Raw genomic sequence first — 144,179 nt, 5'->3', positions numbered from 1 at the left:
CAAGTGAGTGCTGGGAGGTAAGTTTCTCCTTTAAAAACACTTGTCTTTGCAGGAGCAGGCCAGTCGATTTCAGCGGGAGCGGAGCAGGGTAGTCAATTTCAGTGGGAGCAGTGCGCAAGTGATTGCTGGGAGGTAAGTTTCTCCTTTAAAAACACTTATCTTTGCAGGAGCAGGCCAGTCGATTTCAGCGGGAGCGGAGCAGGTTAGTCAATTTCAGTGGGAGCAGTGCGCAAGTGATTGCTGGGAGGTAAGTTTCTCCTTTAAAAACACTCGATTTCAGCGGGAGCGGAGCGGAGCGGTGCGTTAGTGATTTCTGGGAGACCTTCACAGGAGCAGGCTAGTCAATTTCAGCGGTAAACACTTACCTCGTCCCGTTTTCGGTCCCTCTTTGCTGTTTTAAAATTTTTTTTAGTGTTTTAAGGCGGGAACAGGAAGTTCGACCCGCAGATTTCTGGGAAGACCATCACCAATAAATTCTGGTGGAGAGGAAACCCGAGACACTACACGTGTAGTGTCTCCCACCCGCCCTCCTCCTCTAACCTAATAATAAAACCTATTGGTGTGAGGTAAGTACCATATTTTATTATTATTATTATTTTTTAAAAAAATTTAAGTTAGTTGTTAGCCTGATCTTGGTAGAAAGTTAGAGGGATGGCAGGGAAGGGAGTGCAATGTTCCGCCTGCAGGATGTTCGAGGTGAGGGACACCGTCAGTGCCCCTGCTGAGTTCACCTGCGGGAAGTGCACCCATCTCCAGCTCCTCAAAGACCGTGTTAGGGAACTGGAGCCGGAGCTGGATGAACTGACGATCATTCGGGAGGCAGAGTCGGTTATAGATAGAAGCTACAGGGATGTAGTTACACCTAAGAATGAAGGTAGCTGGGTGACGTTTAAAAGGAGGAGGAAGAAGCAGTCAGTGCAGGATTCCCTGCGGTTGTTCCCCTCAATAACAGGTATACCATTTTGGATACTGTTGGGGGGGTTACCTACCAGAGGTAAGCCACAGTGACCAGGTCTCTGGCACTGAGTCGGTCCCTGTGGTTCAGAAGGGAAGGGGGGAGCAGGAGAGCATTAGTTATTGGAGACTCTATAGTTAGAGGTACAGATAGGCGGTTCTGTGGCAATGATAGAGGCTCATAGTTGGTGTGTTGCCTCCCGGGTGCCAAGGTCCGTGACATTTCTGATCGTGTTTTCAGGATCCTTAAGGGGGAGGGGGAGCAGCCACAAATCGTGGTACACATCAGTACCAACGACATAGGTAGGAAAAGGGATGGGGATGTTAAACAGGAATTCAGGGAGCTAGGGTGGAAGCTGAGAGCCAGGACAGACCGTGTTGTCATTTCTGGTTTGCTGCCAGTGCCACGTGCTAGCGGGGTGAGGAACAGGGAGAGAGTGCAGTTAAACACGTGGCTACAGGGATGGTGTTGGAGGGAGGGTTTCAATTACTTGGATAATTGGAGCACGTTCTGGGGAAGGTGGGACCTGTACAAATAGGACGGGTTACACCTGAAACAGAGGGGCACCAATGTCCTGGGAGGGAAATTTGCTACAGCTCTTCGGGGGGGGGGGTTTAAACTAATTTGGCAGGGGGATGGGAAACTGATTTATAGTTCAGGAGATAGCGTTGCTGGAGTTCAGGATATTGAGGGTAGTGCAGTACTGAGGAAGGTCACAAGAGTGGACCTGCAGGCATGAAGGTGGTTCGAAGTGTGTCTACTTCAATGCGAGCGACGTCAGGAATAAGATTGGTAAACGTGAAGCATGGATTGGTACCTGGGACTACGATGTTGTGGCCATTACGGAGACGTGGATAGAACAGGGGCAGGAATGGTTGTTGGAGGTTCCGGGGTTTAGATGTTTCAGTAAGAAATGTTTCATGTGGTAAAAGAGGTGGAGGAGTAGCATTGTTAATCAAGGATAGAATAATGGCTGCAGAAAGGCAGTTTGAGGAGGATCTATCTACTGAGGTAGTGTGGGCTGAAGTTAGAAATAGTAAAGGAGCGGTCACTTTGTTAGGAGTTTTCTATAGGCCCCCAAACAGTAACAGAGATGTGGAGGAAAAGATTGCAATGCAGATTTTGGATAGGTGTGGTAGTCACAGGGTAGTTGTCACGGGTGCCTTTAACTTTCCAAATATTGATTGGAACCACTATAATTCGAATAGTTTGGATGGGGCTGTTTTTATCCAGTGTGTGCAGGAGGGTTTCCTCACACAATATGTGGATAGACCGACAAGAGGCGGGGCCACATTGGATTTGGTACTGGGTAATGAATCGGGCCAAGTGTTAGATATGGTTGTGGGAGAACACTTTGGCGATGGTGACCACAATTCGGTGACTTTCACTATAGCAATGGAGAGGGATAGGAACATACGGCAGGACAAGGTTTATAACTGGGAGAAGGGTAATTACGATGCGATTAGGCAAGAATTCGGGAGCATAAGATGGAAACAGGAACTGTCAGGGATAGGCACAATTGAGATGTGGAGCTTGTTCAAGGAGCAAATACTGTGGGTCCTTGATATGTTTGTCCCTGTCAGGCAGGGAGGAAATGGTTGAGTGAGAGAACCATGGTTTACAAAAGAGGTTGACTGTCTTGTCACTGGGAAGAAGGGGGCTTATGTAAGGATGAGAAAACAAGATTCAGTTAGAACACTTGAGGGATACAAGATAGCTAGGAAGGAGCTCAAGAAAGGGCTTAGGAGAGCTAGGAGGGGGCATGAGAAGTCCTTGGCGGGTAGGATCAAGGAAAACCCCAAGGCTTTTTACACTTATGTGAGGAATAAAAGAATGACCAAGGTGAAGGTAGGGCCGGTCAAGGAGAGTAGTGGGAATGTGTGCATGGAGTCTGAAGATATAGGAGAGGCCTAAATGAATACTTTTCTTCAGTGTTCACAAAGGAGAGGGGCCATGTTGTTAAGGAGGATAGTGCGATACAGGCTGGTAGGCTGGAGGAGGTATATATTCGGAAGGAAGATGTGTTAGAAATTTTGAGAAGCCTGAGGATAGATAAATCCCCTGGGCCTGATCGGATATATCCTAGGATTCTTTGGGAGGTGAGGGATGAGATTGCAGAGCCTTTGGCTTTGATCTTTATGTCCTCACTGTCTACAGGAACAGTGCCAGAAGACTGGAGGGAGACGAATGTCCCCTTGTTCAAGAAAGGGAATACGTATAACCCTGGGAATTATAGGCCGGTTAGTCTCACTTCGGTCATAGGTAAATTATTGGAAAGGGTCCTGAGGGATAGGATTTATGAACATTTGGAAAGATACAGCTTAATCCAGGATAGTCAGCACAGATTTGTGAGGGGTAAGTCTTGCCTCACCAGTTCAATTGTATTCTTTGAGGAGGTAACTAAGTACATATATGAAGGTAAAGCAGTTGAGGCCGTATACATGGATTTTAGTAAGGCGTTTGATAAGGTGCCCCATGGTCGGCTCATGCGGAAAGTAAGGAGGCATGGCATAGAGGGAAATTTGGCCGATTGGATCAGTAACTGGCTATCACATAGAAGACAGAGGGTGCTGGTAGATGGTAAATTTTCATCCTGGAGCCCAGTCACCAGTGGTGTACCATAGGGATCAGTGCTGGGTCCTCTGCTATTTGTGATTTTTATCAATGACTTGGATGATGGAGTTGAAGGTTGGGTTAGTAAATTTGCTGATGACACCAAGATTGGTGGAGTAGCGGATAATTTGGAGGGCTGCTGTAGGCTGCAAAGAGACATTGATAGGATGCAGAGCTGGGCTGAAAAGTGGCAGATGGAGTTTAACCCTGATAAGTGTGAGGTTATTCATTTTGGTAGGACAAATTTGAATGCGGATTATAGGGTTAACGGCAGGGTTGTGAAGAATGTGGAGGAGCAGAGAGATCTCGGAGTTCATGTCCATAGATCTCTGAAAGTTGCCACCCAAGTGGGTAGAGCGTGAAGAAAGCCTATAGTGTGTTAGCATTTATTAACAGGGGGATTGAGTTCAAGAGACGTGAGGTTATGCTGAAACTGTAGAAGACCTTGGTTAGACCACATTTGGAGTATTCTGTGCAGTTCTGGTCACCTCATTATAGGAAGGATGTGGAAGCATTGGAAAGGGTGCAAAGGAGATTTACCAGGATGCTGCCTCGATTGGAGGGTAGGTCTTATGAGGAACGGTTGAGGGAGCTAGGGCTTTTCTCATTGGAGCGAAGGAGGATGAGAGGTGACTTAATTGAGGTGTATAAGATGATGAGAGGGATAGACAGAGTGGACGTTCAGCGACTTTTTCCTCGGATGGATGTAGCTGTTACAAGTGGGCATAACTATAAGGTTCATGGTGGAAGATATAGGAGGGATGTCAGATGTAGATTCTTTACTCAGAGAGTGATTGGGGCATGGAACGCACTTCGAGCTATGGTAGTGTGTTCGGACACTTTAGGAACTTTCAAGCGGTTATTGGATAGGCATATGGAGTGCACTAGAATGATTGGGAGTAGGTTGATTTGATCTTAGTTTCAGAGTAGTTTGGCACAACATCATGGGCCGAAGGGCCTATACTGTGCTGTACAGTTCTATGTTCTATGATTTCCACCCAAATGGATTCAACCTTATCCTCCATAGCACCGATGTCATCCCTTACTATTGCCCGGATGTCATCCTTAAATAACAGAGCTACACCACCTTCCTTACCATCTACTCTGTCCTTCCGAATAGTTTGATACCCTCGGATATTTAACTCCCAGTCGTGACCATCCTTAAACCATGTTTCAGTAATGGCCACTTAATCATCGTCATTCACGATGATTTGCGCCATCAACTCATTTACCTTATTCCAAATACTACGAGCATTCAGGTAAAGTACACTTCTGTTGGCTTTTATACCTGTACTGTCGCCCTTTTTGATTTTTGACTATGGCTTCTCATCCCTACACTTTCCCCCTTACTGTCTTTTGTTTCTGTCCCTGTTTTACTACCTTCCAACTTCCTGCATCGGTTCCCATCCCCCTGCCACGTTAGTTTAAACACTCCCCAACTGCTCTAGCAAATAGCCCCCCCTAGGACATCAGTTCCAGTCCTGCCCAGGTGTAACCCATCCAGTTTATGCAGGTCCCACCTCCCCCAGAACCGGTCCCAATGCCCCAGGAATCTGAAACCCTCCCCCTGACACCATCCCTTCAGCCACATATTCATCCTATCTCTCCTGTCATTTCTACTCTGACTAGCACGTGGCACCGGTAATAATCCTGAGTTCACTACCTTCGAGGTCCGATTTCTTAACTTCCTTCCTAGCTCCCTGTATTCTGCTTTTAGGACCTCATCCCTTTTTTTACCTATGTCGTTTGTACCGATGTGTACCACGACCACTGGCTGTTCACCCTCCCCCTCCAGAATGTCCTGTACCCGCTCTGAGACATAGAACATAGAACATAGACCATAGAACATAGAACATTACAGCGCAGTACAGGCCCTTTGGCCCTCGATGTTGCGCCAACCTGTGAAACCAATCTAAAGCCCATCTACTCTATTCCCTATCGTCCATATGTCTATCCAATGACCATTTGAATGCCCTTAGTGTTGGCGAGTCCACTACTGTGCAGGCAAGGCATTCCACGCCCTTACTACTCTCTGAGTAAAGAACCTACCTCTGACATCTGTCCTATATCTATCTCCCCTCAATTTAAAGCTATGTCCCCTCGTGCTAGACATCACCATCCGAGGAAAAAGGCTCTCACTGTCCACCCTATCCAATCCTCTGATCATCTTGTATGCCTCAATTAAGTCACCTCTTAACCTTCTTCTCTCTAACGAAAAAAGCCTAAAGTCCTTCAGCCTTTCCTCATAAGATCTTCCCTCCATACCAGGCAACATTCTGGTAAATCTCCTCTGCACCCTTTCCAATGCTTCCACATCCTTCCTATAATTGCCAGAATTGCACGCAATACTCCAAATGCGGCCGCACCAGAGTTTTGTACAGCTGCAACATGACCTCATGGCTCCGAAACTCAATCCCTCTACCAATAAAAGCTAACACACCATACACCTTCTTAACAACCCTCTCAACCTGGGTGGCAACTTTCAGGGATCTGTGTACACGGACACCGAGATCTCTCTGCTCATCCACACTGCCAAGAATCTTACCATTAGCCCAGTACTCAGTCTTCCTGTTATTCCTTCCAAAATGAATCACCTCACACTTTTCTGCATTAAACTCCATTTGCCACCTCTCAGCCCAGCGCTGCAGTTTATCTATGTCCCTCTGTAACCTGTGACATCCTTCCGCACTGTCCACAACTCCACCAACTTTAGTGTCATCTTCAAATTTACTCACCCATCCTTCTACGCCCTCCCCCAGGTCATTTATAAAAATGACAAACAGCAGTGGCCCCAAAACAGATCCTTGTGGTACACCACTAGTAACTGGACTCCAATCTGAACATTTCCCATCAACCACCACCCTTTGTCTTCTTCCAGCTCGCCAATTTCTGATCCAAACTGCTAAATCACCCTGAATCACATGCCTCCGTAATTTCTGCAGTAGCCTGCCGTGGGGAACCTTATCAAATGATTTACTGAAATCCATATACACCACATTAGCTGCTTTACCCTCATCCACCTGTTTGGTCACCTTCTCACAGAACTCAATAAGGTTTGTGAGGCACGACCTATCCTTCACAAAACCGTGTTGACTATCTCTAATCAAATTATTCCTTTCCAGATGATTCTACATCCTATCTCTTATAAACCTTTCCAAGATTTTGCCCACAACAGAAGTAAGGCTCACTGGTCTATAGTTACCGGGGTTGTCTCTACTCCCTTTCTTGAACAAGGGGACAATATTTGCTATCCTCCAGTCTTCTGGCACTATTCCTGTCGACAAAGATGACTTAAAGATCAAAGCCAAAGGCTCAGCAATCTCCTCCCTAGCTTCCCAGAGAATCCCAGGATAGATCCCATCCTTGACCCTAGCACCAGGGAAGCAACATACCATCCTGGAGTCTCGTTTGCGGCCACAGAAATGCCTGTCTATTCCCCTTACGATTGAATCCCCTATAACTATTGCACTATCATACTTATCGCCCCTCCCCTCTGCAGCAGAACCAACTGTGATGCCACGGGTTTGGCTGTTGCTGTTTTCCCCTGAGAGGCCACTCCCCTCAACAGTATCCAAAGCGGTATATCTGTTCTGCAGGGGAATGGCCACAGGAGATTCCTTCACTGCCTGCCTCGCTCTCTTGCTCTGTCTTGTGGTCACCCATTCCTTTCCTGCCTGTGGAGTCTGAGCCTGCGGTGTGACCACCTCTCTATACGTGCTATCCACGATTCTCTCCGACTCGTGGATGCTCCACAGTGTCTCCAGCCGCCGCTCCAGCTCTGAAACTCGAGCTTCCAGGATCTGTAACTGGAGACGCTTCCTGCACACATGCTGACCCTGGGGACTGGAACTGTCCCCAGCCTGCCACATGGAGCAAGAGGAGCTGACCACGCATTGGAGCTGTCCTGCCATGATTTATTCCTTTAAATTAAACTTTTGAAATTAAACTTCAGAAAGATGTTTTTGTGTCGGACTATATCCAATCTCCTGTGTACTATTTAATTAGCTTTATCCCTGAGTATTTATATTGCTTGATCTGACAACAAGTTAAATAGTTATTTAATTGAAATTTAAAAAGTTATTTAATTAAAATTTAAAAAGTTATTTAAATCAACTTAAAAATAGTAATTTAAATCAAATTAAAACTAGTAACTCCACAAATATTCAAATTTAGCCCAGTCTGCCTTTCAGCCAATCAGATCACAGTCTCCTGTGACGTCACAGTACCGTTTCTTTCAATTTTGAAATAAACAAACAGACCAGCAGCTGTTCTACCTGCAGCAATGTCCCACGCACGTCCGCTCCTGTCTGCTCCCGGAAGGTAAGTGAAGGCCTCGAGCCTGGCGCTGCCTTTATCCTCTCCCCTGCAGCAATGTCCCGTGCCCTCTGCTCCTCTCTGCTCCCGGAAGGTAAGTCAGTGTGACAGTATCCACACTTTCAAAGACATTTCTATGCTGTATCTGAGCAGCAATTTGCCCTTCCTGAAGTTGTGACAGACAGAACCTAATGGAACATAACAGTCGATAAAAGATCTAACTGTTCACTGGTGTGGTGTGAAAAAGGCAAACCCTGCATTGTAAAAGGTGTCAATTTATAAACATCGTAAGTGCCATTCGTCATAACTCAAACATCGTAAAGTCGAAAACAGCCTGTATAAGCCAGTTTCAGACCCAAACCTCAACATAGCTAAATTAAATTATTTTTATACATTCATTGGGTACAGTACATGTTTCTAAAATTAACCATACTTAATTTGAATACAAATATTTCAACATTTTAGTGTAACATGAATTCTTAATTTGAATTTTCTTTTATCGTCTTTGTAAATCTCTGCTGGAGAAAAGTTTGAAGCTGGATTTCTACTCGTATCTTATCACCAAAACTCCTAAAACAACCAAACAAAAGGTAGAAAACCTGAGAACGATTATTCTGCTGAGTTAGGTGATAGTGAGACAAACTTCTTTGTAAATAGTTTAATGTAACAATCATGGAATCATAGAATTTACAGTGCAGAAGGAGGCCATTCGGCCCATCGAGTCTGCACCAGCTCTTGGAAAGAGCACCCTACCCAAGGTCAACACCTCTACCCTATCCCCATAACCCAATAACCCCACCCAACACTAAGGGCAATTTTGGACACTAAGGGCAATTTATCCTGGCCAATCCACCTAACCTGCACATCTTTGGACTGTGGGAGGAAACCGGAGCACCCGGAGGAAACCCACGCACACACGGGGAGGATGTGCAGACTCCGCACAGACAGTGACCCAAGCCAGAATTGAACCTGGGACCCTGGAGCTGTGAAGCAATTATGCTATCCACAATGCTACCGTGCTGCCCCTTAGCCTCAATTCACTTAGCATACATACCAAAACACCATAGGCGGAATTCTCCGTTTCTGCGGCTAAGTGCCGGCTCGAACAGAGAATACGCAGGAGTTTCACCTGAAAAAAATCGGTGCGACACCTGCACTGATTCTGCTACCACTGGCAACATGTTGGACACAATCAATTATCATGAAAAACGGTGGCAGATTCACCCATCGGGAGAATCGCAGGTGGGCCCACTAATGAGGTGCTAACGGCGTTTGAACTGTGCGTGGCGCACATCGCTTTTACGCCATTTTTGGGGTGATGGAGAATCATGATTTGGCGCCAATCCGGCCCCTGCCTCGATTTTGGCATCGGAAGCCATTCTCCACCCAATTGCCTTTCCCGATTTCGACCGACGGAGAATCCATCTCATAATTCCTCTGATTAATCCTTCTGATCTGATGCATTTTATAGGCTAGATTTTATGTTGTTTTGATGGCATGAAGGATGTGGAATGAAAAGCGGATGGACTGTTTGCCCTCTTGTTAGGAAACCAGAGCAGAACCCAATATTTGTTAGCGTACCGGACAAGAACACCAAACATTTGTTTCAATTTGTAAAACTAAGGAAAGGATACTTCACCCAGGAGTGATGACTCTGACCAATAGGTATCTTTCATGTTAAAACAAACGCAGAATTAACCACATTAAACATCAAAGAAATAGGTTAACAATTATCAGTTAAACAGTTCATAAACACAAGGAAAAACTTAAACTTATTTTCTATACCTGCGACTAGCTTCAATTAAACAACCCAATACAGTCCAAATGCTATTTATAAATACAGTTAATGCAACGGTTTGACTTGCTTAACTGTGCAGAACTTTGTAGAGAGTTCCTTTCAGTACACATCTACTCAACCTAACAGCATTTGGTAAAATTGCTGTTCAACTTAAAATCCTTCTGTCTTGTCCGACTCAAATGCTATGGCAAACTGCAAACCATACAGACAGACCTGGCTCCTCCCATCAACCACATCATTTGAATCCCACCAAGATGCCACATGACCTGCCTAGCCAGGACCAAACACAACTCCCCATAAATCACCTACTCTCCAGGAAACCTCTAGCAATCATAACAATATCCCATAACAATGAGGGAGAGTGGGTGGGGCATACCCAATTGGAGGCTGTAAAATCCAGGCCATATGCCTGACCAGATGAACAGTCCTGATGAAAGGTCATCGATCTGAAATAAAGGGCAGGGTTTTCAGGTTCCGTCAGCAGGTGGACATTGTCACTCTCTCCAAATTTTCCCATCACATCCACGTCAATGCCTGCCTGTCGGTGGACCGGGAACCCCTGCCCTATGTTTCTCTCTCCTTACATGTTGCCTGACCTGCTGAACTTTTGCAGTTTTTTTTGTTCTTACTTCAGATTTCCAGCATCAGCAATATTTTATACTTTTGCCTTAACAGGACTTGCTCAATATCACAGTATAAATACGATCATATAGCTGGGGTTCGGCATGCAAATGCAAATGCAACTACATTAACACATACAGCCAAAATGTGAGTCCTTCACCCCTTAAAACCTGATTCTATCAAAATGTGAATGCACCAACTGGCAAGTTAACGTTTTAATGGATTTTCTGTAAAATTCTTATAACTGTCTCTTTATTGTATCTTTATTCCATTTTCTTATGATATATGTGGTTCACATTCATTTACTTCATTTCCATTGAATTAATGGACCACAAAAGGGCTACGTAGTAAAATGCCCGTGCCTGCCCATGTGTTATGGCTTATTTTACCGCAGATCTATAATTTATAAATCAATAATCCAGAATGATGAAGAGGAGAAAACGAACAGAGCGAAGTGGATATTATGAAGAGCACTGATTTATATTTTGATGGGTAGACCCTTCTGAAGATCTTGTGGGGCCAGGACAGTATTTACTTGGGAAAAAGAAAACTGGAAAATTAGCATTTATTACTGTATCAAATACAGTGGGCGCGTTCTAACTAAAAAATATATAGTCCGTTCTGGACCCAAAAATTCTGACCTGTCTTGACACCGGGACAGAATTGCGTGTGATTCGCGTTCCCATTGAAGGTGCTATTTGAGGAGCAATTCAGGACATGCTGATGGGCCAGGACTCTGCCCAACTTATTATAGAGCAATTCTCATTCCCCGCCAGCACTTGATTCGCTGGGGCTGGAACTGGTGCTGGAGAGCCTGACAAGCTGGAGCTGCTTATAAGCTCTCCACTGCCCACACACTTTCATTCCATCCAAGAGGATGGCACAGAGGAGAGCGCAGAGGAGAGCTCAGATGAGTCACCACCTCTGTTCCCCTGGCATCACTCCTGTCCCTCACTCCTCATATCACCGCCCACTCTCCTAGAAATAAATCAAAACCCACCTGCCTGCATCTCCCTCACATTCCACCCTGCACCAAACCCCAACACCTGTATTACCCTCTTTGGCCAGATGCCTTGCACAGGCATGTCACCAGCTACAAACTCTCCCATGTAAATCGCCTCCATGAATCTCACCGTACCCTTTATGTGTGTTGCTAATTTGTGTTTCTCTTTATTTGGCTCTGAATATGGCGGTCAATATGGTCGCCTTCCTTAATTCTAATTACGTTTTGCTCTAGAGTCGCCAGGTATCATTCGATACTGCCACAAGGTTCAAACCGAATACTGATCAAAGACTCGATACACCAGTTAGTTAGTTCAAAGTCAAATGCTTATTTATTTACACACACAGTTAAATATACTCATGCACAAATACTACAGACTAAACTATCACTACTGCTAAAGCCTATACTTAGCTTCGGGCACCCACTCAGTCGGGGGAACAATGGCCGTTGTTCGGTTCTGAGGCTGCTGGGGTGGAACTAGTACGGGATAACAGCTAAGTTCGTGCGTTTACCTTGGACTTACTTGTTCTGGTGCAGCTGTTGGGCAGGTCTCTCCTCGGTGAGAGCCGGAGCCAAGAGAACAATTCTCTCTTGGGGGATCCTTCTTATACCCAAAGGGGGCTTTCGCGCGCTTTTGGGCGGGCCTTGAACTTGGCCCCAATTAATTGGGCCGTTTGTCAATTGTTCCTATCGATTTCCTCCAATAAAGGGGTGGGTGTCCTGATGGCTGGGCGTGTCCTAGGTGGCCGTTGGCCTGCTTAGTCCTGGTCTCCTCTGGCGCCGGGGTGTCTGCCTTAGTATTGTTTACTTAAATGTTACTCTTTTGTCCCCGGAGATGGTCCATTAGTATGCCAATGGGTTTGCAGTTTTGGTCATGTCTGGGAGCTGCGGCTCCAATATGCAGACACACCCTGAACCTGCTTGTTTTCTCAGTATTGTCCATTTTCCCTGCAATCTTTGTAAAGTGTCCATTTTGTAATCGGGAAGTGGCCATCCCTGATTGCTACATGTGGCCCCTACGAAAATGCGGCCCATAATTAACGAGAGAGGGAGAAGACCGGAAGGGGCATCTCGACCTTCGGGTGTTAACCACTTCAGAGCATAGGGTGATGGAGTTAGCCGGGGAGTTGATGGAGAGGGCTTTCTCCATAGCAGAGGTCGACATGCGAGAACCAAGTGATCTCCAAATGTAGAGTGAAGTCCCAATAGCAAGTGAGTCACCCGGAAATCACTCCTTCTCAAGATCTCACCATGTGTCTTGTCTTTTGCCTTGCAGGATCACCATCAGACCATGCCGGCTCATCTGAAGTACCTCGCCCCCAGCCACAACCCCAGCACACCCCGGAGCACCAGTTCGGGAATGACACTGACTTCTTATAACTGCTGTCACTTATACCCTCCATCCTCGCAGATACACATCACACATGCTGCAGCACATTAGGTGGAGGTAGGGACACCGAGAGAGCAGACAGTTGGAGGGCTGTCTGGACCCAGGAAACACCTGCAGTCCAGACAGGTATCACGCTTCTGGAATGTATGATCCCATCAGTGGTGAAAATGTAGATACAGAACCAGGATTTAGAAGAAGCGACGTCAGCAGTTTTGTAGCACCTGTAGGTGCAGCTGAAGGAGTCCACCACCTTCAGGTGCAGGAGATCGTCCTGATTGTATGGTACACAGGCCAACACTAAACGGGTAGCGTCTGTGGTGGAAGCTTTGGGTTAAAAAGTCACAGCAAGTGTCAAATGTAGTTCAGGATAAGGGGGCCCAATCACAGGGAGCCAAGTACTAACTCCACCTGGACATTGCTGCAGCGCTCCAAAGCTTGGCCCGTTCACAAAGCGTCATGGCTGTGGGCGTCGAGAGCATTTGCTTAGTGCTGACTGGCCTGGGCCAGTCACAGAGCGATGTGGCACTGTTCCAAAGGGACATGACTCACTCACCGAGGGACATGGACCAGTCTCAGTGCTCCATGGTTGAGGGAAATGAGACCCTGTCTGAGACGAGAGCAGTCCTCCAAGGCTGGCAGCGCCAGGTAAAGCTCACTCGGCCTCACCTCCGTCCCCTGGAGTAGCCTGGGAGCAACCGAGGGAGGAGAAGGTTATGGGGCCCTTGCCGGTGCCTCCTGCAGGTGAGTTTCTCAGTGCTTCTGAATCCCCCCCACCTGACACTGGCATATCTGATTGGCAGCGGGCAGAACATCTCATCACATGTGACACCTGAAAGTCGGCCGGGCCCATCCAGGTCCAGACCCTCCAGAGACGGCCACCAAAGCATCTTAGGTCAAAGGGCGAGAAACGCAGAAGGCTCCCTCCATGTCTGATGTGCTGTCTGGGGTCACACCTAGAAGGAGCGTTAGAACTCATAAGATAAGAAAGTTACACATCAGTTAAGTTGGCACAGGTGCCAAACATAGGTTAGAGGTAGGGATGAGGGCACAACAATTGTATATAGAAATGATAAAACATCTTTTCACCAACATTCCGACCTGCCTCAATCCTCTGTCTGCAGGGTGTGGGGGATGGGCTGGGCTGGGTGTAGTCGGTGTGCCTGGTGGTGGTGTGCAAAGCTGGTGGTTTGGGGTGTGGGCGTTGGAGCAGGGACCCCAGGACACTTGAACATTCCACCTGGGGCCACCCTTAGAGATGGCAAGGAATGGACCAGAAATGTGATGCCTTGTAGGACAGCTTATCCAATCAGTGACCCATCACCACTGACCATTTCCATAACCGCCCCCCCACCCCAAAGAATGTATGGGCACGTAAGGTGGAATGGGCAGCACATAGGGAAGGGGCTATACTGGACCTGGTATTGGGGAATGAGCCCGGCCAGGTGGTAGAAGTGTCAGTAGGGGAGCATTTCGGGAACAGTGACCACAAATCAGTAAGTTTTAAAGTGTTGGTGGACAAGGATAAGAGTGGACCTAAGGTGAATGTGCTAAATAGGGGGAAGGCTAATTATAACAATATTAGGCGGGAACTGAAGAACCTAGATTGGGGGTGGATGTTTGAAGGTAAATCAACACCTGACATGTGGAAGGCTTTCAAATGTCAGTTGAAAGGAATTCAGGACCGGCATGTTCGTGTGAGGAAGAAGGATAAATATGGCAAATTTCGGGAACCTTGGATAACGAGAAATATTGTAGGTCTCCTCAAAAAGAAAAAGGAGGCATTTGTTAGGGCTAGAAGGCTGGGAACAGAAGGAGCCTGTGTGGAATATAAGGAACATAGGAAGAAACTTAAGAAAGGAGTCAGGAGGGCAAAAAGGGGTCACGAAAAGTCATTGGCAAATACGGTTAAGGAAATTCCCAAGGCTTTTACACATACATAAAAAGCAAGGGGGTAGCCAGGGAAAAGATTGGCCCACTGAAAGACAGGGGAGAGAATCTATGTGTGGAGCCAGTAGAAATGGGCGAGGTACTAAATGAACACTTTGCATCAGTATTCACCAAAGAGAAGGAATTGGTGGATGTTGAGTCTGGAGAAGGGTATGTAGATAGCCTGGGTCACATTGAGATCCAAAAAGACGAGGTGTTGGGCGTCTTGAAAAATATTAAGGTGGATAAGTCCCCAGGGCCTGATGGGATCTACCCCAAAATACTGAAGGAGGCTAGAGAGGCTAGAGAGGAAATTGCTGAGGCATTGACAGAAATCTTTGGATCCTCACTGTCTTCAGGTGATGTCCTGGATGACTGGAGAATAGCCAATGTTGTTCCTCTGTTTAAGAAGGGTAGCAAGAATAATCCAGGGAACTACAAGCTGGTGAGCCTTACATCAGTGGTAGGGAAATTACTGGAGAGAATTCTTCGAGACAGGATCTACTCCCATTTGGAAGTGAACGGACATATTAGTGAGAGGCAGCACGGTTTTGTGAAGGGGAGGTCGTGTCTCACTAACTTGATAGAGTTTTTCGACGAGGTCACAAAGATGATTGATGCAGGTAGGGCAGTGGATGTTGTCTATATGGACTTCAGTAAGGCCTTTGACAAGGTCCCTCATGGCAGACTGGTACAAAAGGTGAAGTCACACGGGATCAGAGGTGAACTGGCAAGATGGATACAGAACTGGCAAGGTCATAGAAGGCAGAAAGTAGGAATGGAAGGGTGCTTTTATGATTGGAGGGCCATGACTAGTGGTGTTCCACAGGGATCAGTGCTGGGACCTTTGCTGTTCATCGTATATATAAATGATTTGGAGGAAAATGTAACTGGTCTGATTAGTAAGTTTGCAGACGACACAATGGTTGGTGGAATTGCAGACAACGATGCGGACTGTCAGAGGATACAGCAGGATTTAGATCATTTGGAGACTTGGGCGGAGAGATGGCAGATGGAGTTTAATCCGGACAAATGTGAGGAAATGCATTTTGGAAGGTCTAATGCAGGTAGGGAATATACATTGAATGGTAGAACCCTCAAGAGGATTGACAGTCAGAGAGACCTAGGTGTATAGGTCCACAGCTCACTGAAAGGGGCAACACAGGTGGAGAAGGTAGTGAAGAAGGCATATGGCATGCTTGCCTTCATTTGTTGGGACATTGAGTATAAAAATTGGCAAATCATGTTGTAGTTGTATAGAACCTTAGTTAGGCCACACTTGGAGTATAGTGTTCAATTCTGGTCACCACATTACCAGAAGGATGTGGAGGCTTTTGAGAAGGTGCAGAAGAGATTTACAGGATGTTGCCTGGTATGGAGGGCATTAGCTATAAGGAGCGGTTGAATAAACTCGGTTTGTTCTCACTGGAACGACGGAGGTTGAGGGGTGACCTGATAGAGGTCTACAAAATGATGAGGGGCAGAGACAGAGTGGATTGTCAGAGACTTTTCCCCAGGGCAGAAGGGTCAATTACTGGGGGGCATAGGTTTAAGGTGTGAGGGGCAAGGTTTAGAGTAGATGTACGAGGCAAGTTTTTTACACAGAGGGTAGTGGATGTCTGGAACTCGCTGCCGGAGGAGGTGATGGAAGCAGGGACAATAGTGACATTTAAGGGGCATCTTTACAGATACATGAATAGGATGGGAATAGAGGGATATGGACCCAGGAAGTGTAGAAGATTGTAGTTTAGTCGGGCAGCATGGTCGGCACGGGCTTGGAGGGCCGAAGGGTCTGTTCCTGTGCTGTAATTAACTTTGTTCTTTGTTTATATGCAGGGATCCCCCGGACGGATAGTGGAATGTGATCCTGAAGGCAGAAGTACCATTAGCTGTTGCAACCTTTGTCAGCGATGGACTCTGCGACCCCTGTCCTCTTTCCCCATTGGGGTCTACTGTGGGTATCGTCATTGGGTGGGCCGTGTGTTATCCTGTCAGCTGGTTGACACTTGGTTGTGCGGTGGAGAGGGTCACCGTGTGCCACCAATCACCTCCTTGCTTAGAAACTTTGCAGGTCTGACTGATGGGGGTGAGTGCGGGAAGTGTGCATCTGTTGTGAGTGTAGCTGCAGTGTGATGTGGGTCCTGGGTGTGACACACAGGATGTGTGACACACAACCTGTCTGGGGGCAGGATGGGTGGGAGCAGGGGAGTGCTGGGCAGGAAGGGCATGGAGACAGCTGGTGGTGCTGAGGATTGCGATAGCTGATAGTGTCACTGTTGAGGCCTCTGCCCTCAGAGGGGTAGTGTACCAGGGAGGGTGCGAAAGGCCATGGTGCATGAGCCCTTTGTTTGGGATGCGCTCTGCTGTTCCCCTGCAGTGGGGCTGTGCTTCTGATGAGTGAACTGAGGAGTGGCGGCATCTGGTGTGTCATTGATTGAGCTTGGCCATGCCCATCCTGTTGATGATACAGCTGGCGTCTGAGGGTTTCCAGAGGGATGGTCTGGGTGGGACCCCAAATGACCTGAAGCTGAACATTTACAAGGACACAGTGAGTGGTCAGCAGAGTGAACAGCCAGGGGCCTGTAACTTGTACCAAATGGATGTGTTTGAAACAAATACTGCAGCAATGACAGTCTGATCCAGGCCACCCCTATTCTGAGGGGGACATCCTGAATCCACAGGGTTGTCAGCAATTCGCTCTTCGCTCCTCCCCAATGGTTCTGGCAGCCACCCTCCCGCAAGCGGTACAATTTTTAACAGTTTTTCAAACTTTGCTTACCTTCTCTCTCCCTCTCAGCAGCCATTACACCCAGTCTCCATTTGTAAATACCAGAGAGGGAAGAGCATTGTGGGTCAAATGCGGAGCATACTGGGTCAAATGCGGCAAATACATATAAATTAATATAAATGCCGGTTTTGCTTGCCCCTACTGGCACAGGCGCAAACCTCATTTTTGCGACCAGGGACGGACCCCATGGCACCCAAATTGGCTCTGGGCGCGGACCTCAATTCTCCCCCTGATCACGTTTCACATTCTCACGTTGTGAGGCTCAGGATTATGATTCCCGCCAGAGCTGAATGGCACACTGGGACTGCAAATCAGGGCGCAAGTCCCAATTCTTTGCATGTGATTGCGAGGGATTTCCTCGGGAATCATGCTATCAGGACGCCATTTCCAGCGGCTTGAAAGCATGACTTTAAGTCAGTAAAATGGCATTGCTGGTTAGTATATGGAACAAAGAACAAAAGAACAAAGAAAATTACAGCACAGGAACACGCCCTTTGGCCCTCCCAGCCTGCGCCGATCCAGGGGCGTCATTCTCCGACCCCCCGCTGGGTCGGAGAATGGCCGTTGGCCGCCGTGAATCCCGCCCCCGCCGAAGTCTCCGCTCCCGGAGATTGGGCGGGGGCGGGAATCCGGCCGCGCCGGTTGGCGGGACCCCCCGCTGGATTCTCCGGTACGGATGGGCCGAAGTCCCGCCCAGGAATTGCCTGTCCCGCCGACGTAAATCAAACCTGGTATTTACCGGCGGGACCAGGCGGCGTGGGCGGGCTCCGAGGTCCTGGGGGGGGGGCGCGGGGCGATCTGACCCCGGGGGTGCCCCCACGGTGGCCTGGCCCGCGATCGGGGCCCACCGATCCACGGGCGGGCCTGTGCTGTGGGGGCACTCTTTCCCTTCCGCCTCCGCTATGGCCTCCACCATGGCGGAGGCGGAAGAGACTCTCCCCACTGCGCATGCGCGGGAAACTGACAGCGGCCGCTGATGCTCCCGCGCATGCGCTGGGAAACTGACAGCGGCCGCTGACGCTCCCGCGCATGCGCCGCATTTCCGCGCCAGCTGGCGGGGCAACAAACGCCATTTCCGCCAGCTGGCGGGGCGGAAATCCCTCCGGCGTCGGCCTAGCCCCTCAATGTTGGGGCTAGGCCGCCAAAGATGCGGAGCCTTCCGCACCTTTGGGCCGGCGCGATGCCCGTCTGATTGGCGCCGGCTTTGTCGCCAGTCGGCGGGCATCCCGCCGTTGGGGGAGAATTTCGCCCCAGATCCTTTATCTAAACCTGTTGCCTATTTTCCAAGGATCTACTTCCCTCTGTTCCCCGCCTGTTCATATATCTGTCTAGATGCATCTTAAATGATGCTATCGTGCCCGCCTTTACCACCTCCGCTGGCAAAACGTTCCAGGCACCCACCACCCTCTGCGTAAATAAACTTTCCACGCACATCTCCCTTAAACTTTCCCCCTCTCACCTTGAAATCGTGACCCCTTGTAATTGACACCCCCACTCTTGGAAAAAGCTTGTTGCTATCCATCCTGTCCATACCTCTCATAATTTTGTAGACCTCAATCAGGTCCCCCCTCAACCTCTGTCTTTCCAATGAAAACAATCCTAATCTACTCAACCTTTCTTCATAGCTAGCACCCTCCATACCAGGCAACATCCTGGTGATCCTCCTCTGCACCCTCTCTGAAGCATCCACATCCTTCTGGTAATGTGGCGACCAGAACTGCACGCAGTATTCCAAATGTGGCCTAACCAAAGTCTGATACAACTGTAACATGACCTGCCGACTCTTGTACTCAATACCCCGTCCGATGAAGGCAAGCATGCTGTATGCCTTCTTGACCACTCTATCGACCTGCGTTGTCACCTTCAGGGTGCAATGGACCTGAACTTCCAGATCTCTCTGTATATCAATTTTCCCCAGGACTCATCCAATGACCGTATAGTCCGCTCTTGAATTAGATCTTCCAAAATGCATCACCTCGCATTTGCCTGGATTGAACTACATCTGCCATTTCTCTGCCCAACTCTCCAATCTATCTGTATTTTGCTGTATTCTCTGACAGTCCTCCTCGCTATCTGCAACTCCACCAATCTTAGTATCATCTGCAAACTTGCTAATCAGACCACCTCTACCTTCATCCAGATCATTTATGTATATCACAAACAACAGTGGTCCGAGCACGGATCCCTGTGGAACACCACTAGTCACCTTTCTCCATTTTGAGACACTCCCTTCCAACACTACTCTCTGTCTCCTGTTGCCCAGCCAGTTCTTTATCCATCTAGCTAGTACACCCTGAACCCCATACGACTTCACTTTTTCCATCAACCTGCCATGGGAAACTTTATCAAATGCCTTACTGAAGTCCATGTATATGACATCTACAGCCCTTCCCTCATCAATTAACTTTGTCACTTCCTCAAAGAATTCTATTAGGTTTGTAAGACACGACCTTCCCTGCACAAAACCGTGCTGCCTACCACTGATAAGTCTATTTTCTTCCAAATGTGCATAGATCCTATCCCTCAGTATCTTCTCCAACAGTTTGCCTACCACTGACGTCAAGCTCACAGGTCTATAATTCCCTGGATTATCCCTGCTACCCTTCTTAAACAAAGGGACCACATTAGCAATTCTCCAGTCCTACGGGACCTCACCCGTGCTCAAGGATGCTGCAAAGATATCTGTTAAGGCCCCAGCTATTTCGTGCCTCGCTTCCCTCAGTAACCTGGGATAGATCCCATCCGGACCTGGGGACTTGTCCACCTTAATGCCTTTTAGAATACCCAAAACTTCCCCCTTCCTTATGCCGACTTGACCTAGAGTATTTAAACATCCATCTCTAGCCTCAACATCCATCATGTCCCTCTCCTTGGTGAATACCGATGCAAAGTACTCATTAAGAATCTCACCCATTTCCTCTGACTCCACGCATAAATTCCCTCTTTTGTCTTTGTACGAGGAGTACAACAGTCACTGTAACTGACAGATACAAAGGAACACCACTGGAACATGAGTAAGCATTCAGCTACTTGAGCCAGTGAGCTCATGGCTGATCTGTATTTTCAATCCATCCACATGCTGCTCCATATCCTTTTACAAACCGCTGTCTAGAAACAATCTATCAGTCTCGAATTTATGAAATTTAATTGATTTCACATTAGTTGCTTTTTTTGGAGAGAATTTCACTACGCATTGCCTGAGGAGGTATTAACAAACTTCTCTCTGATTTTAAGGTATTCCCCCTCAACCTGGACTCCCCCAACAGCGAAAAGGTTTCCCACAATCGACTTTATCAATTCCTTACAAAGAATTAGAAATTGTAATTGTAAGGGTACTTCTGTTTATTCCCTTATATCCCCTTTCTTTTATTTTGTCGTAATTATTTTTGATCTCTGGATGATTAATGGACACACGAGCCCAGGGTGTCAGAACACAATCAAATCACCTGTGAATCTTCTCAGGGAGACAGGATTTGTTATCAAGAGCAAGCAGCTTAATTCAGAAGTCACAGGAGAGAACACTCTGCTGGTTTAAACAGGAACTCCAGACTTTTCAGCACCAGAGAGAAATGGGATGGCTGGTGGCCAGTGAATTGGCCTAAAAGGCTGTATTCTGCCCTGTAACAGGTGGTGATTGGATCCGATCCCAGTGGAATTATTTTCAGAGTCCCAAGGAGTTTCAATTTGATGGCAGCACACAGAAAAGGTGCTGCTGCTCTCTCTCCTTCATGTTTTCACCAGAAAAGCTGTGAGTGCTGTATTCCTGAAACTGCAGAGAACCTGAGTGAGTGAATTTACAGAAAAATCATTGCAGCAAACCAAGACCAGGACCTTATTTCTCTCCAGAAAGGATGTGAATGATGTATTTCGGAAGTTGCAGAGAACCTGAATGAATTCATCTACAGAGGAGACCATTACAGGCTGCAAACAGAGACCTTAACCTCCAAGCTTGCTGTAAAGGGAGGTGTGCTAAAAAAACCTACCATCTGAAACAAAAGCTCTTTTGCCTTTTAGGTATGTTTCTGAACCCGGTCCACCACTCTGTATTTGTCTGTTGTGAGTGTGTGCAGGATGAAGGGGGGGGGGGGGGGGGGTGGGGTTCAGGTTTAAGTGGAAATTCGGAATTAGATAGTTGTTAACCAGTTGTATTTGCTACATATTGCATTATGGTTCTTGTTTTCAATAAACAGCGATTATGTTTACATTTACAAACATGGGAACTGTAGTCATTGGGAAGCCAAGGGAATGGACTTTGGGTCATTTTCTAAGAATTATTAGTTAATTCACTTGTGTTGTGCCTCCATGTCACGTGGGGCTAGAATTGATAGTGCACTAGCCCAGGGTGTCAGAACACAATCAGATCACCCCTGAATCTTCTCAGGAATACAAGGGGCGCAATTCTCCCATCGGGAGTCTAAGTGCCGACGCCGGAGTGAAAACCGGAGTGTTTCACTCCGGCATCGGAGCCCGCTCCCAGCCCCCTATTCTCCCGCCCCAGGGGGCTAGGAGCAGCGTTGCGTCATTTACGTGCGCCGGGCCTGGGCGCCGCGTAAAAGTGGCGCTGTGTAAATGACACGGCTGGCGCTGCGTAAATGACGTCACCTGTGCATGCGCGGTTGCCATCCTCCCCGAGGCCGCCCCGCAAGAAGATGTCGGATGGATCTTGCTGGGCGGCGGAGGAAAGGAGGTCCTCCTTCAGAGAGGCTGGTCCGCCGATCGGTGGGCACCGATCGTGGGCCAGACCCCATTTGAGGCCCCCCCGGTGCAGGAACCTCCCTCCCCCCCCCCCACAGGCTGCCCCCCCAGCGTTCCCGCGCTGTTCCCGCCGGCAGCGACCAGGTGTGAACGGTGCCAGCGGGAACCCGTCATATTGGGCAGGCCGCTCGGCCCATCCGGGCCGGAGAATCGCCGCTCGGCCGTTTGCAAACGGCAAGCGCTGATTCTCCCAGCGGCCAGCCGTGATTCTCGCTGCGCCGGTTTGGGGGTGGGTGGGAGAATCGTGTGCGAGCGCCGGGGCGGCATGGCAGGACACACGCGGCACCCCGGCTATTCTCTCACCCGGTGTGGGGGGGGGGGGAGAACTCCGCCCAAGGTTTATTTATCTAGAGCGCGGGATAATGAAGAAAATCTATGTGATGTTTTGAGCGCATTTAGCAGAGTGTTTCTCAGCACGGTCCTGCTATTCAATGGTACTGTGCCGTGTTTTTGGTCTTGGTGAGGAATTCCCCATCGAAAACGCATTTTAGTCATCTCCTGCATTGACAAGCTGAGGGAACTGCTTATTAGAATGAAGCCGCCTTTGTAGCCAGGCTTTGACAAATGATGAACATTGCGAATTTTGACCATCTCTCAGTGATACGTTACGTGATTGTTTGGTTTGTGGTATCGATAACTTGAATATTTAGAAGAAGTTGCTGGCAAAAAGCAGAATATCCTTAGACAAAGCGGTTAAGTTGGCTCAAGCGACTGAACAAAACACTTTTGAACTGCAAAGCGTGCAAAGAGAGGTGAATCATGGGCGTTATTCTCCGCCGGCGGGAGTCTCCGTTTTGCCGGCGCCCGGGGGTTTCCCGACGGCGTGGGGCTGCCCCACAATGGGAAACCCCATTGACCGGCCAGTGTTACGGAGACTCCCGTCGGGGCAAAAGTGTGGCGGGGCGGGTAGGAGAATTTCGCCCCAGATGTGTCAAAAAGTTTTGGTCACCCGAAGCACCCTAAGTCAGGGTGCCACGGAACCTGAGAAAAGCAAGAGAGTGACCATCAGTCACAGGGTCTAGAAACTTTTTATTGTTGTGGAGGAGACAATCTCAAAGACAGATGCAAATGTAATGATATAATTTGTTTCAGATGTAACAAAAAAGGTCATATACAAGGTCATATACATGCAGAGTCAAACAGATGACACCGAGTCCCCCAAATAAAAGTCGGTGAGCTTGTGGACACCCAAAAGAGAAGTCCGAGTTTATAAGCTCAACATGGTGAAATTAAACAAGACACCTCCCCATCAAAATTGTCCTTATGGTTCTTGGATGTTCATTAAATATGGAGGTTAATACAGGTGCTGCTGCCACAGTGATAGAAGAGCAAACATGTAGGTATCTACAGGGAGGGCTGCAACCCTTGAGTCTCAGCAGTAGAATGGCCATTTTAGCCACCTATACTGGGGAGGCCCTGAAGATAATGGGCAAGGCAACATCCCCAGTGTCATACCTACGCCAGTCTTCTCATTTGCCCTTAATTATAATAACAGGACAGAGACCAAGCCTCATGGGGCAAGATTGGCTGAAGAAAATTACGCTAAATTGGCGAGGGATATTTAGCATCATGGATGGGGTTTCCCAGGAACTTCTGCTTAAGTACCGGAATGTTTTTCAGAGACAGTTGGGGTGCATTAAAAGGGTGAAGGCCAAACTCCACATAGAGCCTGATGCAACACCAACATTTTTTGAAACCTGACCAGTGCCTATGCTCTGCACCAAAAGGTTGGAATGGAGCTGAAATGTCTTGAAGATGTGGGGATAATTACACTGGCACAGTTTTCGGAGTGGGTAACACCCATAGCCCTAGTGTTAAAGCCAGGCTACACAGTAAGGATCTGCGGTGATTACAAGATGACTATGAACAGGGCTGCTACAGTAGATGGGTATCCTATTCTTGGGATCAAAAAACTCTACATCAAATTGATAGGAGGCCTCAAGTGCACTAAATTGGATTTCAGTCATGTATACCAGTAGCTTGAGTTGGATGAAAAACCAAGGAAATTCATCAACATAAACACACACAAAGGCTTATTCCAGTATGTGAGGTTGCCTTTCGGTGTTTTATCTTCCTCGGCCATATTTGAGTGCACAATGGAGAGCATTTTACAAGGGATCCCAAAAGTTGTTGTGTATCTGGAAAATGTCTTAATTCCCCTTTCCCATTTGTCTTAATAATGGGAGCAACACCCTAAGAGCACAGTGCCGATTTGGAAGAAGTCCTCAGGAGATTCAAAGAAGCTGTTTTTTGTCTGAAACGCAAGAAGTGCACCTCTCAAGCCGATGTGGTCACACATTGAGGTTTCAGAGTCGATGCAAAAGGCCCACATCCACACGAGGACAAGGTAAAAGCAATAAAAAGAGTGCCAGCACCAAGGAACTTGACTGAGTTAAAGTCCTTTTTGGGGATAGTCAACCATTGTAGTCGTTCTTTTCCCCAACTTGTCTACAATTCTAGCTGTCCCTGTTGAAGAAGCACCAACGTTGGAAGATTCCCAGAAATAAGCTTTTGACCAAGTGTAACAGGCCCGACAACGGTTGACCTTACTTGTCCACTTGAATACAGACAAACCCACAATAGTGATGTGTGATTCATCGCCTTATGGTATAGGGGTGCCATTTTCCATAAGATGGAAGATGGTGTGGAGCGGCCTGCCGCCTTTGTTCAGAACATTGTTGGATGCCGAAAAGAAGTATTCATAGATAGATTTCACAGAATCCACAGGATCCCAATAGTACAGAAGGAGGCTATTTTGGCCCATTGAGTCTGCATCGACCATCTGAAAGAGCACTCTACCGTGGCTCACTCCCCCACCCTATCCCTATAATCCCACACAATGACCATGGCCAATCCACCTAACCTACACATCTTTGGACTGTAGGAGAAAACCAGAGCACCCAGAGAAAACGCACGCAGTTGCAGGGAGAATGTGCAAACTCCAAGGCGCTGTGAGGCGGCAGTGCTAACCACTGTTAAACCATGCCACGATAGATAGATAAAAAGAGTTTGGCAGTAATATATGCTCTCAAAAAATTCCATCAATATGTTTATTGCCGCCATCTTACTATCGTTTTGGACTGAAAGCCATTGATTGGATTTTTCTGCTGAAATAAATCAGTCCCACCAATCGCATTGGCAGGAGCACAAAGGTGGGCATTACTGTTGGCTGTGGATTGTTACAGATTTCAACACAGACTAGGTGCACAGATTTCAAATGCAGGTGCTTTCAGCCGGTTTCCATTTCCACATATGGGGTTGGATTCTCCGATTTGGAGACTATGTCCTCACACAGGCGTGGGAACGGTGGCGTTTTTACGGCAGGAAAACTGGCGCAAAACGGCCGCCGATTCCCCGTTTTGCTGGGGGTTAGCAGGGAGGCTACGTAGAGCATCCGGCTCTAGCTGCCGATAAGGCCTGGAGAACTGCTAGGTCCATGGCCGCGCATGCTCACGGCGGCAGCCTGCAGCGGCTGCGCCGTGCTACATCGCGGACCCGGCCCGCAAAATAATTCCCCCCTTTGGCCGGCTCACGCTCCCCGGACCGCCCCACCGCAGTGCGCCCAGCCCCGAATAATGTCCTCCCTACCCGTGGACTGGCCCTTCCCTAACTGTGGCGGCGCCGGACTGAGTCCGCAGCCTCCACGCTGAGTTCCCGACGGGTGAGACCACACGCGACCCACGCCATCGGTAACTCAGCCGGTCGGGGGCGGGCCACAGGCAATGGCCTGATACCGTGGATTGTGGCGATTTGGAGGGGGTGGAGCATCATGGAAGCGGCACCGCCCACGATTCTGTCAGGTATTTGGATTCTCCGGCCCTTCGCCGAATGCAATTTCACCGTCGGTGACCGGAGAATCCAACCCATGATATCTGCACCTCCTATTCCACATGAGATTGATCTTGCCCTGGATTTTCTCAGCACTCTGCCCATTTCGTTGGCCCATATCAAGACGTGGACAAACACACACTCGGCTTTATCGAAGGTAAAAAGGATGGTTCTCACTGGTTGACATTTTGATAAGTCAGAGCAAGTCAGGCCCTACATGCAGCATCGGGATGAAATTAGCTGCGAAGACAGGGTTCTTTTGTGGGGGTGCAAAGTGATAGTGCCATGTGGGGTGACAGCCACTTCTCCAGGAGTTGCACAGCGCGCATCCTGACCAAAGCAAGATGAAGATGTTGGCTAGGAGTTACATTTAACGGCCAGGGATAGACAAAGAAATAGAGAGCATAGCCAGCTGCTGCAAACATCGTCAGATGCAGCAGACCATTCCACCTGCATCAAAATTACACCCTTGGAAGTGACTGTCCCATTGGAACCCTGGGGTGATGGTAGTGGGGATAGTGGGCGATGGGGGGGACCAGCTCACCCACAATGTCTGCCCATTCCCCCCCATTCTGCACCAGAACTGCCCACCTCTTACACTCGTCTGACAGCTCACCGAGGCAGGATGTAACAGTGTGAACTGGTGTTGAATATGCACAAATATTTACAGATACCCGAGCCTCTATAACTAAGCTGTGCCCTGTTTTCCATTATTAATTCCATAGTCCTACCTGCTCGGGACAAACACTTCCTTTAGTTATTCTTTTCCTTTTTATTTACTAGTAGAATCTTTATCCATCTGTTTTCTCTATTTAAAAAAAATCATTTGCTGGTTTTAAAATTAATCTAGTCTTCTAACCTACCATTAATCACAGAATGACAGAATTGTTATGCTGGAGATGGAGGTCATTCAGCCCAACATGCCTACACCAACTCTCCAAATGAGCATCGTGACTTCATGCCATTCTCCTGCCTTTTCGGCGTACCACTGCACATCGTTTCTATTCAAATAATTGTCTAATGTCCCCTTGAATGCCTCAATTGAACCTGCCTACACCACAGGTAGGACATTCCAGACCCAAACCACTCATTGTGTGAAAAAGTTCTTTCTCACTTCACATTTGGTTACAAATCACTTCAAATCTGTGCCCTCTTTCTTGGTCTTCTTACAAGTGGGAAAAATGTCTCCCCATCTGCTCTGTCCAGCCCCCTCATGGTTTTGAACATCTCTATCAAATTTCATAGCCCTCTTCTTTACAAGTAGGACAGTCCCAACTTCTCCAATTTATCCTCAGAACTGAGGTTTTCCATCCCTGGAACCATTCTTGTAAACCTCTTCTGTATTATCCCCAATTAGTTCATTTTCTTCCTCTTGTGTAGCACCCAGAACTGTACACAATATTCCAGCTGATGTCCCCTATAAGTACAGCATAATCTCTTTGCTATTTTACTCCATGCCCCTATTAATAAAGCCCAGAATACTATATGCTTTATTAACTGCTGTCTCCACCTGTCCTGCTGCCTTCGATGATCTATGCACATATTCACCCAGGTCCCTCTACTCCTGTACCCATTTAAGAACTGTATCCCAAATTTTATATTGTCTCTCCATGTTCTTCTGACCAAAATGCATCTCCTCACACTTCTCCACATTGAACATCATCTGCCGCCTACCTGCCCACTCCACCAATTTATGTATGTCCTTTTGAAGTTCTACAATGTCCCCCTCACAGTTTAAAATGCTTCCATGTTTTGTGTCATCTGCACACCAAGATCCAGATCATTAGTATATATCAGGAAAAGCAAGGCGTCATTGACCATTACTCTCTATTTCCTATTATTCAGCCAATTTTGTACCCATGTTGTCATTGTCCATTTTATTCCATGAGCTAGAACTTTTCTTACAACCTGTTGTGCGGTACTGTACTAAATTCCTTTTGGAAGTCCATATGCACCACATCAACAGCTTGACCTCCATCAACCCTTTCTGTTACCTCTTCAAACAACTCCCGCAAGTTAGTTAAACATGACTTACCCTTTAGCAATCCATGCTGGCTCTTAATAATCAACTCACATTTTTCAATGTGATTAGTAATGCTGTGCTGGATAATTGTTTCAGGAAGTTCCCCCACCATTTAAGTTAAACTGACTCGTCTGTAATTGCTGGACTTATCCTGACAAAGTTTTTTGAACAAGGGTGTAATATTTGCAATTCTCTAGTCCTCTGGCACCTCCCCCTGAGACTCGGGAAGACTGAAAGATTATGGCCAATGCCCTTGCATTTTCCAGTCTGACCTCCTTCAATATCCTTGGATGTATCTCTTCTGGTCAACTTTAAGTGCCAACACTCTATCCAATACTTCTTCTTTATTAATTTTGAACCCTTCTAGTGATAGTTTTCTCCTTTCTCACCGTGGCCTGGTTCGCACCACTTACCTCTTTCCTCCCCTTTGTGCCTGTCTACCTTATGTATGTGTGTGTGTGTGTTCTTATCCCCGCCCAAACTGATTCTACATCTGGGGCGAAATTCTCCGACCCCCTCGCCGGGTAGGAGAATCGCCGGGGGCTGGCGTGAATCCCGCCCCCGCCGGTTGCCGAAGTCTCTGGCACCTGAGATTCGGCGGGGGCGGGAATCGCGCCGCGCCGGTTGGTGGGCCCGCCCGCTCGATTCTCCGGCCCGGATGGGCCGAAGTCCCGTCGCTAAAATGCCTGTCCCGCCGGCGTAAATTGAACCACCTACCTTACCGGCGGGACAAGGCGGCGTGGGCGGGCTCCGGGGTCCTGCGGGGGGGCGCGGGGCGATCTGGCCCCGGGGGTGCCCCACGGTGGCCTGCCTCGCGACCGGGGCCCACCGATCCGCGGGCGGGCCTGTGCCGTGGGGGCACTCTTTCCCTTCCGCCTCCACCACGGTCGCCACCATGGCGGAGGCGGAAGAGACTCCCTCCACTGCGCATGCGCGGGAATGCCATCAGCGGCCGCTGACACTCCCGCGCATGCGCCACCCGGAAATGTCACTTCCGCGCCAGCTGGCGGGGCACCAAAGGCCTTGGGCGTCATTCTCCGACCCCCCCCGCCGGGTCGGAGAATCGCCGGGGGCTGCCGTGAATCCCGCCCCCGCCGGTTGCCAAAGTCTCCGGCACCGGAGATTCGGCGGGGGCGGGAATCGCGCCGCGCCGGTTGGCGGGCACCCCTGCTCGATTCTCCGGCCCGGATGGGCCGAAGTCCCGCCGCTAAAATGCCTGTCCCACCGGCGTAAATTAAAGCACCTACCTTACCGGCAGGACAAGGCGGTGTGGGCGGGCTCCGGGGTCCTGGGGGGGGGGGGGCGCGGGCCGATCTGGCCCTGGGGGGTGCCCCCACGGTGGCCTGGCCTGCGATCGGGGCCCACCGATCCGCTGGCGGGCCTGTGCCGTGGGGGCACTCTTTCCCTTCCGCCTCCGCCACGGTTTCCACCATGGCGGAGGCGGAAGGGACTCCCTCCACTGCGCATGCGCGGGAAACTGTCAGCCGCCGCTGACGCTCCCGCGCATGCGCCACCTGGAGATGTCATTTCCGCGTTAGCTGGCGGGGCACCAAAGGCCGTTTCCGCCAGCTGGCGGGGCGGAAATTCCTCCGGCGCCGACCTAGCCCCTCAATGTTGGGGCTCGGCCCCCAATGATGCGGAGCATTCCGCACCTTTGGGGCGGCGCGATGCCCGTCTGATTTGCGCCGTTTTGGGCGCCAGTCGGCGGACATCGTGCCGATACCGGAGAATTTTGCCCCTTGATCTTCAGAGCGATTCTCACTCCTGTTCCAATCTCGCCTTTTATTAACAGAGCTACCCCACCTCATTGCCCTGCCCTTCTGAAATGTCAAACGCTCTTGAATATGTAGGCCCTGTTATAGCCCTGCTCTGCCTTTATTTTGTCCCACAAATCTAGACCAGCTCAATTCACAGCTAAATGCAGGACAACCACATCACTGTAATGGTTATCATACCATATTCATTTATTTCTATTTGTGCTATCAACTCATTCACTTTGTTATGAATGCTGTATGCAATCAGAGAAAGACCCTTTAGTTCTGTCTTTTTTCCATTTCCCCTACTCTGACCTTATTTGCTAGTACATTCATATGTTTGCATGCTCTGTTCCTTTGTGGTACCCATACCGCTACCTTGCAACATGACCTTGTCCTTTGTCTTTCATGATCCAAGCCTCCTCTCATGTAAACCCTCCACCCCTCCCCACCACAATTTTTTTTGTTATAAATTTGGAATACCCAATTTATTTTGTTCCAATTAAGGGGCAATTTAGCGTGGCCAATCCACATACCCTGCACATCTTTGGGTTGTGGGGGCGAAACCCATGCAAATTAGGGGAGAATGTGCAAACTCCACACGGACAGTGACCCGGGATCAAACCTGGGACCTCGGCGCCGTGAGGCAGCAATGCTAACCACTGCGCAACTGTGCTGCCCCTCTCCACCACAATTTAGTTTAAAGCCCATTCTACAGCCCTAGCTATCAATAAGGGTAAAAGAAAACAATTTTCTACTGCCAGCATGCCACCTCATTCTTGGAGCCTCTTATATGTCTGCTTTCCTAATATTTAATATGTTGAAGCGGGGCAGCACGGTGGCGCAGTGGTAGCACTGCAGTCTCACGGCGCTGAGGTCCAAGGTTCGATCCCGGCTCTGGGTCACTGTCCGTGTGGAGTTTGCACATTCTCCCCGTGTTTGCGTGGGTTTCGCCCCCACAACCTAAAGATGTGCAAGGTAGGTGGATTGGCCACGCTAAATTGCCCCTTAATTGGAAAAAATTAATTGGGTACATTGTTGCCATTACAGAGACCTGGTTAAGGGAAGGGCAGGATTGGCAGCTAAACGTTCCAGGATTTAGATGCTTCAGGCGGGATAGAGGGGGATGTAAAAGGGGAGGTGGAGTTGCGCTACTTGTTCGGGAGAATATCACAGCTGTACTGCGAGAGGACACCTCAGAGGGCAGTGAGGCTATATGGGTAGAAATCAGGAATAAGAAGGGTGCAGTCACAATGTTGGGGGTATACTACAGGCCTCCCAACAGCCAGCGGGAGATAGAGGAGCAGATAGGTAGACAGATTTTGGAAAAGAGTAAAAACAACAGGGTTGTGGTGATGGGAGACTTCAACTTCCCCAATATTGACTGGGACTCACTTAGTGCCAGGGGCTTAGACGGGGCGGAGTTTGTAAGGAGCATCCAGGAGGGCTTCTTAAAACAATATGTAGACAGTCCAACTAGGGAAGGGGCGGTACTGGACCTGGTATTGGGGAATGAGCCCGGCCAGGTGGTAGATGTTTCAGTAGGGGAGCATTTCGGTAACAGTGACCACAATTCAGTAAGTTTTAAAGTACTGGTGGACAAGGATAAGAGTGGTCCGAGGATGAATGTGCTAAATTGGGGGAAGGCTAATTATAACAATATTAGACGGGAACTGAAGAACATAGATTGGGGGCGGATGTTTGAGGGCAAATCAACATCTGACATGTGGGAAGCTTTCAAGTGGCAGTTGAAAGGAATACAGGACCGGCATGTTCCTGTGAGGAAGAAAGATCAATACGGCAATTTTCGGGAACCTTGGATGATGAGTGGTATTGTAGGCCTCGTCAAAAAGAAAAAGGAGGCATTTGTCAGGGCTAAAAGGCTGGGAACAGACAAAGCCTGCGTGCAATATAAGGAAAGTAGGAAGGAATTTAAGCAAGGAGTCAGGAGGGCTAGAAGGGGTCACGAAAAGTCATTGGCAAATAGGGTTAAGGAAAATCCCAAGGCTTTTTACACGTACATAAAAAGCAAGAGGGTAGCCAGGGAAAGGGTTGGCCCACTGAAGGATAGGCAAGGGAATCTATGTGTGGAGCCAGAGGAAATGGGCGAGGTACTAAATGAATACTTTGCATCAGTATTCACCAAAGAGAAGGAATTGGTAGATGTTGAGTCTGGAGAAGGGGGTGTAGATAGCCTGGGTCACATTGTGATCCAAAAAGACGAGGTGTTGGGTGTCTTAAAAAATATTAAGGTAGATAGGTCCCCAGGGCCTGATGGGATCTACCCCAGAAGACTGAAGGAGGCTGGAGAGGAAATTGCTGAGGCCTTGACAGAAATCTTTGGATCCTCGCTGTCTTCAGGGGATGTCCCGGAGGACTGGAGAATAGCCAATGTTGTTCCTCTGTTTAAGAAGGGTAGCAAGGATAATCCCGGGAACTACAGGCCGGTGAGCCTTACTTCAGTGGTAGGGAAATTACTGGAGAGAATTCTTCGAGACAGGATCTACTCCCATTTGGAAGCAAATGGACGTATTAGTGAGAGGCAGCACGGTTTTGTGAAGGGGAGGTCGTGTCTCACTAACTTGATAGAGTTTTTCGAGGAGGTCACTAAGATGATTGATGCAGGTAGGGCAGTAGATGTTGTCTATATGGACTTCAGTAAGGCCTTTGACAAGGTCCCTCATGGTAGACTAGTACAAAAGGTGAAGTCACACGGGATCAGGGGTGAGCTGGCAAGGTGGATACAGAACTGGCTAGGCCATAGAAGGCAGAGAGTAGCAATGGAGGGATGCTTTTCTAATTGGAGGGCTGTGACCAGTGGTGTTCCACAGGGATCAGTGCTGGGACCTTTGCTCTTTGTAGTATATATAAATGATTTGGAGGAAAATGTAACTGGTCTGATTAGTAAGTTTGCAGACGACACAAAGGTTGGTGGAATTGCGGATAGCGATGAGGACTGTCGGAGGATACAGCAGGATTTAGATTGTCTGGAGACTTGGGCGGAGAGATGGCAGATGGAGTTTAATCCGGACAAATGTGAGGTAATGCATTTTGGAAGGTCTAATGCAGGTAGGGAATATACAGTGAATGGTAGAACCCTCAAGAGTATTGAAAGTCAAAGAGATCTAGGAGTACAGGTCCACAGGTCATTGAAAGGGGCAAGACAGGTGGAGAAGGTAGTCAAGAAGGCATACGGCATGCTTGCCTTCATTGGCCGGGGCATTGAGTATAAGAATTGGCAAGTCATGTTGCAGCTGTATAGAACCTTAGTTAGGCCACAGTTGGAGTATAGTGTTCAATTCTGGTCGCCACACTACCAGAAGGATGTGGAGGCTTTAGAGAGGGTGCAGAAGAGATTTACCAGAATGTTGCCTGGTATGGAGGGCATTAGCTATGAGGAGCGATTAAATTAGCTCGGTTTGTTCTCACTGGAACGAAGGAGGTTGAGGGGAGACCTAATAGAGGTATACAAAATTATGAGGGGCATAGACAGAGTGGATAGTCAGAGGCTTTTCCCCAGGGTAGAGGGGTCAATTACTAGGGGGCATAGGTTTAAGGTGAGAGGGGCAAGGTTTAGAGTAGATGTACGAGGCAAGTTTTTTACGCAGAGGGTAGTGGGTGCCTGGAACTCGCTACCGGAGGAGGTAGTGGAAGCAGGGACGATAGGGACATTTAAGGGGCATCTTGACAAATATATGAATAGGATGGGAATAGAAGGATACGGACCCAGGAAGTGTAGAAGATTGTAGTTTAGCCGGGCAGCATGGTCGGCACGGGCTTGGAGGGCTGAAGGGCCTGTTCCTGTGCTGTACATTTCTTTGTTCTTGTTCTTTGTACTCTAAATGTATTAAAAAAAATTTTTTTTTTAAATGTAGAAGCGTATATCCATTGGAAAGGATACTTTAGCATGGGTCGGAAAACGTTCTGATGCATTGAAGCTACAATGCAAGTTTCAGTGAGAAATTTGTTTAAATGAGCAAAGAAATTCCCAGAAATCTCAATTACGCCAACTTTGAGCCAAGCCCTGCCTATATTTTGTCCCCGCAAATCTAGACCAGCACAATTCACAGCTAAATCCACGACAACCCCATGAGCTTGTTTCTCCCATGGGGGCGGACCCCATAAACATTTCTGCTGGCATACCTCAGAAGTGGAGCAACCAATCAAGGGAAGTTGAGGGGAGACCTAATAGAGGTATACAAAATTATGAGGGGCATAGACAGAGTGGATAGTCAGAGGCTTTTCCCCAGGGTAGAGGGGTCAATTACTAGGGGGCATAGGTTTAAGGTGAGAGGGGCAAGGTTTAGAGTAGATGTACGAGGCAAGTTTTTTACGCAGAGGGTAGTGGGTGCCTGGAACTCGCTACCGGAGGAGGTAGTGGAAGCAGGGACGATAGGGACATTTAAGGGGCATCTTGACAAATATATGAATAGGATGGGAATAGAAGGATACGGACCCAGGAAGTGTAGAAGATTGTAGTTTAGCCGGGCAGCATGGTCGGCACGGGCTTGGAGGGCTGAAGGGCCTGTTCCTGTGCTGTACATTTCTTTGTTCTTGTTCTTTGTACTCTAAATGTATTAAAAAAAATTTTTTTTTTAAATGTAGAAGCGTATATCCATTGGAAAGGATACTTTAGCATGGGTCGGAAAACGTTCTGATGCATTGAAGCTACAATGCAAGTTTCAGTGAGAAATTTGTTTAAATGAGCAAAGAAATTCCCAGAAATCTCAATTACGCCAACTTTGAGCCAAGCCCTGCCTATATTTTGTCCCCGCAAATCTAGACCAGCACAATTCACAGCTAAATCCACGACAACCCCATGAGCTTGTTTCTCCCATGGGGGCGGACCCCATAAACATTTCTGCTGGCATACCTCAGAAGTGGAGCAACCAATCAAGGGAAGTTGAGGGGAGACCTAATAGAGGTATACAAAATTATGAGGGGCATAGACAGAGTGGATAGTCAGAGGCTTTTCCCCAGGGTAGAGGGGTCAATTACTAGGGGGCATAGGTTTAAGGTGAGAGGGGCAAGGTTTAGAGTAGATGTACGAGGCAAGTTTTTTACGCAGAGGGTAGTGGGTGCCTGGAACTCGCTACCGGAGGAGGTAGTGGAAGCAGGGACGATAGGGACATTTAAGGGGCATCTTGACAAATATATGAATAGGATGGGAATAGAAGGATACGGACCCAGGAAGTGTAGAAGATTGTAGTTTAGCCGGGCAGCATGGTCGGCACGGGCTTGGAGGGCTGAAGGGCCTGTTCCTGTGCTGTACATTTCTTTGTTCTTGTTCTTTGTACTCTAAATGTATTAAAAAAAAATTTTTTTTTAAATGTAGAAGCGTATATCCATTGGAAAGGATACTTTAGCAGGGGTCGGAAAACGTTCTGATGCATTGAAGCTACAATGCAAGTTTCAGTGAGAAATTTGTTTAAATGAGCAAAGAAATTCCCAGAAATCTCAATTACGCCAACTTTGAGCCAAGCCCTGCCTATATTTTGTCCCCGCAAATCTAGACCAGCACAATTCACAGCTAAATCCACGACAACCCCATGAGCTTGTTTCTCCCATGGGGGCGGACCCCATAAACATTTCTGCTGGCATACCTCAGAAGTGGAGCAACCAATCAAGGGAATTTGTACTTAATCATCCTTCACTGCCGAGTTGCCTTAAATTGATCACAGGTGAACTTGCTCAGAGAAAACAATACAGTGTCACTCTAATACCATGGTTATGTTAATATCCTGTGAGAAATTCTGGGCTGATCAATTCTTTCATGGAATTTCGAGCTTTTCAGTCAGTCAGAAACTTGCACTGAGGCAATGGTAATTCAAAACCAATCAATAACCATTTTTGGCCAAGACTGATTCGTATTGGCCTTTGAGATAAATGCTTTTCTGGGAACATAAGCTGGGAAGCAGGTGCAGGCCATTCTGTTGTGAGGAGCTTGTGTGAAAACACATGCAAGCACCTTTGTCTTTCCTTGATGCTGAGTTATTGGAATTGTTGCTTTATGTTCATTATCCTCCAGTGTTTAAGATATGCACTGCTTTGTTCATGTCATGTGCAAGCCATTAGATATTGCCAGATCAGATCACAAATAACTTTCCAATTATCATGTGATGAAAGGCAAGATAGTAAAACTCTATAATGCCCTGAAATACTTCCTGGTACCTAGTGTACAACACAATGTACCAACGGAAATGAATTTGCTCCTTCACTGGACCAGATATTACAAAAGCACATCAACTTCCTTGGGAACATTGATTGGCACAAAAACAAAATAAATTATAGATTAAGTGACCCATGACGTCCCTTCAGATGCTCCATTTTGTCCTGGGGCTTGGTAACACACGTTAAATCAGTTTGAAAGATTATTTTCTTCAGCCCACGTTCACATTCATAAAAATAGTGACTGAGATTTTGCGAACCTTGTCAGTAGTTTTCATACTGCTGCCACGTATGGGCACCAGTGGCCTGCCAGGAGCATGATTCATTGCTCATCGGCCTTTTTTCTTTAAAGATTTCTCACACGATTAGAGTAAAACATTTTATCAGCTTATATATGGGGCCATCTGCAGCTGGAAAATAGGCTGAACAAACCAGTGGAACATCCATACTCAATTTTCCATCATTTTAACACTGTGGTATCAACATGAGCAGACCAATCAATTCCACTGCAGGCAGATTGAGCTGTTGGGTAGTGCAAATCCCTAATATCTATTAAATAATGGGAAAAGAAATTGGCATTACTGCGCCTCTTTTATAGGTGTAGCTTGGATGCTATGAGGGCCGAATTTGACAACCAAAATCTGATACCCTGATAATACCGGAAAACTAACTATTAAGCTACACACCCAGAGGCTTCTTAAGTTACAAGGTTACATCATTAGCTGCATGCTTTGAGCTAGTCCATAGTACTCTCTTTCTAACTAGGAAAACTCCTCCTCTTTGAAGGATTCTCCGCACTAGGTATTGATTGGTTGTTCAGACCACGTGACCTTTATTCAGTAACGCTGGTCTTAGTGTGACAATCACCATGTCCCTCGCCTTTAACTCCTTTTTACAATCCTTATTTGCCAAATTATTTTTTACAGGTGAAAATAAAACACTGTCAAAATTTGAGAAATGATTACACTTGTACTCAGCCTTGAATTCCAATTACATGCCATAAAGCTTATAAAGTAAGTTTTTGAGAAGGTTTTCTGTTTCTGGTACAGCGGTGTAAATCTATAGTTTGAGATACTGTCACAGGATTGACATTAACAGGACCAGTAACAACAGATATCTCTTCTGGCACAGTAGTTGCTTCAGTGGAAACATCAGTAATGTCGATAACAGGTAGATCAGGTTCTTTGGCGCCTATGGGTTTAAGGATATGCCTTGATGGCAACACTGATGGTTGGAGCATCCTTCTACTCAAGCGGTCCATGTGTTTACAAACGATCCGTCCCTCCATGTCTACTTGGTAAGAAAGGGGTCCAGTCTCAGAGACAGTGGGCTGGATTCTTCGTTCCTGAGACTAAGTGTTGACGCCGGGGCAGGATTCGCTGACTTTCACAACAGCAAAACTGGCGGCGAACCTGGGCTAATTCAGCGACTATGGAGGGGCTAGCACTGGTGCCACATGGAGCACAATCGATTCCAATGAAAAGCACGGGATTCGACGGGTCCATGATTGACACACGGGAGGCTGATAGGCTGCAGCCGCATATACACATTACAACCCCCACAACCACTCATACCAGCCAACGAGATGGCACTGGTTGCGCTGGAGCACGCCCAGAGGTTTTTTTTATTTGTTCATGGGATGTGGGCATCACAGACTAGACCAGCATGTATAGCCCATCCCTAATTGCCCTTGAGGGGGCAGTTAAGAGTCAACCACATTGCTGTGGGTCTGGAGTCACATGTAGGTCAGACTAGGTAAGGATAGCAGATTTCTTTCCCTAAAGGGCATTAGTGAACCAGATGGGTTTTTACCACAACGGTTTCATGGTCATCATTAGACTTTTAATTCCAGATTTTTATTGAATTCAAATTTCACCATTTACCATGGTGGGATTTGATCCTGGGTCCCCCGAGCATTACTCTGTATCTCTGGTTTACTAGCCCAGTGAGAAGACCACTGCGCCACCACCTCCCACAGATAGAGCAGTGCCCTGGGAGGACACCCATGTGACTTTTGGCCCTAAGTTAATGGTGGGCAGTCAGCGGTGTGCATGGCTGCCTGGCAGGCCTCGGCAATGGTGCTCCGTTTTCATCCACCCGATCCCACAGCTCACCTCCTGGCCACCCCCCACTACTGCCCCCGGTTCTGGCAGAAGCCCCCCGACCATCGGCACAACTGTCCGCAAACTATGTCAATGTTGAACGCTTTCTGAACCCCTCTCTCCCTCAGCAGCCACAATGCCAGTTTCACGATTTTTAAAAGCACATCATCATCAGGAATTCAGCCCATCGGAGGCAGCGAATCACAGATTTCCGGGTCGGGCCCGCTAATGATGTGCAAATAGGTTACTGTATGTGCATTCTGGAATGCATTGATGCTGCTGGCGAGGCGACAGAGAATTGTGTGATTTGACGTGAAATCGGCGCCGCTGCGATTTTGGTGTCGGAACCAATTCTTCCTCGAAGGAGAATTCCACCCAAAAATATCTGGGATCCAACTCTATCTAAGTTTCTTAGGTATATGGCTTCATCTACCACACATTTCCATGCTCTAATATTCAAATCATGGCTTGTTTTCTGATTACCTTGGCTGGTCTCTATCTTCCCTCTCAAATTTGGAAATTAGGCTCATTCTCGTTCTGAGATGGCGTTTCATTAGAAGTTCTGCTAGTGGAACTCCAGTTTTTGCATGTGGAGTGGTATGATAGCTAAGAATGAAGCATGAAGTTTTGGTTTCCAAGGTTCCTGCTGGCAGTATCTTTTAGACAGACCTGAAAGTTCAGACAGCTCTCTCAGCTAGTCCATTTGATACTGAGAGATAAGGCACAGTTCTGATATGTCTAATACCGTTGAGACTGGTTAAAGTTTGAAACTCAGCACTTGTGAATAGGCTTCCATTATCTGATACCATGACATCCGGTAACCCGTGAGCTGAAAAGCATTGGTGCAATCTTTCGACGGTAGCGTGCGATGTAGGTGACGTCTCCTCAAAAATGTCCATCCAGTTAGTGTATGCATCAATCACGAGAAAAACATTGGACCGAGGAATGGACCAACGTAATCCATGTGGATTCATATCCTTGCCAGCCAGGCTGTTCGAAGTGGGGCTGCAGCAGGCAACCGTTGTTGTATTTGGCACTGTTGACAGTGCTCGACTAACTTTTCAATATCAGCATCAATACCAGGTCACCACACATAACGCCTGACAAGTATCTTCATCTTAGATATGCCAGGATGCGTGCTGTGTAATTCAGTTTGTGGTGATATGCATCACTGTAAATACACAAGGGGTTAATGTAAATACACTACGACTAAGTAAACACTAGGGGGAGCAGCAGCGACGTCATGAAGTGCAGACATACAGCTAATGAACACATAGAATAGGACACGACCAATGGGCAGTCAAGACACCCAGAGGTGACACTACCACAAGGGGGCATTTCACAACCCATATATAAGGATAGGGCACACATGCTCTGTCTCTTTCCACAGGTGACACTTAGAGAGTAGGACAGGGCAGATCAGAAGCATCACACCCACCACATGGCTTAGAGCAGACTGGTTAGTTAGACTGAGTTACTATAGCAAGATTAGCAGGAGAGTCGAACTCATAGAGAAGTGTGTTAATGGTTCAATAAATTACATTGAACTTACTTCAAAGTCTGGAGTATCTTTTGGTCAAAACTGCATCGGGTTGCAGCCTGTGTTATCCCAGAGTACATAACACAACACAGGAGCAACTCTCTGCCTGGTAGAGGAACAACTACTCTTGCTCCGTAGAACATGATGTAATCCTGCCAACTCAATTCACCGTTGCGGGTAAAGAATTGTTTCATTTCCAGAGAAGCTGGCTCATTTATCCATCCATCAGTATTCTATCTCTCATTTTGGACAGGAGTGGATCTCGATTGGTCCAGTTCCTGATCCGCTTTGCATAGACTGGCAATGTGTCTAAAAAAATGTAATGCCATAATGATTTATTGTGGTACTGGAGTACATGTGACACTTTCTTGCAAGGGTAAATGGCTAAAGGTGTCCACATTCACTATGTGTATCCCAGATTGGTGTTTGAACATATATTCACAAGCACACAGAATTAATGCCCATTGCTGGACCATTCATGACTCCTCAGACACTGCAGCAATCCCCGTGCAAATGTAGCAAGACCTGGACAATATCCAGGCTTGAGCTGGCAAGTGGCAAATAACATTTGTGCTACACAAGTGTCAGGCAATGACCATTTCCAATAAGAGAGAATCAAACCATCACCCCTTGACACCCCTTCCACAAACATTTGTACCCTCCACCAACAACGCACAGTAGCAGCAGTTAATACAATCTGCAAGATGCACTGCAGAAACTCACCAAGTCTCCTTAGGTAGCACCTTCCAAGCCCATTACCTTATCCATCTAGAAGAACAAGAGCAGCAGATACATGGGAATACCATATTTGGAAGTTCCCCTCCAAGCCACTCACCATCCTAACTTGGAAATATATCACGGTTCCTTCACTGTCGTAGGGTTAAGATCCTGGACCTCACTCCCTAATAGCACAGCAGGTGTACCTACACCTCATGGACTGCAGTGATTCACAAAGACAGCTCACTACCATCTTCTCACAGGTAATTAAGGATGGACAACAAATGCTGGCCAAGCGAGCGAAGCCCCCACCCTGTAAAAATGATTTTTGAAAAGTTGCTGGTATGCATTACTCATATCCAGCTATGTGTAGGTTTGACCTCCTGCCCGCTTTGCATATATGTCTTCAATTCTCAGAATTGATACTTATCCAGCCTAGTGGCCTGATTAACTGTTACAAAGGAACATCGGAATTAGGAGCAGAAGTAGGCAATTCAGCCCTTTGAGCCTGCTCCACTATTCAATCAGATCATAGCGGATCTCTTCCTAGTCTCAAATCATGATGTGGAGATGCCGGCGTTGGACTGGGGTGAGCACAGTACGAAGTCTTACAACACCAGGTTAAAGTCCAACAGGTTTGTTTCGATGTCACTAGCTTTCGGAGCGCTGCTCCTTCCTCAGGTGATGTTGTCACTGTCTGTGCAGAGTCTGCACAGTCTCCCCGTGTCTGCGTGGGTTTCCTCCGGGTGCTCCGGTTTCCTCCCACAGCCCAAAGACATGCAGGTTAGGTGGATTGGTCATGCTAAATTTCCCTTAGTGTCCAAAGAAGATTAGATGGAGTTACGGGAATAGGGCGGAGGTGTGGGCTGAAGTAGGGTGCTCTTTCCAAGGGCCGGTGCAGACTAGATGGGCCGAATGGCCTCCTTCTGCACTGATTTCTATGAAATCTAGAAGAATAAAAACATTCAGGGTGTGATTTACCAGCCACGTCCTGCCAGAATCAGGACAGGATGCAGCTGGTAGATCCCGTGAGAGGCCTCTTCCAGAATTCCCAATGGCCATTATGCCCAGCGAGGTCTAATAAGATCTTGCGAGATGTCACAATCTGGATCCTGCCCACAATTCAGCTTATGTGAATCTTTTACCACGCTTTCCTTGGTCAGCGCGATCTCTATTGCCTATTTGAAATTTATGTCGACTTCTGCTAGCAATCCACACTGAATGGCATCGCAGCCCAGACCACAAACTAACTGATTGCGCAGCATGTCACTTAGGGACACTCTAAAATCACAACGCTCTGATCATTTCATTAGTTTTGCAATGTAAGTTGCGATTTATTTGCCTGTGGTTCTCAAAATACACTCAAAATAATTTTGAATCCCTGGATTATGACTGATGATTTGGGTTGGAAATGACCACATCATGTGGTAAAACCACAAGTTCACTGAATGATTTGGAGATGTGCATTATTGGGGCTGTGAGACTGCAAAAAGACTACGTCTGAAATCCATAGTTGCTCAGGAAAATTGCTTTGCACTTTTCCTCCTCCCCTATTTCATTTGCCTGAAAATAAACCCTGAAGTGCTCAATATCCTGACTCAACTCCTCCATGCAAGAGTCAAATGTCTCTCTTATTCGCGAGGCATTCTGGTGAGTATATATTTTTTATTCCTTCAGTCTTTGTTTAAAACCCACATGTGTAGGACTAGAGGCTTCAAGATAACTTATCCTTATAGCAATAATCTTTATCAGTGTCACAAGTAGGCTTACATAAACGCTGCAATGAAGCTACTGTGAAAATCCCTTCGTCGCCACACTCCAGCACCTGTTTGGGTACACTGAGGCAGAATTCAGAATGTCCAATTCACCCAACAACACGTCTTTCGGGACTTGTGGGAGGAAACCGGAGCACCCGGAGGAAATCCACGCAGACACGCGGAAAACATGCAGACTCCGCACAGACAGTGATCCAAGCCGGGAATCAAACCTGGGTCCCTGGCACTGTGAAGGTGCTACAGTGGCACCAATATCCTCGTCGTCAGATGCAAATATATACTCCCGGAGGTTACTTAAGTTGAACAAACAATTTCATTTACAAGTTTGCTTTATGATATTTTTCAGGCATCCAAGGCTGCCATATAAAAAAGTTATGAGGCATTAAATTTGCTAAAGCAAGGCCCTAAGGCCTATGGTAGGACCCCTCGGGGTAATCAGCCCACCAGAGGGCAGCTGGCATTGGCTATTTTAAATGTGTGCAGCTCCAATGAATTTCTGCTTTTTTAGGTATTGGTTGAGAGTAGAATGCCAAATAAAACATCAAAACACACTGCACATCTTTGAATAATAATGTGAGATTTCTCTGTGTACCTGAGCAGGAACAAAGAACAAAGAAAAGTACAGCACAGGAACAGGCCCTTCGGCCCTCCAAGCCTGTGCCGACCATGCTGCCCGACTAAACTGCAATCTTCTACACTTCCTGGGTCCGTATCCCTCTATTCCCATCCTATTCATGTATTTGTCAAGATGCCCCTTAAACGTCACTATCGTCCCGGCTTCCACCATCTCCTCCGGCAGCGGGTTCCAGGCACCCACTACCCTCTGTGTAAAAAACTTGCCTCGTACATCTACTCTAAACTTTGCCCCTCGCACCTTAAACCTACTTCCCCTAGTAATTGACCCCTCTACCCTGGGAAAAAGCCTCTGACTAACCAATCTCTCTATGCACCTCATAATTTTGTAGACCTCTATCAGGTCACCCCTCAACCTCCGTCGTTCCAGTGAGAACAAACAGAGTTTATTCAACCTCTCCTCATAGCTAATGCCCTCCATACCAGGCAACATTCTGGTAAATCACTTCTGCACCACCTCTAAAGCTTCCACATCCTTCTGGCAGTGTGGCGACCAGAATTGAACACTATACTCCAAGTGTGGCATAACTAAGCTTCTATACAGCTGCAACATGACTTGCCAATTTTTATACTCAATGCCCCGGCCAATGAAGGCAAGCATGCCGAATGCCTTCTTCACTACCTTCTCCACCTGTTTGCCCCTTTCAGTGACCTGTGGACCTGTACACCTAGATCTCTCTGACTGTCAATACTCTTGAGGGTTCTACCATTCACTGTATATTCATTATACCTGCATTAGACCTTCCAAAATGCATTACCTCACATTTGTCCGGATTATACTCCATCTGCCATCTCTCCGCCCAAGTCTCCAAACAATCTAAATCCTGCTGTATCCTCTGACAGTCCTCATTGGTACCCGCAATTCCACCAACCTTTGTGCCGTCTGCAAACTTACTAATCAGACCAGTTACATTTTCCTCCAAATCATTTATATATACTACGAACAGCAAAGGTCCCAGCACTGATCCCTGCGGAACACCACTAGTCACAGCCCTCCAATCAGAAAAGCACCCTTCCATTGCTACTCTCTGCCTTCTATGACCTAACCAGTTCAGCATCCATCTTGCCAGCTCACCCCTGATCCCGTGTGACTTCACCTTTTGTACCAGTCTACCATGATGGACCTTGTCAAAGGCCTTACTGAAGTCCATATAGACAATATTCACTGCCCTACCTGCATCAATTAAGATGTGGCCCAAGTTTATTGTCCTGACTTAAAGATGGCACCTTTGACAACACAGCACATCACTGAATTCTTATGTGGATGAGCAGCTCAGGCCCCGGACTTGAGCCTGCGTGGCATGTGATTTATTGATTTAAGGATTTTTCTGTATTTCAGCGATGGTTACTAAACCTCCACAAGGACTGGAGTAAAGATCAAGAAGCGCATTCCAGGTCCTGGTCTACCATTAAAAATATTAGTATTAGGGAGAGGTGGAGTGGGAGGTAGAAAGTGTATTTTCTGCAGAGGCAGGCTGATAATTGACTAGGGTGGGGGTGGGGGGAGGAGATGGATGGTCAATTAGTGATTGTAGGCGCAAAGTGGAATCGGAATGCTGGGATAGAAAGGGGCTGGTTTAGCACAGTGGGCTAAACAGCTGGCTTGTAATGCAGAACAAGACCAGCAGCACAGGTTCAATTCCCATATCGGTCTCCCCAAACAGGCGCCTGAATGTGGCCACTAGCGGCTTTTCACAGTGACTTTATAGATCCTACTTGTGGCAATAAGCGATTATTATTATTATTACTATTACTAAAGTGTGGGTCCTATTTGAAGACATCATGGTAGCTGTTATTGCGACAGCTGTGTGAATGATAGAATGTATGCATCAGTAATTCAGGAGGAGAGGCAGAGGCTATCCATCTAGGGCAGGGATGCCTGTCGATTCTCTGATGCCAACCTCAAGGTCCTTCTGGAGGCAGTGAGAAAGAAGATAGTGGTGCCCTTTCTGGAGGGTGGAATGAGGAGACGACACACACAAAGGTAGCCGTGAAGGCTCAAAGTGCCACATGTAACATTAAAAACCTAAAACCATAATCTATTTCAAATGACGCATATTGAGCCCTCGCTGCGATTCATTTGAACTTTCTCACAGCTTTCGCCATATTCACACGCTTTGCATATCACTGCACACAGAAATCTTCATGTGAAATGATGGCTTGTTCAGAGTTTTATATTTCAGTGCACTTTGGTCTACTGCACTTGGATTGGGCAGCATGGTCACACAAACCTTGGCGGAAGAGGCTAGCTTGTGTGTGCTGGGGTGGTACTTCTTCAGCAAAGTGTTTTGCCATTATTTTTCTGAATGGCACCAAACAAGAGTCTGGCTAAACCAAATTGACCATGGCAGATTTTCAGCTGGGGTGTTCTTCCATGGCTTTTGCTATTCTGCTGGCACAAACCCTTGATAGCTTCGACACAAGCAAAATGTGTTCCGAGTTTGTCTTATCAAGATTTCACTTACCATGGGCAGGACTTTGCGCCCCCACCAGCGGCAGGAATTATGGTGGGCAGGAGCACTATTTTTGGCGTGATGGAAAAAATCAGTTTCTGACCGGTGGAAAAATAGCTTGGAATTTTGGTCTCCCGACTTTGATGGTGGGTTAAAGGTGGGTCGGATTTACTGCTCATTTATGTCGGGAACCACATTTGGATTCATTTGCACCTCATAAATGCTTATTAAAAGGCCAACTTGCCGGAATCACTTTCCCCCTCCGGATTAACTGCCCTGCCAGTGGATAATTAGAACAGTCTGTTTCTCGACTGTATATAGGTAGCATGCACCGAGCAAGGTTCACTTTGTCAATGACTTTGAAGTCAGTTGACATTGCTTTCGCCTACCTATAAGAGTGTTGTCGTGAGATCTCGGTTGCCTGTACCACAAGTTGTGCCAAGGCTGGGCACAGAAAGCAACAGCACCCGGGAAGTGCGAGATGGACTGGTGGGAAGAAGTTTGGAACATGGGAGGGAAGAGGAGGTGACAGGGACCAGATGCTTGTCATCTCCCTCCGCCTTTTCCTGCTGGTGACTGGAATAGAGCGAAGAAATAATTAATGATTGACTAGGCAGGTTTCAACATGATAAGTCACTCACATTGGGTCAATGTATACTAGATGGAGCCTCGCTGGCTGGTTTGGGGGAGGCTGATCCCATCTTCCACACAGGAGTGATCTCTGTCCTCCAGCAAGCTCTGCTTCTTGCCCGTCGTGGGAGGAGAGTGTCTGAGCTTTAGTGCCCCCTCACCAGTCTTTGCTCTTTCCTGTTGGTTGTGGGTGATCTAATCCTGCACAAGGACAGATGGAATGCCTGTGAGAACTATGGATGAAAGAGCATTTCAGAAGCATGCATGCCAGCTATGTGTGCTGAGCCCTCCCCAGAAAGGGATTAAGATGATTTTGTGCAAGAATGTACGTGAGACGGTGAGCTGAAAATGGCAAGCAGGCATGGAGTGCTGATATACCATCTGCTGGCAGTGTGTGACATCCATACGGATGCTAACCTTTAGATTGCCTGATGTCCCTCAGACAATGTGAATTTGGAGTGAGGACAAGGTTCACTTATCCGTACAAAACACATCAAATCATTCCTCCTTTTCCTGCACTGCAGGGTGGTCCTTCTCGTTGGCCACGGTGGCTGATCTCCCTGGTGACCTCCTCCCATGCCGGCATGTTCAGGCAGGAGGATCTTCGTCTCGCATTCCAAGGAAAAAGGTCCTCCTGCTTTTCCTGGGTGGCCTGGAGGAGCATTTCCAGGAAGGTCTCGCTGAACCATGGAGCAAAGGGTTTGCTTCATTTGGTCACTTTGGCAATGGCTCACTACAAACCTGGCCTGTAGTGAGTGAACGTGTGTGCAGGTGCCAATTAAATATGGTGTCAGGACCTTTTACCTCAAAAGGTGAAGGATGAATCCCTGTCTTCCTACACGAGAATCGCCGAGGTCCTTATTGATGCATAAATAATAAGCTGAAAAGCAGAATATTATGCGGATCATTTAGCCCTGCCATCCAGCGGGAATCACGCCGACTTTGCCCCTTGTTACCGTATTTAGCCTCCGGAATGAAAAATTCTGCCTCATATTACATTACAAAGAAATACTTCCCATGCGTGTCACCTTGTCTCAAAATAATACATTTAAATTTTAATTTTGATTGGAACAAAAAATAAATGTTTTTGCAACAAATGTTTCAACACGCTAAAATATCAATAAACACACATTGAAATATTTCTATCCAGAGGGATCATTATCCTACAGCTACCCATCAGAGCCGTAAATTCACCTCAGCCTCAAGTTGTGAACAGGTCAAATAATGGAAGTGCGTTTGTGACATGGAAAGGAATCCAATGGTATCAGTTGGAAATGGTAAAGCAGTCACTTTATCAAAGGCCCCTCGATTGACAGTAAATCTATACGTGATGCTTGTTTAATACTGGGAACATGAAAAGTAATTGTAACTGCTGCAAATATACAGGTACCAGAATAAATCATTTTTGTGGAGCTGGAGAATCAAATAAACATTTGGCAGAGCAGGAGATATGCCCATAGCGATCAGACAGCTCGGAATGATCTGTGCATTATCAGATTGTGACATTTAACATTCTGCTATTCACAATTTAGAAATTCCGAGCTGTTCCTTGTGATTATAAAATGCAGCTTTCTTCGAGAACTGGAGGGAATTCACATGCAGTCGCACTCACTGTAGGTTTTCTTCGATATTGATTTCCGAGCAAAAAGTAATGAAATCTATTTAAAGGCTTAAGGAGAGCCAGGTTTAAGCTGCAATCCTAATATGAAGCATACTTGTCAAATCAGGAAGCCCCTAACTAATGAATAATTTCTTTCCAGTTCGTGTCACATCCAGAGATACTATACATTTTTTCCCTGTTCTGATTCATGGCTTTAATATCCTTAAATAAACAAACAGATTTTCCCGGGCTATGAGGCTTGCAAAGACTTCATATAAATGGCAGTGCTGGTGACATTTGATGTAATTAGTCTCATGCCCTGCTGCAAAATGTCACCGACTTAGAATTAAGAACAAAGCAAGATATCTTTTGCAGGGATCTGCTGATGTGGAGTTGACACTAATGCAATGAAAACATCATGAATCAACTTTATTATTCCTTGCAGCATCTGGAATGCAGCATGATAGTTCTGGAAGTTCGTTAGACAGGAGATCGAGATGATGCCCTGCCAGTAGCCAAAGCTAGATTGAAAGGGTTAAGAATTTCAGTTTGCATAACTTAATGTAATCTGGGTAGAAAACTTATAGCTGAATCTTCGGATGCAATTATGGAGAATGTCATCTCTTATAAATAACAGGGTGTGGAAGCCTTTGTGAAGAAAGGCTGCTGAGAATTTGCCGCCACCAACACTAACATAGGCAGACCCCTGTTCCTCACTGATATCAGGAAATGGTAATACAGAAAGGTCAGTGACTGCTTTTTAAAAGGCATGCTGCCAAAATGACATTTTGGATTTCAAAGAAGTCATGGTTTTGGGAGGCTTCTGTAAAGTGAACTTATCGAACTTTGCTTATCGAACTAGATAGCAAATTTTGGCATTTACAGATTGTGGTGAGCCACTGTAATAGGAGATGTAAGGTAGGACCTGCACTACAGGTTTGCCGGTCCTGCCGGCTGGTTTGCGGGCCACCTTTCCGTACTTAGATAATGTCACCATCTGCGGCCATGACCAGCAGGACCATGATGCCAACCTCGATAGATTCCTCCGCACTGCCACTCTTCTCAACCTGACCTACAACAAAGAGAAGTGTGTGTTCAGCACGACCCGGTTAGCCATTCGCGGCTATATAGTCACAAATGGACTTCTCAGGCCCGACCCCAACCGCATGCGCCCCCTCATGGAACTTCACCTCCCCCACTGCCCCAAGGCCCTCAAACGCTGCCTGGGGTTCTTTTCCTACTATGCTCAGTGGGTCCCAAACTATGCGGACAAGGCCCGCCCACTCATTCGATCCACCCAATTCCCCCTCGCGGCCGAGGCACAACACGCTTTCGCCCGCATCAGAGCAGACATCGCCAAGGCCGGGATGCGCGTAGTGGACGAGTCACTGCCTTTCCAAGTAGAAAGCGACGCTTCAGATGTCGCCCTTGCCGCCACTCCAAACCAGGCAGGCAGACCCGTGGCATTCTTTTCCCGCAGCCTTCATGCCTCTGAAATTCGACACTCATCCGTCGAAAAGGAGGCCCAAGCTATCGTTGAAGCTGTGCCGCATTGGAGGCATTACCTGGCCGGTAAGAGATTCACTCTCCTTACGGACCAACGGTCGGTAGTCTTCATGTTCAATAACACACAGCGGGGCAAGATCAAAAATGATAAAATCTTGCGGTGGAGAATCGAGCCCTCCACCTACAATTACGAGATCTTGTATCGCCCCGGTAAACTCAACGAGCCTCCAGATGCCCTCTCCCGAGGTACATGTGCCAGCGCACAAGTGGACCAACTCCGGGCCCTACGCGACAGCCTTTGTCACCCGGGGGTCACTCGATTGTACCATCTGGTCAAAGCTCGCAATCTGCCCTACTACGTCGAGGAAGTAAGGACAGTCACCAGGGACTGCCAGGTCTGTGCGGAGTGCAAGCCGCACTTCTACCGGCCAGACCGTGTGCGCCTGGTGAAGGCTTCCCACCCCTTTGAACGCCTCAGCGTGGATTTCAAAGGGCCCCTCCCCTCCACCGACCGTAACACATACATTCTCAGAGTAGTCGATGAGTACTCCAGATTCCTCTTCGCCATCCCATGCCCCGATATGATGTCTGCCACCGTCATCAAGGCCCTCAGCACCATCTTTGCTCTGTTTGGTTTCCCCGCCTACATCCACAGTGACAGGGGATCCTCATTCATGAGCGATGAGCTGCGTCAGTTCCTGCTCAGCAGGGGTATAGCCTCCAGCAGGACGACCAGCTACAGCCCACGGGGAAATGGGCAAGTAGAACGGGAGAATGGGACGGTTTGGAGGGCCGTCCAGCTGGCCCTACGGTCCAGGAATCTCCCAACCTCCCGCTGGCAGGAGGTCCTCATTGACGCTCTACACTCCATCCGGTCACTATTGTGCACCGCCACGAATAACACACCCCATGAACGTGTTTTTACCTTCCCCAGGAAGTCCACATCCGGGGTGTCGCTCCCGACTTGGCTCGCTGCTCCAGGACCAGTCCTTCTCCACAAGCACGTCCAACTCCACAAGGCGGGCCCCTTGGTGGACAGGGTTCACCTGCTCCACGCAAACCTTCAACATGCCTACGTTGAGTTCCCCAATGACTGCCAAAATACTGTCTCACTCAGGGACCTGGCACCGTCAGGTTCAACACCAGCACACACCACAACCAATGCCCCCCCCCCCACCTCTCACCGCGCCGCCAATATTGACCCCACCAGAGCACCCCCCCCTCCCCTTTTCTGCACAAGAGGACGAAGAGGACTTCTGCACACTCCCGGAGTTCCCCGATGACTGGCCAGCATCAGCACCGCCACCACTGCCATCGGTGCCACCTCCACCACCGCCAGCACTGACTTTGCCGCCACCTTTATGCCACTCCCAACGAAGCACCAAAGCGCCGGACCGGCTGAACATTTGACGGACTCCGGACCGTCAACATAGACTTTTCTTTCCCTACCACTGTACATAATTGCACTAATTGAATATAGTTTCACGTCACCCACGCCAGACTCATTTTTAACGGGGTGAATGTGGTGAACCACTGTAATAGGAGATGCAAGGTAGGACCTGCACTACAGGTTCGCCGGTAGCTCCTGCTGGCTGGCTCCGCCCACGGAGAACTGTATAAATATGCATGACCTCCAGTGCCCTGCCATTTCACCAGCTGCAGCAGGAGGCCACGCATCTGACTGTAATAAAGCCACAGTCGTACCCAACTTTAGTCTTTGTGCAATTGATCGTGCATCACAGATTTGCCTTGAAGGCCATTGCAAACAAATCCACCAAGAAGTGCCTGCTGAAATATCCAAGTTCCTTTCATGATACTTAGAGTGCTAATAGGTAAGTTGAATTGCAGATTGGACAATTAGTTATTCCAAGTTCACCAACCACAAGGTTTGGACAGGATTCCCCTCTCCCAACCTGTGCTTTCCGGCAGCAGAGGCGGCTTGCCATTGGTCACTGGTGGGATCTTCTGGTCCTGCCGATATCTACGGCCTTTTGTATGGCCCGCTCAACCCGAGATCTGTCACGGGGGTGGGGGGTTGGGACTGGGCCGCCTTCAGTGGGACTAAAAGGTCCTACCAGTGTGAGCGTCAAAAAATCCCATCCTTTGTTTGAAAAGTGGGGACAATTTGAAGTAGGCTTGCCTGTTTTGGGTGCAATCTGGACAAAGATTGCACTCAAAATTTCATTTGTTTTCCAAATTGATTCTCTGGTTCAAGTTACTGCTCAAACTCATTTTCTTAATCACAAACATAATCTTCTGTGAGGCACTGCAATTGGGTAGAATACAGAACATATTTTTCTTAGATTAAAAACATTCCTTGACATATTTAAGAGTGGTAACCTGGGACAGCTTTAGTAATTGAGTTGAAAATAGCATTTTCGCAAAAAATAATCATGTTTAATAAGAATGGTTATTCCGCCACCTGTGTGTATGTATAACCACATTTTCATCAACTAAAAATGACAGTGAAAAAAATACAGAACTCTTCACTAATTTCATTGGTGTATATACCAGTCAGTCTTGTTCAATGTGTATATGTTTATTTAAACGTTGCTCACTAAAGCGCTGGCTCCTAAAAAAGGCTTAATTTCTGGAGCCCCATTGAAGGCCTGCAAGTGTGTGTGGTTAGTGGAGATCCGCCATCACATTTAATTCAAGCGTAGTCATTTGGTGGGCAGAGCCAACTTCAAGCACAACAGAAAATATTACAGGAATCCAATTTGTGCTGGATGCAGCTTACATTCAAAATTCCTTGATTCCTGGGGGAGGTGGGACCAGTACAAACCGGACGGTCTGCACCTGGGCAGGACTGGAACCGATGTCCTAGGGGGGGCGTTCGTTAGAGCTGTTGGGGAGAGTTTAAACTTATGTGGCAGGGGGATGGGAACCGATGCAGGAAGTTGGAAGGTAGTAAAACAGGGACAGAAACAAAAGGCAGTAAGGGGGAAAGTGTAAGGCAGGGAAGCCATAGTCAAAAATCAAAAAGGGCGACAGTACAAGGTACAGTGACTGAGGGGAGCTCAGTGAATAGGATCAGGAATACTAAAAGGAATAAAACGGGAAGTGAAAACATTAATGGTAAGCGACTCGGCAGGTTGTTACATGAAGATATGGGTTCAACGACAAGGAAAATTAGGAGAAAGGTTAAGAGGAAATATAACTTAGGAGAGGTTACTGATCGAGGTGTTAAGATTCAAAACAGAGGTAAAAAAGCCAATATAAGTGTACTTTACCTGAATGCTCGTAGTATTCGGAATAATGTAAATGAGTTGATGGCGCAAATCATCGTGAATGACTATGATTTAGTGGCCATTACTGAAACATGGTTTAAGGATGGTCACGACTGGGAGTTAAATATCCGAGGGTATCAAACTATTCGGAAGGACAGAGTGGATGGTAAGGGAGGTGGTGTAGCTCTGTTATTTAAGGATGACATCCGGGCAACAGTAAGGGATGACATCGGTGCTATGGAGGATAAGGTTGAATCCATCAGGAATAGTAAGGCGAAAAAATCACTAATAGGAGTAGTCTATAGGCCACCAAATAGTAACATTATGGTGGGACAGGCAATAAACAAAGAAATAACTGATGCATGTAGAAATGGTACAGCAGTTATCATGGGGGATTTTAATCTACATGTCGATTGGTTTAACCAGGTCGGTCAAGGCAGCCTTGAGGAGGAGTTTATAGAATGTATCCGCGATAGTTTCCGAGAACAGTATGCAATGGAACCTACGAGGGAACAAGCGGTCCAAGATCTCGTCCTGTGTAATGAGACAGGATTGATTCAGGATCTCATAGTTAGGGATCCTCTCAGAAGGAGCGATCACAATATGATGGAATTTAAAATACAGATGGAGGGTGAGAATGTAAAATTAAGTACTTGTGTTTTGTGCTTAAACAAAGGAGATTACAATGGGATGAGAGAAGAACTAGCTAAGGTAGACTGGGAACAAAGACTTTATGGTGAAATAGTTGAGGAACAGTGGAGAACCTTCCAAGCGATTTTTCACAGTGCTCAGCAAAGGTTTATACGAACAAAAAGGAAGGACGGTAGAAAGAGGAAAAATCAACCGTGGATACCGAACGAAATAAGGGAGAGTATCAAATTGAAGGAAAAAGCATACAAAGTAGCAAAGATTAGTGGGAGACTAGAGGACTGGGAAATCTTTAGGGGGCAACAGAAAGCTACTAAAAACGCTATAAAGAAGAGTAAGATAGATTTTGAGAGTAAACTTGCTCAGAATATAAAAGCAGATAGTAAACGTTTCTACAAATATATAAAACAAAAAAGAGTGGCTAAGGTAAATATTGGTCCTTTGGAGGATGAGAAGGGAGATTTAATAATGGGAGATGAGGAAATGGCTGAGGAACTGAACAGGTTTTTGAGGTCGGTCTTCACAGTGGAAGACACAAATAACATGCCAGTGACTGATGGAAAAGAGGCTATGACAGGTGAGGACCTTGAGAGGATTGTTATCACCAAGGAGGTAGTGATGGGCAAGCTAATGGGGCTAAAGGTAGACAAGTCTCCTGGCCCTGATGGAATGCATCCCAGAGTGCTAAAAGAGATGGCTAGGGAAATTACAAATGCACTAGTGATAATTTACCAAAATTCACTAGACTCTGGGGTGGTCCCAGCGGATTTGAAATTAGCAAACGTGACACCACTGTTTAAAAAAAGAGGTAGGCAGAAAGCGGGTAATTATAGGCCAGTGAGCCTAACTTCGGTAGTAGGGAAGATGCTAGAATCTATCATCAAGGAAGAAATAGCGAGGCATCTGGATGGAAATTGTCCCATTGGGCAAATGCAGCATGGGTTCATAAAGGGCAGGTCGTGCCTAACTAATTTAGTGGAATTTTTTGAGGACATTACCAGTGCGGTAGATAACGGGGAGCCAATGGATGTGGTATATCTGGATTTCCAGAAAGCCTTTGACAAGGTGCCACACAAAAGGTTGCTGCATAAGATAAAGATGCATGGCATTAAGGGGAACGTAGTAGCATGGATAGAGGATTGGTTAATTAATAGAAAGCAAAGAGTGGGGATTAATGGGTGTTTCTCTGGTTGGCAATCAGTAGCTAGTGGTGTCCCTCAGGGATCAGTGTTGGGCCCACAACTGTTCACAATTTACATAGATGATTTGGAGTTGGGGACCAAGGGCAATGTGTCCAAGTTTGCCGATGACACTAAGATAAGTGGTAAAGCAAAATGTGCAGAGGATACTGGAAGTCTGCAGAGGGATTTGGATAGGCTAAGTGAATGGGCTAGGGTCTGGCAGATGGAATACATTGTTGACAAATGTGAGGTTATCCATTTTGGTAGGAATAACCGCTGAAGGGGTTGGATTATGAGGAGAGGTTGAGTAGACTGGGACTGTACTCATTCGAATTTGGAAGGATGAGGGGGGATCTTATAGAAACATATAAAATTATGAAGGGAATAGCTAGGATAGATGCGGGCAGGTTGTTTCCACTGGTGGGTGAAAGCAGAACTAGGGGGCATAGCCTCAAAATAAGGGGAAGTAGATTTAGTACTGAGTTTAGGAGGAACTTCTTCACCCAAAGGGTTGTGAATCTATGGAATTTCTTGCCCAGTGAAGCAGTAGAGGCTCCTTCATTAAATGTTTTTAAGATAAAGATAGATAGTTTTTTGAAGAATAAAGGGATTAAGGGTTATGGTGTTCGGGCCGGAAAGTGGAGCTGAGGCCACAAAAGATCAGCCATGATCTCACTGAATGGTGGAGCAGGCTCGAGGGGCCAGATGGCCCACTCCTGCTTCTAGTTCTTATGTTCTTATGCACCTATTTTGGCTGCACTCCAACTCAATCTAGCAGAACGTCTACCCGCTTGCCGCTTGAGGAAGGAGCTGTGCTCTGAAAGCTAGTGATTCGAAACAAACCTATTGGACTCTGACCTGGTGTTGTAAGACTGCTTACTGTGCCCACTCCAGTCCAACGCCGGCATCTCCACAACTTGTCTTCAGTAATTGTAGCTGTCAGTAGGTTTGAATGTGGACTAGGCCCCACAATACCACATTCAAAAGTATTTTTGAACCTTAATTTATGTGATTAGAAATACTGGGCGCGACTTAATGGGACAAAAACAGAGTCCCTCATTTGGCACATTTAGTGGGGTGTTTCTCGACGCTGTTTAGTAGTACTTTGCTGTTTTTTTTTGGCAGTGTCCCTGCCGGTTTTATTGTATTAGTTAAGAGGAGTTTGTTTAGTTCCATGGCATAGCCTTAGCGAGAAGGTGTGCTCTGATATTGTGAGGTCTCTGACCTATAAATGGCAAAATCCACCCATTGAAGAATACCTGTATCTGCATGGGAGACTGCGAGTGCGATTTAATGGAAAAAATTCAAAGTGTCACATGAAAATGAAAAAATGAAATGAAATGAAAATCACTGATTGTCACAAGTAGGCTTCAAAGAAGTTACTGTGAAAAGCCCCGAGTCGCCACATTCCGGCGTCTATGCGGGGAGGCTGGTACGGGAATTGAACCCACGCTGCTGGCCTGCCTTGGTCTGCTTTAAAAGCCAACGATTTAGCCCAATGTGCTAAACCAGCCCCTTCGGGCTTAACTTCCTGGGTGTTTTCTGATGGCCGAGCACTAAGTGCTGAAACTGGCTCTCCTGCTAGCATTCATGCAGGAACTGGCTGTCCTGCTATCAATTAATCGGATTCCGCTAACAAGGGGTGTTTCTCATAAGCGCTCCCTCCAAACTCACTCCCAGGAAGCACATGAGCATGGCGCTATGCACACCTGCTCCACAATTCGGGAATGCCGACCAGGCCAGGCTGCTGGACGCCGTGGAGGTGGTGAGATGGGATATCATGTTCTCCCATGTGAAAGGGCCTTTCGGCTGACCTGGTGCGAAATGTTATTGTCGAGTGAGTGTCTTGGGATCAGAACACGGGAGGGAGACTGGGAGAGGTTCCAAATGGAAGTCCCATGTAAGGGACAAAGAAATAGGTCCTGTTAAGTTCAGTTAAGTTAAGTTAAAGAGAAATAGGCTCCAAATAAAAGACAGAGCTACAGGGAGCAAACCTTAAGCAAAGTGGGCACAAGAGAAGCCTTAAAGATCTGGGACGGCAGCCGAGGTTTGGTGACTTGTTGCTGCAGGGCATTGGGGCAGCAACCCTTTGGAGTTGTGTTGTGCTTGGCACGGCCAAAGATCTGAAATTGTTCTTGTGAGAGGATGCTTGAGTGTATTCAGAAATCCAGGGGAAAAAGATTGTCGGAAGTCAAGATCAAAACCCTGTGAGGTGGGTTATTGTTCAAGCTATCTGAGAGGGTGTGATTTTTGGAGAGAATTCCTTGTCAGAAAGACAAAAGGCACGACTCAGTGGACAAAAGTTAAAGACCACTTTTGGGTGCGCTTGACGAGGTGTTTCTCACCTGCAGCAGCGCAAGATTCACCCCATTACTCACTGGCACTTTGCTGGATTTGTGGGCCTCAGGGAGTGCTTCCCCGCTGAGGCCACACTTTAGTCTATTTCCTGCTGGGAACTTTCTGCGCCCCACTTTCACACCCTAATCTTGTCAAGGCTCCTGGAAACCCTATGGCCCCCACCCCTCCAATGGACAAGGGACCACCTTTGACCCAAACCCTGGCAGTGCTAACCTGGCACCCAGGCACCTTGGTGCTGCCAGCCTGACTCCCGGCCAGTGCCACTGGCACACTGGCAGTGCCACCCAGAGAATGGCAGTGCCCAGGTGCCTGGGTGCCAGGGAAAATGCCAGGACCACAAGAGGTGCCATTACTCCTGGTCCACATTCATGGAGACCAGCACTAAACAGCGAGGCCTCGCAGGCAAGGCCATTGACACCCGAGCACTGGGTGAATGCAACGTCCGGCCTAATGGTTCATTTAAATATGTAGGTCTGGATCTTGCCTAGTGAGGGTGAGATCCAGATTGCGCCTGGCAGGTGTCTCGTGATTGGCCCGGCGCGGAGCCCAATTTGTGACTCTCACGCAATTCACCCGTTGCGCTCAGATCCTTTTGGGCGCAACATGGTTACTGATTCATGGCCAAAGTTTATGTGAGATTAAGTTGTTCACAATGTGACCAACAAAAATTATATTGGTCCCATCCAGATCTCCGCACAACCTGGGGCCTGGCCAAGGATCCTAACAATTAAAACAAAATATCCCTTCAGACTTCATCCTTCACCCCTTCGCACAGTCCCTGTGCTACAGCCAGCCCACACACACCACCCATCCCCCAATGGTCCCTCATACCCATTATGCTGCTCTATCCACCACCCCCTTGCCCTTAATACCCCATGCCCCTTAAATCACACCTCATGGCCCCTCACATTCACTATGCCAACCCATGCATCTCACCTACCACCACTTGCCCTTATCCCCTCCACTGGATTAGATTTAGATTTATTGTCACATATACAGAAGTACAGTTCTGCATTCAGTCCAGACAGATTGCTCCATAGATGAAAATCATGGGATATATGACAAATACCCAATGTAAATAGACACAGGCATCGGATGAAGCATACCGAATGTAGTGCTGCACAGCAGAGAAGATGTGTAAAGAGATCAATCCAGTCCATAGGAGGGTCATTCAGGAGTCAGGTAGCAGCGGAAAAGAAGCTGTTTTTGAATCTGTTAGTGCTTCTTCTCAGACTTTTGTATCTCCTGCCCAATGGAAGAGGTTGGAAGAGTGAATAACCCGGGTGTGAGGGGTCTTTGATTATGCTGCCCGCTTTCCCAAGGCAATGGGAGTTGTAGGCAGAGTCAATGAATGGGAGGCAGGTTCACATGATGGATTGGGCTGTGTTCACAACTTTCCGTAGGTTCTTATATTCTTGGGCCGAGCAATTGCCATACCAAGCTGCGATGCAGCAAGACAGGAAGCTTTCCATGGGGCATTTGTAAATATGCATAGAATTCATAGAATTGCAGTACAGAAGGAGGCCATTCAGCCCATTATGCCTGCACCGGCTCTTGGAAATAGCACTCCACTTAAGCCCACACCTTCAACTTATCCCCATAACCCCACCTAACCTTTCTTTCAGACACTGACGAGAATTTAGCATGGCCAATCCACTTAACCTGCACATCTTTGGTCTGTGGGAGGAAACCGGAGCACCTAGAAGGAATCCACACTGACAGGGGGAGAACGTGCAGTCTCCGCACAGACAGTGGCCCAAGCTGAGAATCGAACCTGGGACCCTGGAGCTGTGAAAAAACAGTGCTAACCACTGTGCTACCCTGTCATCCATATTGGTAAGAGACAATGTGGACATGCCTAATTTCCTTAGTTTCATGAGGAAGTATAGGTGCTGTTGTGCTTCCTTGGCCGTAACTTTGAAGTGGGTATACCAGGACAGATTGTTGGTGATGTGCACACAAAGGAATTTGAAGCTGTCAACCATTTTCGCCTTGGCACCATTGATGCAGACAGGGGTGTGTACAGTACTTCGCTTTCTGAAGTCAATGACCAGCTCCTGAGTTTTGAGGGAGAGATTGTTGTCATTGCACCATGCCACTAGGTTCTCTATCTCCCTCCTGTACTCTGACTCATCGTTGTTTGAGATCTGATCCATTAGGGTTGTGTCATCAGCAAACTTGTCGATGGCGTTGGAGCCAAACTTTGCAACACAGTCATGTGTGTATCGAGAGTATATTAGGGGGCTAAGTATGCAGCCTTTCGGGGCCCCAGTGTTGAGGATTATCGTGGGAGGTGTCGTTGTTTACCCTGACTGAGTATGGTTTATGGGTCAGGAAGTTGAGGATCCAGTTGCAGAGCGAGGAGCCAAGTTCTAAGTTTTGGAGTTTTGATTTGAGCTTGGCTGGGATAATGGTGTTGAAGACAGAGCTGTAGTCAATGAATAGGAGTCTGACGTAGGAGTTCTTGTTCTTGTCGAGATGCTCCAGGGGTGTGTGTAGAACCAGTGAGATGCGTCAGCTGTGAACTGGTTGTGACAGTATGTGAATTGTCGTGGATCAAGGCATTCTGGGAGTATGAAGTTGATGTGTTTCATGACCAACCTCTCAAAGCACTTCATAATGGTAGATGTCAAGGCCACCGTTCGATAGTCATTGAGGCATGTTGCCTGGTTCTTATTTGGCACCCTTATGATGGTGGTCTTCCTGAAGCAGGTTGTAACCTCAGAAGGGAGTAGGGAGAAGTTGAGGATGTCTGCGAACACACCCGCCAGTTGGTCCACGCAGGATCTGAGTGCACAACCAGGGACTCCGTCAGGACCCGTTGCTTTCCGAGGGTTCACTTTCAAGAAGGTCGATCTGACTTTGGACGCTGTGATGGGTGTGTCTGAGGTTGTTGGGACAGCTGACAATGGTTTGTTGGTTTTATGCTCGAAACGAGCATAGAATGCATTGAGTTCATCGGGGAGGGATTCTCTTTTGCCGGAGATTCTACTCGGCTTTGCTTTTTAGCCCATTATATTGTTTAAGCCTTTCTACAACCGACGAGAGACCGTGTCATTAGTCTGTGACTCTAGCTTAGTCTGGTATTGTCTCTTGCCGTCCCTGATGACTTTGTGACAGTCGTACCTAGATTTCTTGTATAGGACAGTGTCACCTGTCTCGAACGCCTCAGATCTGGCCGTCAGTAGGGAGTGAATCTTTTTGTTAAACATGGTTTCCAGCTGGGGAACGCACACCATCCTTGGCACGCGATCTTCTACCCACTAACTGATGAAGTCTGTGATGGTGGTGGCATCGTCTTTTAGGTTAGCCGCTGAGTTCTTGAGCAGTCACGTAGGACCTCTCCTATTGCCTCGGACCAGCATTGCATGACCTTCTTAACCAGGCCAACTCACATGGTATTCTTGGACACCTCCTTCACAGCTTTGACACTTCCTTGACAGTTTCCCGCCTGATGCATAGTTCCTTTACAGGAGAACAGTTCTTTGACAGCTTGACAGTTCTAATGTGTTTGTGTGTAGAAAAGAGCATAATTATGTTGAATATTAACAATCCCAATCTCTCAAAGGTTTCCCAGGACCTTAAGCACAGGGGTACCCTAGTTATCCAAACAAGTCCACCAAATTCATGCATGAACCACGGCATGATTCCCGTCCCACCCCTTTGGAGGTAGGAAATGCTCTGTTTGAGGGTGAGACTTAGAATTGTCATTATGAAAACATGAACCCGTGTTTGATCAGGTTTACATTCAGTGCATTGAGAGACAGAAATGATCTTTCAACTTATTCGGAAATTAGTCTTATTGAATATTGTTGTCTGCTTTCCTTTCCTGAAACATTGAACACTTAAATCTTCCAGAAGTGAAGTTGATGCAGTGCTATAAAATATTTATTGATCAAGAACTTTCTGCCAAAACAATGATGTGGCTAATTTTTGCACAAATGATATAGCAACTTCAGACAAGGGACAGAGGCATAATTAAATCATTACTCAAAAGTTGTTGGCTGAGTTGCACAACCCTTCATTTCACATCATGTAAACAATATCTCACTGTCTGTTTCACCATTGAAATGTGTTGAATGGTATGCGATTGTTGTATTTGCATGGTAGATACAAACTTAACATACCGCGGAAAGTCAAACCTTATTATTCAGGTGTACACCTTTTTAGCAAAGTGATAAATGTTAGTTCCTTCTGGTCAAACTCTCTAGCATTGAAAATTAACAATTACCACCACAGTGTATTTTTCCATCAGTTTTCAATTATTGTTGCAGATTTCGACATTACAATTTTTTTACTTTTCCTACATGTAATAATCACAATAATCTTTATTGATGTCACAAGTAGGCTTACATTAACACTGCAATGAAGTTAATGTGAAAATCACATCTCCTTGTTGGAAATTTAAAGAAAATAAAATGTCTTGTAACCCCAAGTTGTTTCTGGATGAGAGAGTGATGTTACAATGTCTAACCACAAGTGTGTGAACTCGATATAATTATTTACCTGAGATATAAAACAATGCTAAAACATTATAAAGCAGTAAAATACATTATTTTGTTAATCCAAATATTGTATCTTCCGTGTTTCCAAAGTACCGCATGAAAATGATGCTGATGAAAAATGCTTCCGTGCACTAGATCATTTTGCCAGTAGTTGGAAAGGGCAGAGAAGAAAGTGACTGGGCAACAACAGCCAAGAAAAGCTAATTTTGGGTCCTATGCTTCGTCCACTTAGGTGATGCTGATGGCATGCATGTGTAGGATCTTCCAATTTCAACAAACATTTGTTGCATCTTCATTTTTTTTTCATGTGTTTTGTCTACTCCTTTATTAATTTCTCTTGAATCCTGTATTCCATCTTATTGGGTTATCAAATTTTGTTGACTTAGAAAGCAAATGAAGCAGGAGGTGAGATCTATGCCCTTTTCTGTAGTAATCTCCTCGGGAACATAATCTTCATGCGCATTATCACGATCCACAGATTATGGTGTAAAACCGGCTCAATTATCTCTGAATCTGTTACTTATTGCTCAACTAGAATGTCACCATCACAATTTAACCATGTCACAATGTCTACCTCTTCTAATTCAATGCCTATTAATTCCCCGAACTCACATTTTACAGGTCTAATGCTCCCTTTGTTCTGGTGCATCAACTACATGACAATTTGCCGGAACCGAAAAGAATCCAACGTCCTCCGCCTGCTCCTTCTTCTCTGCCTCATTGGTCGTAGAGGGGTCTTTGGACATTGTGGGGGAGGAATCTAATGGCCCGCACGTGGCCTATGGGCTGGGAATCATTATCTTCCCTCTGGCTCTTGTGGAAAACGGGTTCACCTGCTATGCATGGGGAATCTCTAGTAACCTTTGTATAAAAAGCCGGCTAGTGTTTCCCCAACCAGAACAGGAGCCCGGTAGACCAGTGTACATATCGTGTTGTAAATAAAACCAAGTGTTTTTATTTTACTCGGTGTGAACTCCCTGGGTGAAATTCTCCGTTATCGGCGGAAAGTCCGCCGACCAGCGCAAAAAACGGCGCAAATCCGACTTGCGTCACGTCGGAAAAATGGGTCGATAGTCTCCGGCCCGAAATGGGCTAGCAGCGACGTAACGGGATCCGCGCTTGCGCAGTGGTTCACGCCGTGCAGCGTCATACGCGATGCACGGCGTGACGGCTCATAAGGCCACGCTGCTCCCCCCCACCCGACCGCAACACCCGACCGCAACACCCGACTGGATGGCTGGCCATCGCTCAGCCCCGAGGTTCGAGTCACGTGATGTGGAGGCGCTCCTGGACGCGGTGGAGCAGAGGAGGGACGCCCTGTATCCCGGGCACGGCCGCAGAGTTGCCCCATGCCACAGCCGGCGTCTGTGGAGGGAAGTGGCAGTGGCCGTCACCGCTGTGGCCCTAACACCACGGACAGGCACCCAGTGCCACAAGAAGGTGAACGACCTCGTCAGAGCAGGCAGGGTGAGCCTCCCCATATCCCCCATATCCCCCCTCCCCCATATCCCCCCTCCCCCATATCCCCCCTCCCCATATCCCCCATATCCCCTTTCCCCATATACACCCCTCCCCCATATCCCCCTCCCCCATATCCCCCATATCCCCCCTCCCCCATATCCCCCCCTCCCCCATATCCCCCCTCCCCCATATCCCCCCTCCCCCATATCCCCCCTCCCCCATATCCCCCATATCCCCCCTCCCCCATATCCCCCCTCCCCCATATCCCCCATATCCCCCCTCCCCCATATCCCCCCTCCCCCATATCCCCCCTCCCCCATATGCCCCTCCCCATATCCCCCCTCCCCATATCCCCCATATCCCTCCTCCCCATATCCTCCCCATATCCCCCATATCCCCCCTCCCCCATATCCCCCCTTCCCCATATTCCCCCTCCCCCATATCCCCCATATCCGCCCCTTCCCCATATCCCCCCTCCCCCATATCCCCCCTCCCCCATATCCCCCATATCCCCCTCCCCCATATCCCCCCTCCCCCATATCCCCCATATCCCCCCTCCCCATATCCTCCCCATATCCCCCCTCCCCGTATCCCCCTCCCCCATATCCCCCATCCCTCATATCCCCCATATCCGCCCTCCCCCATATCCCCCCTCCCCCATATCCCCCCTTCCCCATATCCCCCATATCCCCCCTCCCCCATATCCCCCCCATATCCCCCCTCCCCCATAGCCACCATATCCCCCCCATCCCCCATATCCCCCATATCCCCCCTCCCACATATCCCCCATATCCCCCTTATCCCCCCTCCCCCATACCCCCCTCCCCCATATCCCCCATATCCCCCTCCCCCATACCCCCCATATCCCCCCTCCCCCATATCCCCCTCCCCCATATCCCCCCTCCCCCATATCCCCCCCTCCCCCATATCCCCCCTCCCCCATATCCCACCTCTCCCATATCCCCCCTCCCCCATATCCCCCCTCCCCCATATCCCCCATATCCCCATATCCCCAAGTGAATCCAGCCCTAACCTTAACCTCTGCAATGCACGCGCAACCGATGGCGTGCATTCATATACCTGCCTAACACTGTTGCCTTTTACCCCTGCCCCCCCCCCCACAGGAGAAGCGCGCACACAACAATAGGGAGCATGTGAGGACTGGAGGAGGGCCCGCTGATGAGAGGCCACTGACCGTACACGAGGAAAGGGCCCTGGAACTGGCTGGCGGACCTGAGGACCGGGAGGTTGCTGATGCAGAGGTCGGGGGCGTACTAGCGAGTGAGCCACCGACAGCCCGTCCCCATATCCCCCCTCCCCTATATCCCCCTCCCCCGTATCACCTGATCACTGCCTGATGTCTAACCATGCATGCTTCATTGTGTATCGCAGGACCAAACGTCCAGGCACCCATCCCCGCAGATGCAGACCGCCCGCAGGATGCCCCTCGGAGACCACAGGAGACGGAGAGACCCGCACCCTCCAGCATGCGACGCCCGCAGGATGCCCCTCAGAGACCACAGGAGACGGAGAGACCCGCACCCTCCAGCATGCGATGCCCGCAGGATGCCCCTCGCACACCACGGGAGACGGAGAGACCTGGAGCAATAGGGAGAGGACACCCCCGTCACGTGCGGGAGCGACCACCCAGCGACGAGGGGGGCAGCCACAGGCCCCCGTCACATCCGAGCCAGGACACAACTACCCAGGACACCACTACCCAGGACACCACTACCCAGGACACCACTACCCAGGACACCCCTACCCGGGACAGCACTACCCAGGAAGACGAAATACCGGAGAGTGACTCAGAGTGGATGGGTGGAGACGAACCCCCACCCCAAAGTGCCATGGACTCAGAGTGGGACGAAGAGCACGACACAATGCCACTGCTGTCACCAACACCCTCCACCATCGCAGAAACACTCAACAAGGTTGGGCACTTTAGTGATGAGGCGTCTGGTACACTCACTGGTGCGCACAACACAGCCGTCCCGGTAGAGCAGGTGGAGGTAGGAGCAGCAGAGGGACCGGGCGGTCGGAGGGCAGCCCAGCCCAAGCAAACATCTGCCGCCCAGATGGATCCCGGGTTCCTGCAGTTACCACACCCACACATAGATCCGATGCAACCACCGACCCGGAGACGAGCGAAGAGGGTGACGGGCGGCTTGCGGCGGCTGCGGTCGCAGGTGGAGGAGTCCACCCGCGTCCAGGAGCTGGGAGTGGTGCCGGTCAGGCGTGCCACACAGGCTGACACCGCACGGGTGGCGTCCGCGGTGGAGGCAATGGGTGCGACGGTGTCAGACATGGGGAACGGTTTGCGAGGCCTGGGGCCATCCGTGCAGGCGGCGTCTGTGGCCCAGGACATGGCTGCCCTCTCACAGGAGGCCATGAGCCAGTGCCAGAGCCAGATGGCAGAGGCGCTCAACGCCATAGCCCAGTCTCTGCAGGCCATGGCGCAATCTCAGCAGGCCATGGCCCAGTCTCTGCAGGCCATCGCTGAGGGCATCGGCGCCAGTGGCCATGTGCGAGCCGGCATCGCACTGTCACAGACATGGTTTGCAAACCTGCAGACCCCTGTCGATACCAGCACGGGCCTCCAGGACTGGCAGCGCAGATGTCGGGGGGGCGTCGGATGGCCAGTCCGTTCGCATCCCCCACCCATGTAGAGCCTTGGGGCCATCGGGCACCCCGAGGGAGGAGGAGGTGGTCTCTGCAGGCCATGGCCCAATCTCTGCAGGCCATCGCTGAGGGCATCGGCGCCAGTGGCCATGTGCGAGCCGGCATCGCACTGTCACAGGCATGGTTTGCCAACCCCCTGGTCTCCATGGCTGCAAACCTGCAGACCCCTGTCGATACCAGCACGGGCCTCCAGGACTGGCAGCGCAGATGTCGGGGGGGCGTCGGATGGCCAGTCCGTTCGCATCCCCCACCCATGTAGAGGCCTGGGGGCCATCGGGCACCCCGAGGGAGGAGGAGGTGGTGTGGTCCGTCACGGCTCCCTCTGTAGGGGAGGTCCCGGTACACCGCGACACCTCGGACTCCCCCCCTTCCGTCCCAGGTTCATCGGGTGGGCAACGGGCAGGACAGGCTGGCAGCTCGCCATCCCAGTCGCCCGGGCCGCAGCCTGGCCCACCTAGGCCAGGACGTCCCAGGAAACGGCCGCCAATGGGATCCAGTGTCAGAGGGCAGGAATCACAGGAGTCCACCTCCAGTTCTGCTGTACCGTCTGGGGAACCACGTAGACGTAGTCAAAGGGCCCGTAAGGCCAAACAATTAGACACTGAGTAAGTTGGCACGGGTGCAGGGCACAGATGAGTTTTAGGGGCTAGGGCACGTGCATGAACTCCTTTGGTTATTAAAGTCAATGTTACACCTACCGAAGCTGCCTTTGTGCTCTGTCCAAAGTGTGCGGGGGTGTCATGTACATTGAGCGCAAGTGTGTGTGTGAGGGGCGGTCTTACCTCAGCCACAGGTGAGTCTGCCCCCTTCCCCCTGGGCCGCCATCAACATCCCCCGGGCAGAGGACGGGACTGTGCGCTGCAGTGTCACAGCCGCATGCAGGGATGGTCCGGGTGGATGGTGGTACTGTGGCCATGGGTCAGACATAGTCCAACGATGTGGAGCCAGGAGCTCATCGCATGGCGGGTTGTCATCATCCTCCATGGCTTGCGATAGACACGCGTCCACCCGCAACTGTGTGAGCCCGGCCAGTTGTGCCGCAGGTGGATCGGCAATGGGGGGGGGGGGTGGTGTGCATGCGGGTGGGGTGGGTGGGGTTGGGGAGGGGGGTGAGGGTGCTGGGTAGGTGGATGGGTGGGGGTGTGGGTGGTCGGTTGTTGCCATGGTGTGCGGTCTGTGGCCATAGTACCCGATTCCCACGCCCATCTTGTCAGTGAAGCGGGCGTCTATCAGTCTGTCCCGTGCCCGCTGGGCCAGCCGGTAACGGTGGACAGCCACCCACCTGTGTCTACCCCGTCTGCCCTGACCATTGCCCCCATCCCCCTCATCTGGGAAGGACTGGGCCTCTTCCTCCACTCCGCCCTCCTCTGCCTGCGGCACATCGCCCCTCTGTTGGGCTATGTTGTGCAGGACGCAGCACACCACAATGATGCGGCCGACCCTATCTGACCGATACTGGAGGGTGCCCCCAGAGAGGTCCAGGCACCTGAAACGCATCTTCAGCACACCAAAGCACCTCTCGATCACTCCCCTTGTCACTACATGGGCATCATTGTAGCGGTTCTCCGCCTCATTGCGTGGCCTCCGTATAGGCGTCATCAGCCACGATCGCAATGGGTAGCCCCTGTCGCCCAGCAACCAGCCCCTCAGCCGGGGATGGCGTCCCTCGTACATGCCGGGGATGGATGACCGCGACAACACGAATGAGTCGTGTACACTGCCTGGGTGACGGGCACAGACGTGCAGGATCATCATGCGGTGGTCGCAGACCACCTGTACGTTCATCGAATAGGTCCCCTTCCTATTAGTGAACACGGCCCTGTTATCTGCAGGTGGCCGCACGGCGACGTGCATCCCATCGATCGCGCCCTGGACCATCGGCAACCCGGCCACGGCAGAGAAGCCCACGGTGCGCCATGGCATATAGGGCATCTGTCACTGCCCGGATGCACCGGTGCACCGATGTCTGCGATATGCCGGACAGGTCCCCACTCGGTGCCTGGAATGACCCCGTTGCATAAAAGTTCAGGGCCACCGTAACCTTGACGGACACGGGAGAGAGGGTGTCCCCCGCCAGTGCCACGCGGTGACAGGTGTGCCAGCAGGTGGCAGATGTGTGCCACGGTTTCCCGCCTCATCCGGAGTCTCCTCCTGCATTCCCGGTCCGTGAGGTCCTGGTATGACTGCCTGGGCCGGTACACACGGGGCGCCCTCGGGTGCCTCCGTTGCCGTGGGGCCGCGACGTCTTCCTCCCCCTCCTCGTCCTGTCGGTCAGGTGTCCCTCCAGCCTGGGCGGCTGCCACCTGCCCCTCTGCGGCAGCCTGCGCCGCCTCTCTGGCACGCTCCTCCTCCTCCTCCTCCTCCTCCTCATCCAGGGCAACATAGACATGAGCGGCTGCCACCACGGCGGCCAACATCGCTGGATGATCTGAAAACATGACGGCCTGGTGGGGGGGAGAGGAACGACGACATGTCATCATTGCCCATATCCCCTCCTCCCCCCAGCCAGATGGCATGGACTGCCTGGGTCCAACTGTTGGAGGCTGGCACCTGGCCAGGTGGACCAACTCACTTGCCCTCCCATCCCCCTCCTCGGCACGGACCCCCTCCCCAACCTCCACCCCAGCACGGACCCCCCCCAACCCCCAACCTCCACCTCGGCACGGACCCCCCCCCAATCTCCACCCCAGCACGGACCCCCCCCCCCAACCTGCACCCTGGCGAGGACCCCCCCCAACCTCCACCCCAGCACGGACCCCCCCCCAACCCCCAACCTCCACCCCGGCACGGTATGGACCCCCCCCAACCTCCACCCCAGCACGGAACCCCCCCCAACCTCCACCCCAGCACGGACCCCCCCAAACCTCCACCCCGGCACGGACCCCCCCCCCCACCTTCATCCCAGCACGGACCCCCCCCCCAACCCCCATCCTCCACCCCGGCATGGCACGGACCCCCCCCCCCCTCAACCTCCACCCCGGCACGGCACGGACACCCCCCAACCTCCACCCCAGCACGGACCCCCCCCCAACCTCCACCCCAGCACGGACCCCCGCCCCACCTGCATCCCGGCACGGACCCCCCCCCAACCACCAACCTCCACCCCAGCACGGCACGGACCCCCCCCAACCTCCACCCCGGCACGGCACGGACCCCCCCCAACCTCCACTCCAGCACGGACGCCCCCCCAACCTCCACCCCAGCACGGACCCCCCCCCAACCCCCAACCTCCACCCCGGCACGGCACGGACCCCCCCCCCCCAACCTCCACCCCGGCACGGCACGGACCCCCCCCAACCTCCACCCCGGCACGGCACGGACCCCCCCCCCCAACCTCCACCCCAGCACGGACCCCCCCCCCCAACCTCCACCCCAGCACGGACCCCCCCCCAACTCCCAACCTCCACCCCAGCACGGACCCCCCCCCAACCTCCACCCCAGCATGGACCCCCCCCAACCCCCAACCTCCACCCCGGCACGGACCCCCCCCTCAACCTCCACCCCGGCACGGACCCCCTCCCGGCACTCCCCCGGAGCCCAGCCTACTCTAACCACCCCATCCCGCCGCACACACACACACACAACCCGAGACACACCTCTCCTCACGCAATCAGACTGCGGCCACGCCATTGCCTGCCCAGAGCCAACCCCCCAGGCCGTCACTCACCTCCACGCCAGTCGGCGTGAGCCTGGAGCACCGGGTAACGCCGATGAAAAGGAGGTTTGATTCACGTCGACGTGAACGGTCATCACGTCGACGGGACTTCGGCCCATCCGGAAGGGAGAATATCGGCAGGCCGAAAATCGGCTGCCTTGCGCAGACTTCGGCAACCGGCGGGGGCGGGATTCACGGAGGCCAACGGCCATTCTCCGACCCTCTGGGGGGTCGGAGAATGACGCCCCCTGTGTCCGTATTTTAAAAATGCTAGGAACTCCTCATCTAAGCTACTTTGTCCATCTGATTTATTCAGTATTTATGTCGATATAAATCCCCCATTATCTCTTCCTTTGTAGTCTGTCCTACCCAGTGGTTACTGTTAGAGGGCCTGCACACCATTCCCACAAGTGACCTTTTTCCAGTAAAACCCTCAGAATTTTCCTCTGCATCCTTGTCAATAAACATAGTTATCAGGATACAACTTGTGCCACATATTTTTGCACGGTCCCATGTATTTGCCAATCACCAAATAGCATTTTTGATACTGAAGGCCTTCCTAAAAGCATCACTGCAGGTGCTCAAAAGGTGATAGAAAAAACGGTCCCTGTTCCATCGACCAAAGTGGCTGAATTAAAGATGTGCAATTGGCTGGTTAAATATGGAGCCAAGACATCGTCAGCAGCTAATTGTTCCATAGTGGATAAGCTGAACAATTGTCCATAAGAAACACAGTTTTCCAGCCTGCAGCCAACCCATCCTTAATATGACAGCAAGCATGAGCCCTGGGTACAAGGTGATCATGGAACCAGTTGCTCACGATTTCCTGGGTGACACACACACATTCAACGGCTTTGTAAGGCACTAGCGTAATTTTCATCTCTTTAAAAGCATGCGGCTCAGCACTTCTGCCAATAACTATTAGATTACACGAAACTACTGCAGCAGCATTTGCACATGTGAGGACAGCAAGTCTTTCCTGTGACTCTTCGTTACCGTGTATCACCGTCTCCTTTGCATTGGCAAGCGTGTGTCATGGCAAACATTTGCAAAAACCACACATCTCATCTGCATTACATATCTGTTCAAGGCTGTCACTCAACTTCCACAAACATCACAAACTCAGTTACGTAACAGTCGGCAGCCTCTCTATCAGCAGACGTTTTTACACCAGTAACCTTTAAATGGCAAATCCCATGCCTCTGTTTAAACTTTCATGACACAACCTTGAGAGTACTTACACACAGAACTAATTCCCAAATCAGCATGAAATTGTTTGGCCTTTTCCATAAGCATTGTCCCTTAAATAAGGACCCACTGCGACATTGTCAGAACCATTCATACAACACATTATCATGGTCAACAGACTCAGCACTATGCAATGTTCTACACTCACTAATGCCTTTAACCGTGTCACTTGCTGCATAGAATTTAATTAGTCTTTCATGCTGCTTCCTGATGCTGCAAACTCTTGAAAACACCCACATCAGGGGCGTCATTCTCCGATCCCCCAGAGGGTCGGAGAATGGCCGTTGGCCGCGGTGAATCCCGCCCCCGCCGGTTGCTGAAGTCTCCGAAGGTAGAAAAGTCGTTGGGGCGTTAATGGCGCCGCTGACGTCGGAGAATGGCACGGGTCTGCGCAAGACAGCCGATTTTGGGCCTGCCGATATTCTCCCTTCCGGATGGGCCGAAGTCCCGTCGACGTGATGACCGTTCACGTCGACGTAAATCAAACCTCCTTTTCATCGGCGTGAACCTGTGCTCCAGGTTCACGCCGACCAGCGTGGAGGTGAGTGACAGCCTGGGGGGTTGGCTCTGGGCAGGCGATGGCGTGGCCGCAGTCTGAATGTGTGGGGAGAGGTGTGTCTCGGGTTGTGTGTGTGTGTATGCGGCGGGGGGGGGGTGGTGGTGAGAGTGGGCTGGGCTCCGGGGGAGTGCCGGGAGGGGGGTCCGTGCCGGGGAGGAGGATGGGGGGTCCGTGCCAGGGAGGGGGATGGGGGGTCCGTGCCGGGGAGGAGGTTGGGGGGGGTCCGTGCCGGGGAGGGGGATGGGGGGTCCGTGCCGGGGAGGAGGTTGGGGTCCGTGCCGGGGAGGGGGATGGGGGGGGGGTCCGTGCCGGGGAGGGGGATGGGGGGTCCGTGCCGGGGAGGGAGATGGGGCGTCCGTGCCGGGGAGGAGGTTGGGGGGATCTGTGCCGGGGAGGGGAATGGGGAGGGGCCCGTGCCGGGGAGGGGGATGGGGGGTCCGTGCCGGGGAGGAGGATGGGGGGGTCCGTGCCGGGGAGGAAGTTGGGGGAGGTCCGTGGCGGGGAGGGGAATGGGGGGGGTCCGTGCCGGGGAGGAGGTTGGGGGGCTCTGTGCCGGGGAGGGGGATGGGGGGGGTCCGTGCCGGGGAGGGGGATGGGGGGGGGGCCGTGCCAGGGAGGGGGATTGGAGGGGGGGTCCGTGCCGGGGAGGGGGATGGGGGGGGCCCGTGCCGGGGAGGGGGAGGGGGGGTGTCCGTGCCGGGAAGGAGGTTGGGGGGGGCCCGTGCCGGGGAGGGGGATGGGGGGGCAAGTGAGTTGGTCCACCTGGCCAGGTGCCAGCCTCCACCTGGCTGGGGGGAAGGAGGGGATATGGGCAATGATGACATGTCGTCGTTCCCCCCCCCACCAGGACGTCATGTTTTCCGATCATCCAGCGATGTTGGCCGCCGTGGCGGCAGCCGCTCATGTCCATGTTGCCCTGGATGAGGAGGAGGAGGAGGAGGAGGAGGAGCGTGCCAGAGAGGCGGCGCAGCCTGCCGCAGAGGGGCAGGCGGCAGCCGCCCAGGCTGGAGGAACACCTGACCGACAGGACGAGGAGGGGGAGGAGGACGTCGCGGCCCCACGGCAACGAAGGCACCCAAGGGCGCCCCGTGTGTACCGGCCCCGGCAGTCATACCAGGACATCCGGACCGGGAATGCAGGAGGAGACTCCGGATGAGGCGGGAAACCGTGGCACACATCTGCCACCTGCTGGCACACCTGTCACCGCGTGGCACTGGCGGGGGACACCCTCTCTCCCGTGTCCATCAAGGTTACGGTTGCCCTGAACATTTATGTCATTCCAGGCACCGAGTGGGGACCTGTCCGGCATATCGCAGACATCGGTGCATCGGTGCATCCGGGCAGTGACAGATGCCCTACATGCCATGGCGCACCGCTACATCCGCTTCCCCGTGGACCGGGCCAGCCAAGATGCCCGGGCCGTGGGCTTCTCTGCCGTGGCCGGGTTCCCCATGGTCCAGGGCGCGATCGATGGGATGCACATCGCCGTGCGGCCACCTGCAGATAACAGGGCTGTGTTCACCAATAGGAAGGGGACCTATTCGATGAACATACAGGTGGTCTGCGACCACCGCATGATGATCCTGCAAGTCTGCGCCCGTTACCCAGGCAGTGTACACGACTCATTCGTGTTGTTGCGGTCATCCATCCCCGGCATGTACGAGGGACGCCATCCCCGGCTGAGGGGCTGGTTGCTGGGCGACAGGGGCTACCCATTGCGATCGTGGCTGATGACGCCTGTACGGAGGCCACGCAATGAGGCGGAGAACCGCTACAATGATGCCCATGTAGCGACAAGGGGAGTGATCGAGAGGTGCTTTGGCGTGCTGAAGATGCGTTTCAGGTGCCTGGACCTCTCTGGGGGCGCCCTCCAGTATTGGTCAGATAGGGTCGGCCGCATCATTGTGGTGTGCTGCGTCCTGCACAATATAGCCCAGCAGAGGGGCGATGTGCCGCAGGCAGAGGAGGGCGGAGTGGAGGAGCAGGAAGAAGAGGCCCAGTCCTCCCCAGATGAGGGGGATGGGGGCAATGGTCAGGGCAGACGGGCTAGACACAGGCGGGTGGCTGTCCACCGTTACCGGCTGGCCCAGCGGGCACGGGACAGACTGATAGCCGCCCGCTTCACTGACTAGATGGGCGTGGGAATCGGGTAGTATGGCCACAGACCGCACACCATGGCAACAGCCGACCACCCACACCCCCCACCCATCCACCCACCCAGCACCCTCACCCCCCTCCCCAACCCCACCCACCCCACCCGCATGCACACCACCCCCCCATTGCCGATCCACCTGCGGCACAACGGCCGGGCTCACACAGTTGCGGGTGGAAGCGTGTCTATTGCAGGCCATGGAGGATGATGACAACCCACCCTGCGGTGAGCTCCTGGCTCCACATCGTTGGACTATGTCTGACCCATGGCCACAGTACCACCATCCACCCGGACCATCCCTGCATGCGGCTGTGACACTGCAGCGCACGGTCCCGTCCTCTGCCCGGGGGGATGCTGATGGCGACCCAGGGGAAGGGGACAGACTCACCTGGGGCTGAGGTAAGACCACCCCTCACACACACACTTGCGCTCAACGTACATGACACCCCCGCACGCTTTGGACAGAGCACAAAGGCAGCTTCTGTAGGTGTAACATTGACATTAATAACCAAACGTGTTCATGCACGTGCCCTAGCCCCTAAAACTCATCTGTGCCCTGCACCCGTGCCAACTTACTCAGTGTCTAATTGTTTGGCCTTACGGGCCCTTTGACTACGTCTACGTGGTTCCCCAGATGGTACAGCAGAACTGGAGGTGGACTCCTGTGATTCCTGCCCTCTGACACTGGATCCCTTTGGCGGCCGTTTCCTGGGGATTCCTGGCCTAGATGGGCCAGGCTACGGCCCGGGCGACTGGGATGGCGAGGTGCCAGCCTGTCCTGCCCGTTGCCCACCCGATGCACCTGGGACGGAAGGGGGGGAGTCCGAGGTGTCGCGGTGTTCCGGGACCTCCCCTACAGGGCGGGACGGGACGGACCACACCACCTCCTCATCCCTCGGGGTGCCCGATGGCCCCCAGGCCTCTACATGGGTGGGGGATGCGAACGGACTGGCCATCCGACGCCCCCCCGACATCTGGCGCTGCCAGTCCTGGAGGCCCGTGCTGGTATCGACAGGGGTCTGCATGTTTGCAGCCATGGAGCCCAGGGGGTTGGCAAACCCTGTCTGTGACAGTGCGACGCCGGCTCGCACATGGCCACTGGCGCCGATGCCCTCAGCGATGGCCTGCAGAGACTGGGCCATGGCCTGCTGAGACTGGGCTATGGCCTGCTGAGACTGGGCTATGGCGTTGAGCGCCTCTGCCATCTGGCGCTGGCACTGGCTCATGGCCTCCTGTGAGAGGGCAGCCATGTCCTGGGCCACAGACGCCGCCTGCACGGAAAGCCCCAGGCCTCGCAAACCGTTCCCCATGTCTGACACCGTCGCACCCATTGCCTCCACCGCGGACGCCACCCGTGCGGTGTCGACATGGGTGGCACGTATGACCAGCACCACTTCCGGCTCCTGGACGCGGGTGGACTCCTCCACCTGCGACTGCAGCCGCCGCAAGCCGGCCGTCACCCTCTTCGCTCGTCTCCGGGTCGGTGGTTGCATCGGATCTATGTGTGGGTGTGGTAACTCCAGGAACCCGGGATCCATCTGGGCGGCAGATGTTCGCTTGGGCTGGGCTGCCCTCCGACCGCCCGGCCCCTCTGCTGCTCCTACCTCCACCTGCTGTACCGGGACGGCTGTGTTGTGCGCACCAGTGAGTGTACCAGACGCCTCATCACGAAAGTGCCCAACCGAGGTGAGTGTTTCTGCGATGGTGGAGGGTGTTGGTGACAGCAGTGGCGTTGTGTCGTGCTCTTCATCCCACTCTGAGTCCATGGCACTTTGGGGTGGGGGTTCGTCTCCACCCATCCACTCTGAGTCACTGTCCGGTATTTCGTCTTCCTGGGTAGTGCTGTCCCGGGTAGGGGTGTCCTGGGTAGTGGTGTCCTGGCTCGGATGTGACGGGTGCCTGTGGCTGCCCCCCTCGTCGCTGGGTGGCACACGCATGCCTCGTCGCTCCCGCACGTGACGGGGGTGTTGTCTCCCTGTTGCTCCAGGTCTCTCCGTCTCCCGTGGTGTGCGAGGGGCATCCTGCGGGCATCGCATGCCGGAGGGTCCGGGTCTCTCCGTCTCCCGTGGTGTGCGAGGGGCATCCTGCGGGCGTCGCATGCCGGAGGGTCCGGGTCTCTCCGTCTCCCGTGGTGTGCGAGGGGCATCCTGCGGGCGTCGCATGCCGGAGGGTCCTGGTCTCTCCGTCTCCCGTGGTGTGCGAGGGGCATCCTGCGGGCTTCACGTGCCGGATGGTCCGGGTCTCTCCGTCTCCCGTGGCCTCCGAGGGGCATCCTGCGGGCGTCGCATGCCGGAGGGTCCGGGTCTCTCCGTCTCCTGTGGCCTCCGAGGGGCATCCTGCGGGCGGGCTGCATCTGCGGGGATGGGTGCCTCGACGTTTGCTCCTGCGATACACAATGAAGCATGCATGGTTAGACATGCAGTCAGTGATCAGGTGATATGGGGGAGGGGGATATAGGGGAGGGGGGATATGGGGACGGGCTGTCGATGGCTCACTTGCTAGTACGCCCCCGACCTCTGCATCAGCAACCTCCCGGTCCTCAGGTCCGCCAGCCAGTTCCAGGGCCCTTTCCTCGTGTTCGGTCAGTGGCCTCTCATCAGCGGGGCCTCCTCCAGTCCTCACATGCTCCCTATTGTTGTGTGCGCGCTTCTCCTGTGGCGGGGGGGGGGCGGTGGTGGGGGTGGTGGCAGGGGTAAAAGGCAACACTGTTAGGCAGGTATATGAGTGCACGCCATCGGTTGCGCGTGCATTGCAGAGGTTAAGGTTAGGGCTGGATTCACTTGGGGATATGGGGGATGGGGGGGGATATGGGGGAGAAGGGATATGGGGGAGAGGGGGATATGGGGGAGGGGGGGATATGGGAGAGGGGGGATATGGGGGAGGGAGGATATGGGGGAGGGGGGATATGGGGAGGGGGGATATGGGGGAGGGGGGATATGGGGAGGGGGGGATATGGGGAGGGGGGGATATGGTGGAAGGGGGGATATGGGGGAGGGGGGGATATGGGGAGGCTCACCCTGCCTCCTCTGACGAGGTCGTTCACCTTCTTGTGACACTGGGTGCCTGTCCATGGTGTCAGGGCCGCAGCGCTGATGGCCTCTGCCACCTCCCTCCACAGACGCCGGCTGTGGCGTGGGGCAACTCTGCGGCCGTGCCCGGGATACAGGGCATCCCTCCTCTGCTCCACTGCGTCCCGGAGCGCCTCCACATCCCGTGACTGGAACCTCGGGACTGAGCGGCGGCCAGCCATCCAGTCAGGTGTTCCGGTCGGGTGGGGGGGAGCAGCGCGGCCTTATGAGCCGTCACGCCGTGCTACGTGTATGACGCTGCACGGCGTGAACCACGTGCGCAAGCGCGGATACCGTCACGTCGCTGCTAGCCCATTTCGGGCCGAAGACTTTTGACCCATTTTTCCGACGTGACGCAAGTCGGATTTGCGCCGTTTTTTGCGCCGATCGGCGGACTTTGCGCCGATAACGGAGAATTTCGCCTACATCCCTCACACACATTTTTCAGTGAGGCACCCTCATCTGGTATTTTTGTGATTTCCAGCCTTTCTGGTTGTAAGGGTACCGTCGTCAAAAGCTGAACTTTTACTGGATGATATGGTCTTTTAAAAAAAGCAAACTATACCCTGGGTCTGCTCAGAGAAAAGGCTGAAAATGGACTGAAGGTAGAAAATGATGGGTGATGGTGGGGGACAGAGTGCCTGTAGCCGTGGAAACCACAGCGTGAGTTTACAGTGTAACACGGAACCCAGAATTAAAACTACCAACAGGCACAAAGTTGGGGAAAGGAAGGCAATGGTTATTTAAACATTCAGTTTGAAAAACTGAGAACAATTTCCTTTCCCCGAAAGATTCCCACTGCTGTGGGAGGCGAGGCAGGAAATGGCAGGGGCTCTCACGCAAGTTTTTAATTCCTCACTAGCTACGGGGGATGTGTCAGAGGACTGGAGAACTCCAAGGGCGGGATTCTCCGCAATCGGCGCGATGGCCCGACGTCGGCGTCAAAAGCGGCGCGAACCACTCAAGCGTCCGGCAGACCAGAAGTAGCGGAATTCTCCGCACTTCCGGGGGCTAGTCTGGTACGGGAGGGGTTGGCGCCGCGCCAGCCGGCGGCGAAGGGACTGCGCGAGTTAGCACATGTGCAGAACTGCTGACATGGTTCCGCGCATGCGCAGACCGGCCGGCGTATTCTGGCGCATGAACAGGGGGGTGTCTTCTCCGCGCCGGCCATGGCGGAGCCCTACAGGGTCCGGCGCGGAAGGAAGGAGTGCCCCCCATAGCACAGGCCCGCCCAAAGATTGGTGGGCCCCGATCGTGGGCCAGGCCACCGTGAGCGCCTACCCCTAGGGTCGGATCCCCCCGCGCCTCCCCCGAGGACCGCACCAGCCAAATTACCTGCCAGGTCCCGCTGTGTGGGACCATGTCCAATCCACGCTGGCGGGACTGGCCAAAAGCGGGCAGCCGCTCGGCACATTGGAGCCCGGAGAATTGCCCGGGAACCGTTGCGTGGCGTGAATCCCGCCCCCTCCCGAAACCCGCCGCCAGTGAATACAGCAGCCAGCGTCGGGGCGGCAGGGCGGGATTCACGCCACTCCCCCGGGGATTCTCCAACCCAGTGGGGGTCGGAGAATCCCGTCCCTAATGTTGTTCCACTTTTCAAGAAGGGTGGTAGAGATGAACCAGGGAATTACAGATCGGTGAATCTCATGTCAGTGGTAGGGAAACAATTGAAGAAAATGCTGAAGGTGAGAATTGATTTCCATTTGGAAAGGTATGGGTTTATTAGAGATAGTCAGCATGGCTTTGTCAGAGGGATGTCATACCTAACAAATTTGATAGAATTGTTTGATAAAGTGACCGATATAAGTGACCACATAAAGTGTGTCGATGAAGGGAGTGCAGTTGATGTAGTTTATATGGATTTTAGCAAAACCTTTGACAAGGTTCCACATGCGAGACAGATTGAGAAGATTGTAGCACGTTCAATTCAAGGAAACCTGTTGAGATGGATCTGGAACTGGCTTCTTCCATCAGGCAGGAGATACAAAAGTCGAGAACACGCATGAACAGAATCAAAAAACGGCTTCTTCCCCACTGTTACCAGACTCCTAAACGGGTTACATTGTGCACCTTGCGTTGCTCTATTATGTATTTTCTTTTATTTCCTTTTCTTTTAATGAACTTAATGATCTGCTGAGCTGCTCACAGAAAAATACTTTTCACTGTACCCCAGTACATGTGACAATAAACAAAATCAATCAATCAACAGTATTAGGACGCAAAGGCTGGTGGAGAAAGCTGTTTGAGTAGATCGGTGCTGTGTCCCTTATTGTTTGTTTTATAAAAATATATATAAATTATGTCATGAAATGCAGACACGCACATAATGATATACAGACAAGCAGCTAATGGACACCGAGAACAGGACATGACCAATAAGCAGGCAGGACACTCAGGGGTGGGATCTGACTATAAAAGCCACGAGGCACTCACACTCTGCCTCTTTCCAGTGATGAACATCTAGAGAGTCAGTCAAGGGTTGTTACAATCTCACACCTCCACCACATGGCGAAGAGCTAGTCTGGTTCAGTCAGACAGAGTAACCACACTTAAGTTAGCAGAGAGTCGAACTCACAGAGAACTGTGCTAACTGCTATTAGTTCAATAAACCTGATTGAACTAACTTCAAGGTCTGGAGTATCTTTTTGATCTATGCTGCATCCAGTTGCAGCAAGTGTTATACCAGTGTACCTAACACAACATTATACCAGGAGACTACTAATTTAAGGTGGCTTACCTCAGTCCATTCCACGACGACCAGCAACTGTATCCCGGCGCCATTGTGAAGATTCAGGCTCCTCACCAGCTCAGGACCCCCGGCAATCTCAGTGCCAACTGGCGGACATTCAAGCAAAGGTTTCTGCTGTGCATCGCAGCCTCAGACCTCGAGGGTGCATCGGATGCAAGAAAGATCGCGCTTCTCCTCTCAACAGCCAGTGATCAAGCCATCGAATTCTTCAACTAGTTTAACTTCACCGAGTGCCAGGACAAGACAAAGTTTCAGACCATCCTGGACAAGTTCAATAGTCACTGTGAAGTGGACACCAATAAAATCTTCGAGCGCTACATATTCAAACAACGTCTTCAAGGTAAAGATGAATCTTTCAGTGCCTTCTTAACTAACCTCCGCCTGCTAGTGCTGTCCTGCAACTTTGGTGATATTGCTGACTCCATGATCAGAGACCAAATCGTGTTTGGAGTTCACTCTGATCCTCTGAGAGAGCAGCTCTTAAAAATCAAGCATATGACCCTGCCAGTCGCAATTGAAACATGTACAGTGCATGAACACGCCAAAAATCGGTATTCCCAATACAAATCGGCTGAAAATGAGAAACTTGGCTCCCACAAGGCAGAGAGTGTGCAGGCCATCTCCTGGATGCAGCGCCTCAGCATTGAAGACAGCGCCATTTCGCACGCTTTTCCAAGGGCCCCATGTATGCGCGATGCGAATGGGATAACGAAGCGACCGACACCCACATTGCGCAGGTGCAGACATCTGCCGACTGCACTGCGCATGTGTGACGGCGTACACCGCGCCATGACGCCGACGTCATGTCATGCCCGAACTGTGGCAACGCCCACATAAAGGGACACAGCCCTGCAAGAGGCAGGCGATGTTTAAACTGCGGGAAGCCTGGACACTATGCAGCCTTGTGCAGGTCTGCACCACCAGTCAGGGGCCAGTGCTCCGAATTCCGACGACGGCGCGTCCAGAATGTGCAACGACGATTACAGGATTCTGATCCTGGCCGTACAACGGATCCAGAGGACGAGTGCCTGGCATCCGCCTACCGAGTGGGCATCACTACCACACGTGAACATGCCACACCTAACTCATCTCGCATTCAGTCCATCCTCGCTGTGGATTCGGAGGACGAATGGCGTGCGGTGATGCAGGTCAACCGCTGCTCCATCCAGTTCAAGCTGGACACAGGTGCCTCTGCCAGCCTCCTCTCACAGGCAGACTTCAAACGCATCAAGAAGCCCCCCAAGGTCCTTCCAGCAGCCTGCCAGCTCCTGGACTATAACAGTAATGCCATCACGGCACTGGGGTCCTGTCATCTACTCATCTCCTACCAGAGCATCCATGCTTGGCTAAGGTTTGAAATTATCAAGCCAGACAGGGCATCCCTACTGGGCGTGATTGCCTGCAAAAAACTAAACCTGGTGCAGCGTGTTTATTCAACGACATCCTCCAACGTGGATCTTCAAGCTGGCATTGACGACATCCTTACTCAGTATCCAGATGTGTTTGACGGGATGGGCACTTTGCCATATCGGTACAAGATCCTTCTGCGACGTGATGCCAAGCCAGTGGTCCATGCACCACGCCAGGTCCCGGCTCCGCTGAAGGAGCGCCTGAAGGAACAGCTCAAGGAGCTACAGCAGCAGGGGATCATTTCCAGGGTAGCCGAACCGACTGACTGGGTCAGCTCAATGGTGGTGGTTAAAAAACCCTCTGGAGACCTGCGCATCTGCATTGATCCCAAGGATCTCAACCAGAATATAATGTGTGAACACTACCCCATCCTGAAGCGGGAGGAACTCACCAGTGAGATGGCACATGCAAGGTTTTTCACAAAGTTAGATGCATCATATGGATTCTGGCAAATCCAGCTGGATGAGTCCAGCAGAAGGCTCTGCACCTTCAACACACCGTTTGGCAGGTACTGCTATAACCGTATGCCGTTCGGCATTGTCTCAGCATCGGAGATATTTCATCGCATCCTGGAGCAGATGATGGAGGGCATCGAAGGGGTTCATGTGTACGTGGACGACGTCATCATATGGTCTACGACTCCTGAAGAGCATGTTTCCCGTCTCCAGCAGGTATTCCGCCGTGTCCACGCCAATGGCCTGAAGCTGAACAGGGCCAAATATTGCTTTGGCATGTCGACACTCAAGTTTCTAGGTGACCAGATCTCTCAGCAGGGCATGCGCCCGGACACAGACAAGGCCATCGCAGCCCTGAAGGTCCCGGAAGACAAGAAGGCGGTATTGCGCTTCCTGGGCATGGCCAATTTTCTGGGCAAGTTCATCCCAAACATGGACTCACACACCACGGCCCTATGAAACCAATGATGAAGTCCACTGCCTTTGAGTGGAAGGCGGCCCGTAAGGCTCAGTGGTTGGAGCTGAACGCCAAGCTTACCACCGCAACCTTATTGGCATTTTCCGACCCAGACAGACAAACAAAAATCTCGACAGATGCGAGCCAGGATGGCATCGGTGCGGTCCTGCTGCAACATGATGACACCTCATCCTGGGCACCGGTTGCCTACGCATCAAGGGCAATGACGCCCACCGAACAAAGGTACGCACAAATCGAGAAGAAATGCCTCGGCCGTCTCACTGGCATTCTCAAGTTTCACGACTATGTCTACGGCCTGCCGACATTCACAGTCGAGACGGATCACAGGACCCTGGTCCACATTATCCACAAGGAACTGATCGACATGACGCCTCGGTTGCAGTGCATCCTCCTCAAACTCAGAAGGTACGACTTTGACCTGGTCTACATGCCTGGCAAGGAGCTCATCATCGCCGATACACTGTCCCGCTCCATCACCGTGCCCAGTGAACCACTGAACGTCATCCGGCAAATTGAATCACAGGTTGAGTCACAGGTGCAGCTGTGTGCTAGCACCCTCCCGGCATCTGATGAGAAGGCGATTCGTATCTGTGAGGAGACAGCCAAAGATCCCCTCTTGCAGCGTGTTATGCAACAGCTAGCCAACGGCTGGCAAAAAGGGCAGTGCCCTCAATTTTTCAATGTACAGGACGACCTGACGGTGGTTGATGGTATCCTCCTCAAACTGGACCGGATTGTAATTCCACACAGTCTCCAGAGCTTGGTGCTCCGTCAAATCCATGAGGGCCACCTGGGTGTGGAAAAGTGCAGATGCAGAGCCAGGCAAGCTGTCTACTGGCCCGGGATCAGCCAGGACATTGTCAACATGGTGCTTAACTGTGCGACCTGTCAACGTTTCCAGCCAGTGCAAAGTAAGGAGACACTTCAGCAGCATGAAATCGAAACCTCTCCCTGGTCCAAGGTTGGCATCGAACTCTTTCATACAAATGGTCGTGATTACGTGTTAATCATTGATTCATTTTCCAATTACCCCGAAGTTGTGAAGCTCTCAGACGTCACATCTCCGACCGTCATCAAGCCTGTAAGGAGACGTTCTCCAGGCATGGTATCCCACTCACTGTCATGAGTGACAATGGCCCATGCTTCAGCAGCCATGAATGGTCTCTGTTTGCCCAGTCGTATCAGTTCAAATACGTCACTTCCAGCCCACACTATCTGCAGTCAAACGGAAAAGTTGAGAAAGGGGTGCACATAGCGAAGCAACTCACCTGCAAGGCCGCGGATTCTGTGTCTGACATTCACCTTGTGCTGCTTGCATACAGGGCGTCACCACTGTCCACTGGCATGTCGCCGGCTCAACTCCTGATGAACAGGGACCTGCGGATGACACTTCCACCCATACACGTGCCCTAACCTGGATCACCTCCCGGTGCTGCAGAAGGTGCAGCAACTCCGAGACCGGCAAAAACAGAGCTATGATGCTCATGCCACCGATTTGCCCGTCTTATCCCCGTCAGACACTGTTCGGGTCAAGATCCCTGATGGAGGCTGGTCAGCTCCAGATGTCTTTGTTCGACAGGCTGCCCCCGGCTCATATGTTGTGCGTCTGGCTGGTGGTTCTGTTATGCGACAAAACAGACGGGCACTGCGCAAAGCTGCCTGCCCGCAACTACATTCTTCTCCGTTTCCTTCTGTTGTTTTGCCACCTCCTGATGCCTCGACTCACGAGGCCACCAGTCAGGCTTCAATCCCACCCATCAAGGCAAGTCGTCCTCACCACCACCTCTCCAGCGGTCGACCAGGATCAGATGCAAGCCACAGAGACTGGACTTATTGACATTTGTTCTGTTTGCTATGTTCTGTGTTCTCGCATTCGACAGCTGTTTTCACATGTACATATGTCCACATCCACTGCATGTATATATGTTAATATTGGCCTATTCTTGTAAATACATTCACATATGTCATCCAAACATTTTTAAAAAGGGGAGATGTCATGATATGCAGACACACACATAATGATATACAGACAAGCAGCTAATGGACACACAGAACAGGACACGACCAAGCGAGGGCTGGGGGGACTGGTGGGGGATGGCCTGGGGGTGGTGAGGGAGTGTCCGGGGGGCACTATCTGGCAGGTTGGGTCTGCGCGCGGCCACGCCATGTTGTACGGCACAACCTCTGCAGGTCGTCGCCGTGCGCATGCATGGCCACTAACCCAGCAATTCTCCGGCCGTCTATTTCATGAAGGCCGTGTTTTACTTGGCGTGGCTGCTATCCCTCACTGGTCAGAGGGTCGGTGCTGGGGTCGCGCCGACTTTTCCATCATACAACTAGACACTTCCTCTGAACACAGCCTCAAAATCGAAGAATCCAGCCCCCAGTGTTTCTGAACAATAGATTTCTAGACTGGAGAGGTTACAGTGCATTAAATATTATTTTCTTAACTCTTTTTTTTCTTTCTCACAATCCAATCAAGCTTTCCCTCTGTTTATTTCTCTTTCTTCCCTGACTTGATATCGCATCCACCCGCTCCAATTCATGCATCCGTCTCAGACCTGGCATTGTTAATTTTACAATCCATCAATTTGATCGGTTGAGCAGATACACAGTTGCTTGCTCTGTTTATCCAGGCCTCTGATACTCTGTTGTTGCAACATTACTTGTTCACACTTTCAGCAATTTGCCGCACGAAAAGTGTAAACACCTCTGCGTTCGAGGGAAAGTCCAGATAGGTAGCCTGTTATATCAAAATCTGCCCCATTGTGCTAACTATATCACCAACCTTGTTATATGTTGCAAGAAAAGAAAAATCATGTTCATTCACTGCACTAACCTTGGGCGATAATGTAAACCATGTGTTGTTGGATTGCCTGCCTGTTATACCTTTCTCCTGCTTCTGGAAAAGTAAATCGGGAGAGGTGTTCTTCTATTTGCCATTTTACATTAAAATTGTGGCCAATGTGAGTCGTCAAGAAGCAATGATATTATCCAGGCAATGTAGTTTAAAGATGGGCTATTTCTGAAGGCATCCCAAATATTAACATTTTGCTATTTGCTTCGGAAACAGGAACAATTTTTCCGTGCAGTTTATTGTGCAAGCTAATTGGGCTGAGGGCAGGGACACTTCACAATCTGTACAAATTAAAGAATCCTTCATTGTTTGAGTTCTTAAGACATGTGATGGGTCAACTCACCGAGACTTAGTTACTGGGTTGAATCTACCATTTGGCAAACCCTCAGAGGGAATCTCACAGTTAAGATTTCTCCTGAATGCTAATTTAAAAATGACAATATTGTTAAGTTATGCATGTGTAGGAAATAATAGGCTTCATCTGCATATTGCAGCTACCTTAACTCACTTTGTGAAATTACTTTTTAAGACAAAATTATAAAGTCTAATTGCAAAAAGTAAGACAGTTTTCTTTCTGCTCAGCTAATCTAGGGATAAGTATGCATACTTCACTAATTAAACAGTGTGTCAACCATAAAATTTTGCATAAATCGAACAGTGCTGAAGTATTGTGTACTCTCTGAGTATAATTAGTTTAGATTGCTCTGGGTCACTGACATATGCACAATGTGTATTTTAATGTTATACCTTTCGCAGTCAATCGTTCAAAGACAGCATCCATGCCTGGTCTTTAAAACTTATCATGTTAATAAAATTATTCAGCCTAACATACTTATTATTCATGAAATGTAAATTGGGTATAATGAATCTCTTGGGAGCCAGTTTTCATTGAAATAATATTTATATTTTTGAGATGACTAAATTCTTCAGTGGCGGAGCATTGAATAGACATTTCCTGGGGAACCGTGAAGCTGTTTCTATAGCTGCAGATAAAAGCTACAATGAGAAAAATCTTTTCTATTTCACGAGGAGCATCAGTACTACATGCTTGAGCTGGCACACTTATTCAGATATGCATTGACTTTCCTTCTACCATTGCAGATGACTGCCATTGTAACAAGACTGAACTTATACGGTTCAAACATTGATGACTTTGATAAACATTGACTCACTTTAGATACTTATTTCTGTGAAATCTGCAATGATTCATTGCTATCATGAATATGCGTATAATTGAGATAGAACTCAGATTTGTGTGAATGGGATATATCAATGATTCGGCCCAAAGGTATAGAGAGCACTGGATTTTCAGCCTCAGAGAGTCAGGAGTCTATGTTTTCTGTATCATTTGCACTAATGTTTTGAATGAAAGCACAGCACCTCTCTGATTTCATTTCCAATCTGACATTATTGGCAGCGCTGGTTTTAGGATGGCCAACTTACAAGTATGCTTTTCAAATGCTAGTGGCACCTTAGGCACCACATTAATATCTAATAACCTCATCCTCTGCAGGTACAGAAAGCCAGTCCCATCATCGAAATAGGAAGAAATTAAACTGCATTGCCACTTTTGCATAGTGCTTGACAGCTCGAACAAAACAACTACGACATTAATGCTGTTTATGTACCCCAGAATATACTGACTGTGCAAATTGCATTTGGAGATTTGTTCGGCTTGGATAAATAATATGAAATGAGAAATCTTGTTCCACTCAAATCATGGACACAGAATTATTTATTTATCTATCAGTCCACATTATGCCAACAAAGATGTTGGTCTCTGGAGATGGTGGTGAGGCATTTTACAATGAAACTTGTGCAGGTGATAGGATTGCAAGACACATCTAAGTAGTGTAGGAAATCCAGCTGCCCCTTTAATTGAACCCATTACAGTACAACGTGTCATACGTCCTGGGGTGAGGGGTGCTTTGCTGCCTGACTCCACTTCATGTGTGACTCTCAGCAAACCTGCTACTCCACGTAACTTTGAACTTTTGCTCACCTGTTTTTATTCTTTTATCTTTTGGGTGTTGAGAAGGCTGTGATTTGGTTCTTTAGACTTGGAAAAAGATAACATGTTTCTCCCCGCAACCATAAAGAAGTGAAAGGATGGAAGGTCTCTATTACAACTATCGATATATAGATCCAGAGTTTCTTCAGGAGATATCCCTGATTGGTCATTGGAACTCTGGCAGAAACTCTACAAACACCAATTAAATGGGGATTTCTGTTGATATTCAACTGAGATTGTGATGGTCATTTTTGGTTAATCTTGTAGCATTTTTCTTTCTTACAGGAATGTCTCAGTTTCCAATTGTTAACTGCACACGATAATACATTTGCAATCAGAAACTTAGCATGTGGCTAACTGAAGATGCAGAACATGTAGCATGGCTCAACTTATCGAACGTCCTGGAAATGAATGATGAGCAAAAAGCCTTTTGTAGCTCTCAGTGAAATATCTGTGAAAAATATTGCCTGATAGAAAACAATAAACGATGCTTCATTATAAATTAAAATAGCATCCAATTATGGACCAATGCACTTACTGAGATGATTCTGTTCAACCAAGGTATTACATCAGTTTAAGAGTGTCATATGCAAACTAATGAATTTTTAAAAGATTCTTTCCCAGGATACGGGCGTCACCAGTACTTTCATTGCCCAAACCTAATTGCCCTTGGGAAGGTGTTCGTCAACCATCTTCTTGAACCACTACAGTCCATTTGGTATAGGTACACCCACAGTGCTGTTAGGATGGGAGTTCCTAGATTTTGACCCAGTGACAGTGAATGAACGCCAATATATTTCCAAGTCAGGATGGTGAGTGGCTTGGGGATTGGTGGTGTTTCCATGTGTCTCCTATCCTTGTTCTTCCAGCTGACAGGAGTGGGGAGTGTGGAAGGTGCAGTCGAAGGAGCCTGGTAATTTGCTTCAGTGCATCTTGTAAATGGGTTTTTTCAAAGTGCCGGTGAGATGTGTGTGTCAGAAGGGTCGCGGAATGATCGTTTGCACTATTCCCAAAGTGTAGCCGATCCTGAAAGAAGCCCCCAACGGCAGTGACCGGCATTTAAATTGAAAACAGCTTTATTATCAGCCTTGCAGTCTTTCAACCATGAGAGGAAATGATGAGCAGGTCACGAACACTGCATGTATATTTGATGCCAAGTGTCCTGTATGCACCTGCTTTTGGCGCAAAATCACAGAGGCAAGCTTCTTCCATTTTCTAGCTGCTAGGAAGCAAGGCAAGGGCACTGTGAAGATGGATCATTTTATTACAGTAAAGAGGCAACCAGAGACACAAATAGGAACTGGCTGAATTCTGCACCTGATGTGTACATTGCCCTCTACTCCTGTGAACCTGATTAGAGTGGGATTGTGAGGACAAAGCAGGCTCCTGTATCACAAGCGAATGTGGCGTGTGTTGTGAAGGTCGACCAGCATGGGTCGTGAACATCGGCTGGCATGGGTCACGAATATCAGCCGGTTGGCAAAAGTGGGTCTTGGGAAAAACATTTTGAAAAACAATGTTGCCACTGTGCACCTGTGGTGGAGGGAGTGGATGTTGGAGGTGGTAGATGGGGTGCCAATCAAGTGGGCTGATTTTTCCTGGATGGTGTCGAGCTTCTTGAGTGTTGATTGAGCTACACTCATCCAGGCAGTCTTTTCCAACACATTCCTGACTTGTGCCTTGTAGATGGTGGCAGACTTTGGGGAGTAAGGAGGTGAGTTACTCGCTGCAGGATTCCTAGCCTCTTATCTGTTCTTGCAGCCACAGTATTTATATCGCTGATCCAGTTGAGTTTCTGGTCAATAGTAACCCTACGTATAATGATAGTCAGGGATTCAATGATGGTAGTATTATTGAATGTCATGGGAGGCGGCTGGTTTCTTTCTTGTTGAAGATGGTCATTTCCTGGCACTACTTGCCACTTATCGGCTCAAGCCTGAATATTGTCCAGATCTTTCTGCATCTATATGCAAGGTCTGCTTCATTATCTGTGGAATTGCAAATGGTGCTGAGCATTGCATAATCATCGGCAGACATTCCCACTTCTCAACCTTCGATGGAGGGAAGGTTATTGATGAAGCAGCTTTAGATGATTGGGGCTAAGACATTACCTAGCCATGAAGAAAGGTTAGATAAACGCAGCCTGTTCTCACTGGAACGACGGAGGTGGAGAGGCGACCTGATAGAGATCTGCAAGATTATGAGTGGCATGGACAGAGTGGATAGTCAGATGCTCGTTCCTAAGGTAGGAGAGTCAAGTACTAGGGGACATAGGTTTAAAGTGTGGGGAAAGGTTTAGAATGATGTGCGAGGCAAGTTTTTACACAGAGGATGGTAATAATGTGGAACGCGTTGCCTGGGGAGGTGGTAGGAGCAGGTACGGTAGCGGCATTTGAGGGACATCTAGATAAATATATGAATAGGGTGGGAATGGAAGGATATGCACTCCGCAAATGCATACGGTTTTAGTTTAGGCCAGTACCATGGTCGGTGCAGGCTTAGAGGGTCGAAGGGCCTGTTCCTGTGCTGTATTGTTCTTTGTTCTTTGTTACCCTGAGGGATACCTGCCGTGATGTACTGGGGCTCAGATGATTGACCTGCAACAAGCACAACTATCTTCCTATGTGCCATGTATGAATCCAAACAGTGGAAAGATTTTGCCTGATTCCCATTGACGCCAGTTTTGTTAGAGCTCCTTGATGTCACACTGGGTAAAATGCAACCTTGATGTCAAGGGCATTCGCTCTGACCTCACCTTTGGAGTTCATAGGGCAGCATGGTGGGTTAGCCCTGCTGCCTCACGGCGCCGAGGTCCCAGGTTCGACCCCGGCTCTGGGTCACTGTCCGTGTGGAGTTTACACTTCTCCCAATGTTTGCGTGGGTTTCGCCCCCACAACCCAAAGATGTGCAGGGTAGGTGGATTAGCCACGCTAAATTGCCCCTTAATTGGAAAAAATGAATTGGGTACTCTAAATTTTTTTAAAAAGAAGAGACCTTTGGTGTTCAGCTCTTTTGTCCATCTTTGGACAAAGCTGTAATGAGGTCCGATGCTGAGTGGCACTGGTGCAAGTCAAACTGAGCATCAGTCAGCAAGCTGTTTCTGAGTAAGTGCCGCTTCATAGCACTGTTCAGGTCACCTTCCATCACTTGGAGTATTTTCCAAATCCCTCGGTTTTTGTGTGATCCAATTTTACCAATAACGCCACAGCAAACTCGAGTTAGGATTAATTCAGGAGGTTCAGTAATTTTGCACATTCAAAATACCCATGAAAAGGAGTGTCAGGAACTTCCCACTCTGTATTTACACAGTAAAGGGAGGGATAGAGAAAAGAATGTTTTCAGCACAGGAACCGCAGAGAAATTGAGCATTGGTTAATGTCAGTTTCAGGGATCCAGAGTCAGAGTCCAATAAGGAAGCCTTTCACGTAGGCCTCAGGTGGTCAGCTGGTTTGAGACTGGTGTTGTAAGATACAGGTGGTGTTGATTTTGCAAGGTGAAGTGGGTACATGGAGATTTTGTGAATTCTGTGGGCAATGGAACAAAATCTTCCAACAAAGTGAGGTTCGATGAATCGTTCTCTTGCCTAGACAGAATCGGCTTCTTTGTGACTTGCCAATTGGATGGTAAAACAGCAAGCTGCCTGTGCAGCCCAGAAATGTGATTCTCAACTGTTCAAAAGGCAAGTCATAGAATAGAATAGAATAGAATCCCTACAATGCAGAAGGAGCCCATTTGGCCCATCGAGTCAGTGTCTGACCCTCTGAAAGAGTACCTTATCTAGGCCCACTCCCCCACCCTAACCCTGTAACCCCATAACCCCACCTAACCTGCACATCTTTGGGCACTAAGGGTCAATTTAGGATGGCCAATCCATCTAACCTGTGTGCCTTTAGACTGTGGGAGGAAATCGAAGCACGTTTCTATGGGGAGAGCATGCAAACTCTACACAGTCACCGAAGGTCAAACAAAATTGAACCCGGGGCCCTGGTGTTGTGAGGCAGCGGTGCTAACTACTGTCTTGGATCATGTGACCTTCCTTCCCCACAATTACTTCAACAAAGGCTGTTTATCCAGTGTCTTTGTTCTCAGGAATGATAATGTCTCAGATTGGTTTGTAACTTCAGGTAGCTCCCTTTAAAATTGGTATGAACAGCCCCAGGTGGCCTGTTAGCAGCTCCTTTAGGCATGACGAGTTGCGACATTCCCAAAACAGAAGAAAAGTATTTTGTTCTGAGGGGGTTTAGGAATGATTTCCAGACAGGGGATCAACATCTTAATTGTCTTTGTTCCACAGACAAGTGTATTAGAATTCTTTGAGGTGGTAATGAGCAGGATAGATGCACTGGAACAAGTGGATGTAATCTATTTTGAATTCCAAAAATTGTTTGATAACTTACCACAAAACGTGACTTAATAAGAATCCATGGTGTTGATGGCAGCATATTAGCATGGATAGAGTATTAGCTGACAGATACAAGACAGAGAGTTGGGATAAGAGGGGAATTTTTTGGATGGCAACCTGTAACTAGTGGAATGCCAAGAGATCTGTGTTGGGGTCACAATTATTCACAATATGAATAACGTGAATGGACTTGGATGACAGAAGCGAATGCACTATTGCCAAGTTTGGAGATGACACAAAAATAGGTGGAAAGACAAGTGGTGAGGATGACACAAACAGTCTACAGAGGGATATAGACAGGTTAGGTGAGTGGACAAAAACTTGGCAGATGGAATATAATGAAGGAAAATGTGACGTTATGCACTTTGGTAGGAAGGATAAAGAAGTTGAATATTATTTAAATGGAGAAAGACTGCAGAAACCGTCAGCACAGAGGAATTTGGGGGTCCTTGTGCATAAATCAGAAAAAGCTAGCAGCAGGTAATAGGGAAGGCAAATGGAATATTAGCCTTTATTTCAAAGGGAATGGAGTATAGAAATAGGGAAGTGCTGCTAAAACTATACAAGGCACTAATTAGACCACACCTGGAATACTGTGAACAGTTTTGATCCCCTTATCTAAGGAAAGATATACTGGCATTGGAGGCAGTCCAGAGAATTGGTTGATCCTGGGCATGGAGGGATTTTCTAATGAGAGGTTGAGTAGATTCGGTCTGTACTCATTGGAATTTTAATGGAACGAGAGGCCATCTTCATGAGACATATAGGATTCTCAGGGGTCTTGACAGGGTAGATGCTGAGAGGTTGTTTCCTCTTGTGGGGAGAGTCTCAAACCATAGGGCATAATCTCTGATTAGGGGCTTGCCCATTTCAGGCAGAGATGAGGAAGAATTTCTTCTCTCAAAGGGGAGTGAATCTGTGGAATTCTTTACCGAAGAAAGCTGTTGAGACTGGGTCGTTAAATAGGTTTAGGATTTTTAATCAGTAAGGGAATCAAGGGTTATGGGGACAAGGCGGAAAAGCGGAGATGAGAAGCATCATATCAGATCAGCCATGATGCCATTGAATGGCGGGGCAGACTCGATGGGCCGAATGGCCTACTTCTACTCCTACATCTTATTGTCTTGTAGAAATCCAGTTTAAAAGTAAGAAATAACAATAAGGATAATGTTTATATATATATATATATACAGGGTGCGGGAATGGCTGTCTGCAAATCGGGACACCATTGTGAACTGTAGCCCCGATCATCCCCCCCTTCAGGCCCCTGCCCGCCTTATCGATCCCCTCAAATCCCCCAACCTTCTTTAGTTCCCTGGAACTCCCTTCATCCCCCCTCCAGTGGCAAGGCCGCCTCCGGCCCAACCCTTGACAGTGCCAACATAGCACCCTGGGCACCTTTGCAGTACCAGACTGGCACCTTGGCAGTGCCAGGGTGGCACAGCCAGGCAGCCCAGATGGCACTTCCAGCCTGGCAGTGCCAAGGTGCCCAGATGCCAGGGGGAGTTCCAGGGTACCACCCTTTTCTGTCCCCGAACACACGGGCATCTTCAATGTCCTGTGTGACCTCCACCCCCCCACCTCCCCTGCAACCCCCCCTCCCCCCCACCCCATTCCCAGGTGCCAAATCAGGCACTGTGATGAAACTGATTGGGCAGTCCGATTAGGTTGCCTTGATTGAATTTGGGTCCAGTTGCAATTTCACTGGTCAGTCAGATAATAGGGAATTCAATGTGGGTTTCACCTATGTCTTCCTGCAATTCATCCGCACTGTTCTTGCTTTCTATTTTGTTTTGTGAATGGGTTTTCTTCTTAGCTGATCCATGCCTTCGGAAACTCAACTGCTCTCTGGTGGAAGTTCCGCAGTGGGCGGGTGGGAGTGGGTGGGGTGGTGGGGTGGGGGGTGCTGAGTGACCCCTGTGTCCCAGAGCTGCATATGGAATTATTCACATCTGGGATGGGTATATGGGTATGGGGGCACTGTGCCTGAAAAGACAAAACTCCGTAAGTTCCCTGGGAGTTTTGTCCCGTTCAGCCACACAGAGCACCATGCCATCGAGGGACAGGTTTCGACAGCGAGGTTTTCTGCCGGCTCTGCTGCACTCCCCACTGGGGCACCCTTTGCAGAACTTTTTATGGTACCCTATTAAACCCACAGACTTCCTCGCAAACATTCAGCACTCAGGTCTGGAGTGATCTACTTCATTACAATGGGAACACACCGGTCTCCACAGGAGGGTTGCTTGTGCCCTCATTTGTGTTTTTGTTTCGGGTGGAGGGTCGTTCCTATCCGTGTTGACCTGCAATGGTCATGGGGATGGTTTGGAAAGGGTCTGCCTGCATTTCCAGGCCTATCGTTGGCTGTGGTGGTTATATCCCTGGCTGTGAGGATTCTCTGCGCCTCCAAGTGTGTCCTCAAGTTGGAGTGTATGCAGTTCTTTAATTCCTCCACCAATATCAAGTTGCACAATCTCTTGTAGGTGCACAAGATTTTTAAACAATGGACCCAATGATCGAGCACAATTTGTTTCAGCCATTTGAACTCGATGCAGGCCTCTATAGGATTCTAATGAGTGTGTCAGAACTGTTGCCAAAAGATAGCAAAGGCAATCAGACCAAGCAATGATCTGTGTTCATCCAGCATTTTGACCATTGAACTCCTGTGCCAAACTTTAGAACTGTAAATTGGATTTGCAAGCTAAAACGCTGTGTGTTCCAGTATGGTTGGGTGTGCATCCACATTCCTTGGAAACTTTAATTCCAAACATTGTTCTACGAGGACAGCATGATAGCACAATTGCTTCACAGCTCCAGGGTCCCAGGTTCGATTCCGGCTTGGGTCGGAGTCTGCATATCCTCCCCGTGTGTGCGTGGGTTTCCTCCGGGTGCTCCGGTTTCCTCCCACATCTCCAAAGTTGTGCAGGTTAGGTGGATTCGCCATGATAAATTGCCCTTAGTGTCCAAAATTGCCCTTAGTGTTGTGTGGAGTTACTGGGTTATGGGGATAGGGTGGAGGCGTTGACTTTGGGTGGGGTGCTCTTTCCAAGAGCCGGTGCAGACTCAATGGGCCGAATGGCCTCTTCTGCATTGTAAATTCTATGATTAAAGTGAAACTTAGCCACTGTCATGATCTTTGTCTATCATAAGGCATGATCAGTCTATGTAAAGCAAGTACAGGCAATTGAACACTAGATTGTCTCATTATCAAGGCCTATATAAATGTTTTCCGGCTCTTTCTTACAAGAGTGTGTGTCAGGATTGCAGAGAGAGCAGACGTAGGAAAGCTAGAGGAATAAGTTATTAGTTATCAAAGTATTGTATTATAGAACATAGAACATAGAACGATACAGCGCAGGACAGGCCCTTCGGCCCACGATGTTGCACCGAAACAAAAGCCATCTAAACTACACTATGCCATTATCATCCATATGTTTATCCAATAAACTCTTAAATGCCCTCAATGTTGGGGAGTTCACTACTGTTGCAGGTAGGGCATTCCACGGCCTCACTACTCTTTGCGTAAAGAACCTACCTCTGACCTCTGTCCTATATCTATTACCCCTCAGTTTAAGGCTATGTCCCCTCGTGCTAGCCATTTCCATCCACGGGAGAAGGCTCTCACTGTCCACCCTATCTAACCCCCTGATCATTTTGTATGCCTCTATTAAGTCTCCTCTAAACCTTCTCTCTAACGAAAACAACCTCAAGTCCATCAGCCTTTCCTCATAGGATTTTCCCTCCATACCAGGCAACATCCTGGTAAATCTCCTCTGCACCCGTTCCAAAGCTTCCACGTCCTTCCTATAATGCGGTGAGCAGAACTGTACTCAATACTCCAAATGCGGCCGTACCAGAGCTCTGTACAGCTGCAACATGACCTCCTGACTCCGGAACTCAATCCCTCTACCAATAAAGGCCAACACTCCATAGGCCTTCTTCACAACCCTATCAACCTGGGTGGCAACTTTCAGGGATCTATGTACATGGACACCTAGATCCCTCTGCTCATCCACACTTCCAAGAACTTTACCATTAGCCAAATATTCTGCATTCCTGTTATTCCTTCCAAAGTGAATCACCTCACACTTCTCTACATTAAACTCCATTTGCCACCTCTCAGCCCAGCTCTGCAGCTTATCTATATCCCTCTGTAACCTGCTACATCCTTCCACACTGTCGACAACACCACCGACTTTAGTGTCGTCTGCAAATTTACTCACCCACCCTTCTGCGCCTTCCTCTAGGTCATTGATAAAAATGACAAACAGCAACGGCCCCAGAACAGATCCTTGTGGTACGCCACTTGTAACTGAACTCCATTCTGAACATTTCCCATCAACCACCACCCTCTGTCTTCTTTCAGCTAGCCAATTTCTGATCCACATCTCTAAATCACCCTCAATCCCCAGCCTCCGTATTTTCTGCAATAGCCTACCGTGGGGAACCTTATCAAACGCTTTACTGAAATCCATATACACCACATCAACTGCTCTACCCTCGTCTACCTGTTCAGTCACCTTCTCAAAGAACTCGATAAGGTTTGTGAGGCAGGACCTACCCTTCACAAAGCCATGCTGACTATCCCTAAACATATTATTCTTATCTAGATGATTATAAATCTTGTCTCTTATAATCCCCTCCAAGATTTACCCACTACAGACGTGAGGCTCACCGGTCTATAGTTGCCGGGGTTGTCTCTGCTCCCCTTTTTGAACAAAGGGACTGCATTTGCTATCCTCCAGTCCACTGGCACTATTCCTGTAGCCAATGATGACATAAAAATCAAAGCCAAAGGTCCAGCAATCTCTTCCCTGGCCTCCAGGAGAATCCTAGGATAAATCCCATCAGGCCCCGGGGACCTATCTATTTTCAGCCTGTCCAGAATTGCCAACACCTCTTCCCTACGTACCTCAATGCCATCTATTCAAATAGCCTGGGTCTCAGCATTCTCCTCCACAACATTATCTTTTTCCTGCGTGAATACTGACGAAAAATATTCATTTAGTATCTCGCCTACCTCTTCAGACTCCACACACAACTTCCCATCCCTGTCCTTGACTGGTCCTACTCTTTCCCTAGTCATTCGCTTATTCCTGACATACCTATAGAAAACTTTTGGGTTTTCCTTGATCCTACCTGCCAAATACTTCTCATGTCCCCTCCTTGCTCGTCTTAGCTCTCTCTTTAGATCCTTCCTCGCTACCTTGTAACTATCCATCGCCCCAACTGAAACTTCACACCTCATCTTCACATAGGCCTCCTTCTTCCTCTTACCAAGAGATTCCACTTCTTTGGTAAACCACGGTTCCCTCGCTCTACGCCTTCCTCCCTGCCTGACCGGTACATACTTATCAAGAACACGCAGTAGCTGATCCTTGAACAAGCTCCACTTATCCAGTGTGCCCAACACTTGCAGCCTACTTCTCCACCCTACCCCCCCCAAGTCACGTCTAATGGCATCATAAATGCCCTTCCCCCAGCTATAACTCTTGCCCTGCGGTGTATACTTATCCCTTTCCATCATTAACGTAAACGTCACCGAATTGTGGTCACTGTCCCCAAAGTGCTCTCCTACCTCCAAATCCAACACCTGGCCTGGTTCATTACCCAAAACCAAATCCAACGTGGCCTCGCCTCTTGTTGGCCTGTCAACATATTGTGTCAGGAAACCCTCCTGCACACACTGTACAAAAAACGACCCATCTAATGTACTCGAACTATATCTTTTCCAGTCAATATTTGGAAAGTTAAAGTCTCCCATAATAACTACCCTGTTACTTTCGCTCTTATCCAGGATCATCCTCGCCATCCTTTCCTCTACATCCCTAGAACTATTTGGAGGCCTATAGAAGACTCCCAACAGTGTGACCTCTCCTTTCATGTTTCTAACCTCAGCCCATACTACCTCGGAAGATGAGTCCCCATCGAGCATCCTCTCCGCCACCGGAATACTGCTCTTGACTAGCAGCGCCACACCTCCCCCTCTTTTGCCTCCTTCTCTGAGCTTACTAAAACACCTAAACCCCAGAACCTGCAACATCCATTCCTGTCCCTGCTCTATCCATGTCCCCGAAATGGCCACAACATCGAAGTCCCAGGTACCAACCCATGATGCCAGTTCCCCTACCTTATTTTGTATACTCCTGGCATTGAAGTAGACACACTTCAAACCACCTACCTGAACACTGGCCCCCTCCTGCGACGTCAAATCTGTGCTCCTGACCTCTATACTCTCATTCTCCCTTACCCTAAAACTACAATCCAGGTTCCCATGCCCCTGCTGCATTAGTTTAAACCCCCCCAAAGAGCACTAACAAATCTCCCCCCCAGGATATTTGTGCCCCTCAGGTTCAGATTTAGACCATCCTGTCTGTAGAGGTCCCGCCTTCCCCAGAAAGAGCCCCAGTTATCCAGAAATCTGAATCCCTCCCGCCTGCACCATCCCTGTAGCAAAGTGTTTAATTGCTCTCTCTCCCTATTCCTCATCTCACTATCACGTGGCACGGGCAACAACCCAGAGATAACAACTCTGTTTGTTCTAGTTCTGAGCTTCCATCCTAGCTCCCTGAAAGCCTGCCTGACATCTTTGTCCCCTTTCCTACCTATGTTGTTAGTGCCAATGTGGACCACGACTTGGGGCTGCTCCCCCTCCCCCTTAAGGACCCGGAAAACACGATCCGAGACATCACGTACCCTTGCACCTGGGAGGCAACATACCAAACGTGAGTCTCTCACGCTCCCACAAAATCCCCTGACTATCGAGACCCCAATTACTAATGCTCTGCTCCTCTCCCCCCTTCCCTTCTGAGCAACAGGGACAGACTCCGTGCCAGAGGCCCGTACCCCATGGCTTACCCCTGGTAAGTCCCCCCCCCCACAAGTATCCAAAGCGGGATACTTGTTTCTCAGGGGAACGACCGCAGGGGATCCCTGCACTGACTGCTTCTTCCCAGTCCCTCATACAGTTACCCATCTATCTCCAATCTTTGGTGTAACTAATTCCCTAAAGCTGCTATCTATGACCCCCTCTGCCTCCCGAATGATCCAAAGTTCTTGCAACTCCAGCTCCAGTTCCCTAACTTGGTCTTGGAGGAGCTGGAGATGGCAGCACTTCCTGCAGGTAAAATCAGCAGGTACACTAACGGCATCCCTCACCTCAAACATCCTGCAGGAGGAACATTGCACTCCCTTCCCTGCCATCCCTTTCTACCAAGATCTGGCTAACTACTAAATTAAATTTAAAAAAATAATAATAATACAATATGGTACTTACCTCACACCAATGGGTTTTATTATTAGGTTAGAGGAGGAGAGTGGGTGGGAGACACTACACGTGTAGTGTCTTGGGTTTCATCTCCACCAGAATTTATTGGTGAGGGACTTCCCAGAGGTCCGCGGGTCGAACTTCCTGTTCCCGCCTTAAACAATAATTTTTTTTTAAAAAACAACAGCAAAGAGCGCCCGAAAACGGGACCAGGTAAGTGTTTACGAAAATACTCACCCACCAGCTGCCTCTGCGCTCCGCTCCCGCTGAAACTCCAACTGATTTCCCCTGCAAGGTAAGTTCTTTTAAACCTAAATACTTACTGGCAACCCCTGCACTCCACTTCCCAGAAGTCCGCGGGTCGAACTTCCTGTTCCCGCCTTAAACAATAAATTTTTGAAAAAAAACAACAGCAAAGAGGGGCTGAAACGGGACCAGGTAAGTGTTTACTTAAATACTCACCCACCAGCTGCCTCTGCGCTCCGCTCCCGCTGAAACTCCAAGATCTGCTCCTGTAAGGTAAGTTACTTTAAAATTTCAGTACTCACCCACCAGCAGCCTCTGCACTCCGCTCCCGCTGAAACTCCAACTGCTTTCCCCTGCAAGGTAAGTTCTTTTAAACCTAAATACTTACCGGCAACCCCTGCACTCCACTTCCCAGAGGTCCGCGGGTCGAACTTCCTGTTCCCGCCTTAAACAATAAAATTTAAAAAAACAACAGCAAAGAGGGGCCGAAAACGGGACCAGGTAAGTGTTTACCTAAATACTCACCCACCAGCTGCCTCTGCGCTCCGCTCCCGCTGAAACTCCAAGATCTGCTCCTGCAAGGTAAGTTACTTAAAGATTTTAGTACCCACCCACTAGCAGCCTCTGCATTCCGCTCCCGCTGAAACTCCAACTGCTTTCCCCTGCAAGGTAAGTTCTTTTAAACCTAAATACTTACCGGCAACCCCTGCACTCCACTTCCCAGAAGTTCGCGGGTCGAACTTCCTGTTCCCGCCTTAAACAATACATTTTTGAAAAAAAACAACAGCAAAGAGGGGCCGAAAACGGGACCAGGTAAGTGTTTACTTAAATACTCACCCACCAGCTGCCTCTGCGCTCCGCTCCCGCTGAAACTCCAAGATCTGCTCCAGTAAGGTAAGTTACTTTAAAATTTCAGTACTCACCCACCAGCAGCCTCTGCACTCCGCTCCCGCTGAAACTCCAACTGATTTCCCCTGCAAGGTAAGTTCTTTTAAACCTAAATACTTACCGGCAACCCCCGCACTCCACTTCCCAGAAGTCCACGGGTCGAACTTCCTGTTCCCGCCTTAAACAATAAAAATTTTTTAAAAAACAACAGAAAAGAGGGACCGAAAACGGGACCAGGTAAGTGTTTACATCAATACTCACCCACCAGCTGCCTCTGCGCTCCGCTCCCGCTGAAACTCCAAGATCTGCTCCTGTAAGGTAAGTTACTTAAAGATTTTAGTACTCACTTACGAGCAGCCTCTGCACTCCGTTCCCGCTGAAACTCCAACTGCTGTCCCCTGCAAGGTAAGTTCTTTTAAACCTAAATACTTACCGGCAACCCCTGCACTCCACTTCCCAGAAGTCCGCGGGTCGAACTTCCTGTTCCCGCCTTAAACAATAATTTTTTTTAAAAAAACAACAGCAAAGAGCGCCCGAAGACGGGACCAGGTAAGTGTTTACGAAAATACTCACCCACCAGCTGCCTCTGCGCTCCGCTCCCGCTGAAACTCCAAGATCTGCTCCTGTAAGGTAAGTTACTTTAAAATTTCAGTACTCAACCACCAGCAGCCTCTGCACTCCGCTCCCGCTGAAACTCCAACTGCTTTCCCCTGCAAGGTAAGTTCTTTTAAACCTAAATACTTACCGGCAACCCCTGCACTCCACTTCCCAGAAGTCCGCGGGTCGAACTTCCTGTTCCCGCCTTAAACAATAAAATTAAAAAAAACAACAGCAAAGAGGGACCGAAAACGGGACCAGGTAAGTGTTTACATCAATACTCACCCACCAGCTGCCTCTGCGCTCCGCTCCCGCTGAAACTCCAAGATCTGCTCCTGTAAGGTAAGTTACTTAAAGATTTTAGTACTCACTCACGAGCGGCCTCTGCACTCCGTTCCCGCTGAAACTCCAACTGCTGTCCCCTGCAAGGTAAGTTCTTTTAAACCTAAATACTTACCGGCAACCCCTGCACTCCACTTCCCAGAAGTCCGCGGGTCGAACTTCCTGTTCCCGCCTTAAACAATAATTTTTTTTAAAAAAACAACAGCAAAGAGCGCCCGAAGACGGGACCAGGTAAGTGTTTACGAAAATACTCACCCACCAGCTGCCTCTGCGCTCCGCTCCCGCTGAAACTCCAAGATCTGCTCCTGTAAGGTAAGTTACTTTAAAATTTCAGTACTCAACCACCAGCAGCCTCTGCACTCCGCTCCCGCTGAAACTCCAACTGCTTTCCCCTGCAAGGTAAGTTCTTTTAAACCTAAATACTTACCGGCAACCCCTGCACTCCACTTCCCAGAAGTCCGCGGGTCGAACTTCCTGTTCCCGCCTTAAACAATAAAATTTAAAAAAACAACAGCAAAGAGGGACCGAAAACGGGACCAGGTAAGTGTTTACCTAAATACTCACCCACCAGCTGCCTCTGCGCTCCGCTCCCGCTGAAACTTCAAGATCTGCTCCTGTAAGGTAAGTTACTTAAAGATTTTAGTACTCACCCACTAGCAGCCTCTGCACTCCGCTCCCGCTGAAACTCCAACTGCTTTCCCCTGCAAGGTAAGTTCTTTTAAACATAAATGCTTACCGGCAACCTCTGCACTCCACTTTCCAGAAGTTCGCGGATCGAACTTCCTGTTCCCGCCTTAAACAATAATTTTTTTTTTAAAAACAACAGCAAAGAGGGACCGAAAACGGGACCAGGTAAGTGTTTCCTTAAATACTCACGCACCAGCTGCCTCTGCGCTCCGCTCCCGCTGAAACTCCAAGATCTGCTCCTGTAAGGTAAGTTACTTTAAAATTTCAGTACTCACCCACCAGCAGCCTCTGCACTCCGCTCCCGCTGAAACTCCAACTGCTTTCCCCTGCAAGGTAAGTTCTTTTAAACCTAAATACTTACCGGCAACCCCTGCACGCCACTTCCCAGAAGTCCGCGGGTCGAACTTCCTGTTCCCGCCTTAAACAATAAAATTTAATAAAACAACAGCAAAGAGGGACCGAAAACGGGACCAGGTAAGTGTTTACCTCAATACTCACCCACCAGCTGCCTCTGCGCTCCGCTCCCGCTGAAACTCCAAGATCTGCTCCTGTAAGGTAAGTTACTTTAAAATTTCAGTACTCACCCACCAGCAGCCTCTGCACTCCGCTCCCGCTGAAACTCCAACTGCTTTCCCCTGCAAGGTAAGTTCTTTTAAACCTAAATACTTACCGGCAACCCCTGCACTCCACTTCCCAGAAGTCCGCGGGTCGAACTTCCTGTTCCCGCCTTAAACAATAAAATTTAAAAAAACAACAGCAAAGAGGGACCGAAAACGGGACCAGGTAAGTGTTTACCTCAATACTCACCCACCAGCTGCCTCTGCGCTCCGCTCCCGCTGAAACTCCAAGATCTGCTCCTGTAAGGTAAGTTACTTTAAAATTTCAGTACTCACCCACCAGCAGCCTCTGCACTCCGCTCCCGCTGAAACTCCAACTGCTTTCCCCTGCAAGGTAAGTTCTTTTAAACCTAAATACTTACCGGCAACCCCCGCACTCCACTTCCCAGAAGTCCGCGGGTCGAACTTCCTGTTCCCGCCTGAAACAATAAAATTTTAAAAAACAACAGCAAAGAGGGACCAGAAACAGGACCAGGTAAGTGTTTACCTAAATACTCATCCACCAGCTGCCTCTGCGCTCCGCTCCCGCTGAAACTCCAAGATCTGCTCCTGTAAGGTAAGTTACTTTAAAATTTCAGTACTCACCCACCAGCAGCCTCTGCACTCCGCTCCCGCTGAAACTCCAACTGCTTTCCCCTGCAAGGTAAGTTCTTTTAAACCTAAATACTTACCGGCAACCCCCGCACTCCACTTCCCAGAAGTCCGCGGGTCGAAATTCCTGTTCCCGCCTTAAACAATAAAATTAAAAAAAACAACATCAAAGAGGGACCGAAAACGGGACCAGGTAAGTGTTTACTTAAATACTCACCCACCAGCTGCCTCTGCGCTCCGCTCCCGCTGAAACTCCAAGATCTGCTCCTGTAAGGTAAGTTACTTAAAGATTTTAGTACTCACCCACTAGCAGCCTCTGCGCTCCGCTCCCGCTGAAACCCCAAGATCTGCTCCTGTAAGGTAAGTTACTTTAAAATTTCAGTACTCAACCACCAGCAGCCTCTGCACTCCGCTCCCGCTGAAACTCCAACTGCTTTCCCCTGCAAGGTAAGTTCTTTTAAACCTAAATACTTACCGGCAACCCCCGCACTCCACTTCCCAGAAGTTCGCGGGTCGAACTTCCTGTTCCCGCCTTAAACAATAAATTTTTGAAAAAAAACAACAGCAAAGAGGGGCCGAAAACGGGACCAGGTAAGTGTTTACTTAAATACTCACCCACCTGCTGCCTCTGCGCTCCGCTCCCGCTGAACCTCCAAGATCTTCTCCTGTAAGGTAAGTTACTTTAAAATTTCAGTACTCAACCACCAGCAGCCTCTGCACTCCGCTCCCGCTGAAACTCCAACTGCTTTCCCCTGCAAGGTAAGTTCTTTTATACCTAAATACTTACCGGCAACCCCTGCACTCCACTTCCCAGAAGTCCGCGGGTCGAACTTCCTGTTCCCGCCTTAAACAATAAAATTTGAAAAAACAACAGCAAAGAGGGACCGAAAACGGGACCAGGTAAGTGTTTACCTAAATACTCACCCACCAGCTGCCTCTGCGCTCCGCTCCCGCTGAAACTCCAAGATCTGCTCCTGTAAGGTAAGTTACTTTAAAATTTCAGTACTCACCCACCAGCTGCCTCTGCACGCCGCTCCCGCTGAAACTCCAACTGATTTCCCCTGCAAGGTAAGTTCTTTTAAACCTAAATACTTACCGGCAACCCCCGCACTCCACTTCCCAGAAGTCCGCGGGTCGAACTTCCTGTTCCCGCCTTAAACAATAAAATTTTTTTAAAAAACAACAGAAAAGAGGGACCGAAAACGGGACCAGGTAAGTGTTTACATCAATACTCACCCACCAGCTGCCTCTGCGCTCCGCTCCCGCTGAAACTCCAAGATCTGCTCCTGTAAGGTAAGTTACTTAAAGATTTTAGTACTCACTCACTAGCAGCCTCTGCACTCCGTTCCCGCTGAAACTCCAACTGCTGTCCCCTGCAAGGTAAGTTCTTTTAAACCTAAATACTTACCGGCAACCCCTGCACTCCACTTCCCAGAAGTCCGCGGGTCGAACTTCCTGTTCCCGCTTTAAACAATAATTTTTTTTAAAAAAACAACAGCAAAGAGCGCCCGAAGACGGGACCAGGTAAGTGTTTACGAAAATACTCACCCACCAGCTGCCTCTGCGCTCCGCTCCCGCTGAAACTCCAAGATCTGCTCCTGTAAGGTAAGTTACTTTAAAATTTCAGTACTCAACCACCAGCAGCCTCTGCACTCCGCTCCCGCTGAAACTCCAACTGCTTTCCCCTGCAAGGTAAGTTCTTTTAAACCTAAATACTTACCGGCAACCCCTGCACTCCACTTCCCAGAAGTCCGCGGGTCGAACTTCCTGTTCCCGCCTTAAACAATAAAATTTAAAAAAACAACAGCAAAGAGGGACCGAAAACGGGACCAGGTAAGTGTTTACCTAAATACTCACCCACCAGCTGCCTCTGCGCTCCGCTCCCGCTGAAACTTCAAGATCTGCTCCTGTAAGGTAAGTTACTTAAAGATTTTAGTACTCACCCACTAGCAGCCTCTGCACTCCGCTCCCGCTGAAACTCCAACTGCTTTCCCCTGCAAGGTAAGTTCTTTTAAACATAAATGCTTACCGGCAACCTCTGCACTCCACTTTCCAGAAGTTCGCGGATCGAACTTCCTGTTCCCGCCTTAAACAATAATTTTTTTTTTAAAAACAACAGCAAAGAGGGACCGAAAACGGGACCAGGTAAGTGTTTCCTTAAATACTCACCCACCAGCTGCCTCTGCGCTCCGCTCCCGCTGAAACTCCAAGATCTGCTCCTGTAAGGTAAGTTACTTTAAAATTTCAGTACTCACCCACCAGCAGCCTCTGCACTCCGCTCCCGCTGAAACTCCAACTGCTTTCCCCTGCAAGGTAAGTTCTTTTAAACCTAAATACTTACCGGCAACCCCTGCACGCCACTTCCCAGAAGTCCGCGGGTCGAACTTCCTGTTCCCGCCTTAAACAATAAAATTTAAAAAAACAACAGCAAAGAGGGACCGAAAACGGGACCAGGTAAGTGTTTACCTCAATACTCACCCACCAGCTGCCTCTGCGCTCCGCTCCCGCTGAAACTCCAAGATCTGCTCCTGTAAGGTAAGTTACTTTAAAATTTCAGTACTCACCCACCAGCAGCCTCTGCACTCCGCTCCCGCTGAAACTCCAACTGCTTTCCCCTGCAAGGTAAGTTCTTTTAAACCTAAATACTTACCGGCAACCCCTGCACTCCACTTCCCAGAAGTCCGCGGGTCGAACTTCCTGTTCCCGCCTTAAACAATAAAATTTAAAAAAACAACAGCAAAGAGGGACCGAAAACGGGACCAGGTAAGTGTTTACCTCAATACTCACCCACCAGCTGCCTCTGCGCTCCGCTCCCGCTGAAACTCCAAGATCTGCTCCTGTAAGGTAAGTTACTTTAAAATTTCAGTACTCACCCACCAGCAGCCTCTGCACTCCGCTCCCGCTGAAACTCCAACTGCTTTCCCCTGCAAGGTAAGTTCTTTTAAACCTAAATACTTACCGGCAACCCCCGCACTCCACTTCCCAGAAGTCCGCGGGTCGAACTTCCTGTTCCCGCCTGAAACAATAAAATTTTAAAAAACAACAGCAAAGAGGGACCAGAAACAGGACCAGGTAAGTGTTTACCTAAATACTCATCCACCAGCTGCCTCTGCGCTCCGCTCCCGCTGAAACTCCAAGATCTGCTCCTGTAAGGTAAGTTACTTTAAAATTTCAGTACTCACCCACCAGCAGCCTCTGCACTCCGCTCCCGCTGAAATTCAACTGCTTTCCCCTGCAAGGTAAGTTCTTTTAAACCTAAATACTTACCGGCAACCCCCGCACTCCACTTCCCAGAAGTCCGCGGGTCGAAATTCCTGTTCCCGCCTTAAACAATAAAATTAAAAAAAACAACATCAAAGAGGGACCGAAAACGGGACCAGGTAAGTGTTTACTTAAATACTCACCCACCAGCTGCCTCTGCGCTCCGCTCCCGCTGAAACTCCAAGATCTGCTCCTGTAAGGTAAGTTACTTAAAGATTTTAGTACTCACCCACTAGCAGCCTCTGCGCTCCGCTCCCGCTGAAACCCCAAGATCTGCTCCTGTAAGGTAAGTTACTTTAAAATTTCAGTACTCAACCACCAGCAGCCTCTGCACTCCGCTCCCGCTGAAACTCCAACTGCTTTCCCCTGCAAGGTAAGTTCTTTTAAACCTAAATACTTACCGGCAACCCCCGCACTCCACTTCCCAGAAGTTCGCGGGTCGAACTTCCTGTTCCCGCCTTAAACAATAAATTTTTGAAAAAAAACAACAGCAAAGAGGGGCCGAAAACGGGACCAGGTAAGTGTTTACTTAAATACTCACCCACCTGCTGCCTCTGCGCTCCGCTCCCGCTGAACCTCCAAGATCTTCTCCTGTAAGGTAAGTTACTTTAAAATTTCAGTACTCAACCACCAGCAGCCTCTGCACTCCGCTCCCGCTGAAACTCCAACTGCTTTCCCCTGCAAGGTAAGTTCTTTTAAACCTAAATACTTACCGGCAACCCCTGCACTCCACTTCCCAGAAGTCCGCGGGTCGAACTTCCTGTTCCCGCCTTAAACAATAAAATTTAAAAAAACAACAGCAAAGAGGGACCGAAAACGGGACCAGGTAAGTGTTTACCTAAATACTCACCCACCAGCTGCCTCTGCGCTCCGCTCCCGCTGAAACTCCAAGATCTGCTCCTGTAAGGTAAGTTACTTTAAAATTTCAGTACTCACCCACCAGCAGCCTCTGCACTCCGCTCCCGCTGAAACTCCAACTGATTTCCCCTGCAAGGTAAGTTCTTTTAAACCTAAATACTTACCGGCAACCCCCGCACTCCACTTCCCAGAAGTCCGCGGGTCGAACTTCCTGTTCCCGCCTTAAACAATAACATTTAAAAAAACAACAGCAAAGAGGGACCGAAAACGGGACCAGGTAAGTGTTTACTTAAATACTCACCCACCAGCTGCCTCTGCGCTCCGCTCCCGCTGAAACTCCAAGATCTGCTCCTGTAAGGTAAGTTACTTTAAAATTTCAGTACTCACCCACCAGCAGCCTCTGCACTCCGCTCCCGCTGAAACTCCAACTGATTTCCCCTGCAAGGTAAGTTCTTTTAAACCTAAATACTTACCGGCAACCCCCGCACTCCACTTCCCAGAAGTCCGCGGGTCGAACTTCCTGTTCCCGCCTTAAACAATAAAATTTAAAAAAACAACAGCAAAGAGGGACCGAAAACGGGACCAGGTAAGTGTTTACTTAAATACTCACCCACCAGCTGCCTCAGCGCTCCGCTCCCGCTGAAACTCCAAGATCTGCTCCTGTAAGGTAAGTTACTTTAAAATTTCAGTACTCACCCACTAGCAGCCTCTGCACTCTGCTCCCGCTGAAACTCCAACTGCTTTCCCCTGCAAGGTAAGTTCTTTTAAACCTAAATACTTACCGGCAACCCCTGCACGCCACTTCCCAGAAGTCCGCGGGTCGAACTTCCTGTTCCCGCCTTAAACAATAAATTTTTAAAAAAAAACAACAGCAAAGAGGGACCGAAAACGGGCCAGGTAAGTGTTTACTTAAATACTCACCCACCAGCAGCCTCTGCACTCCGCTCCCTCTGAAACTCCAACTGCTTTCCCCTGCAAGGTAAGTTCTTTTAAACCTAAATACTTACCGGCAACCCCTGCACTCCACTTCCCAGAAGTCCGCGGGTCGAACTTCCTGTTCCCGCCTTAAACAATAAAATTTAAAAAAACAACAGCAAGGAGGGACCGAAAACGGGACCAGGTAAGTGTTTACCTAAATACTCACCCACCAGCTGCCTCTGCGCTCCGCTCCCGCTGAAACTCCAAGATCTGCTCCTGTAAGGTAAGTTACTTTAAAATTTCAGTACTCACCCACCAGCAGCCTCTGCACTCCGCTCCCGCTGAAACTCCAACTGCTTTCCCCTGCAAGGTAAGTTCTTTTAAATCTAAATACTTCCCGGCAACCCCTGCACTCCACTTCCCAGAAGTCCTCGGGTCGAACTTCCTGTTCCCGCCTTAAACAATAAATTAAAAAAAAAAAACAACTGCAAAGAGGGACCGAAAACGGGACCAGGTAAGTGTTTACTTAAATACTCACCCACCAGCTGCCTCTGCGCTCCGCTCCCGCTGAAAATCCAAGATCTGCTCCTGTAAGGTAAGTTGCTTTAAAATTTCAGTACTCACCCACCAGCAGCCTCTGCACTCCGCTCCCGCTGAAACTCCAACTGCTTTCCCCTGCAAGGTAAGTTCTTTTAAACCTAAATACTTACCGGCAACCCCTGCACTCCACTTCCCAGAAGTCCGCGGGTCGAACTTCCTGTTCCCGCCTTAAACAATAAAATTTAAAAAAACAACAGCAAAAATGGACCGAAAATGGGACCAGGTAAGTATTTACCTAAAAACGCACCCACTAGCTGCCTCTGCGCTCCGCTCCCGCTGAAACTCCAAGATCTGCTCCTGTAAGGTAAGTTACTTTAAAATGTCAGTACTCACCCACCAGCAGCCTCTGCACTCCGCTCCCGCTGAAACTCCAACTATATAATTTAATTAGTTATATCTACAATTGTTTATTTGTTTTACTAGTTGAGTAATAAGTAAAAAGAACTCACAATATTAATTTATTTTACTCAATAATTTACTTTATCTTTACAAGAAGACTACGGCTCAATTTCAACAACTCGGTTGGATTTGAAGAGTTATATAACAGCCACCAATCTGATGATGCTGATAAGTTCGAACATTCCCGATAAAAACGCCTTCATATATTAATGGACTATTCACCTATCTGCAGCAAGGACCCTTTATCCACATGAATCACTGCCTTGAAAATAATATTGTGAAATCAATAAATTATAAATTAAATAATAAGAATTGGTAACTCCAAATCCATATTCATTGTGGATGCAATAGCAGCTCACAATCCAATGTCCTCTCAGGTTGAATGGTAAATTGCTATCTTTTGATTAGTATATTCAAGGAGTCGCTTCATTGTGTCTGTGATTCATTTCAAGGTTTTTTTCCTTAACTCCAGTTCCAAAGTCCCCTGGAATGCTGGGAGGCACAATCTCATCAATTTCTGACAATATTCCATTAAAAAGGCCTGTTTCTCCCCCAATACTTTAGCTTGAACTTTAAATATTGGCTCCTTTTAGGTTGAATGCATTCTTGCCAAAGCACTAGCTACAGTAGGGACGCAGGTATTGTACTTCAGAGCTCATCTAGTTCAGGGTGTTTTAAATTAAATACTGGTAAGTAAAGATTCGACAAGTCTGTGCAACTGCAGGGCTTAATCTGAGTGAGGGTCTAATGCAGGAGGCGTGTGTTTTGGATGTACTTTGATATTGCTTTTTTGTATTGATGCAAAAGAAGGAAATGCGTGGGGGGAACTCAATGCAACATGGTTTACTTTAGATTATTTCCATATTTCTGCTGTTCTCATTGCTGTTTACTAATTCTATCATTCATTTGTGCTCCAATGGCAAGGTTACAATTCATACACAAATACAATGGGATCTGGGTTTGCTAAAGTCATTTCTGTTCTTTAAACAGTGCAACCTAGGGACAAAGTCAGTCATGAAGAATGCTAGCAAGAACAAGGAACAGTACTCGGAGGTGAATGGAACTACGAGTCTTTAATAATTATAGATACTGGCAAGATGGCTCCACTGATAATAACATGTGATTCAATAAATCATTTGCTGTATGAAGATTTTCTTCATACAAGCTATATTTTCAACATATTTGAACCACCCACTCACAGGAGATTTGGCTGCTTCATATTATTGTAGCAGAAATGAGTTATATCTTTACTTTGACATGTAAGCAATGTTCATGAAAGGTGCTCTTTACAATATCATTTGGAACATGTCAATAGAGTTGTCCAAAAGGTATAAACTACTTCAAGTTGCTGTAATCTGGCAAGGAGTGTAGGTGAGATTTTGAATAGCACCTGAATCATATCCTGGTCAGAATTCATGGGCTGGATTCTCCGTTTCAGGCATTACGTCCTCACGCCGTCATGAAAACTGTGGTCTTGTACGCCAGAGTAACTGTCGTCAAAAGACCACAGATTCAAAGCTCTGCAGGTGGCTAACAGGGAGCCGTCGTGGAGCTCGCAGCTCCAGATGAAGATATGCCCCCCCTCCCCCTGTACTTCCAGGTCAGAGGCTGTGCATGCGCAGGGCGGCGGCCTCCAATGGCAGTGGTATGCTCCATGGCGGACTCAGACTGCGGGCCTGGACAACGGAAATAGCGCCCCCGATCGGCTACGTGCCTGACCCAGACCGCCCGCACAATAAAGGCCCAGTCCCGTATGAGGCCCCCATGCTCTCTGATCGGCCCGCCCCTGACCATGGCGGCCACGGACTGAGTCCACAGCTGTCTCGCGAGTTTCCTGAACCACAGGGACATATCAGGAATACGCCGTTGGGACTTCGGCCGGTCGGGGGCGGAGAATAGCGAGGCGGGCCTCAAGCAATGGCCGCAGGTGGGTGATAAGCAGCGCGGCGTACTCCCCGACTACGCCGCTTTTCAGAGCCCGGAGAATCGAGGAACCGGCGCCGGTCTCGATTCCATGCGTGAAACTGGATTTTCCGCCCCGGCGTCGGATACGATTTCGGCATCAGAGTGCGGAGAATCCAGCCCCACGTCTCTGACAATTGGCAATAAACCGCTTGGTTTGACAGGCAATGATGAATATAGCTCTCTAAAATACACACAAAGGTTTTAATTTAAAAATTGATTCAGACTCTGATACTTCCAAAAATTCAGCAATGACAATGTCTTCACTCCACAATAGAAACTACTCTAATCCATTTCTAAATCTAATGGGGCGTCATTCTCCGACCCCCCAGCGGGAGGCGGGAATCGGGCCGCGCCAGTTGGCGGGCCCCCCCGCTCGATTCTCCGGCCCGGATGGGCCGAAGTCCCGCCAATAAATTGCCTGTCCCGCCGGCGTAAATTAGAGTAGCTATTTACCGGCGGGACAAGGCGGCGTGGGTGGGCTCCGGGGTCCTGGGGGTGCGCGCGGGGCGATCTGACCCCGGGAGGGTGCCCCCACGGTGGCCTGGCCCGCGATCGGGGCCCACCGATCCGCGGGCGGGCCTGTGCCGTGGGGGCACTCTTTCCCTTCCGCCTCCGCAACGGCCTCCACCATGGCGGAGGCGGAAGAGACTCTCCCCACTGCGCATGCGCGGGAAACTGTCAGCGGCCGCTGACACTCCCGCGCATGCGCCGCCCAGAGATGTCATTTCCGCGCCAGCTGGCGGGGCAACAAACGCCGTTTCCGCCAGCTGGCGGGGCGGAAATCCCTCCGGCGCCGGCCTAGCCCCTCAATGTTGGGGCTCGGCCCCCAAAGATGCGGAGCATTCCGCACCTTTGGGGCGGCGCGATGCTCGTCTGATTGGCGCCGTTTTGGGCGCCAGTCGGCGGACATCGCGCCGTTTGGGGAGAATTTTACCCCAGAATCTTACCGGCTGGAATCCTCCGACCTCAACTGTGGTTGGGATTCTCCGGTCCCGCTGCAGCGAATTAGGCGTTCTGCTGAGCGCCATATTCTCTGTTGCCGCTGGCAGAAGTGGCGGTACGGATGAGATCGGACAATCCGGAACTGCTTTAGTGATATTTCAAGTCATGTTTTCCTTTTCATTATTTTATTATATTAATAAAGATTATGATACATGAAAACACCACCAGCTGGAAGTTCCCCTTCAAGCCCCTCACCATCCTGACTTGGAAATATAGAGCTGTTCCTTCACTGTCGCTGGGTCAAAATCCCTAAGAGCACTGTGAATGTACTACATGGACTGCAGCAGTTCAAGAAGCCAGCTCATCACCACATTCGTAAGGGCAATTAGAGATGGGCAACAAATGCTGGTGTAGCCAGTGACAGCCACATCCCATAAATGAATTTAAATATACAATGTCCACAGCATAATAAAGCCACAATATGTGAAATCCACCCCAGGTAAGCCAGGCATTTACTTAACGAATAGCTGAACCATCTGATTAGGAAACTTCCAGGTTCAATTCTTGGCACTTATTTAACTTATCTCAGTTGTAATGGTGGTAACACTTTGACAGTCAACCTCAAAGCCCTCAGCTTAGAGAGGGGACATTATCTTAAGCTCCATCTCCTCATCATAATCGAACAACCTCTGCTTGAAATACACTTTTGTGGACATTGTTAAGATATTTTGTTGCGACAAAATACTGTATTCACACAGTTCCCGAGATGCAAATAGAGATGTTACTATAATAATGCTCATTTGTCAACTCATGTTGCTGTTCATTCCCTTAGCTGTGAATGTGTTCATCAAAACATGGGAACACACAATCCTGGTATTGGCCATTTTTTTCTGATTAAAAATGCTCTCTTCAAAAAAGTTTCTTTTTTTGGCTCCTTTTTCATAACCTTCTTGCCAGGATTTTTAAGATGGCAGGGTTTCTCTTCCAGCTGGGGGTCGGCAGAGAATGCAGCAAGCATTAATTGACTGGAGATGGGACGTCCGCCCCTCACCTGGGAGGAAGTCCCGTCTCCGGCAGCTGCCATCAAGCTGGCCGGCAGTTCTCTGGCCCCAGCAGCTGCCGTGGATGGGACTGGGACTGTAAACCAGGGAGTCCAGGGCTAGGTACGTTTGGGGTTTCAGGGTGGAGAGGGAAAGGGAGGCCTTTGAGATTGGGCAGGGGGGTGTAGTTGGGGTGTTGAAGAGACTGCATGGAAGTGTTGCGGGGGGGGGGGGGGGGGGAGGGGGGAGGAGCACCTGCTGGGGCCAGACCTTGTAGGTGGGGACACCCGATGTTGAAATGTTGAAATGAGGCAGCTGGTGGAGGTGCCACCTCTCTTTCCACCCGATTCCTGAGCAGGGTCACTTACTGAGGCTAAGTGGGAAACGGCCCTTAAGTGTTTATTAATTGGCCACTTGAGGGCCTCAATTAGGGCAAGGGCAAACAGACCCTTGGATGAGAGCTCAATGGCAAGACTATCCAGGGAGTCAGGAAACCAGCCGGCAGAGGAATGTAAAACTCTGCCCTCTGATGAACACTTCAACAACCAATGGGAAAGCTTATTCTGGGATGGTGAAAAAAAAGTATTGAGTCATCAAAGGTTAAATCAGTGGAATTAGAATTTGGTATGAACCAAGTCACTATTTCACTCTTAGTATTTTGGTCCACTTATGAATTATAGATGCACTGAAGTGCGAGAATAATTGTCTAATTAGATTGTGTCCCAAGCGTATGCATGTACAGTCAGTAAGTAGGAAACGTCTTATAGGCTGCGTGTGGCACCTATCATCTTCATCAGTTCCTCAGGCATGGCGACACTCTTTGTGATGCCACAGTTTTTCTTTCTCTTGTAACCTCTGATCAAATGTTAAGTTGAGTAAAAGGAGACAGCTGAGTAAATTGTCTGAATTCTGAAAGAAAGAGAAGCAGTGAGATATATTTTGCGGCAATAATTGGAGAATAGGTATTGATGGGCATATCTTGACACAGGCCTTTACAGCAGGTGATTTCAACAATGCTGGCCCAGGGATCATTGCCAATGGTCAGTATAGAGTGATACAAATGAGATAATTCACTGGCTTGCCTTTCCCATTCATAATGATTCATCAAATACGGGGCAGGAAAGGCAACAAATGCTGAAAAATCTGAAATAGTTTCAATGAAAAATTAGCAGCAGGTTTATCAGCTTTTAAAAGGAGGAGGATGAGTAAATACTTTAGGGACGGTCCTTCATCAAAATGGTCCAATTAAATTCTCGCTCCGATATCTGTATCTGCAGCTAATGCCCGACTGGGATCGATTAGCATCATCTGACTCCTGGAGGCCATTTATATGTATGATACTAGTTCCTTATGTCTTTTTTTCTCATAAAGGTTTCACATCCAAAACGTTAGTCCATCTTTCTCGGTGAACTATCGTGTGGCCTGCTATGAACTCCTGGCTTTATCTAGTTTTAACAAATTATGATGGCCAATTTGAACCCCTTCCCACTTGGTAGGAATGGAGCTGGCATGTGTTAAGGTGGCAGGGGCCATTTTCAGCACACTCCTGGCATGTTGCCACCCTCTCTCATCATTTTTATTATATGGCTTGAGCCATGTGAAGCTCACCTGCACCAGGCAGGCAATTGAAAAGGCATGGGTGGATGCACACACCAATGTAAGCAGGGCCTTGACTATGGCCTGCACGCCGTATGTCCCGCAGATGGTGAAAGCAAGGATTCCAGGCCTGGGTACATGCTAGATTAGCACTTTCTCATGGGCCCGCAGCTGTTGTGCTTGCTTCACCCCAATTTTGGGCGTGCTAAACCTGGTCTCTCAATTCCATAGGGAACCCTGGCAGCAGCTGATACCACTACACCCACCGACTCTACCCCCCACCTGCTGACATAGATGCCATTCATGGCACCTTCAGGTGAGAGTCAGAGTTGGGGCAGACACCACAGCGGTCCTCCCTGCATTAAGGCTGCCCGCCAGAGTCCACTGAGTGGAGAATCCTCGATTTAAACTGGCACAGCATCTCTTGGAATCGTCAAAGATTCCATTTTGTTCAAATGAGGTTGTCTAAATCAGAAGAGTGTTTGGGATCTCTGGTAACAAATCCAGACTGGGTTGTTTTGTTGCTAGTGACAGTAATGACACTTCATAAGCACTTAAGGAATCTGACTGTCTTGTGGTATTGCTTTCAAAGCAGAAACGAGTTCTGCCAGAGGTCCCATTTGTTCATGAAAGAACCGTAATTGCACTGGCATGAGAAACTGTATCAGACAGCTGTTGCACTAAAATCTTCTGTTTATGCCGAGTCGCCTGTCTTTCTGCAGTTCATTTTTGCTTTATTTGGAAGTTATACACAGCCTGTTGCCTTATGGTTCAACTCATGAAGGAATCTGGTTGCAACTGTTGAAGACACTGAGGAAGACAAAGTGAATGACAGCACAATACTGACTGAACTCAAAGTGTCAGCTTCTCGCATTTATGGTTCAAAACAGGTTTAAAGAAAGAAGAGGAATAAAGTAGATTGCGTTTACCAATTTCCACCAATATATTTTCTACATTATTTTCGAGTACTGAACTTGGTAGAAGAGGATTTCCTCCTGAGTTTGAGGAACAACTCAATGGGTGGGACCTTTAACCCCCACTAGGGGCAGGAACAAAGGGGGGCACAAGCAGAATTTCATGTCCAGGGTGTGAGTCACTTTATCCCACCCCAAAGGCATTCTCCCCTGCCTCTGTTTCTACTGCTGCTGCAGACCCAGCATCCCACCCTCCACACCCCTCTGCGGTGCTAGAGCACCCACCCCCGCTCCACCCAACCTCCATCACAACCCCCGCCTACCCACTTCTGCTGGACCCCCTCCCCCCTCATCCTCCACCCTTCCTGTTGCTGCTGGACACTCTCCTCCAGCCTTCCAAATTGGTGCTAGACTCCCTCCCACCCCACCACACTCCCTCCTGCATTTGTTCAACCCACCACCCCACATTGCTGTAGGACAACTCATCCTTCTGATGCTGGACCCCCCACCCCCTGTTGCTTCTGAACCCCCAACTCCAGTGCTACTGGACCCCCCCTCCCCATCCCCTGTTACTGCTGCTCAATCCTCCACCCTCCATCCCCCTGCTGCGGGATCTCCACCCTCTGCTCCCCCTGCTGCTGCTGGACCGCACCTTCCCCCACCACGCACCCGCTGCTGCTGCCCCTCTACCCTGCGCCCTGCAGCTGCTGCTCGACCCTCACCCCCTGATGCTGCTGGACCCTGCCCTCCACCCCTTTCTGCTGATGGACCCCCCCACCTTCGATCCCCTACTCTTGTTGCTGGACCAGCCCCCTACCCCACCCATTTGCCCCCTTCCACCCCTGCTATGTTGTTGCTGGGCCCTCCACACCCCTTCCCCCTCTGGTATTACCACTGGAACCCTTTTTACCCCAACACCAGGATATCCAATGGATGACCCGGAGCTAACTGGAACCATGTCTGTGATAAGGCATTGGGGAACCCTGAGATTTGTCAACACCTCGCGCAAATTCCCTTCCAGGCTGCAAGGGAAAGGTGGGCAGTCCTCTTTTCAGCAGAGAGCGAGAGGAAATCTCGTCTGCCTGAACAAGCGGCCAGTCAGCAATTTTCAGGTGCCTGTTTCCATCGCAACTGTGGGCACAGGGTCAGCACATCATGCAAGGATCTCTGAGTTCAGAGCACCTTAACTGACTTGGAGTCTCAGAGGGTTAAAAACATGGTCTTGTTATTGATTGTTGTGAGACTTTCAATTAAGGGAGGTCACTTTTATTGTGGAAAATCTCTCTTGCTTTCCTCTGTGCCTTGGCAGGTGCCACCTTCACTTTTGCTCTTTCAGCGAGCTGCTGGTGTGAGACATGGCCACATTTGCTTATCTTTTCAGCTCTGTGAGTGATCCAGTGATCTGAGTGCTGGGCCCTGGAGTGTGACAGGGGGAGTTAACAGGTGTATACATGGAGGTGTATCTTTATTGAATTCGCTAGGAAGGCGATCATGGTGCCAGGATTTGGACATGCATTAGATTGCCCCATGCCACTCTTCTACATCTCTCAATGCTCCTCACCTCTGATTCAAGGACCTCCCCATTACGTGCTGCCCACTCAACAGCCTCCCCTCATCGTCATCATTAGACGGAGGCAGGTGCTCAGTCATATTCTATCGATCTCCGGTGGAAAGGGTTGTCTTCTCCTGTTGTCAGTGACGTCCATACTCTGCTTTGGAGCCGACAGCTCTGCGTGTAGGAGGCACCATAAGACCATAAGACATAGGAGTGGTGGAAGTAAGGCCATTCGGCCCATCGAGTCCACTCCACCATTCAATCATGGCTGATTTCCACTCCATTTACCCACTCTCTCTCCATAGCCCTTAATTCCTCGAGAAATCAAGATTTCTTGGGCACCTCCTTCATAAAATGGATGTGTTACCAATCGGCTCGGATTGTGGTTTGAGAAATGCTCTTCGACACTCTGGACGGAGAAAGTATCTTGCTGAGAAAACCTTTCCCCTTCTACCTCCTCCCTCTGTCAGGTGTTTGTCCTCCTCTGTGCTGGATCTGCTCAATCTCCCTCTCATGCTGCAGGTCAAGGGGAATGGTGACTACAGCACACGTTATCGGGAGAAAGCCTAAGGGACCAGGTCCCTTGGCGGGGGGTGGAGGGGGGGGGGGGGATTTATGCTTCCAATTTTGAAAGTCAGAATCCCCATTTGAATAAACTTAAATATCAGAATCAGGTTTTGACAGTGGATGGAGGAGGCCATCCACGTTCTGTCTGATGTCATGGCACCAACATTCCAGCACATTGAGGTCACCATTGGAAAGGTGATGAGTGCCACAGGAACATAGAAACATGGGAAATAGAAGCAGAAGGAGGGCATTTGGCCCTTCGAGTCTGCTGCACCATTGATTATGATCATTGTTGATCATGAAGTTCAATACGTGATCCCGCCTTCCCTCATATAATAATAATAATCTTTATTAGTGTCACAAGTTGGCTTATATTAACGCTGCAAAGAAGTTACTGTGAAAATCCCTTCACTTGATCCCTTTAACCCCAAGAGTTATAGCTAATTTCTCTTGAAATTACTCAACATTTTGGCCTCAACTACTTTCTGTGGCAGTGAATTCCAGATTCACCACTCTCTGGGTGAAGAAATTTCTCTTCACATCAGTCCTAAAAGTGATATCCCTTATCCACAAACTATGACCCCTAGTTCTGGACTCCTCCACTATCAGGAAGATTCTTTCTGCATCTAATCCTATTAGAATTTATAAGTTTCTATGAGATGCCCTCTCACTCTTCTATGCTCCAATTAATGTAATCTTAACCGACTTAGTCTTTCCTCATATGATAGTTCCGGCATCACAGGAATCAGCCTGGTAAACCTGCTGCACTCCTTCCATAGCAAGAACATCTTTCCTCAGAGAAGGACACCAAAACTGCACACAATATTCTAGGTGTGGTCTCATCAATGCCATATGCAATTGTACAATTGCAGTAAAACATCTCTATTCCTATACTCAAATCCTCTTGCTATAAAGGCCAACATACCATTTGCCATCTTTACTGCCTGGTATACCTGTGGGCTTACTTTCAACGACTGATGCACAAGGACACCAAGGTCTCACTGAGTTTCCACCTCTCTCAATTTACACCCATTCAAATAATAATCTGCCTTCTTATTTTTGCTACCAAAGTGGATAACATATATGTAAAGTTTATACACATTATACTGCATCTGCCATGTATGTGCCCACTCACTCAGCTTGTCCAAATCCCACTGAAGCATCTCTGCATCCTCCTCACAGCTCACCCTCGCACCCAACTTTATATCATCTGCAAATTTGGAGATACATTTAGTTCCCTCGTCCAAATCATTGATATATAATGTGAACAGTTGGGATCATGGAACATAGAACACAGAACATACAGTGTAGAAGGAGGCCATTCAGCCCATCAGTTCTGCACCGACCCACTTAAGCCAGTGGGTTGTTAGAGGTGAAAATATTCATACGAAGGCCTGCGTATAAGTTTTAAAAAAGCAGTTTATTATATCAGAATTCTGGGAGAAAAGGCCTGAGGCTCCGAAGCCTATTGACAGCACCCTTTCTCACTTGAGCTAAGGCTCACACGGCTTAATATACAGATTCAAGGGGCGGAGTTAGATGTATTCTTATTTACATACAATCAATCAACTATATTCGCGCCACACTTCATTACATGAAATCAATCAATTTTCTTAGCATCCCAGTTATCACATATATGGTTAAAGTGGGTGGTGTCTTACCCACCCCTAACTTCATACAGAAGTCATTCAAAACTAACACAAGGATATGTCCTGTCTGCAGCTGTGGACCTTGAGCTTACTAATGATACATTGCATTCCTTGTTCTGTGAAGCTGTTATCAGCGGCTGTTAAAATACTCCCTATACATACCCACTCCTGGTTCTCATGAGGTAGTTTACACAGTTTGTAACTTATTGTTCAGGAATGTGGCTAGTTTGGCCATTTTGTATCTTTATGTTTTAATAGCTAACAGCCATTTTGTGTCCTTTCTGATATTAACAGGCATTGTGTATACACTATCTATTTCTACAACTTGCCTCTTCTAAACAGGTATCTAAGCCAATGAGTGCCTTTTGTCTCATCAGAACTATTCAAAAGTAATATAGGGGCACAAATGTAGTTACAGGGCCACCTATAATTTATAGCATAGTCCAATATCAGAAAATGCCCTCCAACACTTACCCCTTTTGGTCATGGAAGAAGTTTACTGAATCCCAGATGACCACAATGATTCGATGTGAGGGTTTAGGGTGCATTTTAAGATGGTCTTTGGGGCATGTAACCTCCCAGATGTTCCGTACGTTCACCATGCATGTGATTCAATGATCACCCCTCAAACTAACCCATGTATGTCACATTTAATGTCTTGATATCAATCATTCCTGCCTCCCTGACTAACCCTGCTGTCTGTCATTAAATGATGTTATTCATAGCAGTTTTCAAGTAAGCTCATCGAACAGTCCCACACTCGCTGCCACTAACGTTCACTCTGAAGTAATTCACTCCATGTGTGTCTGTGCTTTTTTGTCAAGCATGGATTTTTAACTGTTTAACTGGTGGTAAAGCTTAACTGATTGACCGATCTTGAGTCTTCGTTCCCTCAGAGTTTCTGCAAGATGTGGGACCATCTCTGGCTATTTATATTCCTAACTCAAAGATCCTTGCTAGGCCTATAGTGGTGGGTCCAAAGGGTCCAAAAGTATACGATAGGACGTTACGGTGGCGGAGACGTAGTATTTCCTTTTCCTCCTTAAACTTAAAATGCATGAGGGCAGGTGTAAGCTCTAAGATGCAACCATGAGTTCTGATTAACCCACATTCGTCCAATTCTTCCTGCCCCACCAGGTGGGGGCAACATGAGGGAGATCCCATATATTATCCCTGCGTATAGCAGAGGTCTCAATGAGATAGTACCTGAGGGAGGTGTTAGCCTGTACGATTCCAATGTCCTCCAGTTGGTTGTGAGGGTATGGCCCTGAGTCTGGTATGATGATAGGGATCATCAGGACCATCTCTACCCCCGTTATCTCATCCATTTTGCAGTCGGGGATCGCTGAGTATATTCTGGTACTCCCTTCATAATACGGTTGTCCAGCATCCCTTCTCATTTGGCTAGCTTAGCCAGTTGCGGGCTGTCTATTCAATCAGGCATCTCCCCCCCTTTAGATCAGATCAAGGTTGTGGCTTAGCTACCCCTCTCAGAGCCTTCCGGCTGTCTCCCTTTCTTGGTCGATGAGTTTGTTAATTATTGTTGATTGTCTTAGCGTGTGTCCCTAACACTGTTTTCCTATTCAATTGTTTACCCAGGCCCTCTTTTCCAAAGCTGGCTAGACCTTTCTCTGATTTGCCTAATATTCTCTTCCTTCTTCCTGTAAGTTGTTACACCTTCGCATTTAACCTTCGTATGTCTAGTGACTTTATCATAGAAGTTTCTGTGATAAGTCATGTCACTGCATCATTGATTATGCTTCTTCTAACCCTGTGCAGGTTGTCATGCCCTCAAAATCTAGTGGCACCTGTGTCATTGGCAGCCAGCTTCATAACAACCTTACTTAAAACACAATACATACTTATTTCATATTATAAACAATACCTGAACGTGCACAAAGTACAGACACAATATGTATACTCATCTGCTGTCTTTCCCCGAATGGAGCTGCAGCCACGCATTCAAATAAGTTACATCATTGTTCCAGTCTCTGGCTGCTGGGATGCACATCCTGTCAATAAAATTATATAAAGCACCATAGTTCATATAGCTACATTCATCCGGTGTCCGTTGTGAAATCAGTGATGTTCTTGCGCTTTTAAGTGCTTGTAGTTGTTCTGAGATCTCAAGAGCCATCACGAGTCCCCACAGCTGCTGCTGTCGTTCCAGCCTTTTTTGAATGTTTAATCTAAAAATTTAAAGGAAAAGTGGAAAAGTGTCCTGGTCGTCACCAGGTGTTAGGTGTTGTCCGTATAAAGCTTTTCCTGTATAGGCCGAACATGTCTGTTATTCAGGGGTTAGTCGTTCTCATATTTTACAACCTTTGCATATCTATTTTCCTCGTGGTTATGCGCCTAATTCTGTTGCGCTTGAACCCGACCCTGACGTGCTTTTGCCAGGTTAATTCGCCAGTTTACAATAACTTAACTGGCTCAATTTCCTGAAGCTACTGCAAATATTGTGCCACTTGTAGTTACTTGTAAACTAAATCACAAAAGATCCATCCTGCATGGGTCAGAGTGGGGTAACATCTGAATATATCTGACAATTCAAAACTTAAGATTTGTAAATTCCAATTAAAAATACATCTTCAGCTGTTTTTTTTAAATTACTTTATCAGAATTACAAAGCCAGAGCTCAGAGTGTGGACAGGGGCAAACCCCTAATCCAGCTCCTCGCCTGCTCCAAAAAACAATTCAACTGAATCCAAATTCATGGTCCCCACAAGAGAGACATACCAAATCCAGGCATTAACAAGCATGGGTCAATTCTCTGCTGGTTTGAAAAGGGGTGGAGTAAGAGTTCTCTACCAGACGTCATTTTGTCACCACCCTTCTTTTGTTTAAACAAGAAACATGATCATGGACATATTTTATTTACCCATCTGTCCTTTACACTTAATTCTGAATACATCTGCGTTGTGTCAGGGAAGTTTTAACCCTGAACTAATGAAACACCGGATAGGTCATATGTCATATGTATTTCAACTATCCTAACTTCCTATGAACACCATAAATCTAATATTTTTTTATTCTTACATACGTGATTTTGTACCCTGATTAAAATTCCTCGTGTATTAAAATTACCCTGGAAATGTCAATGATAACCCTGAAAAGTGTGAGGTTGTCCATTTTGGAAGGACAAATATGAATGCGGAATACAGGGTTAACGGTAGAGTTCTTGGCAATGTGGAGGAGCAGAGAGATCTTGGGGTCTATGTTCATACATCTTTGAAAGTTGCCACTCAAGTGGATAGAGCTGTGAAGAAGGCCTATGGTGTGCTAGCGTTCATTAACAGAGGGATAGAATTTAAGAGCCGTGAGGTGATGATGCAGCTGTACAAAACCTTGATAAGGCCACATTTGGAGTACAAAGAACAAAGAAATATACAGCACAGGAACAGGCCCTTCGGCCCTCCAAGCCCGTGCCGACCATACTGCCCGACTAAACTACAATCTTCTACACTTCCTGGGTCCGTATCCTTCTATTCCCATCCTATTCATATATTTGTCAAGATGCCCCTTGAATGTCCCTATCGTCCCTGCTTCCACTACCTCCTCCGGTAGTGAGTTCCAGGCACCCACTACCCTCTGCGTAAAAGACTTGCCTCGTACATCTACGCTAAACCTTGCCCCTCTCACCTTAAACCTATGCCCCCTAGTAATTGACCCCTCTACCCTGGGGAAAAGCCTCTGACTATCCACTCTGTCTATGCCCCTCATAATTTTGTATACCTCTATCAGGTCGCCCCTCAACCTCCTTCGTTCCAGTGAGAACAAACCGAGTTTATTCAATCGCTCCTCATAGCTTATGCCCTCCATACCAGGCAAAATTCTGGTAAATCTCTTCTGCACCCTCTCTAAAGCCTCCACATCCTTCTGGTAGTGTGGCGACCAGAATTGAACACTATACTCCAAGTGTGGCCTAACTAAGGTTCTATACAGCTGCAACATGACTTGCCAATTCTTATACTCAATGCCCCGGCCAATGAAGGCAAGCATGCCGTATGCCTTCTTGACTACCTTCTCCACCTGTGTTGCCCCTTTCAATGACCTGTGGACCTGTACTCCTAGATCTCTTTGACTTTTAATACTCTTGAGGGTTCTACCATTCACTGTATATTCCCTACCTGCATTAGCCCTTCCAAAATGCATTACCTCACATTTGTCCGGATTAAACTCCATCTGCCATCTCTCCGCCCAAGTCTCCAGACAATCTAAATCCTCAGACAGTCCTCATCGCTATCCGCAATTCCACCAACCTTTGTGTCGTCTGCAAACTTACTAACCAGTTACATTTTCCTCCAAATCATTTATATATACTACAAAGAGCAAAGGTCCCAGCACTGATCCCTGTGGAACACCACTGGTCACAGCCCTCCAATTAGAAAAGCATCCCTCCATTGCTACCCTCTGCCTTCTATGGCCTAGCCAGTTCTGTATCCACCTTGCCAGTTCACCCCTGATCCCGTGTGACTTCACCTTTTGTACTAGTCTACCATGAGGGACCTTGTCAAAGGCCTTACTGAAGTCCATATAGACAACATCTACTGCCCTACCTGCATCAATCATCTTAGTGACCTCCTCGAAAAACTCTATCAAGTTAGTGAGACACAACCTCCCCTTCACAAAACCGTGCTGCCTCTCACTAATACATCCATTTGCTTCCAAATGGGAGTAGATCCTGTCTCGAAGAATTCTCTCCAGTAATTTCCCTACCACTGAAGTAAGGCTCACCGGCCTGTAGTTCCTGGGATTATCCTTGCTACCCTTCTTAAACAGAGGAACAACATTGGCTATTCTCCAGTCCTCCGGGACATCCCCTGAAGACAGCGAGGATCCAAAGATTTCTGTCAAGGCCTCAGCAATTTCCTCTCCAGCCTCCTTCAGTATTCTGGGGTAGATCCCATCAGGCCCTGGGGACTTATCTACCTTAATATTTTTTAAGACACCCAACACCTCGTCTTTTTGGATCACAATGTGACCCAGGCTATCTACACCGCCTTCTCCAGACTCAACATCTACCTTCTCTTTGGTGAATACTGATGCAAAGTATTCATTTAGTACCTCGCCCATTTCCTCTGGCTCCACACATAGATTCCCTTGCCTATCCTTCAGTGGGCCAACCCTTTCCCTGGCTACTCTCTTGCTTTTTATGCACGTGTAAAAAGCCTTGGGATTTTCCTTAACCCTATTTGCCAATGACTTTTCATGACCCCTTCTAGCCCTCCTGACTCCTTGCTTAAGTTCCTTCCTACTTTCCTTATATGCCACACAGGCTTCGTCTGTTCCCAGCCTTTTAGCCCTGACAAATGCCTCCTTTTTCTTTTTGACGAGGCCTACAATATCACTCGTCATCCAAGGTTCCCGAAAATTGCCGTATTTATCTTTCTTCCTCACAGGAACATGCCTGTCCTGTATTCCTTTCAACTGACACTTGAAAGCCTCCCACATGTCAGATGTTGATTTGCCCTCAAACATCCGCCCCCAATCTATGTTCTTCAGTTCCTGCCTAATATTGTTATAATTAGCCTTCCCCCAATTTAGCACATTCATCCTCGGACCACTCTTATCCTTGTCCACCAGTACTTTAAAACTTACTGAATTGTGGTCACTGTTACCGAAATGCTCCCCTACTGAAACATCTACCACCTGGCCGGGCTCATTCCCCAATACCAGGTCCAGTACCGCCCCTTCCCTAGTTGGACTGTTTACATATTGTTTTAAGAAGCCCTCCTGGATGCTCCTTACAAACTCCGCCCCGTCTAAGCCCCTGGCACTAAGTGAGTCCCAGTCAATATTGGGGAAGTTGAAGTCTCCCATCACCACAACCCTGTTGTTTTTACTCTTTTCCAAAATCTGTCTACCTATCTGCTCCTCTATCTCCCGCTGGCTGTTGGGAGGCCTGTAGTATACCCCCAACATTGTGACTGCACCCTTCTTATTCCTGATCTCTACCCATATAGCCTCACTGCCCTCTGAGGTGTCCTCTCGCAGTATAGCTGTGATATTCTCCCGAACAAGTAGCGCAACTCCGCCTCCCCTTTTACATCCCCCTCTATCCCGCCTGAAACATCTAAATCCTGGAACGTTTAGCTGCCAATCCTGCCCTTCCCTCAACCAGGTCTCTGTAATGGCAACAACATCATAGTTCCAAGTAGTAATCCAAGCTCTAAGTTCATCTGCCTTACCCGTAATGCTCCTTGCATTAAAACATATGCACTTCAGGCCACCAGACCCGCTGTGTTCAGCAACTTCTCCCCGTCTGCTCTGCCTCAGAGCCACACTGTCCCTATTCCCTAGTTCACCCTCAATGCTCTCACCTTCTGACCTATTGCTCCCGTGCCCACCCCCCTGCCATACTAGTTTAAACCCTCCCGTGTGACACTAGCAAACCTCGCGGCCAGGATATTTATGCCTCTCCGGTTTAGATGCAACCCGTCCATCTTATACAGGTCACACCTGCCCCGGAAGAGCTCCCAGTGGTCCAGATAACGGAAACCCTCCCTCCTACACCAGCTGTTTAGCCACGTGTTTGTCTGCTCTATCTTCCTATTTCTAGCCTCACTGGCACGTGGCACAGGGAGTAATCCCGAGATTACAACCCTCGAGGTCCTGTCTTTTAACTTTCTGCCTAGCTCCCTGAACTCCTGCTGCAGGACCTCATGCCCCTTCCTGCCTATGTCGTTAGTACCAATATGTACAACGACCTCTGCCTGTTTGCCCTCCCCCTTCAGGATTCCCTCTACCCGTTCGGAGACATCCTGGACCCTGGCACCAGGGAGGCAACATACCATCCTGGAGTCTCTTTCACGTCCACAGAAGCGCCTATCTGTGCCCCTGACTATAGAGTCCCCTATTACTATTACTCTTCTGCGCTTTGACCCTCCCTTCTGAGCATCAGAGCCAGCCGTGGTGCCACTGCTCTGGCTGCTGCTGTTTTCCCCTGATAGGCTATCCCCCCCGACAGTATCCAAAGGGGTATATCTGTTCGAGAGGGGGACAACCACAGGGGATTCCTGCACTGACTGCCTGCCCTTGCTGGTGGTCACCCATTTCTCTGCCTGCACCTTGGGTGTGACCACATTTACATAACTGCGATCTATGACGCTTTCTGCCACCTGCATGCTCCTAAGTGCATCCAATTGCTGCTCCAACCGAACCATGCGGTCTGTGAGGAGCTGCAGTTGGGTGCACTTTCTGCAGATGAAGCCATCCGGGACGCTGGAAGCCTCCCGGACCTGCCACATCTCACAGTCAGAGCACAGCACCCCTCTGTACTGTGTACAGTTCTGGTCGCCTCATTTTAGGAAGGATGTGGAAGCTTTGGAAAAGGTGCAAAGGAGATTTACCAGGATGTTGCCTGGAATGGAGAGTAGGTCTTACGAGGAAAGGTTGAGGGTGCTAGGCCTTTTCTCATTCGAACGGAGAAGGATGAGGGGTGATTTGATAGAGGTTTATAAGATGATCAGGGGAATAGATAGAGTAGACAGTCAGAGACTTTTTCCCCGGGTGGAACAAACCATTACAAGGGGACATAAATTTGAGGTGAATGGTGGAAGATATAGGGGGGATGTCAGAGGTAGGTTCTTTACCCAGAGAGTAGTGGGGGCATGGAATGCACTGCCTGTGGAAGTAGTTGAGTCGGAAACATTAGGGACCTTCAAGCAGCTATTGGATAGGTACATGGATTACGGTAAAATGATATAGTGTAGATTTATTTGTTCTTAAGGGCAGCATGGTAGCATTGTGGATAGCACAATTGCTTCATAGCTCCAGGGTCCTAGGTTTGATTCCAGCTTGGGTCACTGTCTGTGCGGAGTCTACACATCCTCCCCGTGTCTGCGTGAGTTTCCTCCGGGTGCTCCGGTTTCCTCCCACAGTCCAAAGATGTGCAGGTTAGGTGGATTGGCCATGATAAATTGCCCTTAGTGTCCAAAATTGCCCTTAGTGTTGGGTGGAGGTGTTGACTTTGGGTGGGGTGCTCTTTCCAAGAGCCAGTGCAGACTCAATGGGCCGAATGGCCTCCTTCTGCACTGTAAATTCAATGATAATCTATGATTAATGTAGGACAAATTTTGGCACAACATCGTGGGCCGAAGGGCCTGTTCTGTGCTGTATTTTTCTATGTTCTATGTTCTATAACCTTTGAAAAGAAAAATTTGTTAATTACACTCAAACCATTATCATTAAATCACAATGTCAGAGACACACAAATATCACCACACTCACAAAGGAAACCTAGCACTTCAGTGCTTTAACCAAAAATAGTTAGGTAAAAATCCTTCTGGTTCCTATTCTAAAGTTGCAAATTATAAACTCAAGGTTACTTCTCAGAAGATAAATCTTAGCAGAGAGATATTAACATTCACAGACCAAACACACACATTCTCACAGGTCGCAAATATCAGAGTTAACTGTTGGCCCTCTCTCATGGCTACAGATTCTCAAAGAGACAGCAATTTCACAATCGCTTAATTAATATACTGAACAAAATCTTCCATTCTACTTCATCATAAAACTTTATCTGTGTGACTCCAGTTCAGTCAATTTCCACTGATTGATTTTATAGGCATTAGCTATCCTTAGAGACGTATATTGTTTTGTGCAGATGACCAGGCAGCGGGAGATGTAGATGGAGTCAACGGTTGGGAGGCAGGTTCGTGTGGTGGACTGGGCTGTGTTCATGACGCTCTGAAATTTCTTGTGGTCTTGGACCAAGCAGATGCCACACCAGATTGTTATGCAGCCAGATAGGATGCTTTCTATGGTGCATCTATAAAAGTTGGTAAGAGTTCATGTGGACATGCCGAATTTCCTTCGTTTCCTGAGGAAGTATAGGCGCTGTTGTGCTTTCTTGGTGGTAGCGTCGATGTGGGTGGACTAGGACAGATTTTTGGTGATGTGTACCACGAGGAATTTGAAGCTGCTAAACATCTCCACCTCGGTCCCGTTGATGCTGACAGGGATGCACTTCATGACCAACCTCTCGAAGCACTTCATTATGACAGAAGTCAGGGCCACCAGACGGGAGTCATTGAGGCACGTTGCCTGATTCTTCTTTGGCACCGGTGTGATGGTGGTCTTCTTGAAGCAAGTGGGGACCTCGGAATGGAGTAGGGACAGGTTAAAGATGCCCGCGAACACATCTGCCAACTGGTCCGCGCAGGCTCTGAGTGCACCACCAGAGATCCCATCCAGACCCGTTGCCTTCTGAGGGTTCACTTTCAGGAAGGCCAATCTGACTTCGGAAGCTGTGATGGTATGGGCGTGTTATGGGCTGTTGGGGCACTCAACAGCGGATCGTTGGTTTCCTGCTCGAACAGAGCATAGAATGCATTGAGTTCATCGGGGAGGGGTGTGCTGCTGCTGGAGATACTGTTTGGCTTCGCTTTGTAGCCCGTTATGTTGTTTAGGCCTTGCCACAACCATCGAGTGTCTGTAACGCTGGTCTGTGATTCTAGCTTGGTTTGATATTCTCTCTTGGCATCTCGGATGGCTTTGCAGAGGTCGTACCTGGATTTTTTGTCTAGATCAGGGTTGCCTGACTTGAACACCTCAAACCTGTCCTTCATTAGGGAGTCAATCACGCGATTGAGCCATGGTTTCAGGTTGGGGAACATACGTACTGCTTTCTTTGGCACGCAGTCATCCACACATTTGCTGATGAAGTCTGTGAAGGTAAGTTGGTCGCTGAGTTCTTAAATATGGACCAGTCCACTGTCTCTAAGCAATCACGTGGAGCTCTTCTGTTTCCTCGGAACAGCACTGCACGACCTTCTTAGCTGGATTCTCCCGCTTGAGTTTCTGCTTGTATGCCGGGAGAAAGAGCGCCGTCTTATAGTCTGATTTTCCAAAGTGCGGTCGGGGGATGGAACGGCAGGCGCCCTTGATTTTTGAGTAGCAGTGGTCAAGAGTATTGTCGCCCCTGGTGGGACAAGAGATGTGCTGGTGGAATTTTGGCAGTACACTCTTGAGGTTGGCCATGTTGAAGTCTCCAGCCACGATGAACAAGGCCTCCAGATGTTCTGTTTCGTAGTTGTTTATAACTGTGAACAAACAGTTTGTCCAACGCCTTCTTCACTTCTGCCTGGGGTGGGATGTAGACCGCTGTGATAATGGCTGAAGTGAACTCATGTGGAAGATAGTATAGGCAGCACTTCATGGTCAGGTATTCCAGGTCCGGGGAGCAGTAGGTCGTCAGGGTCGATACATCCAAGCACCAGGAGGAGTTGATGAGGAGGCAAACCCCTCCACCCTTCGCTTTGCCTGATGACGTGGTGCAGTCCACCCAATGAATTGAGAAGCCTTCAGGTTTTATGGCACAGTCCTTTGAGGCAGGGGTGAGCTGTGTCTCTGTGAAACAGAGCACACAGCAGTCTCTTACTTCCCTCTGAGAGGTAAGTCTGGCATTAAGTTCATCCAGCTTGTTTTTGATTGCTTGGACATTTGCCAGGAGTATGCTGGGGAGAGGAGTCTTGAAACCGCTTTGCTTCAGTCTCACCTGCAGACCGCCGCGTTTCCCTCGCTTCCTCGGTTGGTGGCTGCGGCTGTATGGTCCTGGGATCCAATGGGAGAAGTCTGCCCTTGTGAAAGGTAGGTGGTTGCATCTGGCGGGGGCCGGGGCGCTGTTGGGGACCAAGGCGCTGGTTACGTTTCCTTGATAAAGAATTCTACCATATTATGGTCATTCATCCCCAATGGTTCTCTCCCAACTCGATTGCCAAGTAATTATTTCTCATTGCACGCCACCCAGTCCAGGATGGCCTGTTCTCGTGTTGGTTCTTCAACATACTGGTCCAGAAAACCATCCAGTAAACACTCCAGAAATTCCTCCCCTATTGCACTGTGACTAATTTGATTCACTCAATCTATATACACATTAAAGTCACCATAATCACAGATGTTCCTTTATCACATGCATCTCTGATTTCCTGTCTAATGCTATTCCCAATATTACCACTGCAGTTTGGTGGTCTATATACCACTCCTATAAATGTGTTTTGCCCCTTGATTTTTCTAAACTCTACCTAGGCAGATTCCACATCATCTGGACTGATATCTTTCCTCAATATTGCATCAATAGCTTCTTTAATAAACAATGCAACTCCACCACCTTTTCCTTTCTGTCTGTCCTTCCTAAAAACTGAATAGCCCTCAATATTTAGTTGCCATCCTTGGTCACCTTGCAGCCATGCCTCCGTAATCCCAACTATATTATATCGTTTTACATTTATCTGAGCAACTAATTCATCCATTTTATTTTGAATGCTCTGCTAAGGCTCGTCCTAAGAACCTTAAGGCTAGTCCTTTTAACGTTCCTTGTCTCGTCACTACTATTTCTTACAGTGTCATTCTCTGATACACGCCATTGATTTCTCTGCCTATCACTTTTCTTATTCTTCTTTCGATCTTTTTCTCTTGTCCTTGATTCCCCCTGCTCTGAATCCTTACGTAGATTTCCACCCCACTGGCATATTAGTTTAAACCCTCCCCAACCACTCTAGCAAGTACACCCCCCCTCCCAAAGAACATCAATCGTGGTCCTGCCCAGGTTTAACAAAATTGTACAGGCCCCAACTCCCCCAGACCCGGTCCCAATACTCCAGAAATCTGTAGCCCTCCCCTCACACCATCACTTTGGCCACGTATTCATACTTCCTACTATTTCTACTCTGACTGGCACGTGGCACTGGTAGTAATCTTGAGATCACTAGCTTTGATGTGTGACTTCTCACTTTTCTTCCCACCTCCCTATATTCTGCTTTTAGAACATCATTCCTTTTTTTTTACCTATGTCGGTGGTACCGACGTGTACCACGACCCACTGGCTGTTCATCCTCCCCCTCCAGAATGCAAGGGAGGCAACATACCATCCTGGAGTCTCGTTTGCGGTCACAGAAATGCCGACCTATTCCCGTTACAATCGAATCCCCTAGAACTATTGCATTCCCACACATTTTACTCCGCTCTGCAGCAGAACCAACTATGATGCAATGAATTTGGCTGTTGCTGTTTTCCCCTGAGAGGTCATTCCCCTCAAAAGTATCCAAAACGGTATATCTGTTTTGCTGTGGAATGGCCACAGGAGATTCCTGCACAACATGCTGCTTGATTGAGCTATTGACCTGCTAAAGATGTGATTCAGATGACTGAGCCCTTCCTGCAGCGCTCTCCAGAGGGTTTCCGAATCATTGTGATTTGCTGTGCTCCACAAAATCTAGCTCTCCAAAGGGGGGGAAGAGTTGGCAGATGTTATATCAACTCTGGTTTGTAGAGTGTATGAGACTGGTCCTGTTTGTGCTAGGATAATGGCAGTTGTCCACTTTTCACTTGTGGTATAGTTCCTTGCCAGAACGCCTTGACCTTGGCAAAAAACACGTTTCATGTTTTGTTTTGTTCTCCACCATATGACCTGATCCTGCTGCTTTTTCTCGATAATTTCTTTTGTTCTGGGTGGCTGTCGCAAATCTAATTCCGTGCTCAGTTGCTGTCTAAAAATCAGGAACCCCGGAGAAATTGGGTTGTTGAGTGCACAGTTTTCCTGTGTCTGAGCAGGAATTGTCTCAAGCGTTTAGACAATGAATTTTGTCTCCAGCCATCTTCAACGAATGTTTCATTGTCTGTACAAAATGTTCTGCCAGCTCATTTGTGGCAGGGTGATAAGGGGCAGATCAGATGTGCTAAATTCCACGCTCCTTCAAATAGTTTACGAACCCTTGAGAAATGAGCAGCGGCCCATTATCGCTTATGAGTTGTTCAGGGTGGGCAAACCTGTTGAAGATTTCCCCAAGCATAATCAACATTGCCAGGCCTCTTCTGACCATTCCCACAGGTGTAATGAGGCTAATGGCAGCAGGTTCTGCACTTTTCCCTCAGGGATGGGAAGGCAGACACATTCCCGCCTTCTCCTCGATTTTGGTATTTAGCCCTGGCCACCAAAAATAGCTTCTGGCTACCTCCTTCATCCTTACAATACCACAGTGGCCGTCATGTTATTGATTTATTACAAGTTTTCTTAGCAGTAGTGGAATGATGACTCTCATTCCCCAGAGGAGACAACCTGTCTGTAGGGATAATTCAAGTCTTCGAGTGGAATATGGCTTCAACTCAGCATTTGCTCTTGATGTCTTTCCTTGAGGCACGATGCCCATGAGCGCTGACAGTACTGGATCATTTCTAGCATGCTTCGTAACTTGTCTTGCGGTTACAGGTGTGTTATCTACTTGCTTGAACTGCAAAATGTTTCCACACAAACTGCTTATCGATAAACTATTTGGTAAGAGTAGTTGGGCGAGTCCATCTGCGTTTCCATGAAAACTTGACTGATGATACTTGATCGTGTATGTGCTGAGAAGAGCAATGCCCACTTCTGCATCTGCCTGCTGTCATTGATGGAGTCGAGTATGAGGTCCAAGAATCATTGTTAGTGGACTTCTCTTCACCTGAGAGTATTATGTGGGAACCCCAACCCCATAAGATGATGCATCACATGCCAGTTTCAGGGGTAAATTTCAATCAAAATGTGTCAGGACTTCTGACTTGAGTCGCGCTTCTTTGGCTTGCATGAATGCTCTCTCACACTGATCCACCCATGTCCACATTTTACCTGAAGAATGTGAGTCACCACATCCCTTGACAAGTGAACAGATCTACAGCACTGTCTCTGACTTATCTACATTTATGAGAGGTCTCTTCAGTCTACTCTGGCTCGTGCCTAATACCACTGTGGAACCAGTCTCTCCTCCACAGTTTCTGGGTCTTCATGGAGTCCCACTGGCCCATGTTTCCTCAAGGTGAGGCTCTTCCCTTTTTCCTGCCTTATGACAGACCTCCTCATAGTGCGTGAGATCCATAATAAGGGCAGCACCGCCTGTTACTCCATTGTGCACTCCTCCCCATTCCTGAGGGGAAATGAACAGACACATGTTTAAACATGACTCTGCAATGATCACCTTCCATTGTCTGTTTTATAAAATAATTTACAGTACCCAATTCATTTTTTCCAATTCAGGGGCAATTTAGCGTGGCCAATCCACCTAGCCTGCACATTTTTGGATTGTGGGGGCGAAACCCACACAAACATGGGGAGAATGTGCAAACTCCACACGGACAGTGCCCCAGAGCCGGGATCGAACCTGGGACCTCGGTGCCGTGAGGCAGCAGTGCTAACCACCGCGCCACTATACTGCCCCCCACCTTCCATTGGCAAGCTAGGGAGTCACTGTGAAGCCCTCGAGCTGTCCTCACTCCAGGCATTCTACCCCCAAGTCATCCCTTGCAGCTGTCACATAGCCTTCAGGATCCACCATCCCCCCCACCCCCAACCCAATGGCAGGACTGGAAAATCCACTCAGTGATCAAAATCTTCAACTTTAAACAGCTTGGAAACCAGCAACTCAGACAGAGTCTGTAAAAAAATAATCAGCATCTAATCAGTGATGATCTCTTTAAATAGCACTGGTGGTGGTCGGCGGGGCGGGCGTGGAGATGGGGGAATGGTGAAAGGATGTCCTTCCTGATGTTGAATGCAAGCACAGCTTGTGTGTTTAAGGAAAGGTATTAGCTGAAATAGTGAAACCCAAAATAACAGTGCTGGTGTCAGATCAGCAGTCCACGCTGGCTGACTTCACAGTCTGTCCATACCGCATTCCTCCGGTGCACACTTAGAATACCCCCATCCTGCCCACCAGCTACTAACATCCTCAAAATGGCATGGTGGAAGTGTAAGCATGCAGCATGGACAACTACTTGGAGTCAAAACTGCATAGCGCCAAACTACAGTCACCACAGAATTTTGACTCAAAATTTTAATTAGGTATTGTGAGGATAATATTATTTACTTTGCAGCAAATGTCTATTTCCATTTTAGCTTGGAATGAAGTGAGGACTGCAGTGCACTGAAACAGCTTTCATACATCATAGACCCCTGGAGACTGAGGTCATCAATTAAAGGCTGCTTCAGATCACACAGCAAGGCATTGTTTACTAAATGCAGAAACACAGTTGTTCCCCTGCGTCTAATTTCCAACAATTTTTACTATCCCACTGTCATAACAACAAGCAAGCAGTGGTAGCCACAACAATAAACAATCCTCAGTTTTACTTGCAATTTAACAAAATCTGACTAGGGACAATCTGAATCCGTGCCTCATAAAAATTGTGTGCATGGGTTGTATAATTAATTGTGGGTTCTTATTGAGTTTGACTGAACTGTGTTGGCACGTTCCTTTTCCTGAGTTTTAACAATAGTCAAAAGAAACTTTCTTCAAATCTAGACTTGGTTTTGGTGTCCAAATTTCTTTCCACTGAATTCCTGCTGTTGTGATTCAAAAAGATTAAACTTGATTTTCTCTATTATGATATGAAGCTGACTTTAATTGACTCTAGAGCTTAGCTCCATGCAGCAAGCTCTAAACTTGATAAAGTGTATGGTGTTGTGTTATTAATTTGGAATAACACAAGCTGCCACTTGAAGCAGTTTTGAGTAAAAGATGCTCCAGACTTTGAAGTGAGTTCAATGTGTTTTATTGAACTATTAGCACAGTTCTCAATGAGTTTGACTCTCTGCTAATCTCAATGTAGTAACTCAGTCTGACTGAACCAGCCTTGCTCTAAGCCACGTGCTGGGGTGTGATGCTGAGGATACACTCTGTCTCACTCTGTAGATGTTGGTCTGTGGAAAGAGGCGGGGTGTGAGCGCCTCAATCCTTTTATAGCGAGATACCATCCCTGAGTATCGTGACTGCTCATTGGTAGTTTCCTATTCTATGTGTTCATTAGCTGCATGTTTGCATATCATGACATCCCCCTTTTTAAAAAATGTTTTGTTGGCCTATGTGAATGTATTTACATGTGAATTAGTCTGTCTAACATGACTGACGAAGGACAACAGAACAGAGCAAACAAAACAAACGTTCACAAGTCCAGTCTCTGAGGCTTGCGTCTGATCCTGGTCGACCGCCGGAGAGGTGGCGGAGGGGACGATGGCGCATTGACAGGCGGGATGGAAGCCTGGCTGGTGGCCTTGTGGTGCGAGGTATCAGGAGGTGGCAATTCAACATTTGCAAATGGAGGAGAAAGTGGTTGGGGCAGGCAACTTTGCCCAGTGCCCGTCGATTCCTTCGCACAATGGAGCCATCAGCCATACGTACGACATAAGAGCGGGGCGCGGCCTGTCGAACAACAACAGCCGGGGCAGACCACCCACCATCCGATATCTTGATCCTGACAGTGTCTGCCAGGGATAGCACGGCCAGATCGGTGGCATGGGCATAATAGCCCTGCTTTTGACGGTCTCTGAGCTGCTGAGCACCGGGAGGTGATCTAGGTTGGGCAGATGTATGGCTGGAAATGTCGTCCGCAGGTCCCTATTCATCAGGAGTTGAGCCGGCGACATGCCAGTGGACAATGGAGTCGCCCTGTACGTGAGCAGTGCGAGGTGTATGTCGGAAGCAGAGTCCGCGGCCTTGCAGATGAGCTGTTTCACAATGTGCACCCCTTTCTCAACTTTTCCATTGGACTGCGGATATGCGGACTGGAGGTGACATGCTGTAAATTGTATGACCTGGCAAACATGGACCATTCTCGACTGTTAAAGCACGGGCTATTGTCGTTCATGACGGTGATTGGGATGCCATGCCTGGAGAATGTCTCCTTGCAGGCTTTGATGACGATCCGAGAGGTGAGGTCCGGGAGCTTCAGCACCTCAGGGTAATTCGAGAAATAGTCGATGATCAATATGTAGTTGCGACCATTCGCAGGAAAGAAGTCTATGCCAACCTTGGACCACAGAGAGGTCACTATGTCATGCTGTTGGAGCGTCTCCTTGCTCTGCGCTGGCTGGAACCGCTGACAGGTAGCATAGTTCAGGACCATGTTCATGATGTCCTGGCTGATGCCGGGCCATTAGATAGCTTGCCGGGCTCTGCGTCTGCACTTCTCGACGCCCAGGTGTCCCTCATGAATCTGGCGTAGCACCAAGCTCTGGATACAGAGCGGAATGACAATCCTGTCCAGCTTGAGGAGGATACCATCAATCACCGTCAGGTCGTCTTTCACATTGTAAATTTGTGGGCACTGCTCTTTCTGCCAGCCATTGGTGAGGTTGTGGATTACGCGGTGCAAGAGGGGGTCCTTGGCTGTCTCATCACGGATGAAAACTACCTTCTCATCTGTCGCCGGGAGAGTGCTAGCACACAGCTGCACCTGCGATTCGATGTGCTGGATGATCTCCAGCGGCTCACTGGGCAAGGTGACGGAGCGGGACAATGCATCAGCGATGATGAGCTCCTTGCCAGGTGTGTACACCAAGTTGACATCATACCTCTTAAATTTAAGCAGGATTCTCTCTGCAACCGAGGCGTCATGTCGTTCAGGTCCTTGTGGATGATGTGGACCAGAGGCCTATGATCCGTCTCGATAGTGAATGTCGGCAGGCCGTAGACATAATCATGAACTTTGAGGATGCCAGTGAGAAGACCCAAGTACTCCTTCTCAATCTGTGCATATTTGGTTTCAGTCGTCATCATCGCCCTTGATGCGTAGGCTACTGGTGCCCAGGATAATGTGTTATCTTGTTGAAGCAAAACTGCACCGATGCCATCCTGACTCGCATCTGTGGATATCTTTGTCTCCCGGTCCGGGGCGAAGAATGTCAGGACTGGTGCAGTGGTAAGCTTGACTTTCAGCTCCAGCCACTCTGTCTGGTGTGCCGCCTTCCACTCAAAGGCAGTTGACTTTTTCACCAGGTTGCGTAGGGCCGTGGTGTGTGTGGCCATGTTTGGAATGAACTTGCCCAGAAAATTGACCATACCCAAGAAGCGCAGCACCGCCTTTTTGTCCTCAGGGACCTTCATCGCCTCGATGGCCTTGATTTGGTCTGTGTCTGGGTGCACACCATGCTGTGAGATCTGGTCGCCTGAGCGTCGATGTGCCAAAACACCATTTGGACCTGTTTAACTTTAGGCCGTAGGCATGGAAATGGCGGAATACCTTCTGGAGACAGGACACATGTTCTTCAGGGGTCGTTGACCATAGGATGATGTCGTCCATGTACACACGGACCCCTTCAATGCCTTCCATCATCTGCTCCATGATGCGATGGAATATCTCGGATGCCGAGATGATGCCAAATGGCATGCGATTGTAGCAGTATCTGCCAAAAGGCGTGTTGAAGGTGCAGGGCCTTCTGCTGGACTCTTCCAGCTGGATTTGCCAAAGTACCTGTGATGTATCCAATTTGGTGAAGAAGCACGCGTGTGCCATCTCACTAGTGAGTTCCTCCTGTCATGTGAGAGTACCTTTAAGAAATGGGTGTTTATCAATGGGTGTGTATATAAATATCTGTAGTGAGAGTACCTTATAAGAAATGGGTGTTTATTACTGCAGTGATGTCAGAGAGTGGGTGGAGCTGGGTTGTCTGTCAGCTTTTTACTTTTGTTTTAGTCTGTTTGCTGCAGGGTGTGTTTTAGTTTCGTTTTCAGAGCTGGATAGCTGCAGTCGCAGCCAGTCGGTGTATTAGAAACTCTCGCTGTAATCTAAAGACTGTAAATCGATCCTGGTGATTTAAAACTAATAACAATAGCGACTTTAATCTGATGTGCTTCTGGTAAAAGGTGTTTTAAGTCGAATGGATGTTAAAAGGAAAGCTTAAATAATTACGTAGAGTTATATTTTTTGGGGGTTGTATTTGAATTGAGGGTGGCTAAGATGTTCACTGTATGTTTCAAAAAGGTTAACTTGCGTTCAGAGAATAAACATTGTTTTGCTTTTAAAAAATACTTTTCCATTTCTGCTGTGCCACACCTGTAGAGTGGGCCATGTGTGCCCCATGCCACAATCTATTAAAAGTTGTGGGTCAGGTGAACTCCATGATACACTTTGGGATTCTCTAAACCCTGGCCCATAACACTCCCGCTTCGGGATGGGGTAGTGTTCCCGCATGATATTCTTATTGAGATCCTTGGGATCAATGCAGATGCGCAGGTCCCCCGAAGGCCTCTTTACGCACACCATCGCGCTGACCCAGTCAGTTGGTTCGGTGACCTTGGATATGATGCCTTTTGCTGAAGATCCTTGAGCTGGGCCTTCAGGCGCTCTCTCAGTGGAGCAGGGACTCGTCGTGGTGCGTGGACCACTGGCTTGGCATCAGGCCGTAGCAGAATCTTGTATCAAAAAAGGCAGCGTGCCCATCCCGTCGAACACATCTGGATACTGGGCGAGGATGTTGTCGATGCCGGCCTGAAGATCCACATGGGAGGATGTTGTGGTGTAAATCCTTTGAATGAGGTTCAGCTGCTTGCAGGCGTGCGCACCTAATAGGGATGCCCTGTCCGGCTTAACAATTTCAAAGCATAACCGTGCTTGTGTGTGTCGGTTGGATACGTGCAGATGGCAGGATCCCAGTGCCGTGATGGCATTCCCGTTGTAATTCAGGAGCTTGCAGGCAGCTGGAAGAACCATGGGGGTCTTCTTAATGCGTCTGGAGTCTGCCTGTGAGAGGAGGTTGGCAGAGGCACCTGTGTCCAGCTTGAACTGTGTGGGGCAGTGGTTGACCTTCATCACTACTCGCAATTCGTCTTCTGAATCCACAGCTAGGATAGGTTGGATTTGCAATGTGTCTGATGTGGCATATTCACACTTTGTCATAATGCCCACATGGTAGGCAATGTCCAGGCATTCAGCATCTGGATCCGTTGCACTGCCGGGATCAGAATCCTCTAAGCGTTGTTGCACACTCCGGATGCGCCGTGGGCGGAATTAGGAGCACTGGCTCCAGATTGGTGGTGCAGATCTGCACAGGGCTGCATAGTGGCCTGGCTTCCCACAGTTTAAACAGTGTCTGCCTCTTGCAGGGCAGTGTTTCTTTAAATGGGCGGTGCCACAGTTTGAACACGTCATGAAGTCGGTGTCCTGACGCTCCGTGCGTCGTTGCACATGCGCAGTGCGGTTCTCAGACGTCTGCACCTACGCAGTGCAGGTTTCGGCTGCTTCATTATCCCGTTCGCATCACGCATGTGTCGGGCCCCAGGAAGAGCGCGCGGAATGGCCACTTTCGTCAATGTTGAGGCGCTGCAACCGGGAGATGGCCTGTACACTCTCCGCCTCGTGGGAGGCTAGTTCATCATTTTCTGCCGTTTTGTATTGGGGATAGCGATTTTTAGTGTGCTCATGCACTGTGCATGTTTCACTCGTGACTGGCAGGGTCATATGCTTGATTTTCAGTAACTTTTCTCTCAGAGGATCAGAGTGAACTCCAAAAACGATTTGGTCTCTGATCATGGAATCAGTGATATCACTGAAGTTGCAGGATTGTGCCAGCAGTCTAAGGTTAGTTAAATATGAGGTGAAGGATTTGTCTTTACCTTCCAATCGCTGCTTGAATATGTAGCGCTCGAAGATTTTGTTGGTGTCCACCTCACAGTGGCTGTCAAACTTGTCCAGAATGGCCTGAAACTTTGTCTTGTCCTGGTCTTCGGCGAAGTGAAAGGAGTTGAATATTTCCAAGGCGTGATCACCCGCTGTGTTGAGGAAAAGAGCTATCTTCCATGCATCAGATGTACATTGTGGTCTGATGCTTCAACGTAAAGCTGAAATTTCTGGTTGAATGTCCGCCAGTTGGCACTGAGATTGCCAGAGGTCCTGAGCTGGTGAGGGGCCTGAATCTTTTCCATTGTGCCGGTCGACATTCGCTGGTCGTCATGGATTTTGCTGAGTTGAACTAACTAGATTGAACAGACTCCTGGTATCATGTTGTGTTATGTAATTTGGAATAACACAAGCTGCCACTTGATGCAGTTTTGAGTAAAAGATGCTCCAGACTTTGAAGTGAGTTCAATGTGTTTTATTGAACTATTAGCACAGTTCTCAATGAGTTTGACTCTCTTCTAATCTAAATGTAGAAACTCAGTCTGACTGAACCAGCCTTGCTCTAAGCCACGTGCTGGGGTGTGATGCTGAGGATACACTCTGTCTCACTCTGTAGATGTTGGCCTGTGGAAAGAGGTGGGGTGTGAGTGCCTCATCCCTTTTATCGTGAGATACCACCCCTTAGTGTCCTGACTGCTCATTGGTCGTGTCCTATTCTATGTGTTCATTAGCTGCATGTTTGCATATCATGACATATACAAAGAACAAAGAACAAAGAAATGTACAGCACAGGAACAGGCCCTTCGGCCCTCCAAGCCCGTGCCGACCATGCTGCCCGACTAAACTACAATCTTCTTCACTTCCTGGGTCCGTATCCCTCTATTCCCATCCTATTCATGTATCTGTCAAGATGCCCCTTAAATGTCACTATCGTCCCTGCTTCCACCTCCTCCTCCGGTAACGAGTTCCAGGCACCCACTACCCTCTGCGTAAAAAACTTGCCTCGTACATCTACTCTAAACCTTGCCCCTCTCACCTTAAACCTATGCCCCCTAGTAATTGACCCCTCTACCCTGGGGAAAAGCCTCTGACTATCCACTCTGTCTATGCCCCTCATAATTTTGTATACCTCTATCAGGTCTCCCCTCAACCTCCTTCGTTCCAGTGAGAACAAACCGAGTTTATTCAACCGCTCCTCATAGCTAATGCCCTCCATACCAGGCAACATTCTGGTAAATCTCTTCTGCACCCTCTCTAAAGCCTCCACATCCTTCTGGTAGTGTGGCGACCAGAATTGAACACTATACTCCAAGTGTGGCCTAACTAAGGTTCTATACAGCTGCAACATGACTTGCCAATTCTTATACTCAATGCCCCGGCCAATGAAGGCAAGCATGCCGTATGCCTACATGACTACCTTCTCCACCTGTGTTGCCCCTTTCAATGACCTGTGGACCTGTACTCCTAGATCTCTTTGACTTTCAATACTCTTGAGGGTTCTACCATTCACTGTATATTCCCTACCTGCATTAGACCTTCCAAAATGCATTACCTCACATTTGTCCGGATTAAACTCCATCTGCCATCTCTCCGCCCAAGTCCCCAGACAATCTAAATCCTGCTGTATCCTCCGACAGTCCTCATCACTATCCGCAATTCCACCAACCTTTGTGTCGTCCTCGACGCAGTGAAGGCCAGGAGGGATATCCTGTTCGCCCGAGTGTTCCAGAGGTTGAGCCACAGGGCAACCAGTGCCGCCTGGGATGAGGCGGCGGTGGCTGTCTGCTGAGATAGTGTGACCAGGAGGACTGGCCTCCTGTATCGTAAGAAGGTCAACGACCAACACCGGGCAGCATGGGTAACTTGACACCAATGGCCCCCATTCCACCCCCCACCCCCACCCCCCACCCACCGCCCACCCCAGAGACCTTTCCGCCCCAACAAGAGCATCGACCCCCTCAAATGGGTTTCCTCCAGATGCTCCGGTAGCACGGTAACATAGTGGTTAGCACAGTTGCTTCACAGCTCCAGGGTCCCAGGTTTGATTCTCGGCTTGGGTCACTGTCTGTGCGGAGTCTGCACATTCTCCCCGTGTCTGTGTGGGTTTCCTCCGGGTGCTCTGGCTTCCTCCCACAGTCCAAAGATGTGCAGGTTAGGTGGATTGGCCATGTTGAAATTGCCCTTAGTGTCCAAAAAAGGTTACTGGGTTATGGGGATAGGGTGATAGACTCGATGGGCCAAATGGCCTTCTTCTGCAATGGAAATTCTATGATCCTGAGGTAAACCCAGAGCCCTATGGGCACCGAGTGGAAGGAGAAGGGCGCTGGGTGCCAACGGGGCCCCGTCCCATGGATTGGGAATGGTGGCCACCAGCTCCCGCGAATTCCATCCCTCTGATGAGGCTGTGTTTCGAGCTCAGCACACGGGACAGCGTGGCACAGCTGTGCATGTGTCGTCGACAGGCCCCAGAGGAAGCTCGTCAGGAGCATCGAGAGCCATTGGACGAGGTAAGCAGCTGGCTGCCCCCCTCAGATGTGCACCCTGGAGAGGCACCTAGACATAGTGGTAGAGCTAGGAAGGCCAGACACTTCGAGGATCACTGAGGGCACCGAGTGAGGGGAAGACTGTGGTGGATAGAAAAAGGGTGAGGGGGTGATTGTGTGAGCCCATCTCTCCAGGCATCTCTCTCTGGATGTGGCCCATCTCTCCCAGCATTCCCCTGGGTGATGAGTGTGAGCGAGCACTCCGAAGACAGGCTGGAGTCAGAGTATGGCATAGATTGTGGAGCACCGGCACTCAGTTCTCTGCAGGTTATCATCACCCTCCTGCCCTTGACAGTGACCCATTGATGGTGCTGACACAGTCCCAACACCCTGGAGAGATTTGACACAGATCCTGTGATAGTGGGAAATGGAATTGGGTAAGGTAAAGATGATGGACCAGGCCATGCTCTAAGTGAAGTGGGCGAGGATGAGGGTCTCCCTGGTCCTCGGGGCTTGCCGGGCCCTTGCCGCTGCCACCTGTCCTGCAGCCTCCGGGTGGTCTGGTGCTGCTTCATCATCTTCCTCCTCCTCCTCCACAGAGGTGGCCATATGTTCCTCATCCCCAACCTCCATCTCGTCACTCCGCTGCTGTGCGAGGTTGTGGAGGAAACAGCAGACCACCACAAAGTGGGAGACCCTCCAGTGGGTGTACTGGAGTGCACCAATGAGCAGTTGAGGCATCACAACCGCATCTTGAGGAGTCCGATGCACCGCTATCAATCACAGCCCGGGTGGCGACATGGGCCTCATTGTACCGGGGCTCTGCGACTGTCTCCGGCCTCCATACTGGCATCATTAGCCAGATCCTCAACAGGAAAACAATATCCCCCAAGAGCCAGCCGCCCATCCTGGGGCGCTCCCCGAAGAGGCCGGGCATGACTGAGTGCCCCAGGATATAGCTGTTGTGGACACTTCCTGGGAAGCATGCACAAATGTGCATTATCTTCATGTAGTGGTCACACACGAGCTATATGTGGAACCCCTTCCTGTTAATGTAGTAGAGTCCCAGATGGTCATGTGAGTGCAAAGTGACATGCATGCAGTCTATCAGCCCCTTGCCCTGGGGCATCCTGGTGAAGGCAGAGAATCCTGCTGCCTGGGCATCTTGTTGGGCTTGTTCCATATCAAAGTTTATATAGATTTCCCCCGGGCATACAGGGCATCCGTGACCTGTCGAATGCACCTGTGGGCTGTGGCCTGTGAGATACCACACAGGACCCCATTTGAGCCCTGGAAGGAGCCTGAGGCATAAAAGCTCCAGGCTACAGTGACCTTGACAGCCACCAAGAGCTGGTGTCCTCCTCCTCCTCCATATGGTGCCAAGTCCCTGAGGACAGTGCTGCACCATCTCCTTGTTGAAGCGGAGCCTCCTGCAGCACGCACTGTCCATCATTTGTTCAAACGACCAGCCTGTACATCCTGGGCCATTGTGGGCCTCCCACTCCGGGTCCCTCCTTAGCCTGAAGGGCGACTGGGTCCTCAGTGTGTTTGGTGGAGTCTGGTATATAGGCCGCCATCTTGAGCATTTGCGGATGCTGCTGCTGCCACTGTCTCTGGCATCTGGCCGCCCGGCCTAGCAGCAGCACCACCAGAGCAGGTTCTGTGGGGTCCAAAATACCATCCATACCGTTCAATATCTGTAAGGAATTAGGAGCAGGTGTTAGACTGACAAACAGTGGTGGCTCCCACCCCGAGATCCTCCATTCCACCATTGATACCTCCCCCCTGTTGTGTTATGTACTCTGGGATAACAAAGGCTGCAACTTGATGTAGCTTTGATCAAAAGATACTCCAGACTTTGAAGTAATTTCAATGTGATTTATTGAACCATTAGCACAGTTCTCTATGAGTTCGACTCTCCTGCTAATCATGCTATAGTAACTCAGTCTAACTAACCAGTCTGCTCTAAGCCACGTGGTGGGTGTGATGCTTCTGATCTGCCCCTGACCTACTCTCTAAGTGTCGCCAGTGGAAAGAGACAGAGCATGTGTGCCGTGTCCTTATGTATGGGTTGTGTAAATGCCCACTTGTGGTAGTGTCACCTCTGGGTGTCTTGACTGCCCATTGGTCATGTCCTATTCTATATGTTCATGAGCTGTATGTCTGCATGTCAAGACGTCTCTGGTGCTCCCTCTAGTGTTTACTTCGTCGTAGTGTATTTACATTAATCCCTTGTGTATTTACAGTGATGCATATCACCACCCCCCCCACCCAGAATGCTCTGCCCATGCACAGCCAGCCACAGCGGTTTCCCCTCACCGGCCTCCAAACCCTGTAGCCCTGACTCCTGCTCGTAATGTCACCGGACCGGGTGCTGGACCCCTCCCCATGACACTCAATGACATTGGAGCTGTGTCCCATCCCCCAGGTGTTCGGATGTTGACTGCTGCATGTGTGGTGTTGCCTCCCGCAGTGTTTAGGCACAGTGTTCAGGAATCGCAGTCTGATTGGGATTCTAGGCAATGCCTCCCACATGCTACATGGCCCGCCCACTCACGGGTATCGACTTTGGTTCTGTGAACCAAGATTGCCAATTCCCTATCAGCAATAACCTGCAACTGCATGGTCAGAGGCCTCACCAGTCGATGGGAGTTCTGGTTGGTCGGTGGGGCAGATGGGCAGGGACAGGAGTTGTCCCTGGAATGGGTACCCACGATGCAGGGGTTGGCATGGTGATGCCGCAAGCGGTTGCCACCCCAGCACCTCCCCCAACCCTCCCACGGTGGTCCAAACCCTGCGGAGGAGCTGTGGGACACCCCCCCCTCCCCCCAGCAGCTGGGGACCCGCCCTTGGACAAGGGTCCCCCCACCCTGCTGGGTGCTGGGGCGGTAAACCCAGTGACCCCTGGGCTCTTTGCCTGTGAGCGAAGATGGCTACCCACCTCCTCGGCTCCCCGCAGAAGCCCTCCTGCCAGGTACACGTTTTTAAAAAGGAGTAATAATCAGCGCCACCATTTGCTGGGGAGGCTGATGAATGACGGGTGGCCTTTGGATATAGGGTGGCTCCCGTTAATTGTATGGAAGTAGATGATAGTTGGTTTCTCACCATGCTACGGTGAAATCCCGATTTCGCCTATGGGAGCGAGCTTATTGCATCGCCAACTGTTTGGCGCCAGGCGCGGTTCTCGTTTTCACCCTCTGCCGCTATTCACTTTCCTCTTTTCTCTTGAGCGCAACAAAGCCTGAGATTCGCGTCCCAGGATCGCTGCCAATGTGTAAAACCCGGCATGATTGCATTGGGTCATGAACCTGACGCCACCACGCCAGTTCCCCAGAATTCAATGAGCGGGTAGGCGGGTACCAAAACTGTCAGCCTGCCTGCAACAAAGAACAACAAAGAAATGTACAGCACAGGAACAGGCCCTTCGGCCCTCCAAGCCCGTGCCGACCATACTGCCCGACTAAACTACAATCTTCTACACTTCCTGGGTCCGTATCCTTCTATTCCCATCCTATTCATATATTTGTCAAGATGCCCCTTAAATGTCCCTATCGTCCCTGCTTCCACTATCTCCTCCGGTAGTGAGTTCCAGGCACCCACTACCCTCTGCGTAAAAAACTTGCCTCGTACATCTACTCTAAACCTTGCCCCTCTCACCTTAAACCTATGCCCCCTAGTAATTGACCCCTCTACCCTGGGGAAAAGCCTCTGACTATCCACTCTGTCTATGTCCCTCATAATTTTGTATACCTCTATCAGGTCGCCCCTCAACCTCCTTCGTTCCAGTGAGAACAAACCGAGTTTATTCAATCGCTCCTCATAGCTTATG

The sequence above is a fragment of the Scyliorhinus torazame genome, chromosome 2 (assembly GCF_047496885.1).
Source record: "Scyliorhinus torazame isolate Kashiwa2021f chromosome 2, sScyTor2.1, whole genome shotgun sequence".
Lineage (NCBI taxonomy): Eukaryota > Metazoa > Chordata > Chondrichthyes > Carcharhiniformes > Scyliorhinidae > Scyliorhinus > Scyliorhinus torazame.
The sequence above is the reverse complement of the archived record's forward strand: the minus strand, read 5'-3'. Positions refer to the sequence as shown.